At 49.3% G+C, this 144,179-nt stretch overlaps 3 protein-coding genes across 6 annotated transcripts in view; 1 reads left to right on the forward strand and 2 right to left on the reverse strand.

Annotated features, from left to right (window-relative positions):
* Positions 1 to 43,135: 43,135 nt before the first annotated feature.
* LOC134980091 (zinc finger protein OZF-like) lies at positions 43,136 to 71,042 on the reverse strand. 3 transcript variants are annotated; one of them, XM_063946744.1, is made up of 7 exons: positions 70,974 to 71,042; positions 51,606 to 51,761; positions 48,265 to 48,456; positions 48,086 to 48,185; positions 47,875 to 47,972; positions 45,027 to 45,135; positions 43,137 to 44,791 (listed from the first exon to the last, which is right to left on the reverse strand). In XM_063946744.1, exons 2-7 carry the CDS (start codon positions 51,672 to 51,674, stop codon positions 43,629 to 43,631), a joined length of 1,731 nt encoding a protein of 576 aa, XP_063802814.1. In that variant the 5' UTR covers positions 51,675 to 51,761; positions 70,974 to 71,042; the 3' UTR covers positions 43,137 to 43,628. The 3 variants fall into 3 exon arrangements, with proteins under 3 accessions (XP_063802815.1, XP_063802814.1, XP_063802813.1); XM_063946743.1 differs by having other exon boundaries at positions 43,137 to 44,794; XM_063946745.1 differs by lacking the exon at positions 48,265 to 48,456 and having other exon boundaries at positions 43,136 to 44,794.
* Positions 71,043 to 78,806: 7,764 nt separating this feature from the next.
* LOC134980088 (oocyte zinc finger protein XlCOF6-like) lies at positions 78,807 to 105,951 on the reverse strand. Of its 2 annotated transcripts, none has more exons than XM_063946738.1 (6): positions 105,512 to 105,951; positions 87,962 to 88,153; positions 87,783 to 87,882; positions 87,572 to 87,669; positions 84,072 to 84,222; positions 78,807 to 83,122 (listed from the first exon to the last, which is right to left on the reverse strand). In XM_063946738.1, the coding sequence occupies exons 1-6, from the start codon at positions 105,647 to 105,649 to the stop codon at positions 81,282 to 81,284; spliced, it is 2,520 nt and encodes an 839-aa protein (XP_063802808.1). In that variant the 5' UTR covers positions 105,650 to 105,951; the 3' UTR covers positions 78,807 to 81,281. The 2 variants fall into 2 exon arrangements, with proteins under 2 accessions (XP_063802808.1, XP_063802807.1); XM_063946737.1 differs by having other exon boundaries at positions 78,807 to 83,125.
* Positions 105,952 to 141,305: 35,354 nt separating this feature from the next.
* Positions 141,306 to 144,179, forward strand: part of LOC134980094 (protein S100-G-like) — a 7,907-nt gene continuing 5,033 nt past the window's right edge. The window contains exon 1 of the mRNA XM_063946749.1: positions 141,306 to 141,412. The gene's annotated coding sequence lies outside the window, so the exon portion shown is untranslated. The remainder of the gene's footprint in view (positions 141,413 to 144,179) is intronic.

Consider the following 144,179-nt stretch of genomic DNA (forward strand, 5'->3'; position numbering starts at 1 on the left):
CTCCAGATAGTCTCCCTCTCCCTGCGCTTTCTCTGTACTCTTACTCCAAATATTCTCCTCCATGCTCTCGCCGTACTTACTCCAGATATTCTCCCTCTCCCTGCGCTCTCTCTGTACTCTTACTCCAGATGTTTTTACTCCCTGTGCTCTTTCTGTACTCTTACTCCATATACTCTCTTTCTCCCTGCACTCTCTCCATACTCTTACGCCATATGTTCTCCCTCTCCCTACGCTTTCTCCGTACTCTTACTCCAAATATTCTCCTTCTCCCTGCGCAATCTCCGAACTCTTACTCCAAATATTGTCCCTCTCCCTGCACTCTCTCCGTACTCTAACTCCAGATATTTTTACTCCCTGCGCTCTTTCTGTACTCTTACTCCATATACCCTCTTACTCCATATATTCTCCCTCTCCCTGCGCTTTCTCCGTACTCACTCCAAATATTCTCCTCCCTGCGTTCTCTCCGAACTCTTACTCCAAATATTGTCCCTCTCCCTGCGCTTTCTCCGTACTCTTACTCCAGATATTCTCCCTCTCCCTGCGCTCTCTCCGTACTCTTACTCCAAATATTCTCCCTCTCCCTGCACTGTCGCCATAATCTTACTCCACATATTCTTCTTCTCCCTGCGCTCTCTCCGTACTCTTACTCCAGATATTCTCCCTGCGCTCTCTGTACTCTTACTTCAAATATTCACCCTCTACCTGCACTCTCTCTGTACTTTTACTCGATATTCTCCCTGCACTCTCTCTGTATTATTACTGCAAATATTCTCCCTCTCCCTGCGCTCTCTTACTCCAACTATACCCTCTTTCCCTGCGCTCTCTCTGTACTCTTACTCCAGATATCCTCCCTGCGCTCTCTCTGTACTCTTACTCCAGATATTCTTCCTCTCCCTGAACTCTCTCTGTACTCTTACTCCAGATAGTCTTCCTCTCCCTGCACTCTCTCCGTACTCTTAATCCAAATATTCTCCTTGTGCTCTCTCTGTACTTACTCCAGATATTCTTCCTCTCCGGACTCTTTCTCCAGATATTCTTCCTCTCCCTGCGCTCTCTCCGTACTCTTACTGCAGATATTCTTCCTCTCCCTGCGCTCTCTCCGTACTCTTACTGCAGATATTCTTCCTCTCCCTGCGCTCTCAACGTATTCTTATTCAAAATATTCTCCCTCTCCCTGCACTGACTCCGTACTCTTACTCCAGATATTCTTCCTCTCCCTGCGCTCTCTCCATACTCCTACTCGAGATATTCTCCCTCTCCTTGCGCTCTCTCAGTACTCTTACCCCAGATATTCTTCCTCTTGCTGCGCTCTCTCTGTACGCTTACTCCAGATATTCTCCCTCTCTCTGTGCTTTCTCCGTACTCTTACTCCAAATATTCTACTCCCTGTGCTCTCTCCGTAGTCTTACTCCAAATATTGTCCATCTCCCTTCGCTTTCTCCGTACTCTTACTCCAAATATTCCGCCTCTCCCTGCGCTCTCTGTACTTACTCCAAATATTCTCCCTCTACCTGCACTCTCTCTGTACTTTTACTCCAGATATTCTCCCTGCACTCTCTCCGTACTATTACTGCAAATATTCTCCCTCTCCCTGCGCTCTCTTACTCCAACTATACCCTCTTTCCCTGCGCTCTCTCTGTACTCTTACTCCAGATATCCTCCCTGCGCTCTCTCTGTACTCTTACTCCAGATAGTCTTCCTCTCCCTGCACTCTCTCCGTACTCTTACTCCAAATATTCTCCTTGTGCTCTCTCTGTACTTACTCCAGATATTCTTCCTCTCCGGACTCTTTCTCCAGATATTCTTCCTCTCCCTGCGCTCTCCGTACTCTTACTGCAGATATTCTTCCTCTCCCTGCACTCTCAACGTACTCATTCAAAATATTCTCCCTCTCCCTGCACTCACTCCGTACTCTTACTCCAGATATTCTTCCTCTCCCTGCGCTCTCTCCGTGCTCTTACTCCAGATATTCTCCCTCTCTCCATACTCTTACTCCAGATATTCTCTGTGCTCTCTCCGTACTCTTACTCCAGATATTCTCCCTCTCTCCATACTCTTAGTCCAGATATTCTCTGTGCTCTCTCCGTACTGTTAGTCCAGATATTCTCCCTGTGCTCTCTCCGTACTCTTACTCCAAATATTCTCCCTCTCCCTGCGCTCACTTCATACTCTTACTCCAGATATTTTCCTCCCTGCGCTCTTTCTGTACTCTTACTCCAAATATTCTCTTTCTCCCTTCGCGCTCTCCATACTCTTACGCCATATATTCTCCCTCTTCCTACGCTTTCTCCGTACTCTTACTCCAAATATTCTCCCTCTCCCTGCGCTCTCTCTGTACTCTTACTCCAGATGTTTTTACTCTCTGTGCTCTTTCTGTACTCTTACTCCATATACTCTCTCCCTGCGCTCTCTCAGTACTCTTACCCCAGATATTCTTCCTCTCGCTGCACTCTCTCTGTACGCTTACTCCAGATATTTTCCCTCTCTCTGCGCTTTCTGCGTACTCTTACTCCAGATATTCTCCACCATGTACTTTCTCCGTACTCTTACTCCAAATATTGTCCATCGCCCTTCGCTTTACCCGTACTCTTACTCCAAATATTCCCCCTCTCCCTGCACTGTCGCCGTACTCTTACTCCACATATTCTTCCTCTCCCTGCGCTCTCTCCGTACTCTTACTCAGATATTCTCCCTGTGCTCTCTGTACTCTTACTCCAAATATTCTCCCTCTACCTGCACTCTCTCTGTACTCTTACTCCAAATATTCTCCCTCTACCTGCACTCTCTCTGTACTTTTACTCCAGATATTCTCCCTGCACTCTCTCCGTACTATTACTGCAAATATTCTCCCTCTCCCTGCGCTCTCTTCGTACTCTTACTCCAACTATACTCTCTTTCCCTGCGCTCACTCTGTACTCTTACTCCAGATATCCTCCCTTCGCTCTCTCTGTACTCTTACTCCAGATATTCTTCCTCCCTGCGCTTTCTCCGTACTCTTACTCCAGATATTCTTCCTCTCCCTGTACTCTCTCCGTACTCTTACTGCAGATATTCTCCCTGCGCTCTCTGTACTCTTACTCCAAATATTCTCCATCTCCCTGCGCTCTCTCCGTACTCTTACTCCAGATATTCTCCCTGCGCTCTCTGTACTCTTACTCCAAATATTCTCCCTCTCCCTGTGCTCTCTCCATACTCTTAATCAAAATATTCTCCCTGCGCTCTCTGTACTCTTACTCCAGATATTCTCTCTCTCCCTGCACTCTCTCCGTACTCTTACACCAGATATTCTTCCTCTCGCTGCGCTCTCTCCGTACTCTTACCCCAGATATTCTTCTTCTCCCTGCGCTCTCTCTGTACTCTTACTGTAGATATTCTCCCTGCGCTCTCTGTACTCTTACTCCAAATATTCTCCATCTCCCTGCGCTCTCTCCGTACTCTTACGCCAGATATTCTCCCTGCGCTCTCTGTACTCTTACCCCAGATATTCTTCTTCTCCCTGCGCTCTCTCCGTACTCTTACTGTAGATATTCTCCCTGCGCTCTCTGTACTCTTACTCCAAATATTCTCCATCTCCCTGCGCTCTCTCCGTACTCTTACTGTAGATATTCTCCCTGCGCTCTCTGTACTCTTACTCCAAATATTCTCCATCTCCCTGCGCTCTCTCCGTACTCTTACTCCAGATATTCTCCCTGCGCTCTCTGTACTCTTACTCCAAATATTCTCCATCTCCCTGCGCTCTCTCCGTACTCTTACTCCAGATATTCTCCCTGCGCTCTCTGTACTCTTACCCCAGATATTCTTCTTCTCCCTGCGCTCTCTCCGTACTCTTACTGTAGATATTCTCCCTGCGCTCTCTGTACTCTTACTCCAAATATTCTCCATCTCCCTGCGCTCTCTCCGTACTCTTACTGTAGATATTCTCCCTGCGCTCTCTGTACTCTTACTCCAAATATTCTCCATCTCCCTGCGCTCTCTCCGTACTCTTACTCCAGATATTCTCCCTGCGCTCTCTGTACTCTTACCCCAGATATTCTTCTTCTCCCTGCGCTCTCTCCGTACTCTTACTGTAGATATTTCTCCCTGCGTTCTCTGTACTCTTACTCCAAATATTCTCCATCTCCCTGCGCTCTCTCCGTACTCTTACTGTAGATATTCTCCCTGCGCTCTCTGTACTCTTACTCCAAATATTCTCCATCTCCCTGCGCTCTCTCCGTACTCTTACTCCAGATATTCTCCCTGCGCTCTCTGTACTCTTACTCCAAATATTCTCCCTCTCCCTGTGCTCTCTCCATACTTTTAACCCAGATATTCTCCCTGCACTCTCTCCATACTCGTACTCCAGATATTCTTTCTACCTGTGTTCTCCACATATTCTTACTTTAAATATTAAATCTCTTCCTGTACTCTTTTATTCTCTTCTACATATATTCTCCCTCTCCCTGTACTCTCTCCACATATATTATCTCCATCCACTGTCCTCCCTCTTCTCATACTCTTATCTGTATTCACAACCTGTTGCAGAGGTGTTGGGCCTCTCAGGAGACCACCCTCATTGTAGGCAGACATTGATAGCGCAAGGACGGTCCTAGCTGCATTCCCAGACTGGGAACCATCAGAGAAAAAAATAAAAGTAAAAATAAGATTTTACTCACCGGTAAATCTATTTCTCGTAGTCCGTAGTGGATGCTGGGGACTCCGTAAGGACCATGGGGAATAGACGGGCTCCGCAGGAGACTGGGCACTCTAAGAAAGATTTAGTACTACTGGTGTGCACTGGCTCCTCCCTCTATGCCCCTCCTCCAGACCTCAGTTAAGGAAAATGTGCCCGGAAGAGCTGACAGTACAAGGAAAGGATTTTGGAATCCAGGGTAAGACTCATACCAGCCACACCAATCACACCGTATAACTCGTGATAACATACCCAGTTAACAGTATGAACAACAACAAAGCATCAACCACGGATGCCAACATAACATAACCCTTTATTAAGCAATAACTATATACACGTATTGCAGAAAGTCCGCACTTGGGACGGGCGCCCAGCATCCACTACGGACTACGAGAAATAGATTTACCGGTGAGTAAAATCTTATTTTCTCTAACGTCCTAGTGGATGCTGGGGACTCCGTAAGGACTATGGGGATTATACCAAAGCTCCCAAACGGGCGGGAGAGTGCGGATGACTCTGCAGCACCGAATGGGCAAACACAAGGTCCTCCTCAGCCAGGGTATCAAACTTGTAGAATTTTGCAAAGGTGTTTGAACCCGACCAAGTAGCTGCTCGGCAAAGCTGTAATGCCGAGACCCCTCGGGCAGCCGCCCAAGAAGAGCCCACTTTCCTTGTGGAATGGGCTTTTATCGATTTTGGATGCGGAAATCCCGCCGCAGAATAAGCCTGCTGAATCGTGTTACAGATCCAGCGAGCAATAGTTTGCTTTGAAGCAGGAGCACCCAGCTTGTTGGATGCATACAGGATAAACAGCGAGTCAGTTTTCCTGACTCCAGCCGTTCTGGCCACATAAATCTTCAAAGCCCTGACTACATCAAGCAACTTGGAATCCTCCAAGTCACGAGTAGCCGTAGGCACCACAATAGGTTGGTTCAAATGAAAAGATGACACCAACTTCGGCAGAAATTGTGGACGAGTCCATAATTCTGCCCTGTCCACATGGAAAACCAGATAGGGGCTTTTACATGACAAAGCCGCCAATTCTGACACACGCCTAGCCGAAGCTAAGGCCAAAAGAATGACCACCTTCCATGTGAGATACTTCAGCTCCACGGTCTTAACTGGCTCAAACCAGTGGGATTTCAGGAAACCCAACACCACGTTGAGATCCCAAGGTGCCACTGGTGGCACAAAAGGGGGCTGAATATGCAGCACTCCCTTAACAAACGTCTGAACCTCAGGAAGAGAAGCCAGTTCTTTTTGAAAGAAAATGGATAGGGCCGAAATCTGGACCTTAATGGAACCCAATTTCAGGCCCAAAGTCACTCCCGACTGTAGGAAGCGAAGGAAACGGCCCAGCTGGAATTCCTCCGTAGGGGCATTCCTGGCCTCACACCACGCAACATATTTTCGCCATATACAGTGATAATGTCGAGCCGTCGCGTCCTTCCTAGCCTTTATTAGCGTAGGAATGACCTCATCCGGAATGCCCTTTTTCTGCTAGGATCCAGCGTTCAACCGCCATGCCGTCAAACGCAGCCGCGGTAAGTCTTGGAACAGACAGGGCCCCTGTTGCAACAAGTCCCGTCTTAGAGGCAGAGGCCATGGGTCTTCTGTGAGCATTTCTTGCAGTTCCGGGTACCAAGTCCTTCTTGGCCAATCCGGAACAATGAGTATTGTTCTCACTCCTCTTTTTCTTACGATTCTCAGCACCTTGGGTATGAGAGGAAGAGGAGGAAATACATAGACCGAATGGAACACCCACGGTGTCACTAGTGCGTCCACAGCTATCGCCTGAGGGTCCCTTGACCTGGCGCAATACCTTTTTAGCTTTTTGTTGAGGCGGGATGCCATCATGTCCACCTGTGGCAGTTCCCATCGATTTGTAATCTGCGTGAAGACTTCTTGATGAAGTCCCCACTCTCCCGGGTGGAGGTCGTGCCTGCTGAGGAAGTCTGCTTCCCAGTTGTCCACTCCCGGAATGAACACTGCTGACAGTGCTTGCACGCGATTCTCCGCCCAACGAAGAATCCTGGTGGCTTCCGCCATCGCCACCCTGCTTCTTGTGCCGCCCTGGCGGTTTACATGAGCCACTGCGGTGATGTTGTCTGACTGAATCAGCACCGGTTGGTTGCGAAGCAGAGGCTCCGCTTGACTCAGGGCGTTGTATATGGCCCTTAGTTCCAGGATATTTATGTGCAGACAAGACTCCTGACTTGACCACAACCCTTGGAAGTTTCTTACCTGAGTGACTGCCCCCCATCTTCGGAGGCTCGCATCCGTGGTCACCAGGACCCAATCCTGTATGCCGAACCTGCGGCCCTCGAGAAGGTGAGCACTCTGCAGCCACCACAGAAGAGACACCCTGGCCCTGGGGGATAGGGTGATCAGCCGATGCATCTGAAGATGCGATCCGGACCACTTGTCCAACAGATCCCACTGAAAGATCCTCGCATGGAACCTGCCGAAGGGAATGGCTTCGTATGATGCCACCCTCTTTCCCAGGACTCGCGTGCAGTGATGCACCGACACCTGTTTCGGTTTTAAGAGGTCTCTGACTAGAGTCACGAGCTCCTGAGCCTTCTCCGCCGGGAGAAACACCTTCTTCTGGTCTGTGTCCAGAATCATGCCCAGAAAGGGCAGACGCGTCGTAGGAATCAGCTGCGACTTTGGGATATTCAGAATCCAGCCGTGCTGTTGCAACACTTCCTGAGAGTGTGCTACGCTGATCAGCAACTGCTCTCTGGACCTCGCCTTTATGAGGAGATCATCCAAGTATGGGATAATTGTGACTCCTTGCTTTCGAAGGAGCACCATCATTTCCGCCATTACCTTGGTAAATATTCTCGGTGCCGTGGAGAGCCCAAACGGCAACGTCTGGAATTGGTAATGACAGTCCTGTACCACAAATCTGAGGTACTCCTGATGAGGTGGATAAATGGGGACATGTCCAGAGACACCCTAAAATCCCCCTCTTCCAGGCTTGCAATGACCGCTCTGAGCGATTCCATTTTGAACTTGAATCTTTTCAGATAAATGTTCAGGGACTTTAAATTCAATATGGGTCTGACCGAACCGTCCGGTTTCGGTACCACAAACATTGTGGAATAGTATCCCCTTCCGTGTTGAAGGAGGGGAACCTTTACCACCACATGCTGGAGATATAACTTGTGAATTGCCGCTAACACTACCTCCCTTTCCATGGGGGAAGCTGGCAGGGCCGATTTGAGGTAACGGTGAGGGGGCATCACTTCGAATTCCAGCTTGTATCCCTGAGACACAATCTGTATAGCCCAGGGATCCACCTGTGAGCGAACCCACTGGTGGCTGAAATTTCGGAGACGCGCCCCCACCGCTCCTGGCTCCACCTGTGGAGCCCCAGCGTCATGCGGTGGATTTAGCGGAAGCCGGGGAGGACTTCTGTTCCTGGGAACTAGCTGTATGGTGCAGCTTCTTTCCTCTACCCCTGCCTCTGGCAAGAAAGGATGCACCTCTGACTTTCTTGCTTTTTTGTGATCGAAAGGACTGCATTTGGTAATACGGTGCTTTCTTAGGCTGTGAAGGAATATATGGCAAAAAATTTGACTTCCCAGCCGTAGCTGTGGAAACTAGGTCCGAGAGACCGTCCCCAAACAATTCCTCACCCTTGTAAGGTAAAACCTCCATGTGCTTTTTGGAGTCGGCATCACCTGTCCATTGCCGAGTCCACAGGACCCTTCTGGCAGAAATTGACATTGCATTTATTCTAGAGCCCAGTAGGCAAATGTCCCTCTGGGCATCCCTCATATATAGGACAGCGTCTTTTATATGCCCCAGGGTCAGTAAAATAGTATCCTTGTCCAAGGTATCCAGTTCCTCAGACAGATTATCTGTCCATGCTGCTACAGCACTACACATCCAGGCCGACGCAATTGCCGGCTTCAGTAGAGTACCTGAATGTGTATAAACAGACTTCAGGATACTTTCCTGCTTCCTATCGGCAGGATCCTTTAGGGAGGCCGTATCCTGTGACGGCAGGGCCACCTTCTTAGATAAGCGTGTCAGAGCTTTGTCTACCCTAGGGGAGGATTCCCAGCGCATCCTGTCCGTTGGCGGGAAAGGGTACGCCATAAGTAACCTTTTGGAAATCAGCACTTTCCTATCAGGGGAATCCCACGCTTTTTCACATAACTCATTTAACTCATGTGAAGGGGGAAAAGTCACCTCTTGCTTTTTCTCCCCAAACATATAAACCCTCTTATCAGGGACAGGGTTTACCTCTGATATGTGCAATACATCCTTCATTGCTATAATCATGTAGCGGATGGCTTTAGCCATTTTAGGCTGCAATTTTGCATCATCGCCATCGACACTGGAGTCAGAATCCGTGTCGATATCGGTGTCAATAATTTGGGATAGTGGGCGCTTCTGAGACCCTGACGGCCTCTGCGCTGTAGGATCAGGCATGGGCTGAGACCCCGACTGTCCCAAGGTTTCAGCTTTATCCAACCTTTTATGCAAGGAGTTTACATTATCATTTAACACCTTCCACATATCCATCCAATCAGGTGTCGGCGGAGACACGTCATTCATCTGCACCTGCTCTGCCTCCACATAGCCCTCCTCGTCAAACATGTCGACACAAGCGTACCGACACACCACACACACTGGGGATGCTCTATATGAGGACAGGACCCCCACAAGGCCTTTTGGAGAGACATAGAGAGAGTATGCCAGCACACACCCCAGCGATATATAACCCAGGAATTACACAGTAACTTAGTGCTTACCCAGTAGCTGCTGTATATATGATTAATGCGCTAAATTTATGTGCCCCCCCCCCCCCTCTCTTTTTACCCTCTTTCTACCGTGAGTCTGCAGGGGAGAGCCTGGGGAGCTTCCTCTCAGCAGAGCTGTGGAGAGAAAATGGCGCTGGTGAGTGCTGAGGAAAAAGCCCCGCCCCCTCAGCGGCAGGCTTCTGTCCCGCGATTTTGTGTAAAAATAATGGCGGGGGCTCATGCATATTACAGTGCACAGCTGTATATATGCTGCTTTTTGCCAGGAGGTACTCAATTGCTGCCCAAGGCGCCCCCCCTGCGCCCTGCACCCTACAGTGACCGGAGTGTGTGGGTTGGTGTGGGAGCAATGGCGCACAGCTGCAGTGCTGTGCGCTACCTCATATGAAGACAGGAGTCTTCTGCCGCCGATTTTGACGTCTTCTTGCTTCAACCCGCCGGCTTCTGTCTTCTGGCTCTGCGAGGGGGACGGCGGCGCGGCTCCGGGAACGGACGACCAAGGTTAAGTTCCTGTGTTCGATCCCTCTGGAGCTAATGGTGTCCAGTAGCCTAAGAAGCGCAACCTAGCCGCAGTTAGTAGGTTTGCTTCTCTCCCGTCAGTCCCACGTAGCAGAGAGTCTGTTGCCAGCAGAAGCTCTCTGAAAATAAAAAAACTAACTAAAATAATAAGAATTTACTCACCGGTAATTCTATTTCTCGTAGTCCGTAGTGGATGCTGGGACTCCGTAAGGACCATGGGGAATAGCGGCTCCGCAGGAGACTGGGCACAACTAAAAGAAAGCTTTAGACTAACTGGTGTGCACTGGCTCCTCCCACTATGACCCTCCTCCAGACTTCAGTTAGGATACAGTGCCCGGAATAGCTGACACAATAAGGAAGGATTTTGAATCCCGGGTAAGACTCATACCAGCCACACCAATCACACCGTATAACTCGTGATACAATACCCAGTTAACAGTATGATAACAACTGAGCCTCTCAACAGATGGCTCAACAATAACCCTTTAGTTAAACAATAACTATATACAAGTATTACAGACCATCCGCACTTGGGATGGGCGCCCAGCATCCACTACGGACTACGAGAAATAGAATTACCGGTGAGTAAATTCTTATTTTCTCTGACGTCCTAAGTGGATGCTGGGACTCCGTAAGGACCATGGGGATTATACCAAAGCTCCCAAACGGGCGGGAGAGTGCGGATGACTCTGCAGCACCGAATGGGCAAACTCTAGGTCCTCCTCAGCCAGGGTGTCAAACTTGTAGAATTTAGCAAATGTGTTTGACCCCGACCAAGTAGCTGCTCGGCAAAGTTGTAGAGCCGAGACCCCTCGGGCAGCCGCCCAAGAAGAGCCCACCTTCCTCGTGGAATGGGCTTTCACTGATTTAGGATGCGGCAGTCCAGCCGCAGAATGTGCAAGCTGAATCGTACTACAGATCCAGCGAGCAATAGTCTGCTTTGAAGCAGGTGCACCCAACTTGTTGGGCGCATACAGGATAAATAGCGAGTCAGTCTTTCTGACTCCAGCTGTCCTGGAAACATAAATTTTCAGGGCCCTGACTACGTCCAACAACTTGGAAGCCTCCAAGTCTTTTGTAGCCGCAGGCACCACGATAGGTTGGTTCAGATGAAAGGCTGATACCACCTTAGGGAGAAATTGGGGACGAGTCCTCAATTCTGCCCTATCCATATGGAAAATCAGATAAGGGCTTTTACATGACAAAGCCGCCAATTCTGATACACGCCTGGCCGAAGCCAAGGCCAACAACATGACCACTTTCCACGTGAGATACTTCAAATCCACGGTTTTAAGTGGCTCAAACCAATGTGACTTTAGGAAATCCAACACCACGTTGAGATCCCAAGGTGCCACTGGAGGCACAAAAGGGGGCTGAATATGCAGCACTCCCTTAACAAAAGTTTGAACTTCAGGTAGTGAAGCCAGTTCTCTCTGGAAGAAAATCGATAGAGCCGAAATCTGGACCTTAATGGAACCCAATTTTAGGCCCATAGTCACCCCTGACTGTAGGAAGTGCAGGAAACGGCCCAGCTGAAATTCCTCCGTTGGGGCCTTCCTGGCCTCACACCACGCAACATATTTTCGCCATATGCGGTGATAATGGTTTGCGGTTACTTCTTTCCTAGCTTTAATCAGCGTAGGAATGACTTCCTCCGGAATGCCCTTTTCCTTCAGGATCCGGTGTTCAACCGCCATGCCGTCAAACGCAGCCGCGGTAAGTCTTGGAACAGACAGGGCCCCTGCTGCAGCAGGTCCTGTCTGAGCGGCAGAGGCCATGGGTCCTCTGACATCATTTCTTGAAGTTCCGGGTACCAAGCTCTTCTTGGCCAATCCGGAACAATGAGTATAGTTCTTACTCCTCTTCTCCTTATTATCCTCAGTACCTTTGGTATGAGAGGAAGAGGAGGGAACACATAAACCGACCGGTACACCCACGGTGTCACTAGAGCGTCCACAGCTATCGCCTGCGGGTCTCTTGACCTGGCGCAATATCTTTCTAGCTTTTTGTTTAGGCGGGACGCCATCATGTCCACCTGTGGCCTTTCCCAACGGTTTACAATCAGTTGGAAGACTTCTGGATGAAGTCCCCACTCTCCCGGGTGGAGGTCGTGCCTGCTGAGGAAGTCTGCTTCCCAGTTGTCCACTCCCGGAATGAACACTGCTGACAGTGCTAACACGTGATTTTCCGCCCATCGGAGAATCCTTGTGGCTTCTGCCATCGCCGTCCTGCTTCTCGTGCCGCCCTGTCGGTTTACATGGGCGACCGCCGTGATGTTGTCTGACTGGATCAGTACCGGCTGGTTTTGAAGCAGGGGTTTTGCCTGACTTAGGGCATTGTAAATGGCCCTCAGCTCCAGAATATTTATGTGCAGGGAAGTCTCCTGACTTGACCATAGTCCTTGGAAGTTTCTTCCCTGTGTGACTGCCCCCCAGCCTCGAAGGCTGGCATCCGTGGTCACCAGGACCCAGTCCTGTATGCCGAATCTGCGGCCCTCTTGAAGATGAGCACTCTGCAGCCACCACAGCAGAGACACCCTGGTCCTTGGAGACAGGGTTATCAGCCGATGCATCTGAAGATGCGATCCGGACCACTTGTCCAACAGGTCCCACTGAAAGGTTCTTGCATGGAACCTGCCGAATGGAATTGCTTCGTAGGAAGCTAGCATCTTTCCCAGGATCCGCGTGCAGTGATGCACCGACACCTGTTTTGGTTTTAGGAGGCCTCTGACTAGAGATGACAGCTCCTTGGCCTTCTCCTCCGGGAGAAACACTTTTTTCTGTTCTGTGTCCAGAACCATCCCCAGGAACAGTAGACGTGTCGTAGGGACCAGCTGTGACTTTGGAATATTTAGAATCCAGCCGTGCTGTTGTAGCACCTCCCGAGATAGTGCTACCCCGACCAACAACTGCTCCCTGGACCTCGCCTTTATCAGGAGATCGTCCAAGTACGGGATAATCAAAACTCCCTTCTTTCGAAGGAGTATCATCATTTTGGCCATTACCTTGGTAAAGACCCTCGGAGCCGTGGATAGACCGAACGGCAACGTCTGGAATTGGTAATGACAATCCTGTACCACAAATCTGAGGTACTCCTGGTGAGGATGGTAAATGGGGACATGCAGGTAAGCATCCTTGATGTCCAGTGATACCATGTAATCCCCCTCGTCCAGGCTTGCAATAACCGCCCTGAGCGATTCCATCTTGAACTTGAATTTTTTTTTATACGTGTTCAAGGATTTCAAATTTAAAATGGGTCTCACCGAACCGTCCGGTTTCGGTACCACAAACATTGTGGAATAGTAACCCCGTCCTTGTTGAAGTAGGGGGACCTTTACTATCACCTGCTGGGAATACAGCTTGTAAATTGCCTCTAACACTGCCTCCCTGCCTGAGGGAGTTGTTGGCAAGGCAGATTTGAGGAAACGGCGTGGGGGAGACGTCTCGAATTCAAGCTTGTACCCCTGAGATACTACTTGAAAGATCCAGGGATCCACCCGTGACCGAGCCCACTGATCGCTGAAATTTTTGAGACGGGCCCCCACCGTACCTGGCTCCGCCTGTGGAGCCCCAGCGTCATGCTGTGGACTTAGAGGAAGCGGGGGAGGACTTTTGCTCCTGGGAACTGGCTGTATGCTGCAGCTTTTTCCCTCTACCTCTGCCTCTGGGCAGAAAGGACGCGCCTTTAACCCGCTTGCCCTTATTGGGCCGAAAGGACTGTACCTGATAATACGGTGCTTTCTTTGGCTGTGAGGGAACATGGGGTAAAAATGTAGACTTCCCAGCTGTTGCTGTGGAAACGAGGTCCGAGAGACCATCCCCGAACAACTCCTCACCCTTATAAGGCAAAACTTCCATGCGCCTTTTAGAATCTGCATCTCCTGTCCACTGCCGAGTCCATAACCCTCTCCTGGCAGAAATGGACATTGCACTTATTTTAGATGCCAGCCGGCAAATATCCCTCTGTGCATCCCTCATGTATAAGAGTGCGTCTTTAATATGCTCTACGGTTAGCAATATAGTGTCCCTGTCTAGGGTATCAATATTTTCCGACAGGGAATCTGACCATGCAGCTGCAGCACTTCACATCCATGCTGAAGCAATACCTGGCCTCAGTATAACACCTGTGTGTGTATATATAGACTTCAGGATAGCCTCCTGTTTTCTATCAGCAGATTCCTTCAGGGCGGCCGTATCCGGAGGGGTGGTCTTCTGTTTGCCGGCGGTCGGGCTCCCGGCGCTCAGTATACCGGCGCCGGGAGCCCGACAGCCGGCATACCGACAATTATTTTCCCTCGTGGGGGTCCACGACCCCCATAGAGGGAGAATAAAATGGTGTGGCGCGCGTAGCGCGCCACCGTGCCCGTAGCGTGGCGAGCGCAGCGAGCCCGCAAGGGGCTCATTTGCGCTCGCCAAGCTGTCGGTAAGCCGGCGGTCGGGCTCCCGGCGCCGGGATGCTGGTCGCCGGGAGCCCGACCGCCGGCCAGCCGTAGTGAACCCTATCCGGAGACGGTAGTGCCACCTTCTTTGACAAGCGTGTGAGCGCTTTATCCACCCTAGGGGATGTTTCCCAGCGTGACCTATCCTCTGGCGGGAAAGGGTACGCCATTAGTAACCTCTTAGAAATTACCAGTTTCTTATCGGGGGAAGCCCACGCTTCTTCACACACTTCATTTAATTCCTCAGATGGAGGAAAAACAACTGGTAGTTTTTTCTCTCCAAACATAATACCCTTTTTTGTGGTACCGGGGGTAACATCAGAAATATGCAACACATTTTTCATTGCCTCAATCATATAACGTGTGGCCCTATTAGAAGATACATTAGTCTCATCGTCGTCGACACTGGAGTCAGTATCCGTGTCGACATCTGTGTCTGCCATCTGAGGTAGCGGGCGTTTTAGAGCCCCTGATGGCTTTTGAGACGCCTGGGCAGGCACAGGCTGAGAAGCCGGCTGTCCCATATTTGGTATGTCGTCAAACCTTTTATGCAAGGAGTCGACACTGTCGCGTAATTCCTTCCACAGAACCATCCACTCAGGTGTCGACCCCGCAGGGGTGACATCACATTTATCGGCATCTGCTCCGCCTCCACATAAGCCTCCTCATCAAACATGTCGACACAGCCGTACCGACACACCGCATACACACAGGGAATGCTCTGACAGAGGACAGGACCCCACAAAGCCCTTTGGGGAGACAGAGAGAGAGTATGCCAGCACACACCACAGCGCTATATAACACAGGGATCCCACTATAAATGAGTGTTTTTTCCCTTATAGCTGCTTATATTATATATATATACTGCGCCTAAATTTAGTGCCCCCCCTCTCTTTTTTACCCTTATGTAGCTTGACACTGCAGGGGAGAGCCAGGGAGCGTCCTTCCAGCGGAGCTGTGAGGGAAAAATGGCGCCAGTGTGCTGAGGGAGATGGCCCCGCCCCTTTTCCGGCGGACTTCTTCCGCTTTTTCTGGAATTCTGGCAGGGGTATTTTTACACCTATATAGCCTTCCTGACTATATATGGTGTAGATTTGCCAGCCAAGGTGTATTATATTGCCCTCAGGGCGCCCCCCCCCAGCGCCCTGCACCCATCAGTGACCGGAGTGTGAGGTGTGCATGAGGAGCAATGGCGCACAGCTGCAGTGCTGTGCGCTACCTTGTTGAAGACAGAAGTCTTCTGCCGCCGATTTTCCGGAACACTTCTTGCTTCTGGCTCTGTAAGGGGGCCGGCGGCGCGGCTCCGGGACCGAACGATCGAGGTCGGGTCCTGTGTTCGATCCCTCTGGAGCTAATGGTGTCCAGTAGCCTAAGAAGCCCAAACTACCACCAGTTAGGTAGGTTCGCTTCTTCTCCCCTTAGTCCCTCGCTGCATTGAGTCTGTTGCCAGCAGATCTCACTGTAAAATAAAAAACCTAAAATATACTTTCTCTCTAGGAGCTCAGGAGAGCCCCTAGTGTGCATCCAGCTCAGCCGGGCACAAGATTCTAACTGAGGTCTGGAGGAGGGTCATAGTGGGAGGAGCCAGTGCACACCAGGTAGTCTAAAGCTTTCTTTTAGTTGTGCCCAGTCTCCTGCGGAGCCGCTATTCCCCATGGTCCTTACGGAGTCCCAGCATCCACTTAGGACGTCAGAGAAAATAAGAATTTACTTACCGATAATTCTATTTCTCGTAGTCCGTAGTGGATGCTGGGAACTCCGTAAGGACCATGGGGAATAGCGGCTCCGCAGGAGACAGGGCACATCTAAAGAAAGCTTTAGGATCACCTGGTGTGCACTGGCTCCTCCCCCTATGACCCTCCTCCAAGCCTCAGTTAGGATACTGTGCCCGGACGAGCGTACACAATAAGGAAGGATTTTGAATCCCGGGTAAGACTCATACCAGCCACACCAATCACACTGTACAACTTGTGATCTGAACCCAGTTAACAGCATGATAATAGAGAAGCCTCTATAAAAGATGGCTCACTACAACAATAACCCGAATTTTTTGGTAACAATAATTATGTACCAGTATTGCAGACAATCCGCACTTGGGATGGGCGCCCAGCATCCACTACGGACTACGAGAAATAGAATTATCGGTAAGTAAATTCTTATTTTCTCTGACGTCCTAGTGGATGCTGGGAACTCCGTAAGGACCATGGGGATTATACCAAAGCTCCCAAACGGGCGGGAGAGTGCGGATGACTCTGCAGCACCGAATGAGAGAACTCCAGGTCCTCCTCAGCCAGGGTATCAAATTTGTAGAATTTTACAAACGTATTTGCTCCTGACCAAGTAACTGCTCGGCAAAGTTGTAAAGCCGAGACCTCTCGGGCAGCTGCCCAAGATGAGCCCACCTTCCTTGTGGAGTGGGCATTTTAAGATTTTTGGCTGTGGCAGGCCTGCCACAGAATGTGCAAGCTGAATTGTACTACAAATCCCACGAGCAATCGTCTGCTTAGAAGCAGGAGCACCCAGTTTGTTGGGTGCATACAGGATAAACAGCGAGTCAGATTTTCTGACTCCAGCCGTCCTGGAAACATATATTTACAGGGCCCTGACCACGTCAAGCAACTTGGAATCCTCCAAGTCCTTAGTAGCCGCAGGTACCACAATAGGTTGAAAAGTCCTCAATTCTGCCCTGTCAGAATGAAATATTAAATAAGGGCTTTTATATGATAAAGCCGCCAATTCTGACACACGCCTGGCTGAAGCCAGGGCTAACAGCATCGTCACCTTCCATGCGAGATATTTTAAGTCCACAGTGGTGAGTGGTTCAAACCAATGTGACTTTAGGAAACTCAACACAACATTGAGATCCCAAGGTGCCACTGGAGGCACAAAAGGAGGCTGTATATGCAGTACCCCTTTTACAAATGTCTGAACTTCAGGCACTGAAGCCAGTTCCTTTTGGAAGAAAATCGACAGGGCCGAAAATTGAACCTTAATGGACCCTAATTTTAGGCCCATAGACAGTCCTGTTTGCAGGAAATAGAGGAAACGACCCAGTTGAAATTCCTCTGTAGGGGCCTTCTTGGCCTCCCACCACGCAACATATTTTCGCCAAATGCGGTGATAATGTTTTGCGGTTACGTCCTTCCTGGCCTTGACCAGGGTAGGGATGACTTCATCTGGAATGCCTTTTTCCTTCAGGATCCGGCGTTCAACCACCAAGCCGTCAAACGCAGCCGCGGTAAGTCTTGGAACAAACAAGGCCCCTGCTGGAGCAGGTCCTTTCTTAGAGGTAGAGGCCACGGTTCGTCCGTGAGCATCTCTTGAAGTTCCGGATACCAAGTTCTTCTTGGCCAATCCGGAGCCACGAGTATCGTTCTTACTCCCCTTTGCCGTATAATTCTCAGTACTTTTGGTATGAGAGGTAGAGGAGGGAACACATACACTGACTGGAACACCCACGGTGTTACCAGAGCGTCCACAGCTATTGCCTGAGGGTCTCTTGACCTGGCGCAATACCTGTCCAGTTTTTTGTTGAGGCGGGACGCCATCATATCCACCTTTGGTTTTTCCCAACGGTTCACAATCATGTGGAAGACTTCTGGATGAAGTCCCCACTCTCCCGGGTGTAGATCGTGTCTGCTGAGGAAGTCTGCTTCCCAGTTGTCCACTCCCGGAATGAACACTGCTGACAGTGCTATCACATGATCTTCCGCCCAGCGAAGAATCCTTGCAGCTTCTGCCATTGCCCCCCTGCTTCCCGTGCCGCCCTGTCTGTTTACGTGGGCGACTGACGTGATGTTGTCCGATTGGATCCATACCGCCTGACCCTGAAGCAGGGGTTTCGCTTGACTTAGGGCATTGTAAATGGCCCTTAGTTCCAGAATGTTTATATGAAGAGATGTCTCCAGGCTTGACCATAAGCCCTGGAAATTCCTTCCCTGTGTGACTGCTCCCCAGCCTCGCAGGCTGGCATCCGTGGCCACCAGGACCCAGTCCCGAATGCCGAATCTGCGGCCCTCTAGAAGATGAGCACTCTGCAACCACCACAGGAGGGATACCCTTGTCCCCGGTGACAGGGTTATCCGCCGAAGCATCTGAAGATGCGAGCCGGACCATTTGTCCAGTAGGTTCCACTGGAAAGTCTTGCGTGGAATCTGCCGAATGGGATTGCTTCGTAGGAAGCCACCATTTTTACCCAGAACCCTTGTGCATTGATGCACTGAGACTTGGTTCGGTTTTAGGAGGTTCCTGACTAGCTCGGATAACTCCCTGGCTTTCTCCTCCGGGAGAAACACCTTCTTTCTGGACTGTGTCCAGGATCATCCCTAGGAACAGAAGACAAGTCGTCGGAACCAGCTGCGATTTTGGAATATTGAGAATCCAATCGTGCTGCCGCAACACTACCTGAGATAGTGCTACACCGACTTCCAAGTGTTCCCTGGATCTTACCCTTATCAGGGAATCGTCCAAGTAAGGGATAACTAAAATTTCCTTCCTTCGAAGGGATATCATTTCGGCCATTACCTTGGTAAAGACCCGGGGTGCCGTGGACCATCCCTACGGCAGCGTCCGAACTGATAGTGACAGTTCTGTACCATAACCTGAAATACCTTTGGTGAGAAGGGTAAATTTTGACATGAAGGTAAGCATCCTTGATGTCCCGAGACATCATGTAGTCCCCTTCTTCCAGGTTTGCAATCACTGCTCTGAGTGACTCAATTTTGAATTTGAACCTCTGTATGCAAGTGTTCAAAGATTTTAGATTTTAGATTTTAAAATCGGACTCACCGAGCCGTCTGGCTTCGGTACCACAATAGTGTGGAATAATACCCCGTTCCCTGTTGCAGGAGGGGTATCTTGATTATCACCTGCTGGGAATACAGCTTGTGAATGGTTTCCAAAACTGCCTCCCTGTCAGCGGGAGACGTCGGTAAAACAGACCTTTGGAAACGGCGAGGGGGATACGTCTCGAATTCCAATTTGTACCCCTGAAATATTACCTGAAGGATCCAGGGGTCTACTTGCGAGTGAGCCCACTGCGCACTGAAATTCATTGAGAACGGGACCCCACCGTGCCTGAACTTGTAAAGCCCTAGCGTCATACTGAGGGCTTGGCAGAGGCGGAAAAGAGTTTCTGTTCCTTGGAACTGGCTGATCTCTGCAGCCATTTTCCTCTCCCTCTGTCACGAGCAGAAAAGAGGAACCCTTTTGTCCGCTTGCCAACCAGGACTGTGCCTGATAATACGGCGTCTTATTTTGAGAGGCGACCTGGGGTACATCCCCTTTTTTGTTAAGGCAATACTTCCAAATGCCGTTTGGAATCCGCATCACCTGACCACTTTACTGGTATAATTGGACAACGCACTTATACTTGATGCCAGTCGGCAAATATTCCGCTGTGCATCATGCATATATAGAAATGCATCTTTTAATTGCTCTATAGGCAATAATATACTGTCCTTATCTAGGATATCAAATTTCCAGTCAGGGAATCCGACCACGCCAACCCAGCACTGCACATCCAGGCTGAGGCGATTGCTGGTCGCAGTATAACACCAGTAGGTGTGTAAATACATTTTAGGATACCCTCCTGCTTTCTATCAGCAGGATCCCTAAGGGCGGCCATCTCCAGAGAGGGTAGAGCCCTTGTTCTTACAAGCGTGTGAGCGCCTTATCCCCCCTAGGGGGTGTTTCCCAACGCACCCTAACCTCTGGCGGGAAAAGGTATACTGCCAATAACTTTTTAGAAATTATCAATTGTTATCGGGGGGAAACCCACGCATCATCACACACCTCATTTTATTTCTCAGATTCAGGAAAACTACAGGAAGTTTTTCCTCACCAAACATAATACCCCTTTTTTTTGGTGGTATTTATATTATCAGAAGAGTGTAAACTTTTTCCATTGCCTCAATCATGCAATGTGTGGCCCTATTGGAAATCACGGTTGTCTCTTCACCGTCGACACAGGAGTCAGTATCCGTGTCGGCGTCTGTATCTGAGGTAACGGGCGCTTTAGAGCCCCTGTATGAGACGTCTGGACATGCACAAGCTGAGTAGCCGGCTGTCTCATGTCAACCACTGTCTTTTATACAAAGCTGACACTGTCACGCAATTTCAACAGTACATCCACTCAGGTGTCGACCCCCCAGGGGGTGACAACACTATTACAGACACTCTACTCCGTCTCCTCATCATTTTTCTCCTCATACATGTCGACACAAACGTACCGACACACAGCACACACACAGGGAATGCTCTGGTAGAGGACAGGACCCCACTAGCCCTTTGGGGAGACAGAGGGAGAATTTGCCAGCACACACCAGAGCGCTATATATATACAGGGATAACCTTATATAAGTGTTTTTCCCTTTATCGCTGCTGTATTGTTTATACTGCGCCTAATTTGTGCCCCCCTCTCTTTTTTAACCCCTTTCTGTAGTGTAGTGACTGCAGGGGAGAGCCAGGGAGCTTCCCTCCAACTGAGCTGTGAGGGAAAATGGCGCCAGTGTGCTGAGGAGATAGGCTCCGCCCCTTTCTCGGCGTCCTTATCATCCGTTTTCTTGTATGTTTTGGCAGGGGTTAAATGCATCCATATAGCCCAGGAGTTATATGTGATGCATTTATTTTAGCCATAAAAGGTTTTCTATCGATTTATTGCGTCTCAGGGCGCTGCCCCCCCAGCGCCCTGCACCCTCAGTGACCGGAGTGTGAAGTGTGCTGAGAGCAATGGCGCACAGCTGCGGTGCTGTGCGCCTACCTTTATCTGAAGACAGGAAAGTCTTCTGCCGCCGATTTTTCCGGACCTCTTCGCTCTTCTGGCTCTGTAAGGGGGCCGGCGGCGCGGCTCCGGTGACCCATCCAGGCTGAACCTGTGATCGTCCCTCTGGAGCTAATGTCCAGTAGCCTAAGAAGCCCAATCCACTCTGCACGCAGGTGAGTTCGCTTCTTCTCCCCTTAGTCCCTCGATGCAGTGAGCCTGTTGCCAGCAGGTCTCACTGAAAATAATAAACCTAAACTAAAACTTTCACAAAGAGCTCAGGAGAGCCCCTAGTGTGCACCCTTCTCGTCGGGCACAGAAAATCTAACTGAGGCTTGGAGGAGGGTCATAGGGGGAGGAGCCAGTGCACACCAGGTGATCCTAAAGCTTTCTTTAGATGTGCCCTGTCTCCTGCGGAGCCGCTATTCCCCATGGTCCTTACGGAGTTCCCAGCATCCACTAGGACGTCAGAGAAACTTTCTTAATAGCAAGCTCAGGAGAGCTCACTAAAATGCACCCAGCTCCTTCCGGGCACAGATTCTAACTGAGGTCTGGAGGAGGGGCACAGAGGGAGGAGCCAGTGCACACCAGTAGTACTAAATCTTTCTTAGAGTGCCCAGTCTCCTGTGGAGCCCGTCTATTCCCCATGGTCCTTACGGAGTACCCTGCATCCACTAGGATGTTAGAGAAAATAAGATTTTACTCACTGGTAAATCTATTTCTCGTAGTCCGTAGTGGATGCTGGGAACTCCGAAAGGACCATGGGGAATAGCGGCTCCGCAGGAGTCTGGGCACAACTAAAAGAAAGCTTTTAGACTACCTGGTGTGCACTGGCTCCTCCCACTATGATCCTCCTCCAAGCCTCAGTTAGGATACTGTGCCCGGAAGAGCTGACACAATAAGGAAGGATTTTGAATCCCGGGTAAGACTCATACCAGCCACACCAATCACACCGTATAACACGTGATACCATATCCAGTTAACAGTATGAAACATAACTGAGCCTCTCAACAGATGGCTCATAACAATAACCCGTTAGTGAACAATAACTATGTACAATTATTGCAGACAATCCGCACTTGGGACGGGCGCCCAGCATCCACTACGGACTACGATAAATAGATTTACCGGTGAGTAAAATCTTATTTTCTCTAACGTCCTAGTGGATGCTGGGAACTCCGAAAGGACCATGGGGATTAGTGAGAGTGCGGATGACTCTGCAGCACCGAATGAGAGAACTCCAGGTCCTCCTCAGCCAGGGTATCAAATTTGTAGAATTTTGCAAACGTGTTTGCCCCTGACCAAGTAGCAGCTCGGCAAAGTTGTAAAGCCGAGACCCCTCGGGCAGCCGCCCAATATGAGCCCACCTTCCTTGTAGAATGGGCTTTAACTGATTTAGGACGCGGCAGTCCAACCGCAGAATGCGCCAGCTGAATTGTGCTACAAATCCAGCGAGCAATAGTCTGCTTAGAAGCAGGAGCACCCAGTTTGTTGGGTGCATACAGGATAAATAGCGAGTCAGTTTTCCTGACTCCAGCCGTCCTGGAAACATAAATTTTCAAGGCCCTGACTACGTCCAGCAACTTGGAATCCTCCAAGTCGCTAGTAGCCGCAGGCACTACAATAGGTTGGTTCAAGTGAAAAGCTGATACCACCTTAGGGAGAAACTGGGGACGAGTCCTCAATTCTGCCCTATCCATATGGAAAATCAGATAAGGGCTTTTAAATGACAAAGCCGCCAATTCTGATACACGCCTGGCCGAAGCCAAGGCCAATAACATGACCACTTTCCACGTGAGATATTTTAGATTCACGGTCTTAAGTGGCTCAAACCAATGTGATTTTAGGAAATTCAACACCACGTTGAGATCCCAGGGTGCCACTGGAGGCACAAAAGGGGGCTGAATATGCAGCACTCCTTTTACAAATGTCTGAACTTCAGGTAGTGAAGCTAGTTCTTTTTGCAAGAAAATCGACAGAGCCGATATCTGCACCTTAATGGAGCCTAATTTTAGGCCCATAGACACTCCTGCCTGTAGGAAGTGCAGAAATCGACCCAGCTGAAATTCCTCTGTTGGGGCCTTATTGGCCTCACACCAAGCAACATATTTCCGCCATATGCGGTGATAATGTTTTACAGTTACATCTTTCCTGGCTTTAATCAGCGTAGGAATGACATCCTCCGGAATGCCCTTTTCCTTTAGGATCCGGTGGTCAACCGCCATGCCGTCAAACGCAGCCGCGGTAAGTCTTGGAACAGACAGGGCCCCTGCTGCAGCAGGTCCTGTCTGAGCGGCAGAGGCCATGGGTCCTCTGAGATCATCTCTTGAAGTTCCGGGTACCACGCTCTTCTTGGCCAATCCGGAACCACGAGTATTGTCCTTACTCCTCGTTTTCTTATTATTCTCAGTACCTTTGGTATGAGAGGCAGAGGAGGGAACACAAAAACCGACTGGTACACCCACGGTGTCACTAGAGCGTCCACCGCTATCGCCTGAGGGTCCCTTGACCTGGCGCAATGTCTCTCTAGTTTTTTGTTTAGGCGGGACGCCATCATGTCCACCTGTGGCCGTTCCCAACGATTTACAATCAGTGTGAAGACTTCTGGATGAAGTCCCCACTCTCCCGGGTGGAGGTCGTGCCTGCTGAGGAAGTCTGCTTCCCAGTTGTCCACTCCCGGAATGAACACTGCTGACAGTGCTAACACGTGATTTTCCGCCCATCGGAGAATCCTTGTGGCTTCTGCCATTGCCGTCCTGCTTCTTGTGCCGCCCTGTCGGTTTACATGGGCGACCGCCGTGATGTTGTCTGACTGAATCAGTACCGGCTGGTGTAGAAGCAGGGGTTTTGCCTGACTTAGGGCATTGTAAATGGCCCTTAGTTCTAGAATATTTATGTGTAGGGAAGTCTCCTGACTCGACCATAGTCCTTGGAAGTTTCTTCCCTGTGTGACTGCCCCCCAGCCTCGAAGGCTGGCATCCGTGGTCACCAGGACCCAGTCCTGTATGCCGAATCTGCGGCCCTCTAGAAGATGAGCACTCTGCAGCCACCACAGCAGAGACACCCTGGTTCTTGGAGACAGGGTTATTAGCCGATGCATCTGAAGATGCGATCCGGACCATTGGTCCAACAGGTCCCACTGAAAGATTCTGGCATGGAACCTGCCGAAAGGAATTGCTTCGTAAGAAGCCACCATCTTTCCCAGGACTCGCGTGCAGTGATGCACCGACACCTGTTTTGGTTTCAGGAGGTTTCTGACTAGAGATGACAGCTCCTTGGCTTTTTCCTTCGGGAGAAACACTTTTTTCTGGACTGTGTCCAGAATCATTCCCAGGAACAGTAGACGTGTCGTCGGAACCAGCTGTGACTTTGGAATATTCAGAATCCAACCGTGCTGGTGTAGCACCTCCTGAGATAGTGCTACTCCTACCAACAACTGCTCCCTGGATCTCGCCTTTATTAGGAGATCGTCCAAGTATGGGATAATTAAAACTCCCTTTTTTCGAAGGAGTATCATCATTTCCGCCATTACCTTGGTAAACACCCTCGGTGCCGTGGACAGACCAAACGGCAGCGTCTGGAATTGGTAATGGCAATTCTGTACCGCAAATCTGAGGTACTCCTGGTGAGGATGATAAATGGGGACATGCAGGTAAGCATCCTTGATGTCCAGGGATACCATGTAATCCCCCTCGTCTAGACTTGCAATAACCGCCCTGAGCGATTCCATCTTGAACTTGAATTTCTTTATGTATGTGTTCAAGGATTTCAAATTTAAAATGGGTCTCACCGAACCGTCCGGTTTCGGTACCACAAACAGTGTGGAATAGTAACCCCGTCCTTGTTGAAGTAGGGGCACCTTGACTATCACCTGCTGGGAATACAGCTTGTGAATTGCCTCTAGCACAGCCTCCCTGTCCGAGGGAGTTGTTGGCAACGCAGATTTGAGGAAACGGCGGGGGGGAGACGCCTCGAATTCCAGCTTGTACCCCTGAGATACTACTTGAAAGATCCAGGGATCCACCTGTGAGCGACCCCACTGATCGCTGAAATTTTTGAGGCGGCCCCCCACCGTACCTGGCTCCGCCTGTGGAGCCCCACCGTCATGCGGCGGACTTGGAAGAAGCGGGGGAGGACTTTTGCTCCTGGGAACCAGCTGTTTGTTGCAGCCTTTTTCCCCTACCTCTGCCTCTGGACAGAAAGGACCCGCCTTTTCCTCGCCTGTTTTTCTGGGTCCGAAAGGACTGTACCTGATAAAACGGCGCTTTTTTAGGCTGTAAGGGAACATGGGGTAAAAATGCTGACTTCCCAGCTGTTGCTGTGGAAACGAGGTCCGAGAGACCATCCCCGAATAACTCCTCACCCTTATAAGGCAAAACTTCCATGTGCCTTTTGGAATCTGCATCCCCTGTCCACTGCCGAGTCCATAAGCCTCTCCTAGCAGAAATGGACAATGCACTTATTTTAGATGCCAGCCGGCAGATCTCCCTCTGTGCATCTCTCATGTATAAGACTGAGTCTTTTATATGCTCTATGGTTAGCAGAATAGTGTCCCTGTCTAGGGTGTCAATATTTTCTGACAGGGAATCTGACCATGCAGCGGCAGCACTGCACATCCATGCTGACGCAATAGCTGGTCTAAGTATAATGCCTGTGTGTGTATATATAGACTTCAGGATCGCCTCCTGCTTTCTATCCGCAGGCTCCTTCAGGGCGGCCGTATCCGGAGACGGAAGTGCCACCTTTTTAGACAAACGTGTGAGCTTTGAGATTATCAATCTTTTATCAGGGAAAGCCCACGCTTCTTCACACACTTCATTTAATTCTTCAGATGGGGGAAAAAATAAGAATTTACTTACCGATAATTCTATTTCTCGTAGTCCGTAGTGGATGCTGGGGACTCCGTAAGGACCATGGGGAATAGCGGCTCCGCAGGAGACTGGGCACAAAAGTAAAGCTTTAGAACTACCTGGTGTGCACTGGCTCCTCCCCCTATGACCCCCCTCCAAGCCTCAGTTAGGATACTGTGCCCGGACGAGCGTACACAATAAGGAAGGATTTTGAATCCCGGGTAAGACTCATACCAGCCACAGCAATCACACCGTATAACTCGTGATCTAAACCCAGTTAACAGCATGATAACAGAGGAGCCTCTAGAAAAGATGGCTCACTACAGCAATAACCCGATTTTTTGGTAACAATAACTATGTACCAGTATTGCAGACAATCCGCACTTGGGATGGGCGCCCAGCATCCACTACGGACTACGAGAAATAGAATTATCGGTAAGTAAATTCTTATTTTCTCTAACGTCCTAAGTGGATGCTGGGGACTCCGTAAGGACCATGGGGATTATACCAAAGCTCCCAAACGGGCGGGAGAGTGCGGATGACTCTGCAGCACCAAATGAGAGAACTCCAGGTCCTCCTCAGCCAGGGTATCAATTTTGTAGAATTTTACAAACGTATTTGCTCCTGACCAAGTAGCTGCTCGGCAAAGTTGTAAAGCCGAGACCCCTCGGGCAGCCGCCCAAGATGAGCCCACCTTCCTTGTGGAGTGGGCATTTACAGATTTTTGGCTGTGGCAGGCCTGCCACAGAATGTGCAAGCTGAATTGTACTACAAATCCAACGAGCAATAGTCTGCTTAGAAGCAGGAGCACCCAGCTTGTTGGGTGCATACAGGATAAACAGCGAGTCAGATTTTCTGACTCCAGCCGTCCTGGAAACATATATTTTCAGGGCCCTGACAACGTCTAGCAACTTGGAGTCCTCCAAGTCCCTAGTAGCCGCAGGCACCACAATAGGTTGGTTCAGGTGAAACGCTGAAACCACCTTAGGGAGAAACTGAGGACGAGTCCTCAATTCCGCCCTGTCCGAATGGAAAATCAGATAAGGGCTTTTACAGGATAAAGCCGCCAATTCTGACACGCGCCTGGCCCAGGCCAGGGCCAACAGCATGACCACTTTCCATGTGAGATATTTTAACTCCACAGATTTAAGTGGTTCAAACCAATGTGACTTTTGGAACCCAAAAACTACATTGAGATCCCAAAGTGCCACTGGAGGCACAAAAGGAGGCTGTATATGCAGTACCCCTTTTACAAACGTCTGAACTTCAGGGACTGAAGCTAGTTCTTTTTGGAAGAAAATTGACAGGGCCGAAATTTGAACCTTAATGGACCCCAATTTCAGGCCCATAGACACTCCTGTTTGCAGGAAATGTAGGAATCGACCCAGTTGAATTTCCTCCGTCAGGCCTTACTGGCCTCGCACCACGCAACATATTTTCGCCAAATGCGGTGATAATGTTTTGCGGTTACATCCTTCCTGGCTTTGATCAGGATAGGGATGACTTCATCCGGAATGCCTTTTCTCTAACGTCCTAGTGGATGCTGGGGACTCCGTCAGGACCATGGGGAATAGCGGCTCCGCAGGAGACAGGGCACAAAAAGTAAGCTTTTAGGATCACATGGTGTGTACTGGCTCCTCCCCCTATGACCCTCCTCCAAGCCTCAGTTAGGTTTTTGTGCCCGTCCGAGCAGGGTGCAATCTAGGTGGCTCTCATAAAGAGCTGCTTAGAAAAAGTTTTTTAGGTTTCTTATTTTCAGTGAGTCCTGCTGGCAACAGGCTCACTGCTACGAGGGACTTAGGGGAGAGAAGTGAACTCACCTGCGTGCAGGATGGATTTGCTTCTTAGGCTACTGGACACCATTAGCTCCAGAGGGATCGAACACAGGCCCAGCCATGGAGTCCGGTCCCGGAGCCGTGCCGCCGACCCCCCTTGCAGATGCCGAAGTTGAAGAGGTCCAGAGGTCCGGAAACAGGCGGCAGAAGACTTTCAGTCTTCATAAGGTAGCGCACAGCACTGCAGCTGTGCGCCATTGTTGTCGGCACACTTCACACCAGCGGTCACTGAGGGTGCAGGGCGCTGGGGGGGGCGCCCTGGGCAGCAATGTATAATACCTTTTTCTATGGCTAAAATACATCACATATAGCCCTTGAGGCTATATGGATGTATTTAACCCCTGCCATATATCGCAAACTCCGGGAGATGAGCCCGCCGTTTTAGGGGGCGGGGCCTATTCTCCTCAGCACACAGCGCCATTTTCCTGCTCAGCTCCGCTGTGAGGAAGGCTCCCAGGACTCTCCCCTGCACTGCACTACATAAACAGGGTAAAACAGAGAAGGGGGGCATATTTTGGCGATATTTTTATATATTAAGCGCATATAACAGAAACAACACCTTTTAGGGTTGTTTATATACATTTTTATAGCGTTTTGGTGTGTGCTGGCAAACTCTCCCTCTGTCTCCCCAAAGGGCTAGTGGGGTCCTGTCTTCGATAAGAGCATTCCCTGTGTGTCTGCTGTGTGTCGGTACGTGTGTGTCGACATGTATGAGGACGATGTTGGTGTGGAGGCGGAGCAATTGCCGGTAATGGTGATGTCACCCCCTAGGGAGTCGACACCGGAATGGATGGCTTTAATTATGGAATTACGTGATAATGTTAGCACGCTGCAAAAGTCAGTTGACGACATGAGACGGCCGGAAAACCAGTTAGTACCTGTCCAGGCGTCTCAGGCACCGTCAGGGGCTGTAAAACGTCCCTTACCTCAGTCAGTCGACACAGGTACCGACACAGATGAATCTAGTGTCGACGGTGAAGAAAGAAACGTATTTTCCAATTAGGGCCACACGTTATATGATCACGGCAATGAAGGAGGCTTTGCATATCTCTGATACTGCAGGTACCTCAAAGGGGGGTATTATGTGGGGTGTGAAAAAACTACCTGTAGCTTTTCCAGAATCAGAGGAATTGAATGACGTGTGTGATGAAGCGTGGGTTAACCCCGATAGAAAACTGCTAATTTCAAAGAAGTTATTGGCATTATACCCTTTCCCACCAGAGGTTAGGGCGCGCTGGGAAACACCCCCTAGGGTGGATAAGGCGCTCACACGCTTATCAAAACAAGTGGCGTTACCGTCTCCTGATACGGCCGCCCTCAAGGATCCAGCTGATAGGAGGCTGGAAACTACCCTGAAGAGTATATACACACATACTGGTGTTATACTGCGACCAGCAATAGCCTCAGCCTGGATGTGCAGTGCTGGGGTGGTGTGGTCGGATTCCCTGACTGAAAATATTGATACCCTGGATAGGGACAGTATTTTATTGACTATAGAGCAATTAAAGGATGCTTTTCTTTATATGCGAGATGCTCAGAGGGATATTTGCACTCTGGCATCGAGAGTAAGTGCGATGTCCATATCTGCCAGAAGAAGTTTATGGACGCGACAGTGGTCAGGTGATGCGGATTCCAAACGGCATATGGAAGTATTGCCGTATAAAGGAGAGGAATTATTTGGGGTCGGTCTATCGGATCTGGTGGCCACGGCAACAGCCGGAAAATCCACTTTTTTACCTCAGGTCACCTCCCAACAGAAAAAGACACCGTCTTTTCAGCCGCAGTCCTTTCGTTCCTATAAGAACAAGCGGGCAAAAGGACAGTCATATTTGCCCAGAGGCAAAGGAAGGGGTAAGAGGGTGCAGCAAGCAACTACTTCCCACGAACAGAAGCCCTCCCCGGCTTCTACAAAGCCCTCAGCATGACGCTGGGGCTGTGCAAGCGGACTCAGGGGCGGTGGGGGGTCGACTAAAGATTTTCAGCACACAGTGGGCGCGCTCACAGGTGGACCCTTGGATCCTGCAGGTAGTATCTCAGGGTTACAAGTTGGAATTCGAAAAGTCTCCCCCTCGCCGGTTCCTAAAGTCTGCTTTACCAACGTCTCCCTCAGAAAGGGCGACGGTATTGGAAGCCATTCACAAGCTGTATTCTCAGCAGGTGATAGTCAAGGTACCCCTCCTACAACAGGGAAAGGGGTATTATTCCACACTATTTGTGGTACCGAAGCCGGACGGTTCGGTAAGACCTATTCTAAATCTGAAATCCTTGAACCTGTACATACAGAAATTCAAGTTCAAGATGGAGTCACTCAGAGCAGTGATAGCGAATCTGGAAGAAGGGGACTTCATGGTGTCCCTGGACATAAAAGATGCTTATCTGCATGTCCCAATTTACCCTTCACACCAAGGGTATCTCAGGTTCGTGATACAAAACTGTCATTATCAGTTTCAAACGCTGCCGTTTGGTTTGTCCACGGCACCTCGGGTCTTTACCAAGGTAATGGCCGAAATGATGGTTCTTCTACGAAGAAAAGGCGTATTAATTATCCCTTACTTGGACGATCTCCTGATAAGGGCAAGGTCCAGAGAACAGCTGGAAGTCGGAGTAGCACTAACCCAAGTAGTGCTTCAACAACACGGGTGGATTCTGAATCTTCCAAAATCTCAATTGACCCCGACGACACGTCTGCTGTTCCTGGGAATGATTCTGGACACTGTTCAGAAAAAGGTGTTTCTCCCGGAGGAGAAAGCAAGGGAGTTATCCGAACTTGTCAGGAACCTCCTAAAACCAGGAAATGTGTCAGTACATCAATGCACAAGAGTCCTGGGAAAGATGGTGGCTTCTTACGAAGCAATTCCATTCGGCAGATTCCACGCACGAATATTTCAGTGGGATCTGCTGGACAAATGGTCCGGATCGCATCTGCACATGCATCAGCGGATAACACTGTCACCAAGAACAAGGGTGTCTCTTCTGTGGTGGTTGCAGAGTGCCCATCTGTTAGAGGGCCGCAGATTCGGCATACAGGACTGGGTCCTGGTGACTACGGATGCCAGCCTACGAGGCTGGGGAGCAGTCACACAGGGAAGAAACTTCCAGGGCGTGTGGTCAAACCCGGAGACGTCTCTTCACATAAATATACTGGAGCTAAGAGCGATTTACAATGCTCTAAGCCTGGCAAAACCGCTGCTTCAGGGTCAGCCGGTGTTGATCCAGTCGGACAACATCACGGCAGTCGCCCACGTAAACAGACAGGGCGGCACGAGAAGCAGAAGAGCAATGACAGAAGCTGCAAGGATTCTTCGCTGGGCGGAAAATCATGTCATAGCACTGTCAGCAGTGTTCATTCCGGGAGTGGACAACTGGGAAGCAGACTTCCTCAGCAGACACGACCTCCACCCGGGAGAGTGGGGACTTCATCCAGAAGTCTTCCACATGATTGTGAACCGTTGGGAAAAACCAAAGGTGGACATGATGGCGTCCCGCCTCAACAAGAAACTGGACAGATATTGCGCCAGGTCAAGAGACCCTCAGGCAATAGCTGTGGACGCTCTGGTAACACCGTGGGTGTACCAGTCCGTGTATGTGTTTCCTCCTCTGCCTCTCATACCAAAGGTACTGAGAATTATACGGCTACGGGGAGTAAGAACAATACTCGTGGCTCCGGATTGGCCGAGAAGGACTTGGTACCCGGAACTTCAAGAGATGCTCACGGAAGAGCCGTGGCCTCTACCGTTAAGAAGGGATCTGCTTCAGCAGGGACCTTGTATGTTCCAAGACTTACCGCGACTGCGTTTGACGGCATGGCGGTTGAACGCCGGATTCTAAAAGAAAAGGGCATTCCAGAGGAAGTTATTCCTACCTTGATTAAAGCCAGGAAGGAAGTGACCGCACAACATTATCACCGCATTTGGAGAAAATATGTTGCGTGGCGTGAGGCCAAGAAGGCCCTAACGGAGGAATTTCAATTGGGTCGATTCCTACATTTCCTGCAGGCAGGATTGTCTATGGGCCTCAAATTGGGGTCTATTAAGGTTCAAATTTCGGCCTTATCGATTTTCTTCCAGAAAGAATTGGCTTCAGTGCCTGAAGTACAAACCTTTGTCAAAGGTGTACTACATATACAGCCCCCGATTGTGCCTCCAGTGGCACCGTGGGATCTCAACGTAGTTTTGGATTTTCTCAAATCCCATTGGTTTGAGCCGCTCAAATCGGTAGATTTGAAGTATCTTACATGGAAAGTAACCATGCTACTGGCCCTGGCTTCAGCCAGGAGAGTATCAGAGTTGGCAGCTTTATCGTACAAAAGCCCATATCTGATTTTCCATTCGGACAGGGCAGAACTGCGGACGCGTCCTCAGTTTCTGCCTAAGGTGGTTTCGGCTTTTCACTTGAACCAGCCTATTGTGGTGCCTGCGGCTACTAGCGACTTGGAGGACTCCAAGTTGCTGCACGTTGTCAGAGCATTGAAAATATATATTTCAAGGACGGCTGGAGTCAGAAAATCTGACTCGCTGTTTATCCTGTATGCACCCAACAAGATGGGTGCTCCTGCGTCTAAGCAGACGATTGCTCGTTGGATCTGTAGCACAATCCAACTTGCACATTCTGTGGCAGGCCTGCCACAGCCTAAATCTGTAAATGCCCACTCCACAAGGAAGGTGGGCTCATCTTGGGCGGCTGCCCGAGGGGTCTCGGCATTACATCTTTGCCGAGCAGCTACGTGGTCAGGGGAGAACATGTTTGTAAAATTTTACAAATTTGATACTCTGGCTAAGGAGGACCTGGAGTTCTCTCATTCGGTGCTGCAGAGTCATCCGCACTCTCCCGCCCGTTTGGGAGCTTTGGTATAATCCCCATGGTCCTGACGGAGTCCCCAGCATCCACTAGGACGTTAGAGAAAATAAGAATTTACTTACCGATAATTCTATTTCTCATAGTCCGTAGTGGATGCTGGGCGCCCATCCCAAGTGCGGATTGTCTGCAATACTTGTACATAGTTATTGTTACAAAAATCGGGTTATTATTGTTGTGAGCCATCTTTTCAGAGGCTTCTTCGTTGTTATCATACTGTTAACTGGGTTCAAATCACAAGTTGTACGGTGTGATTGGTGTGGCTGGTATGAGTCTTACCCGGGATTCAAGATCCTTCCTTATTGTGTACGCTCGTCCGGGCACAGTACCTAACTGAGGCTTGGAGGAGGGTCATAGGGGGAGGAGCCAGTACACACCATGTGATCCTAAAAGCTTACTTTTTGTGCCCTGTCTCCTGCGGAGCCGCTATTCCCCATGGTCCTGACGGAGTCCCCAGCATCCACTACGGACTATGAGAAATAGAATTATCGGTAAGTAAATTCTTATTTTTTCCTTCAGGATCCGGCGTTCAACCGCCATGCCGTCAAACGCAGCCGCGGTAAGTCTTGGAACTGACAATAACAAATTCCCTTGTCGTATAAACAACCCTTTATGAAGCTAAGAACACTGTACGCTGTTTGCTTAAGAAATACCGTATGGGTACGCTATCTGCGTAACGATCGCTAAGCCGTAGGCGAGACGCTCAAGCGTCACGTTCGCTCACGGCCCAGTGATCACAGGACACGTTATTGGTTATGTCTAGGGGAATGATTCGCTGTAGCGTAGCCTACGCACGAGACCACGAGGAGGTCACCAGCGATGCAGACGCTCACAACACTATACCTTTATGTTAAAACCTTATACCAATGAAATACACTGAATACCTTAATGTGAGTACAGGGTGTAAGTGCAACCTTGTGTAACCTGACTAACTACAAAGCTGTTTGAGCGTCACCGACGCTCAAATGAACACTTAACACTATAGAAAATACACAGATACTGGTTTAGGTTCCAAAGCCTATTAACTATGTATTATAACTAATATACTTGCAAAAAGGAATCACAGTACAAATGATACACTACAGTATAACATAAACCACCTAACCAGATAACTATACAGGAAACACACTACAATACAATACAGTTAAGTTTAAGGAGAAATAAGAGAAGATGAGAAGACAAGAGAGAGAGAGAGATTTGAGAGAGATTGGCTCACAATAACATTAAAAGACAATATGGTTGCAGCGAAGCTTACACATGTGAGGAACAATCGCTGCGCAGTTAATCAATGCTGAGAATCTTTGTTTAGAAAGTACTTGAGCTTACCCATGCTGCCTGTCCCTATATACACAACACCCAGCTACACAATCGTCCCTACAATGCCGCATGGGGCAGAAGCTAGACTCCATCTTATTCCAAAATGTCCAAGCCTCAAAACAATGCATATGTTCTGATTTTACAATTCCAAACAATCTAAATCACCTTTCACAATTTCAAGCAAACACAGTATCTCTATAACCAGAGCATATGAGTTATCACAAGACCAGACCACCAGGTACTCACAAGTATCAGCCTGCCATTGCTACCAGCACATATTCAAAAGTACTGCATGGTGGTATTTATGATTAACAAGATCCCAGCTACCATCACAGATTCCACAGGGCACCAACACTAACACCCAACAATCATCACAGCCAAGTTACAATATCCTATTTAAACCAGAAAGCAATATGTCTATATTTCCTTCTATAGCCATGTGATTCTATACTTAGCCTTTGGGAAGGAATTCTGTCCTGGGGATGTAGCCGCCATGCTGCTTGATGCTAGCTTAGTTCTGAGTGTCAGTCAGCCCTGTGATCTCCAGTGGGTATATCATACCTGCATTCCAGCTGTGGGGGTGTGTCAACCACAGGAAGTGTGTGTCCCTCCCAGCATGTGAGCCAGCTGCATCAGTGGCCTTGGTTATGTAACACAATGGGTGATGACCAACACATTCCTGTCTAGTGAGAAGCTATTGTTTGGCGAATACAAAACAGAATCCTGTCTGGGTTTTGTTCTATATTCATGATGTCCACTTTCAGTTGAGACAATGACATCTCAGCCCTCATTCTCCTGTATACAAATCCAGCCCCATTTGTAAACACAGGTGTTGGCCCTCCTTATTGAGTCTCAAAAGCTCAGTGTAATTAAAGGCTATTGTACTCCGTCTGCGGGAAAGATACTGATTTGGAGTACAATTGATCTTCAATTACTATTCCTGTGTTTACCTTATGCATGTGTAGATATGAGGCCCTCTTAACATGCAAACTATTGTTTGGGGGATCTCTGAGGTCAAAGAGACATTTGAGACCTACTGATGCCTGTCTCCAACTGTTCAGATGCATGACTAAGTAAGAACAAATAATAATAAATAAATGGACATAACTTCTTATGTCCATAACTATTCGCACGAGCAATTAATACGCTCCAAACCAACACCGGAATATTGCTAATTAAATACTCTTCCGATGGGTACCAAACACTGCTGTATGATTCCTGTTAGACCCTTCGTACGATGCAAAGAGGGACTCCTCAGCTCAGGGACATTCTATTTTAACCAAACTTTCAGAATCTATCAAAGGGACCATGATCTATAAACTACATTAATTGTGAACAGTTGTAACGAATGGGTCGCACGCTACGACTACGTAAACTCTACCGTAAATACGCATACCGCGCCTGCGAGTGCACGCTATTGCGGGTATGCGCCTCCACGGGAGAGCGCACGCATGCGCAGCACGGACCAGTGTGCGGTGCAAATATGGCAACGTGCATAGAGACATTTTTCTGACTTCGACAGAACAGACAGGGTCCTTGCTGGAGCAGGTCCCTTCTTAGAGGTAGAGGCCACGGATCCTCCGTGAGCATCTCTTGAAGTTCCGGTTACCCAGTCCTTCTTGGCCAATCCGGAGCCACGAATATAGTGCTTACTCCTCTCCATCTTATCAATCTCAGTACCTTGGGTATGAGAGGCAGAGGAGGGAACACATACACTGACTGGTACACCCACGGTGTTACCAGAGCGTCTACAGCTATTGCCTGAGGGTCCCTTGACCTGGCGCAATACCTGACGAGTTTTTCCCAACGGTTTATAATCATGTGGAAGACTTCTGGGTGAAGTCTCCACTCTCCCGGGTGGAGGTCGTGTCTGCTGAGGAAGTCTGCTTCCCAGTTGTCCACTCCCGGAATGAATACTGCTGACAGTGCTATCACATGATTTTCCGCCCAGCGAAGAATCCTTGCAGCTTCTGCCATTGCCCTCCTGCTTCTTGTGCCACCCTGTCTGTTTACGTGGGTGACTGCCGTGATGTTGTCCGACTGGATCAACACCGGCTGACCTTGAAGCAGAGGTCTTGCTAAGCTTAGAGCATTGTAAATGGCCCTTAGCTTCAGGATATTTATGTGAAGTGATGTCTCCAGGCTTGACCATAAGCCCTGGAAATTCCTTCCCTGTGTGACTGCTCCCCAGCCTCGCAGGCTGGCATCCGTGGTCACCAGGACCCAGTCCTGAATGCCGAATCTGCGGCCCTCTAGAAGATGAGCACTCTGCAACCACCACAGGAGGGACACCCTTGTCCTTGGTGACAGGGTTATCCGCTGATGCATCTGAAGATGCGACCCGGACCATTTGTCCAGCAGGTCCCACTGGAAAGTTCTTGCGTGGAATCTGCTGAATGGGATTGCTTCGTAGGAAGCCACCATTTTACCCAGAACCCTTGTGCATTGATGCACTGAGAGTTGGCTCGGTTTTAGGAGGTTCCTGACAAGCTCGGATAACTCCCTGGCTTTCTCCTCCGGGAGAAACACCTTTTTCTGGACTGTGTCCAGGATCATCCCTAGGAACAGAAGACGAGTCGTCGGAACCAGCTGCGATTTTGGAATATTGAGAATCCAATCGTGCTGCCGCAACACTACCTGAGATAGTGCTACACCGACCTCCAACTGTTCCCTGGATCTTACCCTTATCAGGGAATCGTCCAAGTAAGGGATAACTAAAATTCCCTTCCTTCGAAGGAATATCATCATTTCGGCCATTACCTTGGTAAAGACCCGGGGTGCCGTGGACCATCCATACGGCAGCGTCTGAACTGATAGTGACAGTTCTGTACCATAAACCTGAGGTACCCTTGGTGAGAAGGGTAAATTGGGACATGAAGGTAAGCATCCTTGATGTCCCGAGACATCATGTAGTCCCCTTCTTCCAGGTTCGCAATCACTGCTCTGAGTGACTCAATCTTGAATTTGAACCTCTGTATGTAAGTGTTCAAAGATTTTAGATTTAGAATCGGTCTCACCGAGCCGTCCGGCTTCGGTACCACAACAGTGTGGAATAATACCCCGTTCCCTGTTGTAGGAGGGGTACCTTGATTATCACCTGCTGGGAATACAGCTTGTGAATGGCTTCCAAAACTGTCTCCCTGTCAGAAGGAGACATCGGTAAAGCCGACTTTAGGAAACGGCGAGGGGGAGACGTCTCGAATTCCAATTTGTACCCCTGAGATATCACCTGAAGGATCCAGGGGTCTACTTGCGAGTGAGCCCACTGCGCGCTGAAATTCATTGAGACGGGCCCCCCACCGTGCCTGATTCTGCTTGTAAAGCCCCAGCGTCATACTGAGGGCTTGGCAGAGGCGGGAGAGGGTTTCTGTTCCTGGGAACTGGCTGATTTCTGCAGCCTTTTTCCTCTCCCTCTGTCACGGGGCAGAAATGAGGAACCTTTTGCCCGCTTGTCCACGAAAAGACTGCGCCTGATAATACGGCGTCTTCTCATGTTGAGAGGCGACCTGGGGTACAAACGTGGATTTCCCAGCTGTTGCCTTGGCCACCAGGTCTGAAAGACCGACCCCAAATAACTCCTCCCCTTAATAAGGCAATACTTCCAAATGCCGTTTGGAATCCGCATCACCTGACCACTGTCGTGTCCATAACCCTCTACTGGTAGAAAAGGACAACGCACTTAGACTTGATGCCAGTCGGCAAATATTCCGCTGTGCATCACGCATATATAGAAATGCATCTTTCAAATGCTCTATAGGCAATAATATACTGTCCCTATCTAGGGTATCAATATTTTCAGTCAGGGAATCCGACCACGCCAACCCAGCACTGCACATCCAGGCTGAGGCGATTGCTGGTCGCAGTATAACACCAGTATGTGTGTAAATACATTTTAGGATACCCTCCTGCTTTCTATCAGCAGGATCCTTAAGGGCGGCCATCTCAGGAGAGGGTAGAGCCCTTGTTCTTACAAGCGTGTGAGCGCTTTATCCACCCTAGGGGGTGTTTCCCAACGCACCCTAACCTCTGGCGGGAAAGGATATAATGCCAATAACATTTTAGAAATTATCAGTTGTTATCGGGGGAAACCCACGCATCATCACACACCTCATTTAATTTCTCAGATTCAGGAAAACTACAGGTAGTTTTTCCTCACCGAACATAATACCCCTTTTTGGTGGTACTCGTATTATCAGAAATGTGTAAAACATTTTTCATTGCCTCAATCATGTAAAGTGTGGCCCTACTGGAAGTCACATTTGTCTCTTCAACGTCGACACTGGAGTCAGTATCCGTGTCGGCGTCTATATCTGCCATCTGAGGTAACGGGCGCTTTAGAGCCCCTGACGGCCTATGAGACGTCTGGACAGGCACAAGCTGAGTAGCCGTCCACTCAGGTGTCGACCCCCTAGGGGGTGACATCACTATTACAGGCAATCTGCTCCGTCTCCACATCATTTTTCTCCTCATACATGTCGACACAAACGTACCGACACACAGCACACACACAGGGAATGCCGCCGATTTTCCGGACCTCTTCTGTCTTCTGGCTCTGTAAGGGGGCCGGCGGCGCGGCTCTGGGACCCATCCATGGCTGGGCCTGTGATCGTCCCTCTGGAGCTAATGTCCAGTAGCCTAAGAAGCCCAATCCACTCTGCACGCAGGTGAGTTCGCTTCTTCTCCCCTTAGTCCCTCGATGCAGTGAGCCTGTTGCCAGCAGGTCTCACTGAAAATAAAAAACCTAAAACTAAACTTTTCACTAAGCAGCTCAGGAGAGCCACCTAGTGTGCACCCTTCTCGTTCGGGCACAAAAATCTAACTGAGGCTTGGAGGGGGGTCATAGGGGGAGGAGCCAGTGCACACCAGGTAGTTCTAAAGCTTTACTTTTGTGCCCAGTCTCCTGCGGAGCCGCTATTCCCCATGGTCCTTACGGAGTCCCCAGCATCCACTTAGGACGTTAGAGAAACTACGGGTAGTTTTTTCTCCCCAAACATAATACCCTTTTTAGTGGTACCTGTATTTATATCAGAAATGTGTAACACCTCTTTCATTGCCTCAATCATGCAACGAATGGCCTTAGTGGACATTAGATTAGACTCATCGTCGTCGACACTGGTATCAGTATCCGTGTCGACATCTGCGTCTGCCATCTGAGGTAGCGGGCGTTTTAGAGCCCCTGATGGCCTTTGAGACACCTGGGCAGGCACGAGCTGAGAAGCTGGCTGTCCCGCATTTGGCATGTCGTCAAATTTTTTGTGTAAGGAGTCGACACTTGCACGTAATTCCTTCCATAAAACCATCCACTCAGGTGTCTGCCCCGCAGGGGGTGACATCACTTCTATAGGCATCTGCTCCGCCTCCACATAATTTTCCTCCTCAAACATGTCGACACAGCCGTACCGACACACCGCACACACACCGGGAATGCTCTAACAGAGGACAGGACCCCACAGAAGCCCTTTGGGGAGACAGAGAGAGAGTATGCCAGCACACACCAGAGCGCTATATACTGCAGGGACTAACTGAATTATGTCCCCTATAGCTGCTATAATATTTACTGCGCCTAAATTTAGTGCCCCCCCTCTCTTTTTTACCCTTTTCTGTAGTGTAGACTGCAGGGGAGAGCCAGGGAGCTTCCTTCCAGCGGAACTGTGAGGGAAAAATGGCGCCAGTGTGCTGAGAGAGATAGCTCCGCCCCTTTTTCGCGGACTATTCTCCCGCTTTTTTAAGGATTCTGGCAGGGGTAATTATCACATATATAGCCTCTTGGGCTATATATTGTGATTGTTTTGCCAGCCAAGGTGTTTTTATTGCTGCTCAGGGCATCCGCCCGCCAGAATGCCGTCAGTGGGACGAGCGCTATGAAGCCCTTTGCGGGCTCGCCACGATGCGGGCACGGTGGCTCACTGCGCTCGCCACAGGATCTATTCCCACTCTATGGGTGTCATGGACAACCACGAGTGGTAACAGCCCTGGTCGAGGCTGTCGGCATTCACGGCTTTCGGGATTTCGGCGTCGGGATCCTGAATGCCAGGATATTAACTGCATCTCGTCTGGGCTTACTCCTACAGTGCGATGAGAACAGGCTGATCGGGCTGGAGCTGACATCAGACACCCGCCCTGAAAACGCTCGGGCACGCCTGCGTTTCTCCTGACACTCCCAGAAAACGGACAGTTACCACCCACAAACGCCGGATTCCTGTCAATCAACCTGCGTTCACCTAGCAATCAAAAAGTCGCTAGATTTGTTCACAGTATGGCCTCGCGTGCGCACTACGATCCGTACGCATGCAGAGTTGATTGATAATCGCCGGCCTTGCAAATTCAACAGCGATCAGGTCTAAATTAGGCCCATAGTGTATACACACTGTACGATACCGTACAGTGACGTCATGCCGCAGCCGGCCCATGAATGCAGTTTTGTACGATATGTACAAATTGAGCTGCATGCACAGCCGACGGAGGGGGGCAGTAACGATGCGCGGAGCCACGCATCGTTTATCGTCCGTAGCATACACACTGGGTGATCACACAATGTCGCTCAGAATCTGAAAATGAGCAATATAGTGTGTGATATCGTCTAGTGTGTACGGACCTTTACAGTACGGCCGGTGTAATGGTTAGCATTACTGTCCCACAGCACTGAGGTCAGCGGTTCTATTACCACCATGGCCCTAGCTGTGTGGAGTTTGTATAGTCTCCCCGTACTTGTGTGGGTTTCCTCTGGGTATTCTGGTTTCCTCCCACAATCCAAAAATATACTGGAAGTTTTAATTGGCTCCTGACAAAAATGAACCCTAGTGAGTAAGTGTGTGGGTATACATGGGCAGGCCTGATGGGCCAAGAGGTTCTTATCTGCCGTCACATTCTATGTTCCTGTGTTACTCTACTGCAGATGTGGACTGTGAGCTCGCTGGTGGGAACACAGATATCAGGGACACTCTGTGGACTGGCTTCTGCCTGGGCATTAGTGGCCAAACCCTAGAGTCTGCGGTTATCAATGATTCCCATTCTGACCAATACAGGGGCCGATAATCATCCAAAGTAGTGGTACAAACAGTTGGTAATACTACTCATGTATGTGCCAAGCCCGAGTAAGGGGATATCAGGGCCGTAATCATTACACTTGTATTTATCTCCCTATTAATGTACTTTCTCATAAGAAGTTATCCTAGGAGGTACAAAAGGTGTTACAAACAGATGACCTCACCACCTCTAGACATGCGTACAATGTGAGTCCTGTTGTCCTGCTATAGGGGGACAGCCCTGGAATATGCCCCCCCCCCCCAACCCTCAAGTAGAAATCTCACCCAGCAACATAACCTGTCGTTCTCACCCGCTGGCGCTGTATGAGTGCGCCTGAGCCACATCCAGAGAGAACAGCTCAGACCTATGTACCTGATTCATGTTTGTAAGTACAGCAAAAAAATCAAGCAACTGGGCAATGCCATGGTGCATTGCAGATAGGGATGATGTAACATGTGCAGAGAGATTTAGATTTGGGTGGGTTATATTTGTTCCATACAGGGTAAATACTGGCTGCTTTTGTATGTAGCCCACAAATGTGACAGCTGTATTTTTAAACTGCACTTTAGAGTTCAGTGTTGAACACACCCCACCCAAATGTTACATCTGCCCCATCTGCAGTGCAGCATGGTTTTGCCCATTTGCTTTCTATTTTGCTTTCCTTACAAACAAGAATCAGGCCCCCTTTACCATAGGATGGTGCATAGCTCTGCACACTGCAAGTGCAAACCGACTCACTAAGGGCTCGATTCAGTCCTGATAGCTGCTGTGCGTTTTCACACACCGGCCGATTATCGATAGACTGCGTATGCACCGCAATGCGCACGCATGTCGCCAAACAACAGGCATCTCCGAACAGCGACAAGCTGGTGCCAAAATTTCCAACGCACAGCCATTCGCACGCTGATTGACAGGAAGAGGCTGTTTGCGGTTGGTAACTGACCGTTTTCTGGGAGGGTCAGGGAAAACGCAGGCGTGCCCAAGAGTTTTCAGGGCGGCTGTCTGACGTCAGCTCCGGCCCTGATCAGCCTGTTCTCATAGCACTGTAGGAGTAAGTCCTGGGCTGCGCACACACTACACACACTGGTAAAAACATTTGATGGTGAGTGAGGTGTGAACGGAATTGCAGCTGTCCGCTGACTGAGGGATATTTGTAGCACAGCGTATACATGCGGACGCACACTTGAACAGCGAATTTACACTCCCCCTGGGCGATGACTATCTGATCGCAGGACAGCAAAATTTGCAGCACAGTGATCAGGTCTGAATCACCCCCTAAGTGACAGGTATACGGTATAAATCAGGGGTGGGCAACATGCGGCCCGCGGGCCGGATGCGGCCCGCGAACCGATCCTGCCTGGCCCGCTGTCCCCCACCAGTGCCCAATGACAAGCGGCCCGACTGGCTGAGCCGCTTGTCATTGCACTACAGCAGCTCCAAGACGCGGCGCCGCTGAGGAAATCCCGATCACGTCACAGGGGCTGCTGACCGGGATTTCCTTTCCGACGTCAGGCACTGAGCGGTGCAGGGGGCGGAGCCAAAGCAGGGGCAGCAGCGGATGTAGGCAGCAGCGGGTAGGGCCAGCGGATCATCTGGGCAGCTGGACGCTGACTGTCTCCTGCTCCCTGGCTAACCTCCTCGGCCAGCTCCACCTCCTGCTCCCTGCTGCATCACCATGGAGGAACAGCGGCAGCATCTCCCGCACCCTCCCTCCTCCAGGGAGGAGGAAGCAGACCTTGGCCTCCCGGTCACAGTTCCGGCCTTACACCCGAAATGACTGGTGGCGCGGCTCCATGGGCTGCAGAACACTTGTTAGGTGACCAGCCTGGATCCCCCTGGCCTGTATCTGGGGCCCGCAGATCAGACCCTGCAGCTCAGTGGATTGGTGCAGAGAGAGGTGAGCACCCTGGGAGCCCTGTACCCACCTACCCCCCCCCTTGTGTGAAACACTGTACCTCATATCTCTGTGTGTGACCCCCACTACCCCCCTCACCCCTGATGTGTGTCCCAGTACCCTCCTACCCCTGTGTGTGTGTGTTACACACCTTGTACTCCCCTCCCATGTTTGATACCCAGAACCCCCTACCTCTGTGTATATGGCACCCTGTACCCCTACCTTCCCGACGTTTTTGACAGTGTACACCCCCTGACGCTTTGCGTCACACCCTGTACCCACCTACACCTGTGTGTGTGTTTGTGATGCCTAGTACCTGTGTGTGCACAAGGAGAGGGGGGAGCTGGCAACTGTACCCACGGAGGGAGAGGATATTTTGTGTGCGGCCCTCCAATATTCGCTGGAATGTGTTATGTGGCCCCCCAGTTGAAATAATTGCCCACCCCTGGTATAAATAGTACAAGTAGTACAAAAACAGCCACATGGTATCACAAAATTGCATTTGCACATATTAGAAGCACTGTAACCAATCCCAGTGAGACAGTAACATATTACAGAACTAATTACATATAATCTCACATCTTTTCATCAGAGAGTATTGCCGCGCCATTTTATGTCCAATTTCCCATGTCTTGTGAGATGTTTCTGATGCTGCACAAGATCCGACTTGTGTGGAAACCATTTCCCACACTCAGACCCCTGGAAAGGATCTCTGACCCGTGTGAGTTCCCTGATGTCTGACCAGACTTGATTTCTTTGCAAAACATTTCCCGCACTCAGAACATGGAAACGGTCTCTCCCCTGTGTGCGTTCTGTAGTGGACGACAAGTTTGGCTTTCTGCGCAAAACGCTTTCCACACTCGGAACACGGAAATGATTTCTCCCCAGTGTGCGTTCTTTGGTGGATCAGAAGTTTCGCTTTCTCCATAAAACATTTCCCGCACTCAGAACACGGAAAGGGTCTATTTCCGGTGTGCCTTTTCTTATGCTCAACAAGACCCGATTTGTAAATAAAACATTTCCCGCACTCAGAACACTGAAAGGGTCTCTCCCCTGTGTGACTTCTCTGATGTATGACGAGACGTGACTTCATGGTGAAACTTTTCCCGCACTCACAACATGGAAACAATTTCTCCCCTGTGTGTATTCTCTGATGAATGACGAGACGTGATTTCAGAGTAAAATGTTTCCCGCACTCAGAACACCAAAAGGGTTTCTCACCGGTGTGCTTTCTGAGATGTATGACTAGTTTCCATTTCTGCGTAAAACATTTCCCGCACTCAGAACATGGAAACGGCATCTCCCCTGTGTGCGTTTTCATATGCTCGACAAGACCTGATTTGTATTTAAAACATTTCCCGCAGTCAGAACATGTAAACGGTTTCTCATCTGTGTGTGTTGCCTGATGTCTAATAAGTTTTGATTTCTGTGTGAAACATTTCCCACACAGTGAACATGGAAACGGTCTCTCAGTTGTGTGTGTTCCCAGATGTCTAATAAGTTTTGATTTGTATTTAAAACTTTTCCCACATTCAGAACATGGAAACGGTCTCTCCCCAGTGTGACTTCCGTAATGTACATGAAGAGATGATGTAGCTGTAAGCCATTGCCCGACCTCAGTAGATGGAATGATTGTGTTCTCTGTATACACTGCACTATGTGGAACAGTACCAGAAGAACATGTCTCGTGGTTAGTGGAATGCGATGATTTATCTGCACTGGGAAGTAATGGATGTATATTTAGGGTAACGGGGATTTCTCCTGGAAAATCGTGTTTGATGTCGTTATCTGCTATTTCAAAACCTGCAGATAAAAGTATTTGCCCCTCCAAGATATTCGTGTGTTTGCCTCCATCTGCTGGAAATAAAATAAATGTATGGAAATACAAAGCCTTGCCAGACTGACAGGAGAGAGCAGGATTCCAATAGGAGCTGATGATTCCCCCCTCACTCCCCCCGCCCACCCCACCCGGGCAGATACTTCTCCACATAAGATTGCACTGACAGGGATGGGTGTAGGATAAGGTTCCGTTCTAGGGACTGAATAAATAGAACTTGTGATTCCCTTCTGTAGTAAGTGTATTACTCACCTGCGCTGATATCTGAAGGGATCTCCTCCTCCTTACACTGCCGATCACCCCTAACATACGTCTTTTCCTCCTCTTGAAATTCTACTTTAATATCAGTCAGGACGTCATGCTAATTATCCCAAAAACATAAATATATTATAAAACTGATAATCCGTTACCATTGCACAGTAATAACAGTCAGCCTAGGCCCCTATTGTGTACAGACACAGGGGGAGACACACAGGCACATGTGATAACAGTCACAGGATCGTGCTGGCAGCTTCTCCTTATCACAAGACCTGCACATCTAATAACTCAGCTATATCTCCTGTCACACACACCTCTACGTCTCAGTGTGCTGTCACACACACCTGTATGTCTCAGCGTCACACACGCCTCTATGTCTCAGCGTCACACGCACCTCTATGTCTCAGCGTCACACACGCCTCTATGTCTCAGCATCACACACACCTCTATGTCTCAGCGTCACACACACCTCTATGTCTCAGCGTCACACACACCTCTATGTCTCAGCGTCACACACACCTCTATGTCTCAGCGTCACACACACCTCTATGTCTCAGCGTCACACACACCTCTATATCTCAGCGTCACACACACCTCTATGTCTCAGCGTCACACATACCTCTATGTCTCAGCGTCACACATACCTCTATGTCTCAGCGTCACACACACCTCTATATCTCAGCATCACACACGCCTCTGTCTCAGCGTCACACACACCTCTATGTCTAAGCATCACACACACCTCTATGTCTCAGCGTCACACACCTCTATGTCTCAGCGTCACACACACCTCTATGTCTCAGAGTCACACGCACCTCTGTCTCAGCGTGCCATCACACGCACCTCTATGTCTCAGAGTGCCGTCACACGTACCTCTATATCTCAGCGTGCCGCCACACGCACCTCTATATCTCATCGTAACACTCACTTCTATGTCTCAGCATCACACACACCTCTATGTCTCAGCGTCACACACACCTCTATGTCTCAGCGTCACACACACCTCTATGTCTCAGCGTCACACACACCTCTATGTCTCAGCGTCACACACGCCTCTATGTCTCCGCGTCACACACGCCTCTATGTCTCAGCGTCACACACCTCTGTCTCAGCGTCACACACACCTCTATGTCTCAGCGTCACACATACCTCTATGTCTCAGCGTCACACAAACCTCTATATCTCAGCGTCACACACACCTCTATGTCTCAGCGTCACACATACATCTATGTCTCAGCGTCACACACACCTCTATATCTCAGCATCACACACGCCTCTATGTCTCAGCGTCACACACACCTCTATGTCTAAGCATCACACACACCTCTATGTCTCAGCGTCACACACACCTCTATGTCTCAGCGTCACACACACCTCTATGTCTCAGCGTCACACACACCTCTATGTCTCAGCGTCACACACACCTCTATGTCTCAGCGTGCCATCACACGCACCTCTATGTCTCAGCGTGCCGTCACACGCACCTCTATGTCTCAGTGTGCCGTCACACGTTACCTCTATGTCTCAGCGTGCCGTCACACGCACCTCTATGTCTCATCGTAACACTCACTTCTATGTCTCAGCATCACACACACCTCTATGTCTCAGCGTTGTACACACACCTCTATGTCTCAGCGTCACACACACCTCTATGTCTCAGCATCACACGCGCAGCTCTATGTCTCAGCGTCACACACACCCATATGTCTCAGCATCACACACACCTCTATGTCTCAGCATCACATACACACCTCTATGTCTCAGCATCACACACACACCCCTATGTCTCAGCATCACACACACCTCTATGTCTCAGCATCACACACACCTCTATGTCTCAGCATCACACGCGCAGCTCTATGTCTCAGCGTCACACGCACCCCTATGTCTCAGCATCACACACACACCTCTATGTCTCAGCGTCACACATACACCTCTATGTCTCAGCATCACACACACCTCTATGTCTCAGCTTCACACACACCTCTATGTCTCAGCATCACACACCTCTATGTCTCAGCATCACACACACCTCTATGTCTCAGCATCACACACACCTCTATGTCTCAGCATTGTACACACACCTCTATGTCTCAGCATCACACACACCTCTATGTCTCAGCATCACACACACCTCTATGTCTCAGCGTCACACATACACCTCTATGTCTCAGTGTCACACACACCTCTATGTCTCAGCGTTGTACACACACCCCTATGTCTCAGCATCACACGCGCAGCTCTATGTCTCAGCGTCACACACACCTCTATGTCTCAGCGTTGTACACACACCTCTATGTCTCAGCATCACACGCGCAGCTCTATGTCTCAGCATGCTGGAAGCGACTTGTGTACTTGGGGCTTATTACTTCCAGATATAACTATTCGAACATTGAAAAAATCAGAAAGGTGACTTTGTGGTGTTGCGCGGCTTTACCATGCGTTCCGGCGAAGGGTTCACTCTATGGCATACAGTGATCTGCAATTAATCAGGAACCTGACATTTTGCCACAATCAGAGACTATTACATACAACCTACAGGGCCTGATTCTGAGTCACATGCAATACTGATATTCACGAAGTAGAGCAATGCTATGCATTAGGGAAGGCATTTGTAGCAGCATTTGCCTTGTTGCAGACGGGCGACGCCAAAAAGACCCAGCTGCATGCAACTGAGAATCAGGCCCACAGTATATTAATTCAACATAAGTGTATAACTGCCCATCACATTTTTTAGATCAAAATAACATGTTCAATAATATTGGATTCAATGAATGGAGATTTCTTACAGATCAGGTAATGAGACACTTTGGTATTTGGCGAGACCCTAACTCCCACCTACCCGATCCTTCTGTGGGATCCAGTGATTCTCCTCTGTACATTCCTGTGAATGAAAATGGTGGAGATCTGTCTCTGAGGTATTTCTGCTCCTGGACCCATCTGTAGGAGACACAGTGACTGAGGACATTGTACATATGTGACTATCAGATGATGTGTATCTAGGTCACCCCCAAATCTGTTCTCCCCACTGCAGTAACTGAGTCTCCACTTACCCAGTGATGAGAGGGGCCAGTGATTCTCCATCTTCACATCCTCATACAGATCCCGGTGTCCTTCTGACTTCTCCATCTCCTCCTGACACTGTATAGGAACCTGACACACACAATGACACAGTCACCACCCAGACACATCCCCCGGTATCACTGTATAACGTCCCCTTCCCAGCAGTCACCTTTCCTGTCACCAGCTCAATGATCTGATTGGTCAGTTCCAGGATCTTCTGGTCACTGTCTCTCTCATGTATCAGGGAGTGAGGTGGAGGCACCGGGATGAGGCTCTGGGTCCTGCTCCATCCTCCTGACACATGGGGATGGCTCCTGGGTGTCACACACTCACCAGATCTCTCTATAAGTGCCGTGTAATCCTGTGTATTGGGAAAGACAACAGTTTAAATTAAATGAAACTCAATGAATCTGAAATGTTTTTTAGGGATTATCTCTCCCACCATCTCCAGAGGCTCCACCATACTGAGCCCCCTATCTACAGGCACTGGCCACGGGTGTAGCATCTGCTTTTAACAAATTAGTGATAACAGCGAGACTATAGAGGGGGCTTGTAGTATACAGTGGTGTAAAGGACATGTGGATCCATAAGACCAAAAGCTGAATGATTAAGGGTTAATTGCTAAGACCAGGGAGTCCCTAAATAAATAACCTTATGATTCCATGATAACACTTACATAGAGATATGGGAGACCTGTTGTCACAATTGTTCACTGAAGGAGATGACCCAGGTCAGATGTATAGAAATGAAGGATAAAGTCTCCTCCTTACCAGGAGACACCTGTTCTCACTGGTCATATAGTTTATATCAGTGGTTCCCAACCTGTGTGTCTGGCACCCTGGGGTGCCTTGGGACACTGGCAGTGGTGCCGTGGATTGGTGGTCCAGGACCAATTCAAATTATTTATGATTAATGTAATAGACAAAACCAGCGCTGGCGGCTGCCAATCATAAAATATGTGGACAAACAGAAGCAAATCCCATCCCTCACCGCACAACTGATCCTAATGATGACATATGAACACAATTTACTACATTTAATATTTATTTCTAAATTTCTCAATAAGAAACAATTGGCCTAGGGGTGCCGTGAAATATATTATGATATTCTAGACCGCCATAATTCAAAAAAGTTTGGGAACCACTGCATTATATTATTACTAGTAATAAGAATGATGTCACTGTAACGCTCCCATAAGACCTCACCTCCCCGGTCACGTCCCTGTATTATTACTAGAGATAAGAGTGATGTCACTGTGACGCTCCCATAAGACCTCACCTCCCGGTCATGTCCCTGTATTATTACTAGAGATAAGAGTGATGTCACTGTGACGCTCCCATAAGACCTCACCTCCCCGGTCACGTCCCTGTATTATTACTAGAGATAAGAGTGATGTCACTGTGACGCTCCCATAAGACCTCACCTCCCCGGTCACGTCCCTGTATTATTACTAGAGATAAGACCTCACCTCCCCGGTCATGTCCCTGTATTATTACTAGAGATAAGAGTGATGTCACTGTGACGCTCCCATAAGACCTCACCTCCCCGGTCACGTCCCTGTATTATTACTAGAGATAAGAGTGACGTCACTGTGACGCTCCCATAAGACCTCACCTCCCCGGTCACATCCCTGTATTATTACTAGAGATAAGAGTGATGTCACTGTGACGCTCCCATAAGACCTCACCTCCCCGGTCACATCCCTGTATTATTACTAGAGATAAGAGTGATGTCACTGTGACGCTCCCATAAGACCTCACCTCCCCGGTCACGTCCCTGTATTATTACTAGAGATAAGAGTGATGTCACTGTGACGCTCCCATAAGACCTCACCTCCCCGGTCACGTCCCTGTATTATTACTAGAGATAAGAGTGACGTCACTGTGACGCTCCCATAAGACCTCACCTCCCCGGTCATGTCCCTGTATTATTACTAGAGATAAGAGTGATGTCACTGTGACGCTCCCATAAGACCTCACCTCCCCGGTCACGTCCCTGTATTATTACTAGAGATAAGAGTGATGTCACTGTGACGCTCCCATAAGACCTCACCTCCCCGGTCACGTCCCTGTATTATTACTAGAGATAAGAGTGACGTCACTGTGACGCTCCCATAAGACCTCACCTCCCCGGTCATGTCCCTGTATTATTACTAGAGATAAGAGTGATGTCACTGTGACGCTCCCATAAGACCTCACCTCCCGGTCATGTCCCTGTATTATTACTAGAGATAAGAGTGATGTCACTGTGACGCTCCCATAAGACCTCACCTCCCCGGTCACGTCCCTGTATTATTACTAGAGATAAGAGTGATGTCACTGTGACGCTCCCATAAGACCTCACCTCCCCGGTCACGTCCCTGTATTATTACTAGAGATAAGAGTGACGTCACTGTGACGCTCCCATAAGACCTCACCTCCCCGGTCATGTCCCTGTATTATTACTAGAGATAAGAGTGATGTCACTGTGACGCTCCCATAAGACCTCACCTCCCCGGTCACGTCCCTGTATTATTACTAGAGATAAGAGTGATGTCACTGTGACGCTCCCATAAGACCTCACCTCCCCGGTCTTGTCCCTGTATTATTACTAGAGATAAGAGTGATGTCACTGTGACGCTCCCATAAGATCTCACCTCCCCGGTCACGTCCCTGTATTATTACTAGTGATAAGAGTGATGTCACTGTGACGCTCCCATAAGACCTCACCTCCCCGGTCACGTCCCTGTATTATTACTAGAGATAAGAGTGATGTCACTGTGACGCTCCCATAAGACCTCACCTCCCCGGTCACGTCCCTGTATTATTACTAGAGATAAGAGTGATGTCACTGTGACGCTCCCATAAGACCTCACCTCCCCGGTCACTTCCCTGTATTATTACTAGAGATAAGAGTGATGTCACTGTGACGCTCCCATAAGACCTCACCTCCCCGGTCACTTCCCTGTATTATTACTAGAGATAAGAGTGATGTCACTGTGACGCTCCCATAAGACCTCACCTCCCCGGTCACGTCCCTGTATTATTACTAGAGATAAGAGTGATGTCACTGTGACGCTCCCATAAGACCTCACCTCCCCGGTCACCTCCCTGTATTATTACTAGAGATAAGAGTGATGTCACTGTGACGCTCCCATAAGACCTCACCTCCCCGGTCACATCCCTGTATTATTACTAGAGATAAGAGTGATGTCACTGTGACGCTCCCATAAGACCTCACCTCCCCGGTCACGTCCCTGTATTATTACTAGAGATAAGAGTGACGTCACTGTGACGCTCCCATAAGACCTCACCTCCCCGGTCACGTCCCTGTATTATTACTAGAGATAAGAGTGATGTCACTGTGACGCTCCCATAAGACCTCACCTCCCCGGTCACGTCCCTGTATTATTACTAGAGATAAGAGTGATGTCACTGTGACGCTCCCATAAGACCTCACCTCCCGGTCATGTCCCTGTATTATTACTAGAGATAAGAGTGACGTCACTGTGACGCTCCCATAAGACCTCACCTCCCCGGTCAGCACGTAGATGATCTCCAGGGTGAGATGTAATATCCTGTCACTCTTGTTTTTGTCCATCCTCAGTAAATCAGTGACTTATACAGAACGGGAATCACTTTCACTGGAAGTCTAATAAAAGATTCTGTGACTTCATGACGTAAGTGTCTAGGAGTAAATATAAGAACAATAATCAAAACAGAGTAAATTCCTCTCTAGATAATACTTTACAGACCCCACCCCTTATATAATAATATCACATACACAGTGTGTGCTGGGAGATTATCTCTCATTATATATCACTATACAGACCCCTCCCCATATATAATAAGATTTTACTTACCGATAAATCTATTTCTCGTAGTCCGTAGTGGATGCTGGGGACTCCGTCAGGACCATGGGGATTAGCGGCTCCGCAGGAGACAGGGCACAAAAATAAAGCTTTAGGATCAGGTGGTGTGCACTGGCTCCTCCCCCTATGACCCTCCTCCAAGCCTCAGTTAGGATACTGTGCCCGGACGAGCGTACACAATAAGGAAGGATTTTGAATCCCGGGTAAGACTCATACCAGCCACACCAATCACACCGTACAACTTGTGATCTGAACCCAGTTAACAGTATGACAAACGTAGGAGCCTCTGAACAGACGGCTCACAACAATAACAACCCGATTTTTTTTTTGTAACAATAACTATGTACAAGTATTGCAGACAATCCGCACTTGGGATGGGCGCCCAGCATCCACTACGGACTACGAGAAATAGATTTATCGGTAAGTAAAATCTTATTTTCTCTGACGTCCTAGTGGATGCTGGGGACTCCGTCAGGACCATGGGGATTATACCAAAGCTCCCAAACGGGCGGGAGAGTGCGGATGACTCTGCAGCACCGAATGAGAGAACTCAAGGTCCTCTTTAGCCAGGGTATCAAATTTGTAGAATTTTACAAACGTGTTCTCCCCCGACCACGTAGCTGCTCGGCAGAGTTGTAATGCCGAGACCCCTCGGGCAGCCGCCCAGGATGAGCCCACCTTCCTTGTGGAATGGGCCTTGACAGATTTAGGCTGTGGCAGGCCTGCCACAGAATGTGCAAGTTGAAATGTGCTACAAATCCAACGAGCAATCGTCTGCTTAGAAGCAAGAGCACCCAGTTTTTTGTTGGGTGCATACAGGATAACAGCAAGTCAGTTTTCCTGACTCCAGCCGTCCTGGAAACCTATATTTTCAGGGCCCTGACAACATCTAGCAACTTGGAGTCCTCCAAGTCCCTAGTAGCCGCAGGTACCACAATAAGCTGGTTCAGGTGAAACGCTGACACCACCTTAGGAAGAAACTGGGGACGAGTCCGCAGCTCTGCCCTGTCCGAATGGACAATCAGATATGGCTTTTGTGAGACAAAGCCGCCAATTCTGACACTCGCCTGGCCGAGGCCAGGGCCAACAGCATGGTCACTTTTCATGTGAGATATTTCAAATCCACAGATTTGAGCGGTTTAAAATGTGATTTGAGGAATCCCAGAACTACGTTGAGATCCCACAGTGCCACTGGAGGCACAAAAAGGGGGTTGTATATGCAATACTCCCTTGACAAACTTCTGGACTTCAGGAACTGAAGCCAATTCTTTCTGGAAGAAAATTGACAGGGCCGAAATTTGAACCTTAATGGACCCCAATTTGAGGCCCATAGACACTCCTGTTTGCAGGAAATGCAGGAATCGACCGAGTTGAAATTTCTTCGTGGGGCCTTCCTGGCCTCACACCACGCAACATATTTTCGCCACATGTGGTGATAATGTTGTGCGGTCACCTCCTTCCTGGCTTTGACCAGGGTAGGAATGACCTCTTCCGGAATGCCTTTTTCCCTTAGGATCCGGCGTTCCACCGCCATGCCGTCAAACGCAGCCGCGGTAAGTCTTGGAACAGACCTGGTACTTGCTGAAGCAAGTCCCTTCTTAGCGGCAGAGGCCATGAGTCCTCTGTGAGCATTTCTTGAAGTTCCGGGTGCCACGTCCTTCTTGGCCAATCCGGAGCCACGAGTATAGTTCTTACTCCTCTACGTCTTATAATTCTCAGTACCTTGGGTATGAGAAGCAGAGGAGGGAACACATACACCGACTGGTACACCCACGGTGTTACCAGAACGTCCACAGCTATTGCTTGAGGGTCTCTTGACCTGGCGCAATACCTGTCCAGTTTTTTGTTCAGGCGGGACGCCATCATGTCCACCTTTGGTCTTTCCCAACGGTTCACAATCATGTGGAATACTTCCTGATGAAGTCCCCACTCTCCCGGGTGGAGGTCGTGCCTGCTGAGGAAGTCTGCTTCCCAGTTGTCCACTCCCGGAATGAACACTGCTGACAGTGCTATCACATGATTTTTCGCCCAGCGAAGAATCCTTGCAGTTTCTGCCATTGCCCTCCTGCTTCTTGTGCCGCCCTGTCTGTTTACGTGGGCGACTGCCGTGATGTTGTCCCACTGGATCAATACCGGCTGACCTTGAAGCAGAGGTCTTGCTAAGCTTAGAACATTGTAAATTGCCCTTAGCTCCAGTATATTTATGTGGAGAGAAGTCTCCAGACTTGATCACACTCCCTGGATATTTTTTCCTTGTGTGACTGCTCCCCAGCCTCTCAGGCTGGCATCCGTGGTCACCAGGACCCAGTCCTGAATGCCGAATCTGCGGCCCTTTAGTAGATGAGCACTCTGCAGCCACCGCAGAAGAAACACCCTTGTCCTTGGAGACAGGGTTATCCGCTGATGCATCTGAAGATGCGATCCGGACCATTTTTCCAGCAGATCCCACTGAAAAGTTCTTGCGTGAAATCTGCCGAATGGAATCGCTTCGTAAGAAGCCACCATTTTTCCCAGGACCCTTGTGCAATGATGCACTGACACTTTTCCTGGTTTTAGGAGGTTCCTGACTAGCTCGGATAACTCCCTGGCTTTCTTCTCCGGGAGAAACACCTTTTTCTGGACTGTGTCCAGAATCATCCCTAGGAACAGCAGACGTGTCGTCGGAAACAGCTGCGGTTTTGGAATATTTAGAATCCACCCGTGCTGTCGTAGAACTACTTGAGATAGTGCTACTCCGACCTCCAACTGTTCTCTGGACCTTGCCCTTATCAGGAGATCGTCCATTTTCTTTGAAGAAGAATCATCATTTCGGCCATTACCTTGGTAAGGACCCGGGGTGCCGTGGACAATCCAACCGGCAGCGTCTGAAACTGATAGTGACAGTTCTGTACCACGAACCTGAGGTACCCTTGGTGAGAAGGGCAAATTGGGACATGGAGGTAAGCATCCCTGATGTCCCGGGACACCATATAGTCCCCTTCTTCCTGGTTCGCTATCACTGCTCTGAGTGACTCCATCTTGATTTGAACCTTTGTATGTAAGTGTTCAAATATTTCAGATTTAGAATAGGTCTCACCGAGCCGTCTGGCTTCAGTACCACAATATAGTGTGGAATAATACCCCTTTCCTTGTTGTAGGAGGGGTACTTTGATTATCACCTGCTGGGAATACAGCTTGTGAATTGTTTCCACTACTGCCTCCCTGTCGGAGGGAGACGTTGGTAAAGCAGACTTCAGGAACCTGCGAGGGGGAGACGTCTCGAATTTCCAATCTGTACCCCTGGGATACTACTTGTAGGATCCAGGGGTCCACTTGCGAGTGAGCCTACTGCGTGCTGAAACTCTTGAGACGACCCCCCCACCGCACCTGAGTCCGCTTGTACGGCCCCAGCGTCATGCTGAGGACTTGGCAGAAGCGGTGGAGGGCTTCTGTTCCTGGGAATGGGCTGCCTGCTGCAGTCTTCTTCCCTTTCCTCTATCCCATGGCAGATATGACTGGCCTTTTGCCCGCTTGCCCTTATGGGGACGAAAGGACTGAGGCTGAAAAGACGTTGTCTTTTTCTCCTTTATACGGCAATACATCCATGTGCCGTTTGGAATCTGCATCACCTGACCACTGTCGTGTCCATAAACAACTTCTGGCAGATATGGACATCGCACTTACTCTTGATGCCAGAGTGCAAATATCCCTCTGTGCATCTCGCATATATAGAAATGCATCCTTTAAATGCTCTATAGTCAATAAAATACTGTCCCTGTCAAGGGTATCAATATTTTCAGTCAGGGAATCCGACCAAGTCACCCCAGCGCTGCACATCCAGGCTGAGGCGATCGCTGGTCGCAGTATAACACCAGTATGTGTGTATATACTTTTTAGGATATTTTCCAGCCTCCTATCAGCTGGCTCCTTGAGGGCGGCCCTATCTGGAGACGGTACCGCCACTTGTTTTGATAAGCGTGTGAGCGCCTTATCCACCCTAAGGGGTGTTTCCCAACGCGCCCTAACTTCTGGCGGGAAAGGGTATACCGCCAATAATTTTCTATCGGGGGAAACCCACGCATCATCACACACTTCATTTAATTTATCTGATTCAGGAAAAACTACAGGTAGTTTTTTCACACTCCACATAATACCCTTTTTTGTGGTACTTGTAGTATCAGAAATATGTAACACCTCCTTCATTGCCCTTAACAAGTAACGTGTGGCCCTAAAGGAAAATACGTTTGTTTCTTCACCGTCGACACTGGAGTCAGTGTCCGTGTCTGTGTCGACCGACTGAGGTAAAAGGACGTTTTAACGCCCCTGACGGTGTTTGAGACGCCTGGACAGGTACTAATTGGTTTGCCGGCCGTCTCATGTCGTCAACCGACCTTGCAGCGTGTTGACATTATCACGTAATTCCTTAAATAAGCCATCCATTCCGGTGTCGACTCCCTAGAGAGTGACATCACCATTACAGGCAATTGCTCCGCCTCCTCACCAACATCGTCCTCATACATGTCGACACACACGTACCGACACACAGCACACACACAGGGAATGCTCTGATAGAGGACAGGACCCTACTAGCCCTTTGGAGAGACAGAGGGAGAGTTTGCCAGCACACACCAAAACGCTATAATTATACAGGGACAACCTTTATATAAGTGTTTTTCCCTTATAGCATCTTAATATATATAATCATATCGCCAAATAAGTGCCCCCCCTCTCTGTTTTAACCCTGTTTCTGTAGTGCAGTGCAGGGGAGAGCCTGGGAGCCTTCCCACCAGCATTTCTGTGAGGGAAAATGGCGCTGTGTGCTGAGGAGAATAGGCCCCGCCCCCTTTTCGGCGGGCTTCTTCTCCCGTTTTTCTGAGACCTGGCAGGGGTTAAATACATCCATATAGCCCCAGGAGCTATATGTGATGTATTTTTTAGCCAGAACAAGGTATTCTCATTGCTGCCCAGGGCGCCCCCTGCAGCGCCCTGCACCCTCCGTGACCGCTGGTGTGAAGTGTGTGACAACAATGGCGCACAGCTGCAGTGCTGTGCGCTACCTCATGAAGACTGAAAAGTCTTCTGCCGCCGGTTTCTGGACCTCTTCACTTTTCGGCATCTGCAAGGGGGTCGGCGGCGCGGCTCCGGGACCGGACTCCATGGCTGGGCCTGTGTTCGATCCCTCTGGAGCTAATGGTGTCCAGTAGCCTAAGAAGCCAATCCATCCTGCACGCAGGTGAGTTCACTTCTTCTCCCCTAAGTCCCTCGATGCAGTGAGCCTGTTGCCAGCAGGACTCACTGTAAAATAAAAAACCTAAAAACTTTTTCTAAGCAGCTCTTTAGGAGAGCCACCTAGATTGCACCCTGCTCGGACGGGCACAAAAACCTAACTGAGGCTTGGAGGAGGGTCATAGGGGGAGGAGCCAGTGCACACCACCTGATCCTAAAGCTTTATTTTTGTGCCCTGTCTCCTGCGGAGCCGCTAATCCCCATGGTCCTGACGGAGTCCCCAGCATCCACTAGGACGTCAGAGAAAATAATATTACATACAGAGTGTGTGCTGGGAGCTTATCCCTCATTATATATCACCATACAGACCCCTCCCCTATATAAAAATATCACATACACAGTGTGTGTGCTGGGAGCTTATCCCTCATTATATATCACTATATAGACCCCTCCCCTATATAATAATATCACATACAGAGTGTGTGTGCTGGGAGCTTATCCCTCATTATATATCACTATTCAGGCCCCCTCCCCCTATATAACAATATCACATACACAGTGTGCGCTGGGAGCTTATTCCTCATTATATATCACTATACAGACCCCTCCACCTATATATTAATATCACATATACAGTGTGTGCTGGGGGCTTATCCCTCATTATATATCACTATACAGACCCCTCCCCCTATATAATAATATCACATACACAGTGTGTGCTGGGAACTTATCCCTCGTTATATAGGGGAGGGGTCTGTATAGTGATATATAACGAGGGATAAGTTTCCAGCACACACTGTGTATGTGATATTATATAGGGGAGGGGACTGTATAGTGATATATAATGGGGGATAAGTTCCCAGCACACACTGTGTATGTGATATTATTATATAGGGGAGGGGTCTGTATAGTGATATATAATGAGGGATAATCTCCCAGCACACACTGTGTATGTGATATTATTATATAGGGGGAGGGGTCTGTATTGTGATATATAATGAGGGACAAGCCTCCAGCACACACTGTGTATGTAATATTATTATACAGGGGAGGGGTCTGTATAGTGATATATAATGAGGGATTAGCTCCCAGCACACACTGTGTATGTGATAGTATTATATAGGGGAGGGGTCTGTATAGTGATATATAATACTATCACATACACAGTGTGTGCTGGGAGCTTATCCCTCATTATATATCACTGTACAGACCTCTCCCCTATATAATAATAACACATACGCAGTGTGCGCTGGGAGATTATCCCTCATTATATATCACTATACAGACCCCTTCCCCTATATAATAATATCACATACACAGTGTGTGCTGGGAGCTTATTCCTCATTATATATCACTATACAGACCCCTCCCCTATATAATAATATCACATACACAGCGTGTGCTGGGAGATTACCCCTCATTATATATCACTATACAGACCCCTCCCCTATATAATAATATCACATACACAGTGTGTGCTGGGAACTTATCCCCCATTATATATCACTATACAGACCCCTCCCCCTATATAATAATATCACATACACAGTGTGTGCTGGGAGATTATCCCTCATTATATATCACTATACAGACCCCTCTCCCTATATAATAATATCACATACACAGTGTGTGCTGGGGGCTTATCCCTCATTATATATCACTATACAGACCCCTCCCCTATATAATAATATCACATACACAGTGTGTGCTGGGGGATTACCCCTCATTATATATCACTATACAGACCCCTCCCCCTATATAATAATATCACATACACAGTGTGTGCTGGGGGCTTATCCCTCATTATATATCACTATACAGACCCCTCCCCCTATATAATAATATCACATACACAGTGTGTGCTGGGAGCTTATCCCTCATTATATATCACTATACAGACCCCTCCCCTATATAATAATATCACATACGCAGTGTGCGCTGGGAGATTATCCCTCATTATATATCACTATACAGACCCCTCCCCCTATATAATAATATCACATACACAGTGTGTGCTGGGAGATTATCCCTCATTATATATCACTATACAGACCCCTCCCCCAATATAATAATATCACATACACACAGTGTGTGTGCTGGGAGCTTATCCCTCATTATATATCACTACACAGACCCATCCCCCTATATAATAATATCACATACACAGTGTGTGTTTGGTTAGCTCTCTTATTACTCATTATATATCACTACACATACCCCTGCCCTATATAATAATATCACATACACAGTGTGTGTGCTGGGAGGTTATCCCTCATTATATATCACTATTCAGACCCCTCCCCCCTATATAATAATATCACAAACACAGTGTGCGCTGGAAGCTTATCCCTCATTATATATCACTATTCAGACCCCTCCCCCCTATATAATAATATCACAAACACAGTGTGCGCTGGAAGCTTATCCCTCATTATATATCACTATAAAGACCCCTCCCCCTATATAATAATATCACATACACAGTGTGTGTGCTGGGAGCTTATCCCTCATTATATATCACTACACAGACCCCTCCCCCTATATAATAATATCACATACACAGTGTGTGTGCTGGGAGGTTATCCCTCATTATATATCACTATACAGACCCCTCCCCCCTATATAATAATATCACAAACACAGTGTGCGCTGGAATCTTATCCCTCATTATATATCACCATACAGACCCCTCCCCCTATATAATAATATCACATACACAGTGTGCACTGGGAGCTTATCTATCATTATATATCACTATACAGACCCCTCCCCCCTATATAATAATATCACATACACAGTGTGTGCTGGGAGCTTATCCCTCATTATATATCACTGTACAGACCTCTCCCCTATATAATAATATCACATACACAGTGTGTGCTGGGAGCTTATCCCTCATTATATATCACTATACAGACCCCTCACCTATATAATAATATCACATACGCAGTGTGCGCTGGGAGATTATCCCTCATCACTATAAAGACCCCTCCCCCTATATAATAATATCACATACACAGTGTGTGCTGGGAGATTATTCCTCATTATATATCACTATACAGACCCCTCCCCCAATATAATATCACATACACACAGTGTGTGCTGGGAGCTTATCCCTCATTATAATAAGAATTTACTTACCGATAATTCTATTTCTCGGAGTCCGTAGTGGATGCTGGGGTTCCTGAAAGGACCATGGGGAATAGCGGCTCCGCAGGAGACAGGGCACAAAAGTAAAGCTTTTACAGGTCAGGTGGTGTGTACTGGCTCCTCCCCCTATGACCCTCCCCCAGACTCCAGTTAGGTACTGTGCCCGGACGAGCGTACACAATAAGGGAGGATTTTGAATCCCGGGTAAGACTCATACCAGCCACACCAATCACACCGTACAACTTGTGATCTAAACCCAGTTAACAGTATGATAACAGAGGAGCCTCTGAAAGATGGCTTCCTAAACAATAACCCGAATTAGTTAACAATAACTATGTACAAGTATTGCAGATAATCCGCACTTGGGATGGGCGCCCAGCATCCACTACGGACTCCGAGAAATAGAATTATCGGTAAGTAAATTCTTATTTTCTCTATCGTCCTAAGTGGATGCTGGGGTTCCTGAAAGGACCATGGGGATTATACCAAAGCTCCCAAACGGGCGGGAGAGTGCGGATGACTCTGCAGCACCGAATGAGAGAACTCCAGGTCCTCCTTTGCCAGGGTATCAAATTTGTAAAAATTTACAAACGTGTTCTCCCCTGACCACGTAGCTGCTCGGCAGAGTTGTAATGCCGAGACCCCTCGGGCAGCCGCCCAAGATGAGCCCACCTTCCTTGCGGAATGGGCCTTAACAGATTTAGGCTGTGGCAGGCCTGCCACAGAATGTACAAGTTGAATTTTGTTACAAAACCAACGAGCAATCGACTGCTTAGAAGCAGGTGCACCCAACTTGTTGGGTGCATACAGTATAAACAGCGAGTCAGATTTTCTGACTCCAGCCGTCCTTTAAATGTATATTTTTAAGGCTCTGACAACGTCCAACAACTTGGAGTCCTTCAAGTCGTCTGTAGCCGCAGGCACTACAATAGGCTGGTTCAGGTGAAACGCTGATACCACCTTAGGGAGAAAATGCGGACGCGTCCGCAGCTCTGCCCTATGTCGAATGGAAAATTAAATAAGGGCTTTTATAAGACAAAGCCGCCAGTTCAGATACTCTCCCGGCCGAAGCCAGGCCAGTAACATAGTCACTTTCCATGTGAGATATTTCAAATCCACATTCTTTAGTGGTTCAAACCAATTGGATTTGAGGAAATCTAAAACTACATTTAGATCCCACGGTGCCACCTTAGGCACCACAGGAGGCTGTATATGCAGTACTCCTTTGATAAAAATCTGGACCTCAGGGACTGAGGCCAATTCTTTGTGGAAGAATATTGATAGGGCCGAAATTTGAACCTTAATAGATCCCAATTTGAGACCCATAGACAATCCTGATTGCAGGAAATGTAGGAAAACGACCCAGTTGAAATTCCTCCATCGGAGCACTCCGCTGCTCGCACCACGCAACATATTTTCGCCAAATACGGCGATAATGCTTCGCGGTGACTTCCTTCCTTGCCTTTATCAAGGTAGGAATGACTTCTTCTGGAATGCCTTTTCCTTTTAGGATCTGGCATTCAACGCCATGCCGTCAAACGCAGCCGCGGTAAGTCTTGAAAAAGACAAGGACCCTGCTGAAGCAGGTCCCTTCTCAGAAGTAGAGGCCACGGATCGTCCGTGACCATCTCTTGAAGTTCCGGGTACCAAGTCCTTCTTGGCCAATCCGGAGCCACTAGTCTTACTCCTCTTTGCCGTATAATCCTCAATACCTTTGGTATGAGAGGCAGAGGAGGAAACACATATACCGACTGGTACACCCAAGGTGTTACCAGCGCGTCCACAGCTATTGCCTGCGGATCTCTTGACCTGGCGCAATACCTGTCCAGTGTTTTGTTGAGGCGAGACGCCATCATGTCCACCATTGGTTTTACCCAACGGTTTAATAGCATGTGGAAAACTTCTGGATGAAGTCCCCACTCTCCCGGGTGAAGGTCGTGTCTGCTGAGGAAGTCTGCTTCCCAGTTGTCCACGCCCGGGATGAATACTGCTGACAGTGCTATCACGTGATTCTCCGCCCAGCGAAGGATCCTGGCAGCTTCTGCCATTGCCCTCCTGCTTCTTGTGCCGCCCTGTCTGTTTACATGGGCGACTGCCGTGATGTTGTCCGACTGGATCAACACCGGTCTTCCTTGAAGCAGAGGTTCCGCCTGGCTTAGAGCATTGTAGATTGCTCTTAGTTCCAGAATGCTTATGTGAAGAAACTTTTTCAGGCTCGACCACACTCCCTGGAAATTTCTTCCCTGTGTGACTGCTCCCCAGCCTCTCAGGCTGGCATCCGTGGTCACCAGGATCCAATCCTGCATGCCGAATCTGCGGCCCTCCAATAGATGAGCCTCCTGCAACCACCACAGAAGGGATACCCTTGTCCTCGGCGACAGGGTTATCCGCAGGTGCATCTGAAGATGCGACCCTGACCATTTGTCCAACAGATCCCTTTGCATGGAATCTGCCGAAAGGGATTGCTTCGTAAGAAGCTACCATTTTTTCCCAGGACTCTTGTGCATTGATGTACAGACACCTTTCCTGGTTTTAGGAGGTTCCTGACCAGGTCAGATAACTCCTTGGCTTTTTCTTCGGGAAGAAAAACCTTTTTCTGAACTGTGTCCAGAATCATCCCCAGGAACAGCAGACGAGTTGTCGGCATTAATTGGGATTTTGGAATATTCAGAATCCATCCGTGCTGCTTTAGCACCTCTTGAGATAGTGCTAAACCCATCTCTAGCTGTTCTCTGGACCTTGCCCTTATTAGGAGATCGTCCAAGTATGGGATAATTAATACGCCTTTTCTTCGAAGAAGAAATATTATCTCGGCCATTACCTTTGTAAAGACCCGAGGTGCCGTGGACAAACCAAACGGCAGCGTCTGAAACTGATAGTGACAGTTTTGTACAACGAACCTGAGGTACCCCTGGTGTGAGGGGTAATTGGAACGTGGAGATACGCATCCTTGATGTCCAAGGATACCATAAAGTCCCCTTCTTCCAGGTTCGCTATCACTGCTCTGAGTGACTCCATCTTGAACTTGAACTTCTTTATGTATAGGTTCAAGGACTTCAGATTTAGAATAGGCCTTACCGAGCCATCCGGCTTCGGTACCACAAATAGAGTGGAATAATACCCCTTCCCTTGTTGTAGAAGAGGTACCTTGACTATCACCTGCTGAGAATACAGCTTGTGAATGGCTTCCAAAACCGTCTCCCTTTCTGAGGGGGACGTTGGTAAAGCAGACTTCAGGAAACGGCGAGGTGGCTCTGTCTCTAATTTCAACCTGTACCCCTGAGATATTATCTGCAGGATCCAGGGATTTACCTGCGAGTGAGCCCACTGCGCGCTGTAATTTTTGAGACGACCGCCTACCGCCCCCGAGTCCGCTTGCGAAGCCCCAGCGTCCTGCTGAGGCTTTTGTAGAAGCCGGGGAGGGCTTCTGTTCCTGGGAAGGAGCTGCCTGTTGCTGTCTCTTCCCTCGTCCTCTGCCTCGTGGCAGATATGAATAGCCCTTTGCTCTCTTATTTTTAAAGGAACGAAAGGGCTGCGGTTGAAAGGTCGGTGCCTTTTTCTGTTGGGGAGTGACTTGAGGTAGAAAGGTGGATTTCCCGGCCGTAGCCGTGGCCACCAAATCCGATAGACCGACCTCAAATAACTCCTCTACGCATCGCCTGTCCACTGTCGTGTCCATAAAGCTCTTCTGGCCGAAATGGACATAGCACTTACCCGTGATGCCAGTGTGCAGATATCTCTCTGTGCATCACGCATATAAAGAAATGCATCCTTTATTTGTTCTAACGACAGTAAAATATTGTCCCTGTCCAGGGTATCAATATTTTCGATCAGGGACTCTGACCAAACTACCCCAGCACTGCACATCCAGGCAGTCGCAATAGCTGGTCGTAGTATAACACCTGCATGTGTGTATATACCTTTTTGGATATTTTCCATCCTCCTATCTGATGGATCTTTAAGTGCGTCCGTCTCAGGAGAGGGTAACGCCACTTGTTTTGATAAGCGTGTTAGCGCTTTGTCCACCCTAGGAGGTGTTTCCCAGCGCTCCCTAACCTCTGGCGGGAAAGGGTATAAAGCCAATAACTTCTTTGAAATTAGCAGTTTTTTATCGGGGCACCCCACGCTTCATCACACACGTCATTTAATTCTTCTGATTCGGTAAAAACTACTGGTAGTTTTTTCACACCCCACATAATACCCTGTTTAGTGGTACCTGTAGTATCAGCTAAATGTAACATCTCCTTTATTGCCAAAATCATATAACGTGTGGCCCTACTGGAAAATACGGTTGATTCGTCACCCTCACCACCGGAATCAGTGCCTGTGTCTGGGTCTGTGTCGACCGACTGAGGCAAGGGACGTTTTACAGCCCCTGACGGTGTTTGAGGCGCCTGGACAGACACTAATTGAGTGTCCGGCCGCCTCATGTCGGCAAACGACTGCTTAAGCGAGTTGACGCTATCCCGTAATTCCACAAATAAAGGCATCCATTCTGGTGTCGACCCCCTAGGAGGTGACATCCTCATATTTGGCAATTGCTCCGCCTCCACACCAACAACGTCCTCATACATGTCGACACACACGTACCGACACACAGCAGACACACAGGGAATGCTCTATACGAAGACAGGACCCACTAGCCCTTTGGGGAGACAGAGGGAGAGTCTGCCAGCACACACCAAAAAGCGCTATATATGACAGGGATAGCCTTATGATTAAGTGCTCCCTTATAGCTGCTTTTATATTAATATATTGCCATTTATTCTGCCCCCCCTCTCTGTTATACCCTGTTTCTGTAGTGCAGTGCAGGGGAGAGACCTGGGAGCCTTCCTGACCAGCGGAGCTGTGACAGAAAATGGCGCCGTGTGCTGAGGAGATAGGCCCCGCCCCTTTTTCGGCGGGCTCGTCTCCCGCTATTTAGTACATTTAGGCAGGGGTAAATATCTCCATATAGCCTCTGGGGCTATATGTGAGGTATTTTTAGCCTTTTTAAAGGTTTTCATTTGCCTCCCAGGGCGCCCCCCCCAGCGCCCTGCACCCTCAGTGACTGCCGTGTGAAGTGTGCTGAGAGGAAAATGGCGCACAGCTGCAGTGCTGTGCGCTACCTTAAGAAGACTGCAGGAGTCTTCAGCCGCCGATTCTGGACCTCTTCTTGCTTCAGCATCTGTGAGGGGGCCGGCGGCGTGGCTCCGGTGACCATCCAGGCTGTACCTGTGATCGTCCCTCTGGAGCTTCATGTCCAGTAGCCAAGAAGCCAATCCATCCTGCACGCAGGTGAGTTCACTTCTTCTCCCCTCTGTCCCTCGTTGCAGTGATCCTGTTGCCAGCAGGAATCACTGTAAAATAAAAAACCTAAGCTAAACTCTCTAAGCAGCTCTTTATGAGAGCCACCTAGAATTGCACCCTTCTCGGCCGGGCACAAAAATCTAACTGGAGTCTGGGGGAGGGTCATAGGGGGAGGAGCCAGTACACACCACCTGACCTGTAAAAGCTTTACTTTTGTGCCCTGTCTCCTGCGGAGCCGCTATTCCCCATGGTCCTTTCAGGAACCCCAGCATCCACTTAGGACGATAGAGAAATATCACTACACAGACCCCTCCCCCTATATAATAATATCACATACACAGTGTGTGCTGGGAGATTATCCCTCATTATATATCACTATACAGACCCCTCCCCCTATATAATAATATCACATACACAGTGTGTGCTGGGAGATTATCCCTCATTATATATCACTATACAGACCCCTCTCCCCTATATAATAATATCACATACAGTGTGTGCTGGAGATTATCCCTCATTATATATCACTATACAGACCCCTTCCCCTATATAATAATATCACATACACAGTGTGCGCTGGGAGCTTATTCCTCATTATATATCACTATACAGACCCCTCCCCTATCTCCTATATATTTGCCTTAATCTGTGACTCTGTGCCCATAACGCTGGGCGGAGTCACAGAGCTGGGCGGAGTCAGCAGCATCTGGGGAGGGAGGAGGGAGGAGGGGGGAGGAGAGACACCATGGCCTGTGCCATGGCCACCAGTATCACCACACACAGCTCCAGCCAGCAGCAGGGAGGCTAATACAGGCTATGCGGAGGGGACTTCCTAGCACCGCTGGACGCAACTTCCTGGCCCCCTTACACCCACACCAAGTAATCCCTCCCTTATGCATCCCCCAACACGTTCCCTGCCGCATCCAGCCAGTGGGGGGTTCGCGCAGGACGGCAGCAGGGACGAGCAGGTACAGCGGGACGGAGCACCGCACTCACCAAGCCCCAGCGCCGCACGTACACAGCTACCTCCTACTGCCGCCTCGCTCCGCTCCGGCCACACCACTATGCCGCCCGTCTCACAGCCAGCCCGCAACTCCGGGAACACGCGCGGCGCCAGCCCCATTCCCGTCCCCGGCGCCAGGCACACACTGAGGAGGCCAGATCAGGTGCACCGGCCCGGAGCCTAGACGGGACACTGCTCCAGCCACTGTGCTGCTGAGCGGGATCTCCCTCCCTCCTGCAGCAGCCAAACCACTAGGTCACTGCATAGACAGGGAGTCCCCACTACCCGCATCTGCTGCAGCCATACACCCCAGAGACACATCTCCTTCTTATCACACCAACCCACACTCTTCTCCTTCACACACACTAACACCCCCCCCCCCCCCCACACACACACACACACACACACACACACACACACACTAACACTCCCCCCCCCCCACACACCCTTCCCCATCCCTGCACATCTTACAACCCTCCCCAACACCTCATGCACCCCTAACCCTCACACCACTACAACAAACACAACCCACGCACACCTACAACTCCTCCAAACAAACCTCTCGCCCCACGTGCAACACCCACCGCACCCACAAGCCCATCCCACAACCGAACTAGGCCCATACCTCCCACCCAGCGGACAGCAATCCTATTAGCGAGGAGAAGACACGCAATAAGCCAGATACCGCAGTGGCAGAGGTTAGTACATCCCACCCCCTGAGTCCCCCCTCCCCCCACATCCGCACTATCCCCACCCGCAACGCCACCAGACTCCCATCCATGGCACCACCGCACCCGCCCCTCCCCCACCCGTGGCACGTCCAGACCCCCTATCCAAACCACAGCACCCCGCACCGGCCGCTCCACCACCCGCACCACCTATGGACCCCATCTCCCAACCGCGACACCCCCGCACCTGCCACTCCCCCACCTGCGTCAACTCCACTCTGCCCCCACCCCCTGCACCTCCTGCCCCCCTACCCCACTCGCAGCACCCTGGGTCCCCCCTCCACCACACCTGCCCCTTTCCCACCCGCAGCACCCATGCACCTGCCCCTCCCCCACACACAGCACCCTCACCCCTCTCCCACACCCACCCCTCCTCCACCCACAGACCTCTACCACCCGCATCGCCACCAGACACCACCACCATCCGTCACATCCACACACCTCCCCCTCCCCCACCCGTGGCTCCTCCACACCCCCTACCCAAACCGTGGCACCCTCGCACCCGCCAATGCACCATCCACTGCACCTATGGACACCACGCCCCATCCCCAGAACCCACGCACCTGCCACTCCCCCACCCATGTTAACCCTGCTCCTCTCCCACCCGCTACGCCTCCTGACAACCTACCCCACCCGCAGCACCCCCGAACCCGCCCCTCCCCCACCCCCCGCAGCCCCGCTCCTCCCCCACCCCCGGAGCACCAGCACCACCAGACCCCATCCACGGCATCACCGCACCCGCCCCTCCCCCACCCGTGCCGCCTCCAGACCCCTACCCAAACCGCAGCACCCCGCACCCGACACTCCAACACCCACAGAAACTATGGACCCCATCTGCGGCACCCCTGCACCTGCCACTCCCCCGCCTGCATCAATTCCGTGCCTCCCGACCCGCTATCACACTCGCAGCACCCGCACCTTCCCCACCCGCAGCACCCTCCCACACACACACCACACCCCAGCATCCACCCCACAACCACCGGACCCCCATCCACGGCACCCCTGCCCCCCTACACAAACCACAAAACCTTCGCACCTACCACTCCACTACCCACAGCACCTCTTAACCCCATCCGCTGCACCCCCGCACCTGCCACTCCCCCTGCCGCTTCACCCTCGCTTCTCCCCCACCCACTGCGCCTCGCGACCCCCTACATAACTCGCAGCACCCCCACACCCACCCCTACCCCCTGCACTGCCTCCATAACCCCTCCCCCATCTGCAACAGCCCCGCATCTGCCTCTCCCCCACCTGCGCCACCCCCATCCCTGCATCACACGCAGCACCTCTGGAACCCATCCCCCATCTATGGCCCCCACTTTTTCGGCCCTCCCCCATCCGCAACACGTCCCGACCACCTCCCCCATCCCCAGCACCCCGTCTGCCCCCACCCCTCCACCACCCACCCCTCCCCAACCCACAGCACCTCCTGCCCCCCTCCCCCATTCGCCACCCACCCGCAGCCACCCCTCCACCACCCACATCATCTACAGACCCCTTCCACGGCACCCCACAACCACTCCTCCCCCACCCGCAGCACCTCTGCAACCCCTCCCCAAAATGCACCCCCCTGCACATGCCCCTCCCCCACAGACAGCTCCTCCAGACCCCCTCCTTCATCTGCCGACCCTGCCCTTCCCCCACCAAAAGCATCTACATATCCCCTCCCCCACCCGCAACACCTCTGCAACCCCTCCCCCATTCGCTCCCCCTCTGCACCCGCCCCTCCCCCACCTGCAGCACCTCTTGACCCCATCCCCCATCCGCGCCCCCTCTGCAAGCACCCCTCCCCCACCCACAGCACCCCCGCCCATCCCCCACCTTCGGTGACTAACAACACCCTCCCCCACCCGCGGCAACCTCGCAATCGCCCCTCCGCATCTCCCACGCACCCACCACTTCCCCAACCATAGCACCTACTAGGTGCATTTATCAGGCCTTGCATGAAATGTTCATGCCGTCGCAAGGGGCTACGGCCCCTTAACCATCCCACACCCTTTGTCCCTGCAATATTTAACCACACACAAAATTATCATTGGAGGTAATACTCCATATAATAAAAATATTGCACGCCCCAAGGGCGTGTAACGGTTAAAGGGGTGTAGCCCCTTGCGACGGTGTGAAGAGCGCCCGTAGGGCGCGATGAATCACCTAGTATAATAATATCACATACACAGTGTGTGCTGGGAGCTTATCCCTCATTATATATCACTATACAGACCCCTCCCCTATATAATAATATCACATACACAGTGTGTGCTGGGGGCTTATCCCTCATTATATATCACTATACAGACCCCTCCCCCTATATAATAATATCACATACACAGTGTGTGCTGGGGGCTTACCCCTCATTATATATCACTATACAGACCCCTCCCCCTATATAATAATATCACATATACAGTGTGTGCTGGGAGATTATCCCTCATTATATATCACTATACAGACCCCTCCCCCTATATAATAATATCACATACACAGTGTGTGCTGGGAGATTACCTCATTATATATCACTATACAGACCCCTCCACCTATATAATAATATCACATACACTGTGTGCTGGGAGATTATCCCTCATTATATATCACTATACAGACCCCTCCCCCTATATAATAATATCACATACACAATGTGTGCTGGGAGCTTACCCCTCATTATATATCACTATACAGACCCCTCCCCCTATATAATAATATCACATATACAGTGTGTGCTGGGAGATTATCCCTCATTATATATCACTATACAGACCCCTCCCCCTATATAATAATATCACATACACAGTGTGTGCTGGGAGCTTATCTCTCATTATATATCACTATACAGACCCCTCCCCTATATAATAATATCACATATACAGTGTGTGCTGGGAGATTATCTCTCATTATATATCACTATACAGACCCCTCCCCCTATATAATAATATCACATATACAGTGTGTGCTGGGAGATTATCCCTCATTATATATCACTATACAGACCCCTCCCCCTATATAATAATATCACATACACAGTGTGTGCTGGGAGATTACCTCATTATATATCACTATACAGACCCCTCCACCTATATAATAATATCACATATACTGTGTGCTGGGAGATTATCCCTCATTATATATCACTACACAGACCCCTCCCCTATATAATAATATCACATACACAGTGTGCTGGGAGATTATCCCTCATTATATATCACTATACAGACCCCTCCCCCTATATAATAATATCACATACACAGTGTGTGCTGGGAGATTACCTCATTATATATCACTATACAGACCCCTCCCCTATATAATAATATCACATACACTGTGTGCTGGGAGATTATCCCTCATTATATATCACTATACAGACCCCTCCCCCTATATAATAATATCACATACACTGTGTGCTGGGAGATTATCCCTCATTATATATCACTATACAGACCCCTCCCCCTATATAATAATATCACATACACAGTGTGTGCTGGGAGATTACCTCATTATATATCACTATACACACCCCTCCCCCTATATAATAATGATAATAACGCCACATTACACACAGGGGGCGCTGGGGATCCCCCGTTATACCGCACTGTATAATAACCCGCCCCCACATCTCCCCCTCTGAGGAGAATAATAACATTATCACACACAGAGATTACCTCCGCCCGGCTCACTGACCCGGATGTATTTATAGAGCATAGCGGAGTCACAGCCGCTCTCCAGCTTCCAACATGGCGCCAGGTAAGTGCGTGATCCCACCCCCTACGAAGCATCACGTGGTTTAAGTACGCCAAAAGTTTCCCGGAGACCATAGGAAAATGGCCGCCGCCGCATACTGGGGACAGTCAAATTAAGTGTTTTGCTGCTGGTGACGCAGCTCAAGGGCAGAGGAGCTGCTGCTACTGTACGAGGCGGCCTGTATATGTCACGTGTGAGCAGCTGCTACTGCTGAGGGGATTTATTCCATGCACAGCTGTGTATCCTTAAGATGCCCAGCTATGTGTACAGGTGTGCTAGGCTACGTGTACAGGTGTGCCCGGCTATGTGTACAGGTGGGCCCTGTCAGTGTGCCCGGCTACGTGTACAGGTGTGCTCTATCAGTGTGCCCTGCTACGTGTACAGGTGTGCTCTGTCAGTGTGCGTGGCTGCATGTACAGGCGTCCGTCTCAGTGTGTATGCCTACATGAGGATCTACTTATTCTAATTATGTTTATAAGCCAATACTTTCAGGGGCAGGGTCACAATGCGATGCTGCTGAGCCCGGACTCACAGATATTCTACGATCTGCCATATACTATTGATCCCATTGGGCTATAACAACTAATAAGCATCACAGTTACAGGGCGCAGCAACGGTGTTCTATTACGCAGAGAAACGCAACACGTCCAGTGCTGTCAGTGTGGTGTTGCTCAGGGGGGCGCAGTTCTGGCACCTTTTTATTCATTCTCATCACTAGTTCCAGAAACAGGAAGAAATCAGTGGCATCAAGTCAGCAATGGATGAAAATACCGGTAAATCCTTTTCTTGTAGTCTGTAGAGGATACTGGGGTCCACATTAGTACCATGGGGTATATACGGGTCCACTAGGAGCCATGGGCACGTTAAGAAATTGATAGTGTGAGCTGGCTCCTCCCTCTATGCCCCTCCTACCAGACTCAGTCTAGGAACCTGTGCCCGAGGAGACGGACATACTTTGAGAGAAGGATGTCACAACTGAGGGCTGGTGGTGACTGTGGGAAGCCTCACTTGTAGGGGCTGAGGAATACTAAAACTTGGGAGGCAAGATAGGATTCCTGAACATGCGTGTGAACTTGCAGTACCAGTGCCCGAGGGCGTGACCACGACAAACAGAGTAAGTTCAAGGATTTTATTAAATACACAGCTCACAGGTACATTGGCAGTTGCAGTATGGAGGTCAACAGACAATACGACAACAGTTCCTTAAAGTGCAGTAGGAAGTCTCTAGGGGCCTAATTCTGAGTTGATCGCAGCAGCAAATTTGTTAGCAGTTGGGCAAAACCATGTGCACTGCAGGGGAGGCAGATGTAACACGTGCATAGAGAGTTATATTTGGGTGGGGTGTATTCAAACTGAAATCTAAATTGCAGTGTAAAAATAAAGCAGCCAGTATTTATCCTGCACAGAAACACTATAACCCACTCAAATCTAACTCTCTCTGCAAATGTTATATCTGCCCCCCCCCCCCCCCCCGCACTGCACATGGGCCCTCATTCCGAGTTGATCGGTCGCAAGGCGAATTTAGCAGAGTTACACACGCTAAGCCTACGCCTACTGGGAGTGTATCTTAGCTTCTTAAAATTGCGACCGATGTATTCGCAATATTGCGATTACAAACTACTTTGCAGTTTCTGAGTAACTTCAACCTTACTCTGCCTGTGCGATCAGTTCAGTGCTTGTCGTTCCTGGTTTGACGTCACAAACACACCCAGCGTTCGCCCAGACACTCCTCCGTTTCTCCAGCCACTCCTGCGTTTTTTCCGGAAACGGTAGCGTTTTCATCCACACGCCCATAAAACGCCGTGTTTCCGCCCAGTAACACCCATTTCCTGTCAATCACATTACGATCGCCGGAGCGATGAAAAAGCCGTGAGTAAAAATACTATCTTCATTGTTAAATTACTTGGCGCAGTCGCAGTGCGAATATTGCGCATGCGTACTAAGCGGATTTTCATTGCGATGCGATGAAAAATACCGACCGATCAACTCGGAATGAGGGCCATGGTTTTGCCCAACTGCTAACAAATTTGCTGCTGCGATCAACTCAGAATTACCCCCCAGGTGTGGTATAACAGGAAACAGTCTTAAAGGACCTGGAGGTGGTATGTCCTTTACCAACACCAATGCACTAAGTGGTGACTTGGGAGCAGAAGCTGGTGACTGAGTAAACTGCCGGGTTTTACCAGATGGGACTGGTCCAATGGATGAGCTGTGTTAGTACTGCTAGTGAGCACTAATGTAGAGAGCGAAGGTATATACAGGTAATGCTTGAGAGCGCAGATTACCAGGGAACAGAGACAGGACAGCGGTGATAGCTTGGAATGCTGGAAGCCTGTGTTGACTAATCTGCCAGATGCAGGATGCAATGTTGAGACACTGCGGAGTCAGGCTGCACCATGAGAAGTAGAACTGGTGCGAGTCTCTAGTGGAGTTTGTAGACAGGAACAACCACAATGAGGAGAGACTGGGATGACAACTGAAGCACTGACCATCCTCCAGCACAGGAACAGGATATTTATACCTGCTGGGATGCAGGCATTGGCTAAGAAATTAAGCAGGGTTCTGTGGTGCAGTGGATTGGAGGAAACAACAGCATGTGACCAAAAGCAACATAGCTGCGCCCATGTTACAACTTGGAAGGAAAGTTAGCTTGAGGAGAAACATGTGGAGAACAACAGTAATGGCGGCGGAGGCCGCGGAAGGCAGGAGACGCCACACCATCCATTTGCACAGCCAGACCACAGGGACAGCGGCAGAGACTGCAGTGGGCAGAAGACGTCATACCCAGCTCTCTGCACACTGAGGGCACAGGACCGGCGGCAACGGAGATCGCAGTGGGCAGGAGACGCCACACCTGCTCACCCGCGCAGCAAGGCCACAGGGACAGTGACAGAGACCGCAGTGAGCATGAGACGTCATACCCAGCTCTCTGCATACTGAAGGCATAGGCACGGCTGCAGCGGTCGCGGCGGGATGAGAACGCCATTCTGGGGCCTGACAAGTATACTGGGAAGGACACTGTACCAGCGCTACGGGCCAACAGTGAAGCGATGCAGAATACATACATCAGCAACACAGCTGAGACCCGTCCCTGGAACGCTGAGCCAACCTCAGAAGACACTTGACTGGTAAGAAATGACGACCAGTTACCCGAACCGTGACAAAGGATATAAAAGGAAAGTGGTGAGATTCTGAACCAGCACACACAAACTAGAGGAAAGCCAAGCTAACTAAACATAAAACCAAGAACATCAACCGCTGAACCAACAATACTTAACCAAGTAACAGGGCAGGAATAAACAAAGCACTGGGCACGCGCCCAGTATCCTCTACATTACAGACTACGAGAAAAGGATTTACTGGTACGTAATTAAAATACTATTTTCTCTTACGTCCTAGAGGATACTGTGGTCCACATTAGTACCATTGCGATGTACCAAAGCTCCCAAACCGGGTGGGAGAGCGCTGAGGTCCCTGCAGAACATATTGACCAAACTGAAGGTCCTCAGAGGCCAAAGTATCGAACTTGTAGACCTTAGCAAACGTGTTCGAACCTAACCAAGTAGCTGCTTGGCAGAACTGTAAAGCCAAGACACCCCGGGCAACCGCCCAGGAAGAACCCACCGACCTAGTAGAGTAGGCATGTACAGATTTTGGATACGGCACTGACGTGGAATAAGCATGCTGGATAGTAAGTCTGATCCAGCGTGCAATAGTCTGCTTTGAAGCAGGACACCTAATTTTATTGGGATCATAGAGAACAAACAGTGAGTCACAACATCCAAGAACTTTGAAGTAGCAGAGGTGTCGGTAACCACCAGAACCACAATAGGCTGGTTGATATGAAAAGCAGACACCACCTTTGGAAGAAATTGCTGACGAGTTCTGAGTTCAGCCCTATCTTCATGAAAAATCAAATAGGGGCTTTTATGAGACAACGCCTCCTGCTCCGATACAAGCCTCGCAGAAGCCAAGGCCAACAGTGTGACGGCCTTCCACGTTAGAAACTTGACGTCAACGTACTGTAAAGGCTCAAACCAATCTAATTACTGGAACTGCAAAACCCAATTTTAGATCTCAAGGTGCCGTAGGTGACACAAAGGGCGGTTAGATGTGCAGAACCCCCTTCAAAAATGTCTGAACCTCAGGGAGAGAAGCCAATTGTTTCCGGAAGAAAATGGATAAGGCCGAATCAGGACTTTTATGGAGCCCAAACGTGGGCCCACATCCACACCTGACTGCAGAAAAAAAAGAGAAAACGTCGCAATTGAAATTCCACCGCAGGAAATTTCCTGTTCTAACACCAGGAGACATATTTTTCCAAATACAGTGGTAATGTTTAGATGTTACCCCCTTTCTGGCTTGGATCAGGGTTGGAATAACCCTATCCGGGATCCCTTTCCGGGCTAGAATTTGACGCTCAACCTCCATGCCGTCAAACGTAGCCAAGGTAAGGCCACGGGTTCTCTAGAAACATCTCCAGTAGATCCGCATACCAGGCTCTTCTTGGTTAGTCCAGAGCAATGAGAATTGCTTGAACCTTTTTCCCTTTTTATTCTTTTGAGAATCTTTGAAATCAATGGGAGTTGTGAAAACACATACACCATGGAGTCACCAGAGCGTCCACCGCCACTGCTTGCGGGTCCCTCGACCTGGAACAATACCGCTTGAGCTTCTTGTTGAGATGAGAGGCCATAATGTCGATTTGTGGCATTCCCCACCGACATGTCAAGCACCCGAACACTGCCAGGTGAAGGCCCCACTCGCCTGGGTGGAGGTCGTGTCTGCTGAGGAAGTTGATGGAAATTCTTGGATGGTACAATCCTTTTTTTAGACATATCCTATACACTTGAAAATTGGAGAATTAAACCCAAGATTTCTTTTCGACTTACATTTTAGGGTTCCTTTGGCTTCAACAACTTTCCCCTCAGTTAGATTGGAACACATCTCAGGTCCACTCTTGGGGTTCAGCTTGTTTTGGTTGGTGTCTCAAAAAGAGCATACCTGTCCACTCCTCCCACCACCCATTCTTCTTGATAAAAAGATGGGATATATAACCTCTGGCACTGGATTTCGCATGGACCCCAAAAATGTCCCAATTGTTTTAGACCAACCTCAACCAACAGACATCAAGAGAGTTCAGTGTTTCCTGGGCTTCACAACCAGTACCAAAAATCAGTTCAAGGTTATTCTACTTTGGGGGGTTCCTTTTAACAGTATTTTCTGGGGGGGGGAAAAAGGCCCCACCTGTAAATCTTGGTCATAAGAAGCTACTTTGATTTTCCAAAACCTGAAAGAGGCCTTTGTGTCCGCTCCAATCTTTTAGCAGTCAGATATGACCAAACCTTTTTATTTGGAAGTTGATGCTCCCTCTGTCGTAGTAGGTTCTGTACGCTCTCAAAGTGTAGTATGTTATGCTGGCGCTTGGGATCCTGGCGCCGGAATCCCGACCGCCGGCATGCAGGCAGCAGGGTGAGCACAAAAGAGCCCCTTGCGGGCACGGTGGCCCGCTATGCGTGCCACACTATTTATTCTCCCTCCAGGGGTGTCATGGACACCCCAAGAGGGAGAATAGTTGCTGGAATCCCGACAGCCGGGATACCTAACATCAGTGTGGTGAGTGCCAGGACCCAACAGCCGGCATATCAAATGCCACCCCTCTCAAAGGTCTGACAATAGGAAACTACATCCATGTGGTTTCTTTTCTAAAAATTCCTCCCAACAGAACAAAATTATACAAATGGGAAGAAGGAGCTTCTCGCTATGCTCCTGGCCTTGGAATGGCGATATCTTCTGGTCAGTGAGGATTTACGGATACCAGTTTTATTAACCATTAGAATCTCTTATATTTTGCTACCGCCTAAAGCAGGGGTAACCAACCCTGGTCCCCGAGAGCTACCAACAGTTCATGTTTTCCAGGTCTCCTCACAGAATCACAACTGAAGTAATTTGCTCCAACTGTGGATCTTTTAAAATGTGTCAGTTAGTAATGACTATTCCTGTGCACCTGCTAGGTGAGCTGGAAAACGTGAACTGTTGGTAGCTCTCGAGGACCAGGGTTGGCTACCACTGGCCTAAAGTATCATTTTTAGTTAAGAGTGCTGGTCATTATTTTTCTCCATGATTGAGCTACAAATCTCCTTTCATTCTGGGTTATGGAATCTCAAGGCCGATGCCTTGACTCGAGCTGTTGTCTCTTCTAAAGACAAAAATTGAAGAGGATTCTCATCTAATCATACATCCAAAATGTCTGAAGTGCTTCAATACTAAAGACCATTCCATTCCTCCTTGGAGTACAATATTCTTTCATATCAGAGACCCACAGAAATACAATGTTTAGGGAAGATTTTAAGTTGAAGTGAATTGTGTATTCCACTTTTTCTAATTCAGTGAAAAGGATACGGCCTAGAAGACGACTCAGGTGGACTTTAATAATGTACACACCCTACTTTAATCAAGAAATTCCATCTTCTGTTTCCTCAGACCTCTTGGAAGGTGTACTAAGACCATTTTTAAAAAGGGGTGGCACCTTCATAAACCTCTGAATCGCAACTCCTACTTACCAGGACCAGTTACTCATTGGTACCTTCCTCTCACATTGGTGTTTTCCAAGATGTGGCTCCTCTACACCGGCTCCTTCCACATGGTAGTGCTAGTTCATGGATGCCACATCTTAAATTTTCTACCCCATTGTAGCAGACAAATCGCATTCCAAGACCAGGGATTAGCTGAACAGTGCAAGCAAATACTGGCTAGGCACTTTAGAGGCGGACTATTCAAAAGGCTTCTGTACACTTCCTCTTTGCCTGGACTTCATCTAATCTTTATGGTCAGTGGATCTATGGCTCCTGGCTTTCTTGTTCTCTGGTGTTTCTGCATCCCCTTCTAGTATCCTCTTGGTAGACTCACTAAATCTTTGGGGTCGTATTCACTACCTCGCATTCAAGTCCTTCAGTTGCATTGGTCTTTTCTTAGATTCTTCTTGTGGATGTCCCAGTGTCTTGGTTGCAGCATCTCTACTGCACAGTCTCGCACTGCTCCTGCAGTCCCGCATCACCCACCGCCTGTGTACTGCTGCAGCAAACCTGCAGTTTATTAAGTGCAGTATCTCACACTGCTCCTGCACCTAGGCATTAACTCTCACTATGCTTCAGCAGGCCTACAGCTACTCCAGTACAGAATCTCTCACACTGTTCCAGCAATCCTGCAACATCATATGTGCAGTAATCCTTGCATGTGCTGGTGCAGAAAGGATAAATATTCAGGAAAAACCATAGTATTGCACTATGGACCAAAAATGCACATTCTTGTTTCAGTATAGTGACTTGAGAAAGGGCTGTGCTGAGCCCACAACACTGTCACTATGCTTGGAAAACAATCTGATGTATAACTCATCCAGGGTGCCGTCCTATGTTACCTAAATCCCCAGTGATGCCAGAAGTACTTCCATAACAATTTTGTGGTTACCAGAGACAATAGGGCCCGGCATCAGCCTCCCCCTTGGGTGTAATGCCAACCTAAACTTTACCTTGTTAGAGGAACAGCTTCAAAGAGATTAGCGTCAGAGGGTAGACGGCAGCATATGTGTGACAATATAGGATTACAGGACATGACACTACATGGGAATCTGTTATCAGACCACTACAGGGAGTAGTAAAGTAATAGACCCTATATTCCCAACACTGTACGCAGGGGTCCCCACACTCTCTGCTCTCCATACATTATATACAGGATAAAAACCACAGGAAGCCATCTTGGACGGTAATGGGAGACTTTATTACCTGACTTTCGTACTAACCACATAAATACATGTCATGCCCCTGTATGTCCTGTACTGTCACATCAGCTACTTATTCTCTATACAAAGAATAAAAAGTATAGATAAAAATAAATTCAAACTGAACGTAGAACATATTCTATTAGTCACTGAGAAAACTACACAAGTACACAACATAAGAGGGATATCCATGCATGTAACGAGCGACAGACGTAATAATGCATTACTTGTATCTTAAAAGTGTCACCAGCCCAGAGTACATGCCGCCATTATGGGGAAAGTCTTTAGAATTGACTTAAGAAATTCCTCAGTGATATCACTGGTTGCTCATGAGCGGATTGGCTGCATTCTCATGTCGGCCCTGCCCACAAGATGGCTGCCATGACTGTTACACTGTAGTTGTTAGAGGAACCATTCTACACGCCATACGCCATGGCTGTAGTTACACAGTGCAGTTGCCGCACGCCGCTGTGTGATACACAGATGTATAACCCACAGCTGGGTGCAATGACTTTAGCTTTAAAGACACTGATTAAATTTTTAGGTCCAACTACTTTTTAATCACATACAGCAAACATAGGATCTCCCGTACAAATCCCCTCACTTGAATATTGTGCATCTGATGCATTTACATAGTTTAAGATAAGACTGACTCTTCAGTCCCACAGTCTCTTCCCACCACTTAATGGGGGTCATTCTGACCCGTTTGCTCGCTGTTTGTTGCAGCCGAGCAAACGGGTCTCTACTGCGCATGCGCCGTAGTGCGCCGGTGCATGCCAGAAGGCCGAAGGCCGTAGCAGGGTTGCGATCGCCTCTGCCTGATTGACAGGCAGAGGCGACCGCTGGGCGGGAGGGGGCGGAACGCCGGCATTTAGCCGCCGTTTCATGGGAGCGGTCCGGCCAACGCAGGTGTGGCCGGACCGAACGGGGGGCGGGCCGCAGCGTCTGCTTGACATCACACGCAGCCACTGCAGGACGGGGAGCGATGAGTAGCTCCCGGCCAGCATGCTAAAGCTGTGCTGGTCGGGAGCTACTCTTGAAGTGCAAAGTCAACTGACGGGTGGTCTTCAGTATGCTGAATGTCGGGATCCCGGCGCCGGGATCCCGACACCTGGCATACCGACAGCTATTCTCCCTCGTGGGGGTCCACAACCCCCCTGGAGGGAGAATAAATAGCGCGGCGCGCATAGCGCGCCACCATGCCCGCAGCGTGGCGAGCGCGGCGAGCCTGCAAGGGGCTCCTTTGCGCTCGCCACACTGTCGGTATGCCGGCGGTCGGGCTCCCGGCGCTGGTATGCTGGTCGCCGGCATACCATACTACACCCGGCGCTGACATGCAGAATGACAGCTACGATCAACTCGAAATGACCCCCAATATTTCCAAGAAAATGAAAGGAGCCATCAGATATCAATTAAGAAAAATGTCCTTATACTTGGCAGGAAGTAGAGTCAAACCCAAACCGCTCATCTCTTGTTTTGCCCAGGTGCAAACTGCTCCTAACTCTGAATCAGACTACTGAAAGGTACAAAAAGCATCACATATAAAGGTATAGGCTGAGGCCTGACCTCCCCGCTTCAGTGGATGCGTAAAATTTCAGTCCATTTTAAGTGATGAGGCAACAATGAGATCATTTGAACAAATAGCCAATCACAACTCTGCATTTTCATTGTAGCAACGCGTTTTTTTTTTATTCATTGTAATTTATCCCCAGTGAGCCATACCCCTTTCACACCGCACAAATAACGCGGTATCGACCTGGTTTATTGCCGGGTCGACGCAGGTCGCTGTGCGGTGTGAAAGGGGTCATGGAGAATTCCCAGGTTGCCTGACCCGGTAATTCAACCTGGGAATAAAGAAGGGTTATTCTCGGGTTGAATACTGGGTCAGGTGCAGTGTGAAGGGGTTGCCGGGTCGATGCGATCTGCTCACTGCATAGGGAGAGGCAGCGCGGAGATGAGCTCATCTCCTAGCGCCGCCTCAGGCCTCTATGCTGGCTCTGCCCCCTGCTGCTATGGCAACCTGACCCGGCATATTGCCAGGTCAGGGACGCAGTGTGAAAGGTCCAATGCCAGATCCCACCCGGGAAAGACCCGTTTCCAATTCCCGGGGTGGGACCCGACATTGTGATCTGAAAGGGGTATTACAGATTACAGAACCCATTATATGACCCATCTCAGAGCTTCAATTAGAGAACATGTACTTACATCCTGTAATAGAGTCCCCTGTTCCACATTATTGCCTTTTACCAGGATTATACCATAACTGATTTCCATCAGTCAAAGATGTCAAATGGACAATTTTTATAAACAATATTAAACTGCACTAATAATATTATCTGCAGCCACCACGTTTTGTGTCCAACTGCTTTTGCTCTGAGTGATGTTTCTGTTGCTGAACAAGATCTTACTGGTTTGTAAACCATTTCTTACATTCAGAGCACGGAAATGATTTCTAACCCGTGTGAGTTCCCTGATGTCTCACAAGACTTGATTTGTGTGTAAACCATCTCCCACATTTAGAACAAGAAAATGGTTTCTCGCCTGTGTGAGTTCTCTGATGCACAACAAGATGTGTTTTCATTGTAAAACATTTCCCACACTCGGAACATGAATATGGTTTCTCTCCTGTGTGAGTTCTCTGATGTCGAATAAGTATTGATTGCTGTATGAACAGTTTCCCACACTCAGAACATGGAAACGGTTTCTCACCCGTGTGCTTCCTCTGATGCTCAACTAGAGAGGACTTAGCTGTAAACCATTTCCCACACTCAGAGCACGGAAATGGCCTCTCACCTGTGTGAGTTCTCTCATGTATAAGAAGTTGTCCCTTATATGTAAAACATTTCCCACACTCAGAACATTGGTAGAGTTTCTCACCGGTGTGCATTTTCTGATGCACAATAAGTTGTGCACTGTTTGTAAAACATTTCTCACACTGAGAACACGGAAATGGTTTCTCACCTGTATGCGTTCTCTGATGTATAATAAGTTGTCCCTTGTAGATAAAACATTTTCCACACTCAGAACACGGAAATGGTTTCTCGCCTGTGTGAGTTCTCTGATGTACAATAAGTTGCGCTTTGTTTGTAAAACATTTCCCACACTGAGAACATAGAAATGGTTTCTCACCTGTGTGAGTTCTCTGATGTATAAGAAGTTTTCCCTTGTAAATAAAACATTTACCACACTCAGAACATGGAAATGGTTTCTCGCCTGTGTGAGTTCTCTGATGTACATTAAATTGTCCTTTGCTTGTAAAACATTTCCCACATTCAGAACATGGAAAGAGTTTTTCAGTTATCTTAGTTTTGTTATGTTTAACAAGACTTGTCTGATGTCTCATAAGACTTGATTTGTATGTAAAACATTTCCCACACTCAGGACACGGAAATGGCTTCTCACCTGTGTGAGTTCTCTGATGAACAGTAAGTTTCGATTTTTTTGTGAACCACTTCCCACACTCAGAGCATGGAAATGGTTTCTCACCTGTGTGAGTTCTCTGATGCACAGTAACCTGCGCTTTATATGCAAAACATTCTCCACACACAGGACATGGATATGGTTTCTCACCTGTGTGCGTTCTATGATGTATACGAAGTTGTGATTTGTTGGTAAAACATTTCCCACACTCAGAACATGAAAATGGTTTTTCACCTGTGTGCGTTCTCTGATGTCTAATAAGTTTTGACTTTTTTGTAAACCCTTTCCCACACTCGGAACATGGAAAGAGTTTCTCACCTGTGTGAGACCTCTGATGCTCGAGGAGAGATGACTTAGCTGCAAACTTTTTCCCACACACAGAACATAGAAAGAGATTATCCCCGGAGTGAGATCTCTGATGCTCAAGGAGAGATGATTTAGCTGCGAACTCTTTCCCACATTCGGAACATGGAAAGTGACTCCCACCTGTGTGAGTTCTCTGATGTTCAGCAAGAGATGATTTGTGTTTAAAGCATCTTCCACACTCAGAACATGGAAATGGTTTCTTGCCTATGCAAGTTCTCGGATATTTATGAAAAGATGATTTAGCGGGAAAACATTTCCCACCATCAGAACATGGAAACATTTTGTCGTTGATATGAGCTGTACTATGCGCAGCACTGTCTATGTTATCAGGGGAACATTGCTCATGATTATAGGGATCAGATGATTTATCTGCACTGGGAAGTATTGAATATATATTTAGCATAATAGGGGTTTCTCCAGGATCATCTTGCATAACGTTTTCTTCCATTTTAAAATGCGTAGATAAAAGGAGTTGTCCCTCTAAGATATTTCCGTGTTTGCATCCATCTGCTGGAAATAAATATATGGAAATACACATCCTATTTTATTATACCTAAAATGTTAATACGATGAGACAGTTCAAGAGGTCCAGTTGTGTAAATTCTAAGTTAATTACAATTATACAACAGCATCAGCAAGCACATTACATACAACCAGCCACACTGACTGACAGGCTACATGGTCACATGGGACAGCTCCGGCCAAATGCAGAGTCTGGGGAGTTACAATTCAGACATGTTGCCCGGCCAGCACCACAGGACAGGAAGCCTAACAGGCCAGTGTCATTATCCAACATGGCACTGCCCTCACACACAGACACTGGAGCAGACATGGGCTACACTAGCAGCCTGGCATGGCACAATACACACACCACTGGACAGAGATGAGGAGAGCATCAGGGCAGAGTAGGAGAATGGAGCAGGGCACAGATGGGCAGCAGCCCATAGTGGAAGAAAGCATAAGGGCAGACCTGGGTACAGACAGATAAGCCGATGATTAGAGGGGCGCTGTAGTGCAATGACGGGTGTGGTCACAGTTCTGTGTGTGCGGGAAGGTGGGTGTTGGGATGGAGTGTGTGATGTCACGGGTGAGAATCATCTGGTATATTGCTGTAGTATTATAGTGTAGATATACAGGTAAATGAATATCACATACTCATAGACTATTACACAGGGAAGATAATAGGTAATAACAAGTGTAGTACGCAGAGGGGACTGGAGATAATGACACAGAAGGGGGATCATGGATGATCTGAGTGACATCCCCTGAGATGCAGCAGAGGAGACTGGTCAGATCTATTAGCTACCAGCACACAATGGGATGATGTAGGGAGTGCAGAGGTATCATAGGAGTTTATAACATCTGACAACCCTGGGCAGATAGGTTTTGTTCTCTCTAGTATGTACAGAGGATGAAGAGTAAGAGAATGTTCTTCTGTATTTAGTGTATTACTCACCTGCGCTGATATCTGTAGGGATTTCCTCCTCCTTACACTGACGATCACCCCTCACATACGTCTCTTCCTCCTCTTTACACGGACGATCACCCCTCACATACGTCTCTTCCTCCTCTTGAAATTCTACTTTAATAGCAGTCAGGACGTCAGTCTAATTACCCCAGAAACAATAAATATATCATAAAACTAGTAATTCATTACCAGTGCATAGTTATAACAATCAGGGTAGGTCCCTATCGTGTATAAACACAGTAGTAGGCAAGATACACAAGCAATAACAGTCACAATAGCAGCTTCTATGGCCCACAACAACGGGTTACACAAGGTACATAGAATAGATGAGAGCACTCATAGTGTAACATATGACGGAGCAGTGGTTACTTTCATGCCTGCTTTGAAATAAGATAATACGACTTTCTCGATTCTAGATGCAAGCTAGGATAGAATGGTAAGCTGAAGCTGCAGTCTATTCGGTAGCATACTCTTTCTGTTTGTATATAAGCCTATGAACCAGAATTTTTGACGGAGCTCCTGGCAGATGCGGTACCAGGGGACAGGCAGAATCGTGTGAGAGAAAAGCCAAGTTCGGAACCAGAGAGTAACTAGAAGCAGTACCAAGGGAGCAGGAGAGGAGAATCGTTAGATGGACTGGATCAGAGCACAAGTGAGTACACTGGGAGTTCTAGTAGAACAGACACTGGAGTACAGGCAGTGAGTCTAAAACTCTGGCACTTAAACAGTGCCCAGAGTGTTCCTTTTATCGGAAGGATAGTCAAACTTGGTGCAGCTATCCCTGAAAATTGAACAGAGCGGCACACGTGTTAATATGGGAACGCCTGTTGCTGCCAGGGAGGAGAGCTGGAATAACTCACACAGCAATGAGGGAGAGGAAGCGCCAGCCAGTGCCACTGACACCGGGCGGTGAGGAGGCTGAAGTGGGTGCAGATAGCTAGACTGGCACTATTGACCACAGTACCACAGTCGCCAGGGAGAACCAGCACCACCAGACCCGGTAAGAAGGTGCTGGTTCTGGTGTGCTGTGACAGCTATAGATCACTATCTAAATATCTGTAATAATTGGAGCACAATTCACTTTCCCCTTTCCCTCAGTAAATGCTGCTTGCTGTGTTTCAAACACTCATGTAGCATTCAATAAATGCAATGAAATGTCAGAAGAACTTTAGCAGACTGGAGTAGGAGAATGTGCCAAATCTGAGCACAAACACCTCTCCTCCCTGACGCACGTTTCACTGTATGTTGACAGTTCGGTCTAGGGGTTGAACTTTAGCAGACTGGAGTAGGAGAATGTGCCAAATCTGAGCACAAACACCTCTCCTCCCTGACGCACGTTTCACTGTATGTTGACAGTTCTGTCTAGGGGTTGAACTTTAGCAGACTAGAGTAGGCAGCTATGCCAAATCTGAGCACAAACACCTCTCCTCCCTGACGCACGTTTCACTGTATGTTGACAGTTCTGTCTAGGGGTTGAACTTTAGCAGACTAGAGTAGGAAGATGTGCCAAATCTGAGCACAAACACCTCTCCTCCCTGACGCACGCTTCACTGTATGTAGACAGTTCTGTCAAAGGGTCGAACCTATGTGGGTTCACAAACCTTAAATGAAATTAATTTAATCAATCATCCTTACTTGTCACAAGTCACAATTATTTAGACGAGTAATAGTATTTAATTAATCTCTTCCTCAATCGTCCAGTCATAATGTAGTGTCAGTGAATAGCATACAATAGGTCCCATCCCTTAAATCTAAATCTCATTGTTTCAAAATAGTTTGTCCAATCATCCTGCGACATCTGTCAGTGTCACCCCTCCAAAAGCTCTAAGAATGTGACTGTGACCGGATGTGCCCTCGCTGCCTGCGCCAGATGATTGGTTAAATTAATTTCATTTAAGGTTTGTGAACCCACACAGCAGATTCAACTGTTTGACAGAACTGCCTACATACAGCAAAACACGCTTAAGTAGACAGATTGGATATGGATCACACGGGACATGGCCAATGGGGGATTCCCTCTTACCATCAGTAACCGCCTGTTACTGACTCCACCCACTGTGCAATGGGTGGGTATGTCGCTGCTACCACCAGGCTCCTACCACGTGGCACCTGGAACCACATGCTACTGTGTGTGCATAGAAACGCTGCTGCCACACCTCCTGGTTTGCGCTGACTGACCCCCACTAGTCACTGACCAGGCCCCTGCATTGGTAGCTGGCAGAAGGCAGAGTCTGGAGAAGCTGTGCTCAATCCAGGACAGGTGGAGAATGTTGCATTCCTGGTGGTCGCAAGATGAAGGCAGTTGTCTTGAAGCAAGTAAGTTATTCGCTCAAAATAGGTCTTAAAAAATACCCTCCCCTATTGCCAGGGGGATGCAGCATACAAAAGATGTTTACAGCAGTTCAGTCGTTCTTGATGTCACACAAGGGACACACTGTTTAAATCTCACCTTTTATCTCACTTCAATACACAATACCACAGGGCGTAGTTCCACCCTGTTCTCTTTACCCAATCACCTTAAGTGCATGTGCTGTGCATGGCTTGGGCACATGCACATCTAACATTGTCCTCTATGGATGTAGGGGAGCGGTTACTCTTCTGTGCCTTAGCCCACCCACAGTGTTAGTCACACCCTGGTGCTGTCATGTCTACAGTGAGGAAAAAAGTTTCTTCCAAAAATACTTCCAGAATCTGCTCAGGAACCAATCCTGCCACCACTAGCCTGAACCTGAGCTCCAAGATGGGCAGACAAGATCCCCCGGCAGGGTTTCCTGCCCACCGGGTGGGAGCTCTTTGGAGCTCCATGAAAACATTTCGTTTTTAGTCTTCCCGTGCTACATTCATGGTGGAGGATGGAACAGAAGGCATTCCGTTTGCCTGGGAGGGGGCTGGGGAATCCAGCACCCACACAGAGCTCTGGATTCCTCTAGGGACACAAGTAATTGCACTTTTACTTTAAATACATTTAAAACCTTTTTACATGTTTAAATATACACTGATCCTGTGCCCTGCAACAGGCTTTATACCACACAGCACTGCAGTCCCAGCTCAGCAATGCACATACAGTTTAAAATATATTACTTACCAATGTGCCCAGCGCACAGCACTGGCCTACCATGCTGCAGCTTACCGAGGGTTAACTTCTCCCATGGTCATCTGAGCACTGCAGCTCAGGGTAAATACTGGCTGCTTTATTTTACACTGCAATTTAGATTTCGGTTTGAACACACCCCACCCAAATCTAACTCTCTCTGCACATGTTACATCTGCCCCACCTGCACTGCACATGGTTTTGCCCATAACAGGAAGATTTTACTTTTGCAATCAACCTTGAATTAGGCCCTATGAGCGCTCTATTTTTTAAATTAAGATATATCTAATAATACATTAATATGAAACAGAAGGATATTACAGTGTATGGTGCACGCAGCTTTCTTACAGATGAAGAGTCACTTTGGAAATCTGGCAAGACCCTAACTCCCACCTACCTGATCGTCCTGTGGGATCGTGTGATTCTCCTCTATACAATCCTGTGAATGAAGATGGTGGAGATCTGTCTCTGAGGTATTTCTGCTCCTGGACCCATCTGTAGGAGACACAGTGACTGAGGACATTGTATATATGTGACTATCAGATGATGTGTATCTAGGTCACCCCCAAATCTGCTCTCCCCACTGCAGTAACTGAGTCTCCACTTACCCAGTGATGAGAGGGGCCAGTGATTCTCCATCTTCACATCCTCATACAGATCCCGGTGTCCTTCTGACTTCTCCATCTCCTCCTGACACTGTATAGGAACCTGACACACACAATGACACAGTCACCACCCAGACACATCCCCCGGTGTCTCTGTATAACGTCCCCTTCCCAGCAGTCACCTCTCCTGTCACCAGCTCAATGATCTGATTGGTCAGTTCCAGGATCTTCTGGTCACTGTCTCTCTCATGTATCAGGGAGTGAGGTGGAGGCACCGGGATGAGGCTCTGGGTCCTGCTCCATCCTCCTGACACATGGGGATGGCTCCTGGGTGTCACACACTCACCAGATCTCTCTATCAGTGCCGTGTAGTCCTGTGTATTGGGAAAGACAGCAATAAATAGGTGACTGACGCTCCATGTACTTACTCTCCTGCTGCACCTGACATCTCCATAGAACACAATGTTCTGAGTCCTCTATCTACAGCCGGTGGCCATGGGTGTGTAATCTGCTTTGAATGAATTTGTGGAAACAGTGAGATTAAGTTATAGAGGGAGCCTGTAGTAGACACAGGACTCAGAATGGGCAACATGTGAGAGACAGTGGGGTATATTTACTAAGGTCCCGATTTTGTCCGAGATGCCGTTTTTTCTTCAAAGTGTCATCTCAGGAATTTACTAAGCAGAAATCACGGCAGTGATGAGGCCATTCGTATTTTTTTGCAAGTCCAAGAATAAAAATACGAATGAATACACCATCGGTCAAAACGCGGCTGTTTAGATATGAATCTCGGTCATTTACTAAGAAGTGCAAAGCAAAAAAAAAAAAAACACTGCCGTGAAAAAATACAACTCGTAAAAAAGTGCTAAAAAAAAACAGACCTGCTTTTTTGAGCCGTGATTGGATAGGCATGCACGGATCCATGAGATCCGTGCATGTATATCAGTGGGAAGGGGTGGGAAAGTGTTAATTTTTTGAAAAAAAATTGCGTGGGGTCCCCCCTCCTAAGCATAACCAGCCTCGGGCTCTTTGAGCCGATCCTGGTTGCAGAAATATGGGAAAAAAATGGACAGGGGTTCCCCCATATTTAAGCAACCAGCATCGGGCTCTGCGCCTGGTCCTGGTTCCAAAAATACGGGGGACAAAAAGCGTAGGGGTCCCCCGTATTTTTAAAACCAGCACCGGGCTCCACTAGCTGGACAGATAATGCCACAGCCGGGGGTCACTTTTATACCGTGCCCTGCGGCCGTGGCATCAAATATCCAACTAGTCACCCCTGGCCGGGGTACCCTGGGGGAGTGGGGACCCCTTCAATCAAGGGGTCCCCCCCCCCAGCCACCCAAGGGCCAGGGGTGAAGCCCGAGGCTGTCCCCCCCATCCAATGGGCTGCGGATGGGGGGCTGATAGCCTTTTTGTAAAAGTGATTGATATTGTTTTTAGTAGCAGTACTACAAGGCCCAGCAAGCCTCCCCCGCGTGCTGGTACTTGGAGAACCACAAGTACCAGCATGCGGCGAAAAAACGGGCCCGCTGGTACCTGTAGTACTACTACTAAAAAAATACCCAAAAAAAGACAATACACACACACCTTGAAAGTAAAGTTTTATTACATCCATCCACACAAACATACATACATACTTACCTTATGTTCACACGAGGGTCGGTCCTCTTCTCCAGTAGAATCCATGGGGTACCTGTTGAATAAATTATACTCACCAGATCCAGGGTACCAGGCTCCTCGGATAATCCTTTTGTAATCCACGTACTTGATTAAAAAAATAAAACGGATACCCGAGCCATGCACTGAAAGGGGACCCATGTTTTCACATGGGTCCCCTTTCCCCGAATGCCAGAAACCCACTCTGACTGATGTCTAAGTGGGTTTCTTCAGCCAATCAGGGAGCGCCACGTTGTAGCACCCTCCTGATCGGCTGTGTGCTCCTGTACTGTCTGACAGGCGGCACACGGCAGTGTTACAATGTAGCGCCTATGCGCTCCATTGTAACCAATGGTGGGAACTTTCTGCTCAGCGGTGAGGTCACTTTCGGTCAACCGCTGAGTAGAAAGTTCCCACCATTGGTTACAATGGAGCGCATAGGCGCTACATTGTAACACTGCCGTGTGCCGCCTGTCAGACAGTACAGGAGCACACAGCCGATCAGGAGGGTGCTACAACGTGGCGCTCCCTGATTGGCTGAAGAAACCCACTTAGACATCAGTCAGAGTGGGTTTCTGGCATTCGGGGAAAGGGGACTGTGACAGGACGGTGCCGTACGGGAGCACTCGCTGCTTCCGCGTCCCGTTGACTGCGCACAGAATGGAAGGTCAAGCCGCACGAGGCCTGACCACATAGGGGATTCCCGCTTACCGTCAGTAACCGCCTGTTACTGACTCCACCCACTGCGTTGTGGGCGGGTTCTTGCTGCCACCACCAAACTCCTAACCTGCCGTGGCGTTTGGAACCACGGTTCTGCTCTGTATGTGCCGACGCACTGCTTTACCACACCTGTGTGGTGTCGACGAATCCCCACTAGCCACTTGCTTGGCCTCTACCGGTAGCTGGCGGAAGGCGGAGCTTGGAGACGTCAGGTGCTTCCCTGGACAGCCGGAGGACGGGGCTAGGTTTGGCCTAACCCTGTTGGTCACAAGATGAAGCAGTCTTCTTGAGGCAAAGGTGTTTATTGCTCAAATAACCTTTAAAAAGGCTCCTCCCTATTGCTAGGGGCAACAGCATACAATTAAGATGTTTCAGCAGAAGAAGATGTTACAATACACAATCCTATGGGCCAACTGCCCTTCTTTTATCCCTCTCCACGACCCCTTACCACAGGGGGTAAGCCCGCCCTGTGGTGTACAACCAATCAATGTTTACCCATGAGCTGTGCATGCTCTGGTCTCATGCACACCCAACATTGGTCCCTATGGACAGTGGGGAGTGGTCGGTCTCCTTGGACTCTCCCATCTGGGAGAGCAGGGTACTCCCACGGTGCCGTTCAGTCTGGCTGGGGGGAGGTTTTCCCTCCTAAACTGACTTCCAGAAACCTGCCCGGGACCCCTCTCACTGCCTGCAGCCTGGATTTGGGCTCCAGAGCTGGGCAGCCTGGCTCCCCGGTCCAGGTTTCCTGGCCACTACGGCTGATCTCCATGGAGCTCCAAGAAACCACTCAGCTTGTTTTATAGCTAAGCTGCTTCTCTTTCTCCCTGTGCCCATTGGAACTGTGAGGCTGGATGGGAAAGCATTCCGTTTTTAGGGAAAAAGGTCTGGGAGAATCCATCAGCCTGCACAGCCATGGATTCCCCCCTCCTGGGACACACAATCAAGTAAGTGCAATTTCTCTTTAAATACATTACATTTTAAATCACACTGTACATTTCCCTGTAACTATACACTGAGCCTGTGCCCTGCACAGACTCTACATACTCAGGCACTGCAGTGCCTTCCCTAGCCCTGCAGCCTAGCTGCTAGGGCTCTCCCTCTCAGTGCTGGAGGTATGGGGCTGGCTTCCCCCATCCTCCAGCCTGCCTTCCTGCCTCTGGGGTTCCAGGGAGCTGGCTCTCCCTGTCCCCCCAGTGTGGCACTACTTTTGTGGCCCCGCCGCACGCAGCGGCGCACCCCCCTGTACCGAAGTCCGGCGGCCCGGGACACTTGTCCCGGCCGCCGTGACCCTGGCTTGTTTCAGCGCTGAGGCGCCGGGAGCGTAGCTCCCGGACCCCAGCGCTCACCATCCTGCTGGGCAGCCTACTATCACCCACGCCGCTAGGGAGCCGGCTAGCCCGGTCCCCCATGAGCGGCGCCTGTCTGGTAGCCTCGCTGCAGCATCCGGCGGGGAGCCGGGCTGCAGCGCACCCCCCTCGCCGGCTAGCAGCCCGGGACGTCCGTCCCGGCTGCTGCGGCTGGCCACCCGTGCTGGGCTGAGGCGCCGGGAGCAGAGCTCCCGGCCCCCAGCGGCGGCTCTCACAGAGAGCACTGCAGCGGGAGCCGAGCTCCCAGCCGCAGCGCTCACCCTTCTCCCCGGCGCGCACACTCCAGTGCGCCCGGGGCTACACTGACCGCTGCCGGGAGCGGAGCTCCCGGACTCCGGCGGTCAGCGGCTGCCTCCTCTCCCCCGGCGTGCACACTCTGCTGAGCGCGCCGGGGGCTGTCCTCCCTGCCGTGGTCTCCGGAGGGGTCCGGGACCACGGCACAGTTAAAATACAGCATGTAAAACATTTAATACAACCCGGCGCCTAGCGCCCAATACATTTTCAAATCTGGCGCCAAGCGCCCATTGTCCTGTAGAATGGCGCCGGGCACTAGGGGTCAACCCCTTCAGTGCCGCAGGCGGCCATTCTCCTCGTGGCTGGGGTCCCTCCGGCCACACTCCCCCCCCCCCATTCAAGCGGGTCAACCAGGGACCCATGTCCCAACGATTTGGGTCCTGGTCCCGCAGTCCGTTGGGGTGAAGGGGACGCTACCTGGGGGGTGCAGGCTCTGGCCTAGACAGTTCATCCATAGTGTAGTGGGCCTCTCTTCGTGGGTGCACAATGTTCAAATAGTCCACCTGAATTCCAAGTTCAAGGCTCCACCACAAAAGTCTGTCCAATTCCCCCAAGGTCGGTTGCAGCCACCTAACAGGTAGGTGGTAAGTCACCACGGTGGGGGGCCGGTTACAAACAAGTGCCACCCACGGTGTCCCAACTGTGGCATACCCCACCTCCCACAATAGCAGTTTTCTGCTCAAACAGGCCACAGGGTGCTCCTGCCCATATGGCTCTTTCTGGCTCGGTACTGCTCCCAGTCCGTGCAGTGGCACAATAGTTCGTAACACACAGTCCTGGTCAAGAATGTGCGCCATCAGCACTGGAGCGGGTACCCGAGCCTCCTTCAATGACTGGAATGCCAACTCGCAAGCGGGTGCAAAGTCCACTGACTTGGGAATGCCCTTCCTAGCCATCTCTGTCAAGGGGTTCACTACAGGACTAAAGTCAATGACAACATGTCCGTAGGGCCTTACAGGTTCTAAGGTCAGTACCGGTCTGGGTGATGTGGGTCGGGGACAGCCTCTGGTTGCCTCCACCCCCTCTGGGTTGGGCCTACCCCTGTCTCCTCCCACATGGTGCCCCAGGCACTGCACCTCCGTCATACCTATCTGGCAACTGTCTGCCCTAACTGTCAGACCTGCCCTCCAATCCTCTTCTGTCGACCTATGACTCGGGAAACCTACCCTGTCACCTAGGCCTACTCTTTCCTCCTCGTCCGCTACCTGTGCCACAGTGATGGCGGCCAGACCACCAGCCTCTGGATCCTGTGTGGCATCCACTACAGGGAGGCTGCATGTCTTCCCCAATCTACTGTGCACAGGCAGGGGACCTGCTATGTCCACAGCAACTTGCTGCAAGGGTTCTCCTATGGGCAGAGGCCCAGAGACAACACAAACGCTGGAGTGCCCCGGCTGCCAACGCATGGCACCAGCCTTACATTTGGTCTGGGCGTCATCTGACATTCCAGACCAGGGTAAGCTCTGTGTCAGGCACTTCAGGGTACGGTCTGTCTCCGGGTTGCTGTCCAAAGGGGTTTCGCTGGCAACCGACATCGGTTGCGCAGGAACGTTCCCTGAGGGGACCAGTTGGACACATTCCCTATCTGGTCTATCCCCTCCCACTTTCCTGGCTACCCTGTATCTTAACCCTTCCCGCCAGGTCAAACTTCCTGCCCCAACCCTGTCAAGGCCGCTGCCAGAGTGGCGCCTCATGCCTTTTGGGGATGGGTCAGAGAGTTGAGCCTCCCTAAACTCCTGCCTGTGGCCCTCAATCTCTCCTAAATTGGGACACTCTACAGGGGGATCTAGGTGGGGACTACTAGGGTCAGTCTGGTAGGGGTCAGTCATGGAAAAATCAGTGTGGTTTCTCATACTCACCGCCGGAGTTGGCAAACCACTTGGGTCAGGAGCATCATTGGGCACCCCCACAGGATCACACGAGCTGGAACAGACATCCTCTGCGTTGCTAGGGGACGTAGGCATACCAGAGGCAAAAGGCATGCGGGGTCGATGTACTGATCTAGCCGCTGTAATCTTTTCCTCTGGGCTGGTTGATGCTGTGGTTGGCTGTGCTGGCAGTTGTCTAGCAGCTGTAGTCTTTTCCTCTGGGCTGGGCTGTGCTGGAGTAGCTGATGTCAACGGTGGTTTTGGAACTTGACTCCGGGAAATGGCGCCAACAAACGTAGTGACGATCCCACCACCCAGATCATTTCCTAGGACCACATCAGTTGGGAGACCATCCATGATGGCAACTTCTCGCAACTCTGGTCCAGCTCCCCAGTCCAGGTAGACTCTTGCCATGGGAACCGCTTTTTCTGTTCCTTCTGCCAGGGTGACCGTGGCAGTGCGACCCTGCAATACTGCAGCAGGATCTATAAGGTGGGGGCTCACCACAGTGATTGAGGCCCCAGAGTCTCTTAGGCCTTCTCCCTGCAGGGGTCCCACGTGGACTGGCTGCAGGTGCCTCCACATGTTGTGTAGGGGCTGTTTGGCCATGCAGGTGACTCTCTCCGCAGAGTGCACCTGTCTCTCGCCACACTCCATCGGACTGACTGGAGGGGGAACAGTCTCTGTAGGCTCATCTCCTCTCGTCAAACAAGCGATCCGGGCTCCAGCACTCGGATTTGGGGCACGAGTCTGGGGTGCTTGGGATGCAGGACAGTTCATCCTCAGATGTCCGATTTTCCCACAGCCGTAGCACTTCTTCTCCAGTCGTGGCACCGATGATCTCTGATCAGTTGCAGGGACGCTGCGGTGCGGTTGCTGGCCAAGAGCACCCGGGTTGGAGGATGCTTGTCTTTGGGGTTGATGAGCTGAAGAGGGTGGTCCCCTTGGTGGTACAGTCTGTTGGAGCTGGCTGCTGGCGGGGCGCTTCTGCCCCCGTGGCCGAATTGCCACATATTTGTCGGCTAATTGGGCAGCCATTTTTAAGCTGGGTGGCTCCCGATCTAGCACCCACTCCTTCACTTCTTGGGCGCACCTGCGGTAGAACTGCTCCCTGCAGATCAGGTCGATCAGTGCGTCCCATGTAGTGGCTTCCGAATCCTTCACCCACTTCACCACGTACTGCCGCAGCTGGGTGGCGAACTGCTCATGGGTGCTGCTAGGATTCTTAGGCAAGTCTCTGAATTTCTTCCTGTAAGACTCGGGAGTGATGAAGAATCGCTGGAGGAGGGCCTTCTTGACTTCGTCGTAGTTCCCACAGTCCTCCGTCGCCACTCCTCGATAGGCCTCCAAGGCCTCTCCATGCAGAGTGGGCACAAGGTGTCTCACCCACTCTGACTTGGGTAGATCGTGTAGTTTGCAAGTCCTTTCAAAAACTTGTAAATGTCCATCAATGTCCCCATCACTGTCTGCAAACTTGGCAAACTGTATACGTCCTGATCTGTGTACAACAGCTGACAACGGCTCCCGGGGTACCACGGCCTGTGGTGCCCGCTCATCACGCCACATCTGGATGATGATCAAGCGCTCTTGCTCCGTTGCCCTTTCCCCCAATTCCGCTAGCCGATCTGCTAGGGTATCCGGGCCGCCCCCCCTGGGACGTTGGGATCCTGGCCCTGCTAGGGATTGCTGGGAAACATTGCTGCTGTGAGAGAGGGAGGGGCTTGTGGTTCTCACCGGTTCCTCATGAAGGTCCACTGCTGGGCCGTCCTCTGCGATGCTGACGCCGTCAGTGCTTTCCACCTCCGCCCGATGAGACTCCTCCACGCTCCTGAGCGCCGCCTTCATGACGCTTCTGGACGCGTTGGAATGGATATCCACACCCTTCCCCTGGCATACGATCTCCAGATCCTCCTTGGACATTCCGCTGAATTCCGCCATCTTGTGTGTTCTCCTGCGCTGCAGTTACTCCTCTCCTGAGTAACTCGGCTTCTCCAATCGGGTGATGAAAAGCCGCCTGGGATTATCCCACCACTATGCCACCAATTTCTGTGACAGGACGGTGCCGTACGGGAGCACTCGCTGCTTCCGCGTCCCGTTGACTGCGCACAGAATGGAAGGTCAAGCCGCACGAGGCCTGACCACATAGGGGATTCCCGCTTACCGTCAGTAACCGCCTGTTACTGACTCCACCCACTGCGTTGTGGGCGGGTTCTTGCTGCCACCACCAAACTCCTAACCTGCCGTGGCGTTTGGAACCACGGTTCTGCTCTGTATGTGCCGACGCACTGCTTTACCACACCTGTGTGGTATCGACGAATCCCCACTAGCCACTTGCTAGGCCTCTACCGGTAGCTGGCGGAAGGCGGAGCTTGGAGACGTCAGGTGCTTCCCTGGACAGCCGGAGGACGGGGCTAGGTTTGGCCTAACCCTGTTGGTCACAAGATGAAGCAGTCTTCTTGAGGCAAAGGTGTTTATTGCTCAAATAACCTTTAAAAAGGCTCCTCCCTATTGCTAGGGGCAACAGCATACAATTAAGATGTTTCAGCAGAAGAAGATGTTACAATACACAATCCTATGGGCCAACTGCCCTTCTTTTATCCCTCTCCACGACCCCTTACCACAGGGGGTAAGCCCGCCCTGTGGTGTACAACCAATCAATGTTTACCCATGAGCTGTGCATGCTCTGGTCTCATGCACACCCAACATTGGTCCCTATGGACAGTGGGGAGTGGTCGGTCTCCTTGGACTCTCCCATCTGGGAGAGCAGGGTACTCCCACGGTGCCGTTCAGTCTGGCTGGGGGGAGGTTTTCCCTCCTAAACTGACTTCCAGAAACCTGGCCGGGACCCCTCTCACTGCCTGCAGCCTGGATTTGGGCTCCAGAGCTGGGCAGCCTGGCTCCCTGGTCCAGGTTTCCTGGCCACTACGGCTGATCTCCATGGAGCTCCAAGAAACCACTCAGCTTGTTTTATAGCTAAGCTGCTTCTCTTTCTCCCTGTGCCCATTGGAACTGTGAGGCTGGATGGGAAAGCATTCCGTTTTTAGGGAAAAAGGTCTGGGAGAATCCATCAGCCTGCACAGCCATGGATTCCCCCCTCCTGGGACACACAATCAAGTAAGTGCAATTTCTCTTTAAATACATTACATTTTAAATCACACTGTACATTTCCCTGTAACTATACACTGAGCCTGTGCCCTGCACAGACTCTACATACTCAGGCACTGCAGTGCCTTCCCTAGCCCTGCAGCCTAGCTGCTAGGGCTCTCCCTCTCAGTGCTGGAGGTATGGGGCTGGCTTCCCCCATCCTCCAGCCTGCCTTCCTGCCTCTGGGGTTCCAGGGAGCTGGCTCTCCCTGTCCCCCCAGTGTGGCACTACTTTTGTGGCCCCGCCGCACGCAGCGGCGCACCCCCCTGTACCGAAGTCCGGCGGCCCGGGACACTTGTCCCGGCCGCCGTGACCCTGGCTTGTTTCAGCGCTGAGGCGCCGGGAGCGTAGCTCCCGGACCCCAGCGCTCACCATCCTGCTGGGCAGCCTACTATCACCCACGCCGCTAGGGAGCCGGCTAGCCCGGTCCCCCATGAGCGGCGCCTGTCTGGTAGCCTCGCTGCAGCATCCGGCGGGGAGCCGGGCTGCAGCGCACCCCCCTCGCCGGCTAGCAGCCCGGGACGTCCGTCCCGGCTGCTGCGGCTGGCCACCCGTGCTGGGCTGAGGCGCCGGGAGCAGAGCTCCCGGCCCCCAGCGGCGGCTCTCACAGAGAGCACTGCAGCGGGAGCCGAGCTCCCAGCCGCAGCGCTCACCCTTCTCCCCGGCGCGCACACTCCAGTGCGCCCGGGGCTACACTGACCGCTGCCGGGAGCGGAGCTCCCGGACTCCGGCGGTCAGCGGCTGCCTCCTCTCCCCCGGCGTGCACACTCTGCTGAGCGCGCCGGGGGCTGTCCTCCCTGCCGTGGTCTCCGGAGGGGTCCGGGACCACGGCACAGTTAAAATACAGCATGTAAAACATTTAATACAACCCGGCGCCTAGCGCCCAATACATTTTCAAATCTGGCGCCAAGCGCCCATTGTCCTGTAGAATGGCGCCGGGCACTAGGGGTTAACCCCTTCAGTGCCGCAGGCGGCCATTCTCCTCGTGGCTGGGGTCCCTCCGGCCACAGGGACCCATGTGAAAACATGCGTCCCCTTTCAGTGCGTGGCTCGGGTATCCGTTTTATTTTTTTAATCAAGTACGTGGATTACAAAAGGATTATCCGAGGAGCCTGGTACCCTGGATCTGGTGAGTATAATTTATTCAACAGGTACCCCATGGATTCTACTGGAGAAGAGGACCGACCCTCGTGTGAACATAAGGTAAGTATGTATGTATGTTTGTGTGGATGGATGTAATAAAACTTTACTTTCAAGGTGTGTGTGTATTGTCTTTTTTTGGGTATTTTTTTAGTAGTAGTACTACAGGTACCAGCGGGCCCGTTTTTCCGCCGCATGCTGGTACTTGTGGTTCTCCAAGTACCAGCATGCGGGGGAGGCTTGCTGGGCCTTGTAGTACTGCTACTAAAAACAATATCAATCACTTTTACAAAAAGGCTATCAGCCCCCCATCCGCAGCCCATTGGATGGGGGGGACAGCCTCGGGCTTCACCCCTGGCCCTTGGGTGGCTGGGGGGGACCCCCTTGATTTAAGGGGTCCCCACTCCCCCAGGGTACCCCGGCCAGTGGTGACTAGTTGGATATTTGATGCCACGGCCGCAGGGCACGGTATAAAAGTGACCCCCGGCTGTGGCATTATCTGTCCAGCTAGTGGAGCCCGGTGCTGGTTTTAAAAATACGGGGGACCCCTACGCTTTTTGTCCCCCGTATTTTTGGAACCAGGACCAGGTGCAGAGCCCGATGCTGGTTGCTTAAATATGGGGGAACCCCTGTCCATTTTTTTCCCATATTTCTGCAACCAGGATCGGCTCAAAGAGCCCGAGGCTGGTTTGCCTTAGGAGGGGGGACCCCACGCAATTTTTTTTTTAACATTTAAACTTTATTTATTTTTTAAACAAAGTGCACAATGAAGCCCAGCACGGATCTCTCAGATCCGGCCGAGATTCATTGTATTAAAGTCGGCAGTGTTTTACAAGTCACTCACGTAAAACACTGCCTAAAAAAACGAATGACATCGACATCGGAAAACCCGAAAATGCAGAATACGGCAGCTTAGTAAATTAGTCGTAACAAATTCAAAAAGTTGCAGTTTTACACTTTCGATGTCATTCGTGATTATTCTCCCACCAAATCGGGAGAATTACGAATGTTAGTAAATATACCCCAGTATGAGAGGTAAGTGCTTTATACAATCTGCTACCCAGTACACACAGGAAACTGCTACAGGTAGGACAGGGGAAGTATGTGTATAATAAGCCTTTCTTCTCTATATTATACATTTAGAGAAACACCAGGCAAGTGGAAACCATTAAACTGTAAAACATACTCCTAAATATCCAGAAACCACTGTAAATGCCAAACTCTAGCGAATTTATGCCAACGTCTGTGACTGATGACGTTTATCTGCGGCTCATGTACAGCCGGGCAGGGAGAGGACGGAGGGAGGACAGAACTGGCGTTACCATGTGGCCAGAGAGAAGCGGATCATGTGAAGAACTAACGCCAGAGGAGAAAACATGATGCAGTCACTACACAGCTTTGTGTACAGTGTTATAGTGTGGGCACAGAACTGTGTCATGGGACCAATTGTTATAAATATAAATAAAATGAATGTAACTTCTATTATTGTCAGCTATATTTAGAATAATAGTATGATAATAATATAGATGCGATCATGTACAAGGTAAGGCTTCGGGTAACACCTGACAGGAGGTATCACTATACACTTTATACAGGACACACAATGATGTCACAAGTGGCCAGCGGAGGTAACTAAGGTGGTTGGACGTCTAAAACACTCTGAAGAAAGGTCTGAATATCTCGACTATCAGACAGTTTGCTAAAGGTAAAAACATGGTTGTTGACAGGAGCAAAATGCAACCTGACATCCAAGAAGACAGAAGTTATGCCAGCTGAAAAAAAAAACCCCAGCAACGCCATCATTCTTTGTACAGCACACAAGGTAAAAGCTTTGAATCATGAATCACAGAATAAATTACTTGCTCTGACGACCTGCTCACAAAATCAAAGCCTCAACAGCTATGCTGTTAAAGCTAGGTGAGTCAATTTACGATGGAATAACAATAGCTCCAAAGACTGTCACAACATCTAAGGCAGAGGTGGCCCAAAGGTAGATCGCGATCTACTGGTAGCTCGCAGAGCATCCGCCGGTAGATCGTGACAGACTTAACAGAATATAACTGTAAGGAGCCTGCCTCCGCTGCTTCTCTTCACAGTTCCCGGGGATGCAGTGTGCGGGTACGCGGGTGACATAATGACATCACCCACAATGTGAGGAGCCTGGGCGCTAGTTTGATCCAGTAAGATCCAGCCAGCGGTGGTGACGACAGGAGAAGCAGCAAGCGGGAGGCCATGCAGCGTGAAAAGCGGGAGCCATGAAGCTAGGCAGCGTGACAACTTGTCAGGTAAGTTATGCAAATGGGGTTTTTTTCACAAGGGGAGGGACGATCTGCAAAGGGGGGGATCTTCGCAGAGCGTGGTATCTTCACAAAGGGTTTTTTTTTACACTAGGAGGAATCTGCACAGAGGGGATTATTGTACAGGGGGCTATGATGCAGGGAACTGGAAGGTGGGGTATCTGCAAAGTGGCGGGTTTGCACAGACCAGGGTATTGTACAGAAGGCTACTATGCAGGGGAGTAGAAGGGGGGGATCTGCAAAGGAGGGGATTTGCATAGAGGGGGTTATTTGATGGCATCATTCTTAATGCTATTTTTAAATGTGCGCATTATTATTGGTGTTATTTGCCGCCGGTACATCACCGGTAAGTAAGTGAACAAAAAGTAGATCCCAGGTCCCAAAAGTCCGGCCACCCCTGATCTAAGGGTTGTCCCTCATTATATATCACTATACAGACCCCTCCCCTATATAATAATATCACATACACAGTGTGCGCTGGGAGATTATCCCTCATTATATATCAGTATACAGACCCCTTCCCCTATATAATAATATCACATACACAGTGTGTGCTGGGAGCTTATCCCTCATTATATATCACTATACAGACCAATCCCCTAAATAATATCACATACACAGTGTGTGTGCTGGGGGCTTATCTTTCATTATATATCACTATACAGACCCCTCCCCCTATATAATAATATCACATACACAGTGTGTGCTGGGGGCTTATCCCTCATTATATATCACTATACAGACCCCTCCCCCTATATAATATCACATACACAGTGTGCGCTGGGAGATTATCCCTCATTATATATCACTATACAGACCCCTCCCCCTATATAATAATATCACATACACAGTGTGCGCTGGGAGATTATCCCTCATTATATATCAGTATACAGACCCCTTCCCCTATATAATAATATCACATACACAGTGTGTGCTGGGAGCTTATCCCTCATTATATATCACTATACAGACCAATCCCCTAAATAATATCACATACACAGTGTGTGTGCTGGGGGCTTATCTTTCATTATATATCACTATACAGACCCCTCCCCCTATATAATAATATCACATACACAGTGTGTGCTGGGGGCTTATCCCTCATTATATATCACTATACAGACCCCTCCCCCTATATAATATCACATACACAGTGTGCGCTGGGAGATTATCCCTCATTATGTATCACTATACAGACCCCTCCCCTATATAATAATATCACATACACAGTGTGCGCTAGGAGATTATCCCTCATTATATATCACTATACAGACCCCTCCCCCTATATAATAATATCACATACACAGTGTGTGCTGGGGGCTTATCCCTCATTATATATCACTATACAGACCCCTCCCCTATATAATAATATCACATACACAGTGTGCGCTGGGGGCTTATCCCTCATTATATATCACTATACAGACCCCTCCCCCTATATAATAATATCACATACACAGTGTGTGCTGGGGGCTTATCTTTCATTATATATCACTATACAGACCCCTCCCCCTATATAATAATATCACATACACAGTGTGTGCTGGGGGCTTATCCCTCATTATATATCACTATACAGACCCCTCCCCCTATATAATATCACATACACAGTGTGCGCTGGGAGATTATCCCTCATTATATATCACTATACAGACCCCTCCCCTATATAATAATATCACATACACAGTGTGCGCTAGGAGATTATCCCTCATTATATATCACTATACAGACCCCTCCCCCTATATAATAATATCACATACACAGTGTGTGCTGGGGGCTTATCCCTCATTATATATCACTATACAGACCCCTCCCCTATATAATAATATCACATACACAGTGTGTCCTGGGAGATTATCCCTCATTATATATCACTATACAGACCACTCCCCCTATATAATAATATCACATACACAGTGTGCGCTGGGAGATTATCCCTCATTATATATCACTATACAGACCCCTCCCCTATATAATAATATCACATACACAGTGTGCGCTAGGAGATTATCCCTCATTATATATCACTATACAGACCCCTCCCCCTATATAATAATATCACATACACAGAGTGTCCTGGGAGATTATCCCTCATTATATATCACTATACAGACCACTCCCCCTATATAATAATATCACATACACAGTGTGTGCTGGGAGCTTATCCCTCATTATATATCACTATACAGACCAATCCCCTAAATAATATCACATACACAGTGTGTGCTGGGAGATTATCCCTCATTATATATCACTATACAGCCCCCTCCCCCTATATAATAATATCACATACACAGTGTGTGCTGGGGGCTTATCTCTCATGATATATCACTATACAGACCCCTCCCCCTATATAATAATATCACATACACAGTGTGTGTGCTGGGAGCTTATCCCTCATTATATATCACTATACAGACCCCTCCCCCTATATAATAATATCACATACACAGTGTGTGTGCTGGGAGCTTATCTCTCATGATATATCACTATACAGACCCCTCCCCCTATATAATAATATCACATACACAGTGTGTGTGCTGGGAGCTTATCCCTCATTATATATCACTATACAGACCCCTCCCCCTATATAATAATATCACATACACAGTGTGTGTGCTGGGAGCTTATCCCTCATGATATATCACTATACAGACCCATCCCCCTATATAATAATATCACATACACAGTGTGCGCTGGGAGATTATCCCTCATTATATATCACTATACAGACCCCTCCCCCTATATAATAATATCACATACACAGTGTGTGTCCTGGGAGCTTATCCCTCATTATATATCACTATACAGACCCCCTCCCCTATATAATAATATCACATACAGTGTGCGCTGGGGGCTTATCCCTCATTATATCACTATACATACCCCTCCCCCTATATAATAATATCACATACACAGTGTGCGCTGGGAGCTTATCCCTCATTATATATCAATATACAGACCCCTCCCCCTATATAATAATATCACATACACAGTGTGCGCTGGGAGCTTATCCCTCATTATATATCACTATACAGACCCCTCCCCCTATATAATATCACATACACAGTGTGCGATGGGGGCTTATCATTGATTATATATCACTATAGGGACCCCTCCCCCTATATAATATCACATACACAGTGTGTGCTGGGAGCTTATCCCTCATTATATATCACTATACAGACCCCTCCCCCTATATAATAATATCACATACACAGCGTGTGCTGGGAGCTTATCTCTCATTATATATCACTATACAGACCCCTCCCCCCTATATAATAATATCACATACACAGTGTGTGCTGGGGGCTTATCCCTCATTATATATCACTATACAGACCCCTCCCCTATATAATAATATCACATACACAGTGTGTGCTGGGAGCTTATTCCTTATTATATATCACTATACAGACCCCTCCCCTATATAATAATATCACATACACAGTGTGTGCTTGGGGCTTATCCCTCATTATATATCACTATACAGACCCCCTCCCCCTATATAATAATATCACATACACTGTGTGTGCTGGGAGCTTATTCCTCATTATATATCACTATACAGACCTCTCCCCCTATATAATAATATAACATACACAGTGTGTGCTGGGGGCTTATCCCTCATTATATATCTCTATACAGACCCCCTCCCCCTATATAATAATATCACATACAGTGTGTGTGCTGGGAGCTTATCCCTCATTATATATCACTATACAGACCCCTCCCCCTATATAATAATATCACATACACTGTGTGTGCTGGGAGCTTATCCCTCATTATATATCACTATACAGACCCCTCCCCTATATAATAATATCACATACACTGTGTGTGCTGGGAGCTTATCCCTCATTATATATCACTATAAAGACCCCTCCCCCTATATAATAATATCACATACACAGTGTGTGCTGGGGGCTTATCCCTCATTATATATCACTATACAGATCCCTCCCCCTATATAATAATATCACATACAGTGTGTGCTGGGAGCTTATCCCTCATTATATATCACTATACAGACCCCCTCCCCCTATATAATAATATCACATACACAGTGTGTGCTGGGAGATTATACCTCATTATATATCACTATACAGACCCCTCCCCCTATATAATATCACATACACAGTGTGTGCTAGGGGCTTATCCCTCATTATATATCACTATACAGACCCCCTCCCCCTATATAATAATATCACATACACAGTGTGTGCTGGGAGATTATCCCTCATTATATATCACTATACAGACCCCTCCCCCTATATAATAATATCACATACACAGTGTGCGCTGGGAGATTATCCCTCATTATATATCACTATACAGACCCCTCCCCCTATATAATAATATCACATACACAGTGTGTGCTGGGAGCGTATCCCTCATTATATATCACTATACAGACCCCTCCCCATATATAATAATATCACATACACAGTGTGTGCTGGGAGATTATCCCTCATTATATATCACTATACAGACCCCTCCCCCTATATAATAATATCACATACACAGTGTGTGCTGGGAAATTAACCCTTATTATATATCACTATACAGACTCCTCCCCTATATAATAATATCACATACACAGTGTGTGCTGGGAGCGTATCCCTCATTATATATCACTATACAGACCCCTCCCCATATATAATAATATCACATACACAGTGTGTGCTGGGAGATTATCTCTCATTATATATCACTATACAGACTCCTCCCCCTATATAATATCACATACACAGCGTGTGCTGGGGGCTTATCCCTCATTATATATCACTATACAGACCTCTCCCCTTTATAATAATATCACATACACAGTGTGCGCTGGGATATTATCCCTCATTATATATCACTATACAGACCCCTCCCCTATATAATAATATCACATACACAGTGTGTGCTGGGAGTTTATCCCTCATTATATATCACTATACAGACCTCTCCCCTATATAATAATATCACATACACAGTGTGTGCTGGGAGATTATCCCTCATTATATATCACTATACAGACCCCTCCCCCTATATAATAATATCACATACACAGTGTGTGCTGGGAGATTATCCCTCATTATATATCACTATACAGACCTCTCCTCTATATAATAATGATAATAACGCCACATTACACACAGGGGGCGCTGTGGATCCCCGTTATACCGCACTGTATAATAACCCGCCCTCATATCTCCCCCTCTGAGGAGAATAATAACATTATCACACACAGATATTACCTCCGCCCGGCTCACTGACCCGGATGTACTTATAGAGCACGGCGGCGTTACAGCCGCTCTCCAGCTTCCAACATGGCGCCCGAAGGAGTGCGTGGCTCCGCCCCTCTTGGTAGCGTCACTCGGTGTAAACGGTGACATGTAATCTGTGATACCAGTGCCGTGCTTGCAGTCTACAGAACAATGGCCGCCGCGGGCCCGCACTGTGAGGACGGATTAGCAGTGATACGTTATGATAGTGATCGCGTGTTATATCTGCCCCCAGCAGCAGGTGTCGCTGCGAGTCTCAAATCCTCTGCTCCGTGTTCTCTCAGTCAGTTCTGGGCGGGAGGAGGAGATATGGAGGAGAGTGTCAGTCCCCTGTGTATGGTAGTAACAGGCCCCACTAGGTACACAATGCTCCGCTCCTGGACTTCCCTCTTCATGTATGATTGCCCTCACCTGTGCTGAACTAGTCACATGATAAGAAAGCTGTTTCTTCACAGGTAATGGCAATAATAAATGAAGAGGGAAGTCCTGAAACAGAGCATTGTGTCCCTAGTGGGGCGGCCATGTTGGAGGGTCTGCATTCATAGGCTTGTCATACTGTCCCTATAATCCGGAGCGCCAGTAATTTACACAGGTTCTGTGGCTGGCTACATTCATGCCTGCATTCACCCGGCTTCACTCAGCCATAGAAGATGTATATCATGGGTATCCCGGATTAACCGCTTAACTGGACATTTCCCTTTTTTTTTTTGCTTTTTTTTTTTTTTAAACCGCCCCGAAAATGTATTTTTTATTACAGAATTAGGTGAAGCTGCAGCTGTGTTTCTTTTGTTATGGCGGCGGGAGCGGTGATGCTGGGCTGCCTGCTGACGTAGGGGAAGAAGGGAAGGCTGGGCTGCACACGGTGATTGGGACAGGGAAGGAATGAGGGAGGGTTTCCGCAGGGCTGCCCGGTCACTATAGCTAGCAGTGATCGGGATACACTGGTGGCAGAGCCGCAGCGTTTGCAGGTGGGCTGGCAGGTCCCTCTGAGTGGTGACATCAGATGCGACCATGCCAGGGAAGCGGCTATAGTATGGTAACCCTAGTAATTCAGTACTTTATGATAATTTCATGTTAATAAAATTCAACCATTTGTCCTCTACTTTTCCTTCTTATCATTGGCCCTCATTCCGAGTTGATCGCTCGCGGCCGTTTATCGCAGCGTAGCGATCAGGCTAAAAATCAGCATTTCTGCGCATGCATATGGTACGCAGCGCGCACGCGCGAAGTACTTTCACACAAAACTATGCAGTTTCACACAAGCTCGAGCGACGCTTTTCAGTCGCTCGACTGTTCATAGTGTGATTGACAGGAAGTGGGTGTTTCTGGGCGGCAACTCAGCGTTTTCAGGGAGTGTGCTGAAAAACAGAGGCGTGCCTGGTAAAAACGCAGGAGTGGCTGGAGAAACGGGGGAGTGGCTGGCCGAACGCAGGGCGTGTTTGTGACGTCAAAGCAGGAACTAAACAGTCTGCAGTCATCGCAAGGTAGGAGTAAGTATCGAGCTGCTCAGAAACTGCATGACATTTTTTAGTAGCAGTTCTGCTAATCTTTCGATCGCACTTCTGCTAAGCTAAGATACACTCCCAGAGGGCAGGAAAAAGTTGGGTATACAGCTCCCCAGCATAGTGTTACTGGGATTATGTTACACAAGTGCAGTCACTGTGTGATCCCCTCTGCTTGTTTCATACATCTGATTATAGAGTCAGCTTAACGGGTCTATTCAATTGTAGTTGGAAATTCCGAATTGTTGGAAAAACGGTAAATTCCAACATTTTTAGGCCGAATCTTGATTCATCCTATTCATATGTAGTGCCGTTCCTCCGACTTGTCAGAAAACACGTGGATCGGCGGATTGGCCGCGGATCCACATGTTTCTGTCGAATTTGCGGCCAAATCCGACAGGTTTTTGGTCCGTTTTTCGACAATGTCAATCCGACTTTAAAAAAGTTGGATTGACATTGTCGAAAACGGCCAAAACCTGTCTGAGTCGGCCTTAAATTTAATACTGCACTGTCAGATCCTTTCTGTCTGATAGGATCCGACAGTAACCGAATAGACCACTTAGACTATTTACTCATGTTTGCACGCTCTGTCCTCCGCTGCATCTCACTGCCTGGGTATAACGGCGTTTCTCCTGCTTTATCACTGTACTCCCATGTTCCTGTTATTCACAGAGTCCCACTGTTATTCCCAGGTCGGTGTCTCAGATCATAGCAACCGCCAGAGGACAGCGCAGTGACATCATCATGGCGCACCCTCCAGTCACCTGCACCCACCTCCAGCACCGTTTCTCTGCATAAGCTAGCCACGTGGGAATATAAGGTCCGCGCTTTTCATGTCTTGTTCATGTTTCTTCCTGATGGCAGGGCTCTGCGCAGCCCGGAAACCGTGATGCTGATATTAGTACTGTGTGCGCATAACAGAGGGATAATATACACATACTGTACACTGTATCTGTTATACACACATGCACAGGTGTCTGTAACCAGGCATGTATACTGCGAGAGAAAATAACAAATGTAAGAACACAGTAAGCGTGTGATGAGTACAGGCTGGCAGCGTATCCGCGTATTGGATCTGGTGATCACACACTGTCACAGGGACTCTACCTACTAACCCAGGACATCACCGGCACTTGGCACTAAGGGAGCGTTATAGATGATTGTACTCATGGGCGTGTCTGTAGTGGGAGCAGAGTTTGTGGTGCTGACACCACTGTGATCACAAGGAAAGTAGTGTAGATGCCATTACCCTAGAGATCTGCACATGTGTAATCGACTCGGGGACATTACCAGAGTGTGCTCAGAGTATGTGCCGGCGAGAGAGCGGAGGGGCCGCACAGATAATACGCTAGGGCCCTGTCCTCTCCTAAACCACCCTTCATTAGATCATTGATAATGTGAGTGATTCACATAGTAATAAAATGAGACTGTACAGTAACAGGCAGAGAGGTCAGAGGGCCCTGCTCTCACTAAGCAGGGGAATAGCCATGTGACACACAGGGGTGCGTGCTGCATATTTTATTTTGTTCCAGACTGATTGCAGAGGTTCTTGGTGGTCTGCATTATCCAGTGACACAGCAATGTTATTATTATCCCCGCAGGAGTTGTGACAGATGAATGTTGATAGAGACTTGTTTATGGCCTTGCACATTCCTAGAAGTATTTTATATTGGATTAGGTATAATATAGGGACTGACAGAGAGAAGCAGTAGACCATTTTGAAAAGAAAATAGGTGTAAATGCTGCGTTCAGAATAGTTTGTGCTGTAGGCTGTAAATAATGAAATACCATAATTACAATAGCTCCTTTGTTGGATATATTGGATACCTTCTGGTGCTTGTATTCTGCACTATCACCACTGGGTGGGGCCGGTGTTCCCCACATTAGTCACTACGAGCTGCTGTAAATAGGCTGCAGTAGGGCTTGCTGTCATTTTGTATCATTTCGACCCCATGAACATAATTAAGTCCTCTGCATTTTAGCCAAGTGTTTCCATCTTATGCAGTGTCATGCCCAATGGCGCGTGTATCAGGGCCTGTACCGTAGTCTGCGGATGTTTCCAGTAAGACCCAAACCCCTCTTGTTGCCCCATTACTCCTTGCTGTGGAGGGTCCCAGTTCTGAAAGTTGTGTGACTTCATAAGAATGGCGGCATGGGTCGGACGGTTTTGGGGGGTTTATTTGTGGGTCAGGCTTATTTTGTTGTGATTTTGCCCTTTTCTTACATACTGGTAGGCAGATATAGGATTTATTCTGGGAGTGGTAACAGTAGTTATTTTATGTAAGACAACGTGTGCATCAGGTGTAATGTCCCATTAGACAAAGTAACAGATCTACAGGAAGGCAGCTAAAGACATTGGGGGGGGGGGTGAGTATATGTTGTGAGGTTCTCCTCCGTTCTGCTGGTGTGCCGGCAGTGAGAGGGACATGAGTGCCACCTAGTGGGCAGAACGTTGCTGTCTCTCCTCGTATTGTACATGTTCCTGGCACTGAACCAGATGAGTCACTGTCATACAGCCTTGTGGTCACTGACCCATTAACTGAGCGGTCACATTCCACTGGTGTGGCCCATTTTTCACACATGACTCCAGCAGAAAAGCCAACCCTCTAACGTGCCATGGTTGCCACGCCCGCTCCCCCACCCCCTCCAGGATACCATGGCTCCCAGCTCTCCAAGAGGCCACGGTTTCCAGTCCACAAAGACTCCACGGTTTCCGCCCATCCAATATGCTGCCCCCCACACACACACACCCTAAAGATGCCACAGTTTGCACCCCTTCCCCCAAGAGATGCCATGGCTTCCAACCCCCCACCCCCCAAGAGCCCACAGTTTGCAACCCTAATAGATTGTTCCGCTCTGCTATCACTTATAGCTCCTACTGGTACAGCGTCTTATGAATCTCAAGGCAAAATCCTGCACTGCCTACACATTCCAGGAGAAGGTGTGACAAGAGTCATACGTACTCTGGGGCCCATTTATCAATGACATTTGCAATGCGATCTGGCCACGATATTAGCACCCAGGATCGTATTGTAGAATGCGATCACATGTTGTGAATGTATCACCCGGCACAGCCAGGGACAGGAGTCCCTGCGATGTGCTGAGTGCCAGGCTTCTGCGCATGCGTAGTCCGCCTGATCGCCATGCACAGCGGCTGTTTCCAGCAAAGGATTCCTAGGCTACAATGGGCTACTACTATCTGAAGATGGCGGTAGCTGCAGGGGCCAATATCGGAAATGCTTCTCATTCCAGGAATCTGGCAGCATCACATCCCCCCGTAGAAACCTATGGAGGATGCAGCTGCCGGCGGGAATGGAGACATCCAGTGTATCTGGGATCTCAGACATCTGCTGCCGTCCCTCCTTCATAGATTGTGGTGATACTTAATATTTGCGGTGAATCCCCGACTATGGGTGTTTTGGGGAATTAGCACTGAATGGTTGATAAATGAGCCCCTTTCTCTTTAGGAATTTGGCTAGACCATTGGTCTGCAACCTGCGGCTCTTCTGCTGCTGTGGAACTACCCATCCCAGCATGCCATGCCACAGTTTTGCTTTTAAAGCATTCTAAAACTGAGGCAGGACATGCTGGGATGTGTAGTTCCACAGCAGCTGGAGAGCCGCAGGTTGCAGACCCGTGGGCTAGACAGTGAACCTCTTACAGGCACTGGAGGACAGACGTTGCGCTCCTCTCTGTCTGTGTTTATGCACTTTTCGCCATCGGGGTCCACAGGATATACATTGGGTTGTAAGTGGCGTTAGAGGATTGGCACCAAATGGTTAAAGCTTTTGGACTCCCAGGAAGTTCCGGTCCGGCCTCCTTATAACCCCGCCTCCTGGCCCAGGAAGTCAGGTTTTTGTTTGGTGTGGCAGGACCACTGTAGACTGGGTGGCTGTGTTTTGCAGCCATAAGCTTTTTTTATTATTTTATATAGCCTTTTTTTAGAGCAACCTTTCTGTGTGTCTTAAACACATGGAAAGGTTACTGCTGCTGGTGTCGCAACAAGTGTTACCTTCGTGTAATCACTGCTGTCTCGGCGGATGCCATCTGGATCAATTAGCAGGTCCAGGATGTCGATCCTAGGCTGCGGCCGGAGCCCGGAAAGAAAGGTAAGGAAGCGTCTCTCTCCGCTTGCGGATCCAGACGCATGTAACGCAGTCTGACTGTCTCGGGTTGGAGACTACCGGACAGCCGCTGATGCACTCGTTTACCTCGGGTGCTCATGTTCTAGATTTCAGGGTTTGCAGGTTCCGGGGATAAATTTGGATCCTGCAGATCCCTGGGATGGATGTTAGCAGTGGGAGGTAAAGGCCTTCCCCTAGTCACCCCTCCCCCCAGTTCATGGCCAGTTTCCGTCAAGTTTCCCGGCATCATCAGTATTTACCCGCTTTCAGAGTCTGAGATACAGTGCATACGTCTCAGTCGCTGTGCGGCTGTGTTCACTGAAGCGTCTCTTACGGATAGCCGGTTTTTAGCGGTTTTATCGAATAGGAAGCCGGGTTCCAGTCTCTCTGTATCCCGCTCTCCGGATGCAGGTGATGCAGCACTAAATTCCTTCCTACCTCTGTGGTATGGTGTAGCTGAATTATGTGCCGTATGCAAATGTATGACTATGTATATTGCTGTATTTTTCGCTTGTGCGTCTAGATACGCCAGTCTCCTTGTATCCCGCACTTCGGAGGCAGGTGATACAGCTCTGATGTCTCTACCTACCTATGTGGTAAATGTAGATGAATATATGTGCCTGTTGCAAGTGAATAACAATATATAGATATCGCTGTATTATTCGCATGTGCGTCTGTATACGCTATCTCCCTGCATCCTGCTCCCCGTAGTGAGGTTATACAGTAATAATATCTACCTTAGAGTACGTGTATATTGAATATGTTCATTTGCTAATGTAGTAAAACATTTTCTCGTTGTGATGTCTGCCAGTGCTGCTGTGTGACTTTAAACTAATCTTTTTTGTCAGTCTCTTACTATCTCTCTTTTTTATTCCAATGCCGGTGTACAGTACATGGGGTAGGTTCTAATTGTACGTCACTTTGAGGTTCATCAGTGAAGACTATCGTATCCCTGAGATTTATTACCCTATTGTGTGACTATTGGCCCTCATTCCGAGTTGATCGCTCGCAAGGCGATTTTAGCAGAGTTACACACGCTAAGCCGCCGCCTACTGGGAGTGAATCTTAGCTTCTTAAAATTGCGACCGATGTATTCGCAATATTGCGATTACTAACTACTTAGCAGTTTCAGAGTAGCTTCAGACTTACTCTGCCTGTGCGATCAGTTCAGTGCTTGTCGTTCCTGTTTTGACGTCACAAACACACCCAGCGTTCGCCCAGACACTCCCCCGTTTCCCCGGCCACTCCTGCGTTTTTTCCGGAAACGGTAGCGTTTTTCCCCGCACGCCCATAAAACGGCCTGTTTCCGCCCAGTAACACCCATTTCCTGTCAATCACATTACGATCGCCGGAGCGATGAAAAAGCCGTGAGTAAAAATACTATCTCCATTGTAAAATTACTTGGCGCAGTCGCAGTGCGAATATTGCGCATGCGTACTAAGCGGAATTTCACTGCGATGCGATGAAAAATACCGACCGATCAACTCGGAATGAGGGCCATTGTTACCTTGTCCTCACGGGCAAAGATAATGATCCAGCACTTATAGTAACATCTTGTTTGTCCTGTAAAGCAGGATTGGGTCCTCTGGACTCAGTGCAGGATGGGTTATGTAATAACTGTTTGGGTTCATTCATAGCCTCAGACAGGTTGAGCAATCAACATCCAGTCAGGAATCCCCCTCGGGCTTCATTTGCAAAGGTTCTCCTAAATATGGCGGATCGCTTGTCCGTTCCACCTTAATCTCCTGTTATTGGATATTCACTAAATTCTGCTGCATTTATGCAGCATTCACCAGGGGAGAATGTGATGCCCCTCGCTCAGGCCATGATCGGCCCAGACCTCGGCTGCCTTTCAGATGTTATCGGCAGACAGGCCCAGGGATTTAAATATAGGTAGACATGAGGTATCTCCCTCGCAATCTACACGTTTCAGAATCTGAGGACGCTGCAGACAAAGCTGATCTCTCTCTCTCTCGGGGATATTCAATTGTTTGAAAGGTCAGTTGGGTGTCTGTTTTTTTTCTGTCTAATAGACAGGACACCCAACCGACTTTTCAAACAATTGAATATCCCTCTATGAGTCTGTCTCAATATAGGAGGAGCAACCTTCCTCAGTAGATAGACCTGAGTTAATTGATGCAGTAAAATCTGTATTGTCTATGGAAGAAGGTGAAGAGCCTACACTGAAAGTCTATGGGGTATATGCAATTGCGGTCAAATTGCCGCAAATGTCGAAAAACGGGGCATTTTCGACACAAAAAAATGATTCGACAATGCAATACAGTACTTTTCGACAAAAAAACGTTCGTTTCAAATTCGACTTTTTGCAATTCGACAGTTGTCAAATTCGACATGTCTGCAATGGTAAAAATGCGGCTTTTCGACAAAAGTATATTCAATTGAAGAATGTCGATTCGACAACAGTGCTTTTCGACAGTCATTTAGTCAATTTCAGTCCGCCTCATTTTGCTAGCGGAATCTAATAAAAAATTTAAAAACATGTTTTTTGTGTGTTTTTTTTTTTATTGCTAATAGCATATCTATTCATATTAGAAGGGATTATGTACTTGGTTTGTCTATTATGAGCCACAAGTATTATTTATATATTTTTTTTAAAGAATATTTTTTTTTTTTTTGCTGACTAAAATAATATGGAGAGATCAGAGCATGTTTTTCAGTGGGAAGGGGTGGGAATGGGTTAAAAATCCTGAAAAAAATGCGTGAGGTCCCCCCTCCTAAGCATAACCAGCCTCGGCCTCTTTGAGCCGGTCCTGGTTGTAAAAATACGGGGAAAAATGACAGGGGATCCCCCGTATTTTCACAACTAGCACCGGGCTCTGCGTCCGATCCTGGTGCCAAAAATAAGGGGGACAAAAAATGTAGGGGTCCCCCGTATTTTTAACACCAGCACCGGGCTCCAATAGTCAGAGAGATAATGCCACAGCCGGGGGGACACTTTTCTATCGGTCCCTGCGGCCGTGGCATTAAATCACTAACTAGTCACCCCTGGCCGGGGTACCCTGGAGGAGTGGGGACCCCTTAAATCAAGGGGTCCCCCCCTCCAGCCACCCAAGGGCCAGGGGTGAAGCCCGAGGCTGTCCCCCCCATCCAAGGGCGGCGGATGGGAGGCTGATAGCCAAGTGACAAAAAGAAAGAATATTGTTTTTTTGTAGCAGAACTACAAGTCCCAGCAAGCCTCCCCCGCAAGCTGGTACTTGGAGAACCACAATTACCAGCATGCGGGGGGGGAAACGGGCCCGCTGGTACCTGTAGTTCTACTGCAAAAACAAATACCCAAATAAAAACAGTACACGCACACTGTGAAAGTAAAACTTTATTACATACATGCACGCCGACACACACTTGGCAAAAAAAACAAAACTGCAAAACCCGGACCACGCATTGCATTGCCGCTCCATTATCTTCAATGGTGGGAACTTTGCGGTAACCTCACCGCTGACCGCAAAGTTCCCACCATTGAAGATAATGGAGCGGCAGTGCTATGTGCCGTCTGACAGCTCAGACGCGCACAGCCAATCAGGAGAGTGCCACGACGTGGCGCTCCCTGATTGGCTCAAGGGACCCTCTGTGACAGGAGTCACGGGGCGTCTCAGCAGTCGGGGAAAGGTGTAAACATGGGACCCCTTTCAGTGCGTGGTCCAGGTTTTGCGGGGTTTTTTTTTGCCAAGTACGTGGATTACAAAAAAGAAGAGGACCGATCTACACTGGATTTTGGTGAGTATAATTTTATTTTCAGGTACCCCGTGGATTCTACTTGGAGAAGTGGAACGAGTCGGCGTGTGAACATAGGTAAGTATGTGTGTGTCGGCGTGCATGTATGTAATAAAGTTTTACTTTCACGGTGTGCGTGTACTGTTTTTATTTGGGTATTTTTTTGTAGTAGAACTACCGGTACCAGCGGGCCCGTTTCCCCCCGCATGCTGGTACTTGTGGTTCTCCAAGTACCAGCTTGCAGGGGAGGCTTGCTGGGACTTGTAGTTCTGCTACAAAAAAAAACAATATTCTTATTTTTACACTTGGCTATCAGCCCCCCATCCGGCACCCTTGGATGGGGGGGACAGCCTCGGGCTTCACCCCTGGCCCTTGGGTGGCTGGAGGGGGGACCCCTTGATTTAAGGGGTCCCCACTCCTCCAGGGTACCCCGGCCAGGGATGACTAGTTAGTTATTTAATGCCACGGCCGCAGGGACCGATATAAAAGTGTCCCCCGTCTGTGGCATTATCTCTCTAACTAGTGGAGCCCGGTGCTGGTGTTAAAAATACGGGGGACCCCTACATTTTTTGTCCCCCTTATGTTTGGCACCAGGACCGGACGCAGAGCCCGGGGCTGGTTGTGAAAATACGGGGGATCCCCTGTCATTTCCTCCCCCGTATTTTTACAACCAATTCGGGTCCCGGCGGGAGGGGATGTGACTGTCGAATTGTGTCGAATTTAAAAATGGTCAAATTCCAGCCGGAATTCGACCGCAATTGCATATACCCTATGGCTCCAGTTTTGTAAACGTCCTAAAAACAAACTGAATTTCCTACCTCAGATCAGCTGACGGAAATTATACAAGAGGCATGGTTGATACCTAGTAAAAGGTTTAATTTACCATAAAAATTGGTCTCTTACTATCCCCTTCCACCTGTGGACTTTTTAAAAAGATAAGTTCCTCCCAAAGTAGATGCTCATGTAGCCCGATTAGTACACAAATCTACATTACCTCTGCCTTCAACTTCATTAAATGATGTAACAGACAGAAAAATTGATGGCTATCTTAAGACTGTGTTTTCCCTAACAGGAGCAAGTGCAAGACCCAGCAGTGGCAACAGCATGAGTGGCTAAAGCCGTAATGGCCAGGGCAGAAGCCTGGGAAAATGATCTCTCAGTTAAGGGAACAAAAGAACAAAGATCCCATATAACAAATATAAAACAGGCAGCTGCCTGTATGGAGGAAGCAGCCCTAGATAGTGGGGTGTTAGCTTCTCAAGCTTCAGCTTCCTCAGTAACAGCTCGCAGAGCATTATGGCTACGTTCGTGGAAGGCGGATGCGAATTCCAAGAAAGTAATGGAGTCTCTACCCTTTGTCGGAAATATTCTGTTGGAAATAAATTGAACAGACTCTAAAAGAACAGTTTCCCTCAACACCAACATCTAAACCTAGATTCCCTGCTTTCGGGTTCTTTCAGCCCCAAGAGAAAGCAAAAGGAAAAACTTATGTCAAACAGTCTGAGTCAAATAGATCTGTTAAGAATAAGGCCAAACAGGTTTGGTCAACCAGACGCCCTACTGTAAACCAGAAGATAAGCCCTCTGCCTGATGGCGCGGGCCGCCACATGGGGGATCCCAGGGTGGGAGGCCAACTTCTTCAATTTGCACAAGTGTGGCAACAGCAGTTCTGTTGTACCAGCCCGCTTTGAGTGGCAACAAAGGACAGGGCTCTACAAGAGGCAATACAGAAATAGCTACAGTGAGGAGTGATAGTACCAGTTCCCTCAGCACAACAAGGCCTGGGGTTTTATTCTACCCTGTTCCTTGTACAGAAACCGAATGGGCCCAATCTCAAGGTTCTGAACAAATATATTTGGGTGCCGGGATTCCATAAGAAACATTACGGACCATTATCCTGGCAATAGAGGCGGGGGATTTCAGGGTGTCTCTAGACATTCAAGATGCTTACCTTCATGTACCGATAGCACTCTCCCATCAGTGTTATCTCAGGTTAGCAATCCTCCAGCAACATTTTCAGTTTCAGGCTCTGCCCTTTGGACTGGCAACAGCTCCAAGGTTGTTTACCAAAATTATGGTGGTGATGGCAGCTCACTTACGTCATCCGGGAATAAGGAATTTCCCTTGCTTAGACGACCTGTTAATCCTGGACAATCTCAGGAAGCCATCTACAAGCAATAGCCTGCCAACAGGATCACAACTGGCTTATAAATTGGACAAAGTCCTCCCTAGTTCCATCTGAAAGGATGACACACCTGTATTGGATACCAGTCTTCAGAAAATGTTCTACCTCTGGACAAAATATCCAAGATACAGATGGGAATCTGCGGAGTACTACATAGTCAGAGAATATCCATGCATGCAGCAATTCGGATAATGGGATCAATGGTATCCGCATTCGACATGGTAGAATATGCCCAGTTCCATTCAAGACCCCTTCAACATCTGATTCTCTCCAAATGAAATGGACCGCATCAGACGATAAAAAGTCAGACAATGACACTTCCTCAGGAAGTTCGTCAGTCATTATCCTGGCAGCTACAGACGTCCCACTTAAATAAAGGTCGACTCCTTTGGGTTCCAGACTGGGAGCTTCTGACAATTGATGCCAGCCTCAGAGGCTGGGGAGCCGTAACAATACAGTCTCTCTCTCCAAGACCGTTGGACCAAGGAGGACAGTTGTCTGCCAATCAATGTCCTGGAACTTAGGGCCATCTACATGGCTTTCACCCAGGCAAAAGAAATGCTTCAGGGCAAACCGATCCAGATTCAATTGGACAATGTCACTGCAGTAGCGTACCTCAACCCCCAAGGAGGCACTCGCAGTTGGAGGGCAATGAAGGAAGCAAGCCGCACATTAAAGTGGGCAGAACTTCATCACCCAGCCCTATCCGCAATATTCATACCCAAACTAAATTGGAAAGCAGACTTCCTCAGCTGGCAGGATATTCAGGCAGGCGAATGGGCTCTGCACCAAGAAGTCTTTCAGATTCTGGTAAACAAATGGGGACTCCCAGAAATGAATCTTATGGCTTCACAAAAGAACAACAAGGTACCAATATACAGGTCACAAACAAGGGATCCTAAAGCAATCTTCATGGATGCTTTGTGAGTAAAATGGACATTTCAGGTGGCATATGTATCCCCGCCAATCTGTTGCCTAGGGTGATTCGAAAATTCAAGCAGGAAGGTGGCACCGTGATATTCATAGCTCTGCCGTGGCATAGAAATTGGTACATGGATTTGCAGAGGCTATCCATGGACACTCCGTTCCTACTGTCACGACGACCAGATCTACTAATCTAGGGTCCCTGTCTGTACACATATCTGGATTGGCTATCTTTGACGGCATGGCACTTGAAACATCGATCATAAAGGCTTTTCACAGGCGGTAATAAAAACGATGCTTAAAGCAAGGAAATCATCCTCAGCTCGCATCTATTACCGAATATGGCATGCTTATTTCAATAGTGTTCCATTAGAAAGTAGGACCCAAGGTCTTTCAGAGTTTCAAGAGTCTTCGGATTCCTTCAAGTTGTAAAGGGGCGAGGTCTCCGCCTAACCTCCCTGAAGGTACAAGTGTCAGCATTAACCATATGGTTCCAAAGGAAGATAGCAAATCTACACGATGTCTGCACCTTTTTCCAGGGAATGCTTCACATTCAGCTTCATGTGTACCTCCAACTGCTCCTTGGGACCTGGGATTAGTCCTCAAGGCTCTTAAAGGAGCTCCATTTGAACCTTTATAAAAGGTGGACTTCAAATGGTTGACAGCAAAAGTTCTCGATCTACTGGCAATTGTTTCAGCAAGAAGAGTATAAGATCTAGGGACACTATCGTGTCGCTCTCCATTTCTGATATTCCATCCAGACAGAGCGGTTCTCCAAACCAAGTCTGGATATCTTCCTAAGGTGGTCTCAAAATTCCATCTTAATGAAGAAATAATAGTTCCGGCCTTCCAATTGGCGGATCTTTCTGTGGGAGTTGCATCACTGGACGTAGTTCGTGGCCTTTGGATCTACGTGTATCTACGTGGAGTGTCATCAGAAGAACATACACTCTCTTTGTCCTATATGGATTCCACAAGAGAAGATGGCCTGCCAATAAGCAAACATTGGCTAGATGACTTTGGATGACTATCACAGAAGCATATTCTCGACCCAATCTCCCCATCCCAGATAATGTCTCTGCCCATTCTACCCATTGAGTGTGTCCTTCATAGACAGCCTACCGTGGTGCCTCAACTCTGTAAGGCAGCCACATGGTCTTCCATAAATATGTTTTCAGACATTATGCCTTTGATACTTTGCCTCTCAGGATGCTGTGTTTGGACGTGGGATTCTTCAGTCTAATTAGGAACATTCCCTCCCTTAAATGCTGCTTTGGGACATTCCAATGTATATCCTGTGGATCTACTGTGGACCCCGATGGAGAAAACAAGAGTTATGGTAGATTTACCACGGTTAATGCTGTTTCTCCGAGGTCCACAGTATCCACAGGGAACCCACTCTAACGCACCTGATTTGAGAATCTGTATACTTACTAATTCCTTTCTTTCCTCATGGAAGTGTGTGTATGTTTTTCTCGCCTCACTAGGTCTTCCTCCTTATATAATTCTGCTCCTGCCTTAAGCTTTGTGACAAACTGAAACTGACTTCCTGGGCCAGGAGGCGGGGTTATAAGGAGTTTGGACCGTATCTTCCTAGGAGTCCAACAGCTATAACTGTTTGGTGCCGCTCCTCTAAAGCTACTTACAACCCAATGTATATCCTGTGGATACTGTGGACCTCAGAGAAACAGAGTTAACCATGGTAAGTCTACCATACCTCTTGTTTTACTTATGAGAACAATCTGTCCACCTTACGTGTGCTTTATTCCAGAAAAAAAGGGGCCAAAGAGGTGGCTTCATTTCTTGTATCCTTTTATAAGAATACCAAAGCCATTAAAACCAATTGGTGCTTAGCTAGGTTACACGTTACTCCATAAATCATTTAAACCATTAAATAGACAGAAACAACCTTTCAAAATATCTGTGTTTCAGGAATCTTGATGGAAAAATATGCATTACACTCACACTTCCAATTAATTGTTACATTTTGCTATTTTTCCATACATTTTCACATCTAGATTCCTAAAAAAAAGAGAGGGATATTTTGAAACATTGGGGGTAATTCCAAGTTGATCGCAGCAGGAATTTTGTTAGCAGTTGGGCAAAACCATGTGCACTGCAGGGGAGGCAGATATAACATGTGCAGAAAGAGTTAGATTTGGGTGGGTTATTTTGTTTCTGTGCAGGGTAAATACTGGCTGCTTTATTTTTACACTGCAAATTAGATTACAGATTGAACACACCACACCCAAATCTAACTCTCTCTGCACGTGTTATATCTGCCTCCCCTGCAGTGCACATGGTTTTACCCAACTGCTAACAAAATTCCTGCTGCGATCAACTTGGAATTACCCCCACTGTTACTTTCTATTTAATTGTTTATATGATGTATGGAGTAACCTATAACCTAGCTGAGCTCCAATTGGTTGTTACATTTTTGGTGTTCTTGTGATTTACTATAGAGGACCGGTGAACCCTCTTGTTGGAACGAAGGTCACTACACCTAGGCTTATTGTGCAATTGTTTGGCTCTGTTTATCTGTCACCATTGTATCCTTTTATACTAGAGACCCAACCCTGAGATTGGAAGTGAAAAGTAAAGTGTATGCTCTCATACGGGGAGATGTATCAAACCTTCTAAAGATTGGAGAACTGGAGAAGTTGCCCATAGCAACTTATCAGCTGACAAACATGTTATAGAACGTACTTGATAAATTACAAAATGACAGCTGATTGGTTGCTACGGCCTCTGTCCACCTCTCTGCTCTTTAGAAGGTTAGATACAACTCAACCTTTGGCTTAGACGGTTCCGTCAATAGAGGCTGCAAAGAAAAAGCGTTGTATTTGCTGCAGGACAAAAGGATTATATTAAGTTAATTATATTCATATGCAGAGCTGTGATGCCGATGCCCCATCACGTGTTGTGAGCCCTTCAGGGGTAACACTGACACCCCACTGATACAGAGATCCCGTCCTCATCTGCTCAGCCGATCCTACACTTCTCTTGTGGAACCTGCAGTGCTGCACTATCAGCCTTACCCTGAGCTCTAAGGGGCCTGTTTGTCTCTCTCCTCTGTGTGTGTTTCTCCTGCCTCTCTCTCCTGTCTCTCTGTGTCTCCTGTGTGTGTCTCTCTCTCTTTCCTCATGTGTCTGTCTCTCTTTCTATTCCCATGTGTGTCTTTCCCTATGTCTCTTTTGCCTCCGACACCTGCTTCCACCTGGCCATTCGTGCAGATGGCGTCTCACCAGGACCCTGCTCTACTGTGGCGTAAAATTTATAAGGGGCTCTACTGTGGTGTAACGTGTATAAGGGGTACTACTGTGTGGTGTACTGTGAGTATTGGACGCTACTGTGCGGTGTAATGGGACTGGTGGATGCCTTTGTGCTGTGTAACGGGTCTGACGGATACTACTGTGTGGTGTAACGTGACTAACGGATGCTACTATGCAGTATAATGGGACTAATGAATGCTACTGTGCGGTGTAATGGCACTAACTAATGCTACTGTGCTGCAACTAACGGACGCTACTGTGTGGTATAATGTGACTAATGGATACTACTGTGTGGTGTAACGTGACTAACGGATGCTACTATGCAGTATAATGGGACTAATGAATGCTACTGTGCGGTGTAATGGCACTAACTAATGCTACTGTGCGGTGTAATGTGACTAGCAGACGCTACTGTGTGTTGTAATGGGACAAACGGATGCTACTGTGTGATATAATGGGATTTACGGATGCTACTGTGCTGCAACTAACGGACGCTACTGTGTGGTATAATGTGACTAATGGATACTACTGTGCGGTGTAATGTGAATTGGTACCATTCTGTGGCCCCATAACTTCCCCATAAAGCCACACCACTATATTTTGGGCACATGCCATTCCTATTTTAAATATGGGGGAAGAGGGAGCACCAATTCTCAATCTGGCACAGGGCACCAAAATGTCTAGTTACGCATATGCCTGTCGTAATGTGTAAAAGGAGGATTCTGCCTGCCGTAATGTGTAAAAAGGGGGACTCTGCCTGCCGTAATGTGTAAAAAAAGGGCACTGCCTGCTGTAATGTGTTAAAAAGAGGCCTCTGCCTGCTGTAATGTGTAAAAGGAGGCGCTACCTGGTGTAGTGGCGCTACTGGGCAGCGTAATTGGAATAATGGAGACTACTGTGCACCGTAATATGAATTGGTATTATTTTGTGGCCACGCCCCTATATTTTTGGCACATGCTTACGCTGCACACTGTCCCTATTTTGAATAAGGGGGGGCGCCGATGCCATTTCTTGCACACAGCGCTAAAATGTCTAGTTACGGCACTGAACCCCACTGACACCTATTTGCACGTCTGTCTGAAAGAACAGCAGAGATCTGTGGAAATAGTGCATGGTGGGGTGGTGGCTATGTACATAGAACCACTGCCTCTTCTTGGGTTGATGCTTTGTTTTTACAGTTATCTGATCCCAATGTAAAACCTGTTGTAGAACCGGCTTGGCGAGGTCACAGAATTCAGCAACTCCTTAGAATAGGAAGATCACAGAACTTCATGTACCAGCCTGTGTACACAAAGGTCTTCACCATCTTTCACACAACTATTTCATTATATTATTTAAAATATAAAAATAATAATTACCAAGTCGTCTGACTTTATGGCAGATTTGAGCCATCCATATAAGCCGGCGACAGAGCTTTGTTGCTTTGTACTCAGACACGTCGTATTCCAGCAACATAACAGCAGCCACAAAACTACCCCCACCCACTGGGGCCATTAGTATGACCAGCGCCAACAACTGCCCTCTCTCAGTGATTTGCCAGCCCCCCTCGTCAGCACCTTGCCAGCCCCCCCCCCCCCAGTTGGCGCCTTGCCAGCCCCCCCCCAGTTGGCGCCTTGCCAGCCTCCCCCCCCCCCCAGTTGGCGCCTTGCCAGCCTCCCCCCCCCCCAGTTGGCGCCTTGCCAGCCTCCCCCCCCCCAGTTGGCGCCTTGCCAGCCTCCCCCCCCCCCCAGTTGGCGCCTTGCCAGCCTCCCCCCCCCCCAGTTGGCGCCTTGCCAGCCTCCCCCCCCCAGTTGGCGCCTTGCCAGCCTCCCCCCCCCAGTTGGCGCCTTGCCAGCCTCCCCCCCCCCAGTTGGCGCCTTGCCAGCCTCCCCCCCCAGTTGGCGCCTTGCCAGTCCCCCCCCCGTTGGCGCCTTGCCAGTCGTCCCCCCCGTTGGCGCCTTGCCAGTCGTCGTCCCCGTTGGCGCCTTGCCAGTCGTCCCCCCAGTTGGCGCCTTGCCAGTCGTCCCCCCAGTTGGCGCCTTGCCAGTCGTCCCCCCAGTTGGCGCCTTGCCAGTCGTCCCCCCAGTTGGCGCCTTGCCAGACGTCCCCCCAGTTGGCGCCTTGCCAGTCGTCCCCCCAGACGGCGCTTTACCAGTCGTCCCCCCAGTCGGCGCTCCCCCCCAGTCAGCGCTTTGCCAGGAACCCCCCTCCCCAGTCAGCGCCCAGATTCATCCAGCTACGTCCTCTCGATATCGGACTCGTATGAAGCTCCTCTGACACTTAGATTTTGGTGCATGTAACGTCTGCAGAGAATGAGAGACGCATCCTCTCTTACACCTGTGCTGCCCTAAGAAACCAGGACCTCACCCTGTTTTACTCACTAAATATTTGTAACATCCATATTCTAGACTTTGTGACCCCGCATAACGCGGTGCCCGTCTATGTGGTCTTTAGATGGCAATGAGTGAGTTTTGGGTTAGTATCTCTTTGAACGCAGATTTCATGACTTCTGTGTTTACCAGGGAGTTAGGAATATACAGAGAGCAAACCCAGGTTACTATGCAGCACAGACCACTCCCTGGGTATAAGTAATCCTTGTTTTGTGCACCAGCCATCTCCCTGTAACCCTGTGCCCACAGAATGACCCCACCAATACCGCAGCAGAGAGACAGGTGCTGGGAGACCTCCCAGATGAAGCAGACTGCTGCAGAACCCAACTCCGTGACTGAGCTTCAAGTGGACGTGTGAGCTGATAATCTATTGTCCTCGTACATTTTATATAAAACACAATTCTCCCGCATTGATTTTCCTCTGGACTCTTCCTGCTGAACCTCAGCCAATATCAAAGACACATTATGCAGGATTGTTCTGTAGTTGATGAGCAGGTACTGCAGTAGTTACGTGTCACATTACTACAGTACACATTTGGTTCCGCAGTGCTACAGTAATGTAACGGACGGGTGTAGCACCAGCAGATGCGTAATCAGTGCAGATGGTCCCACGTCCAGGAATCCCCTGGAAGAAGAAGAAGAAGGATAAATGGGAATTGAGCTTTAACTTGAAGGTGTCAGGAGTCCTTCTGAATTATAATGTAAATGTGAGTAAGATGAGACAAACAATAACACTGACGTCTGTATCCGCAATCTACTCTCTTCGCGAGATTTACTAAGCGGCGGCTTTTGTAAGCTTCTGATTTTCGCCGGTTGTGACCTCAAACTTTAAATTGTCCATAAAATTAAATGTAAAACACGCCTGACTTTCTATACATATTATTGACGTTACAAAAGCCGCCGCTTAGTAAATGTAGCCCCAAGTACTGTATGAGGATTTCCCGGCATCTTCAGTGGAAACAAAGATTGCAAAATCTTCACCAAACTTCAGTGCCACCGCTGCCAGCATCTGTCAATTGCAACCGGAGTTCATCCCATGGTGACCGTAGCCCATAAGAATACCGATGCCGGGATCCCGACCGCTGAGAATGCCAGCCGGTGCGTCAGGGCTGTTCCCACTTGTGGGTGTGGGAGTAGAACCTGTAGCCAGTGCAGCGAGCCCTCAAGGGGCTTTCTGGCGCTCATCCCGCTGCCGTCATTCCGGCGACCGCGATCCCGATGACTGTATTCTGACCACCGGCATCCCGGACCCAACCACACATGATGGGTAGGGTAGTCTAGTAGCCTCTCTATGCCTAAGTGTTGCCAAGCTCACAGAGGTAACCAGTTGCCCTGAGGCAGCACATTAGTGCAGGTTGGGTGCCCTTATTTGGCGAAGGGGCTAATGATTAGATCCCCTGTCTTCTCTCCATGATTCCGGACCCCTTGCACTGTCCCCTCCATCGTGTTTAATATAAAATACTAAGCCCAGAATGATATACAGTATATGAGGGGGCATTTATTTCATTACACTCAGCTGCTGCACGCCCAGAGTCTAAGCCCAGGATTCCGTGTAATGGATGATACTAGTGCCCACGTCAGGCCCACGCCCTTAGTGTACGAGGGGTGAGGCTTGTAACTGGGTATTTTTATATCTGGTTACCATTGTCGCTGATAATTTGTATACCATTGTCGTTGTGGTTCCGCCATTGTGGTCACTAATACTCCTTTTGTATGTGATTACGGATTATCATCGCTGAATGCTACTACGGAATGCTATATCATTGCGCTATTGTTCAGCTAATCCTTTGTGTTGACTTATCACATACCATGTGTATTCCACAGGTACAGTCCTCTCATCTACTTTATCTCTGCCAAGTCCTTATTTACTAATCACTGGCATCCCAGTTACCAGCTCACCCAATAAAAGCGCCGGCTGGCTCCTTCCCTTTATACCTGCTGTATATGAATCATCGCCAGTCATTCATAGCGAGTCCGCCCTTGGTAGACCGTGCCAAGAGCTGCGACTCTGAAAATAAACCATGACAGGGGTGGAGGCACTGGGTTTGAGAAGATGTACTATCCCCTAAGTGTGAGGTTCTCCACCGCTCCTGGTATGCTGCGGTCGGGATAGTGAGCCGTCGGGCTGGTGGAGGAGGTCGTGTGACTGTCGGTCAGCTGCCCGGCGGTCACATGAATACCACCCCGTGCAGGGGCTACATAAAAAATCATTGATAATAAACTTGTAATTCCCTCAAAATTCAGCTTTTAATTCACTCAACTTTTTAAATCCAACTTCCGTATGCTTCTGCATAGCTACTAAACCAGGTTAGCGGACCCAAATGATACATTTTATGAATAAGTGACTAGTTTTCTAATTAGATTAACTCTCAGATTATTTCAAACACACTGACATGGTCACTGTAGCAGAGGTGACCTAATATTCAATGATTGCAGGATACATTTAACCAGAGAGTGTATCTAACTAACGGATAAAAATATCAGACCTGTCAAGTGTCACTGTTTGGGTTCCTTAGGTTAAATCTGCACCACACTGGAGCCGGTTTGGGGTGGGGTAGAGGTTTCACCTGGTGAGTTTGGGTTCCGTGAGTTGGATCTGCACCACACTGAGGCCGGGGTGATGAGTGGAGGTTTCACCTGGTGAGTTTGGGTTCCGTGAGTTGGATCTGCACCACACTGAGGCCGGGGTGATGAGTGGAGGTTTCACCTGGTGAGTTTGGGTTCTGTGAGTTGGATCTGCACCACACTGAGGCCGGGGTGGTGAGTGGAGGTTTCACCTGGTGAGTTTGGGTTCCGTGAGTTGGATCTGCACCACACTGAGGCCGGGGTGATGAGTGGAGGTTTCACCTGGTGAGTTTGGGTTCCGTGAGTTGGATCTACACCACACTGAGGCCGGGGTGGTGAGTGGAGGTTTCACCTGATGAGTTTGGGTTCCGTGAGTTGGATCTGCACCACACTGAGGCCGGGGTGGTGAGTGGAGGTTTCACCTGGTGAGTTTGGGTTCTGTGAGTTGGATCTGCACCACACTGAGGCCAGGGGGGGTGAGTGGAGGTTTCACCTGGTGAGTTTGGGTTCCGTGAGTTGGATCTGCACCACACTGAGGCTGGGGTGTTGCACCTGGTGAATTGCGCCAGTCACTGGTTTTTAAGAGCGTGGCTGGTTCATTGGCCAGATCTCCTTCCTCATCCCCTTCACTCCCACTCTCCATCACCTCTTTACTTTTAAATAATCAGAAACAGGAGGAAGCAGACAGGTCATGCCAGTAATATTGACTATATGGAGGGAGGAATATGAGAGTGCATGATGATATATGGAGGCATATGAAACATCAGTGCCTCAATTCTTGCACCATGCACAGTTAGGTGGACACATTTTTGTGTTTTTCACTATTTTTTCCAAGGTTTTTTTTTTGGGGGGGGGGGGGGGGGGGGGGGGCGGGGGCAATTCAATTAAACTTTTTTTTTTTTTTTTTTATATATACTGTAAAAAAAAATTCTGGTGAAAACACATAGGGCGGTATTCAAATGATATATCACGACCAATCTCTTTTCTAATGTGATCCCCATTCTCGCGCATATCGTGCCCATAGTAATCAGGTTTAGCTGAGTAATGGGTAGGGGGCCCTCGCTACCGCGGGGGTGGCAAGCTGGAATGATTATACCACGCCCGTCAGAAGAAACAGAACGGGTGTGGAAGGGGGTGAAAAGACTTGAATACCACCCATAGAGTCCATGGTAAATTTACGGACCTATGTGTTTTCGCGCCCACGTTCCCAAAAGACAGGCATAAAATCATCTCCGATAAATTCTGCACCCAATAGCGCTTTGGGGCTAAATGGATTGCCCTGGGGGATCAATTAGTCCACTGTAATTTACTGCAGCTAATTGAATTCCCCTTTAGAGTGAGTGCTGGAATCACAATGTACATTTTTTCCTCTACACTACTGTATTCCTGTATATACTTTTTCAGAAACGGGCCTCATTTATAGTAAATCAGACCAGAAGGAGCCATATGGAACCTTAGCAGAACCGGATTTAGAGGTAAATGTAGTAGCCTGCACGATACAGGCGTTAGCGAGTTCCCAGCGACACAACTGATGTTTTAAAGGGGCAATCATTTAAAAGGCAAAACCAACATGGATTTGTCCGGAGGCAGCCATCATGGGTGCTGCAGTAGCTAGGCACATGTAGTCCTTATGTGTAGCATGCAGTGCTGAGGCTGCAGGGGATTAGGCCTGTGGGTCATGGTCTGTAATCTCTGCATACTGTTCCTTCACATTTTTCTGCAACACTTATCATTCCTCAGATGAGTCACCGCGAGGGAAATTGCCCCCACATTACAGAAATTGGCATTTTTAGGTTTGACTTTTTAAATCACCTTTCGCTAGTAATCCCTGCCGCCCGCAGCTATGGTAGGAGTGAGCAGGGAGTGGAGCGCCCCACCTGTCTTCTTACAGGAAGTCTATTAACCTGCTCACTCCCTGCATGCTCTGTCCTCTGCATCAGAAGGAAATGCAACGTTTGCAGGATTAGATTGCAAGAGTCTCTGCCAAGCAAATATAGATATATATGTGTTTATCTGTCCTGTGTGATGAGCATATAGTGCAGCAGGAATGCTGTTCCTGATATTCAGCATTCTCCTTTCTGTGACCCTGGACTCGTTATGATATTCCTGCCTGTGACCAGCGTAAAATCAGGGGACCAGACATGGTACCGTTACTAACTGGACAGCAGGGTCACATCGCTCTGCTGGCCTGACCCCATTAGGGAATAAAGTCCAATGCTGCCAGCCTAGGGCAGGAGGACCTCCGTGAGGGCACAAGATGAAATCCTACCCCCCCCCCTGGGCGCTATATAAAACACTATCTATTGTGGTCACAGCACACCCTGTCCCTCCCTCCTGGGTGCAGCATAATACCCTGTCCCTCCCTCCTGGGTGCAGCATAAAACCCCCGTCCCTCCCTCCTGGGTGCAGCATAATACCCTGTCCCTCCCTCCTGGGTGCAGCATAATACCCTGTCCCTCCCTCCTGGGTGCAGCATAAAACCCTGTCCCTCCCTCCTGGGTGCAGCATAAAACCCTGTCCCTCCCTCCTGGGTGCAGCATAATACCCTGTCCCTCCCTCCTGGGTGCAGCATAAAACCCCCGTCCCTCCCTCCTGGGTGCAGCATAAAACCCCCGTCCCTCCCTCCCTGGGTGCAGCATAAAACCCTGTCCCTCCCTCCCTGGGTGCAGCATAATACCCCCGTCCCTCCCTCCTGGGTGCAGCATAAAACCCTGTCCCTCCCTCCTGGGTGCAGCATAAAACCCCCGTCCCTCCCTCCTGGGTTGCAGCATAAAACCCCTGTCCCTCCCTCCTGGGTGCAGCATAAAACCTCTGTCCCTCCCTCCCTGGGTGCAGCCTAAAACCCCCGTCCCTCCCTCCCTGGGTGCAGCAATAAACCCCCGTCCCTCCCTCCTGGGTGCAGCATAAAAACCCCGTCCCTCCCTCCTGGGTGCAGCATAAAACCCCCGTCCCTCCCTCCTGGGTTGCAGCATAAAACCCCTGTCCCTCCCTCCCTGGGTGCAGCATAAAACCCCTGTCCCTCCCTCCCTGGGTGCAGCATAAAACCCCCGTCCCTCCCTCCCTGGGTGCAGCAATAAACCCCCGTCCCTCCCTCCTGGGTGCAGCATAAAACCCCCGTCCCTCCCTCCCTGGGTGCAGCATAATACCCTGTCCTTCCCTCCTGGGTGCAGCATAAAACCCTGTCCCTCCCTCCCTGGGTGTAGCATAATACCCTGTCCCTCCCTCCTGGGTGCAGCATAATACCCTGTCCCTCCCTCCTGGGTGCAGCATAATACCCCGTCCCTCCCTCCTGGGTGCAGCATAAAACCCCCGTCCCTCCCTCCTGGGTGCAGCATAATACCCTGTCCCTCCCTCCTGGGTGCAGCATAAAACCCCCGTCCCTCCCTCCTGGGTGCAGCATAAAAACCCCGTCCCTCCCTCCTGGGTGCAGCATAAACCCCCCGTCCCTCCCTCCTGGGTGCAGCATAAAACCCCCGTCCCTCCCTCCTGGGTGCAGCATAAAACCACCGTCCCTCCCTCCCTGGGTGCAGCATAAAACCACCGTCCCTCCCTCCCTGGGTGCAGCATAAAACCCCCGTCCCTCCCTCCTGGGTGCAGCATAAAACCCCCGTTTCTCCCTGCCAGGGTGCAGCATAAAACCCTGTCCCTCCCTCCTGGGTGCAGCATAATACCCTGTCCCTCCCTCCTGGGTGCAGCATAAAACCCCCGTCCCTCCCTCCCTGGGTGCAGCCTAAAATCCCCGTCCCTCTCTCCTGGGTGCAGCATAATACCCCCGTCCCTCCCTCCTGGGTGCAGCTTAAAACCCCCGTCCCTCCCGTAAGAATGGGATAAAAAGAGGGCATGTGAGCCCTGTGTGAGCGTGTTCATCCTTTTAAACATTACGGATTGTAGAACCTTTAGCGACAGGACTTTTGAAATACTTTTTAAACAATGAACATCTTGGTTTTAATATACAGTATCCGCATCCTGTAATGCAGAACGCTTATCTGTTCTCCGACTGTTCTGGATTGAGCCCAGTGTCTCTAAGCTGAAGCCCTCTGCCAGCTACCCTGCACAGACTGGTCCATGGTGAGGGATTAGTGGGAATCAGCAGGCACCAAATAGCAGATGTTGAGCAGTGTCCACACCCATCCAGAAGTAGGCATTTCCAGGTGCCGGAGAAATGAAGACCTGGTGCCAGTGTAGGAGCCTGGGTGGTGGCAATAAGTTACCCACCCACTGCGTAGTGGGTGGAGTCAGTAACAGTGGTGCAAGTAGAACATTTTTTGTGGTACTGTGTGCATGCAGCAAAAAATGGGTGTGGCCACATGCCACATGGGCGTGGCCAATGAACTGGGGGCGTGATGCACATATGGGGTCCAGATACACATATGACCCCAATAGTGCCAGATACACATATGACCCCAATAGTGCCAGATACACATATGACCCCAATAGTGCCATTTACACGCATTTGCCCCCACAGTGCCAGATACACATATGCCCCCATAGTGCCAGATACGTTCCCACGGTGCCTGATAAACAAATGCCCCCACGGTGCCTGATAAACAAATGCCCCCACGGTGCCTGATAAATGCCCCCACAATGCATGATAAACAAATGCTCCCAAGGTGCCAGATACACATATGCCCCCAGCAGTCCCAGATATGCTCCCACAGTGCCTGATACACAAATGCCCCCACAGTGGATCTCTCCCCCCCCCACCCCCATGCTGCTCACCGCTGATGCTGTGTGAGGGGAGGAGAGCACAGCGCGCGCCTCTCCTGCCCCTCAGTGCTCAGTCCAACTTCGGTCTCCAGCGGCGGCGTATATCTCAGATGAGGTGCCGGTTTCTCAATCCAATCAGAGATTGCGGACCGGCAGCCAATCAGGAGCCGCGGCTGCTTGTTTGCAAGCCTGATTGGCTAACAAACCTGCGCCTCATTTGAGATCCACGCCGCCGGAGGCCAGACTGAGCTCTGAGCGGCAGTAGAGGAGCGCGCTGCGCTCTCATCTCCTTCCCTCACACAGCAGCGGCTACAAGCATGGCAGTCGGCCCGGCGGTACTGCGTACCGGCTGACAATTCCTTACTGGTACACAGTACTCCCCCGTACCGCCATAGGCAGTTACTGACAGCAAGAGGGAATCCCTAATAATCCAAGTCAGTGAATGAAACAAACAGAAGGCAATGAACAATGGGCTTCATTCAGACTGGATCGCGGTAGCGGTCGCAGTATGAAGTCCTTTGCGCAGTGCGCTCGCGCACCCTGGGAGCCCAGTTAGATGTTAAAAGCATCTCAGGGCTGCGATTGCCTCTGCCTGATTGACATCTCCAGAGGTGGTCGTAGGGCGGGAGGGGGCGTGCCAACGTAGTTGTCCAGACCGTTGTGGCGGCGGGATACGGTAACTGCATGACGCCACACGCAGCCGCTGTGACCCGGGACAACTAGGCTGCGCAGGGAGCTACTTGCTGTGTGCAGAAGTATCGCCAGCGTGCAATGCCTTTGCACCCATGCGGTGGGGGGGTGGGGAGGGGCAGAACCAGACATGCGGTGCGGACTAGCTCTGTGCTGGGGGTCCCCCCTGCATGTCTGAGAAACTGATCATAGATGTGCTAGATCCGAATTACCCCCAATGTCCCTACATCTGACCGAGACCGTACATCTCTGCAGGCTTTGTGTCTTTGACACCTGAATACTTTCCTTTGCACTCACTTTATTCCTGATCCCAGATACATGGACACTTCTCTGTCAGTGTCTCTGAATACATGTCCCACATACAGTACGTATTAGTTATGACCAGAGCCCATACTCCAAGTGGACGGAGCACAAAGCCCGGGGCCTGGGAGTTGTTGCCTGTGTTGTGTTTGTGGCTGGGGAGGGGGGAATGGCTGTGCACTGACTCACTGACAGGGCGTTGGCTCATTCTGTAAGTTAAAATGAGCAAAATTTCACACAGCCAAGTTGTCACATGGCAGCTGCTTTGTAGAGGCAGACACGTACTGGGGTCCCACTCACTACACTGTGTGACACGATGAAGACTATCACTAGCAGTGCAGGGACAGGACAGAACGCAGACTATCACTAGTAATGCACATAACACAGACTATCACTAGTAATGCAGATAACACAGACTATCACTAGTAATGTAGATAATACAGACTATCACTAGTAATGTAGATAATACAGACTATCACTAGTAATGTAGATAATACAGACTATCACTAGTAATGTAGATAATACAGACTATCACTAGTAATGTAGATAATACAGACTATCACTAGTAATGTAGATAATACAGACTATCACTAGTAATGTAGATAATACAGACTATCACTAGTAATGTAGATAATACAGACTATCACTAGTAGTGCAGGGACAGGCAGATAGTAGAGACTATCACTAGTAGTGCAGGGACAGGCAGATAGTAGAGACTATCACTAGTAGTGCAGGGACAGGCAGATAGTAGAGACTTTCACTAGTAGTGCAGGGACAGGCAGATAGTAGAGACTATCACTAGTAGTGCAGGGACAGGACAGATAGTAGAGACTATCACTAGTAGTGCAGGGACAGGCAGATAGTAGAGACTATCACTAGTAGTGCAGGGACAGGCAGATAGTAGAGACTATCACTAGCAGTGCAGGGGCAAGACAGATAATGCAGACTATCACTAGTAGTGCAGGGACAGGACAGATAGTAGAGACTATCACTAGTAGTGCAGGGACAGGACAGATAGTAGAGACTATCACTAGCAGTGCAGGGACAGGACAGATAGTACAGACTATCACTAGTAGTGCAGGGACAGGGCAGATAGTAGAGACTATCACTAGTAGTGCAGGGACAGGACAGATAGTAGAGACTATCACTAGTAGTGCAGGGACAGGACAGATAGTAGAGACTATCACTAGTAGTGCAGGGACAGGACAGATAGTAGAGACTATCACTAGTAGTGCAGGGACAGGACAGATAGTAGAGACTATCACTAGTAGTGCAGGGACAGGCAGATAGTAGAAACTATCACTAGTAGTGCAGGGACTGGGCAGATAATGCAAACTATCACTAGTAGTGCAGGGACTGAGCAGATAGTAGAGACTATCACTAGTAGTGCAGGGACAGGCAGATAGTAGAGACCATCACTAGTAGTGCAGGGACAGGCAGATAGTAGAGATTATCACAAGTAGTGCAGGGACAGGGCAAATAGTGCAGACTATCACTTGCAGTGCAGGGACAGGAAAGATAATGCAGACTATCACTAGTAGTGCAGGCACAGGACAGATAGTAGAGACTATCACTAGTAGTGCAGGGACAGGCAGATAGTAGAGACTATCACTAGTAGTGCAGGCACAGGACAGATAGTAGAGACCATCACTAGTAGTGCAGGGACTGGGCAGAGAGTAGAGACTATCACTAGTAGTGCAGGGACAGGGCAAATAGTACAGACTATCACTAGCAGTGCAGGGACAGGACAGATAGTAGAGACTATCACTAGTAGTGCAGGGACAGGCAGATAGTAGAGACTATCACTAGTAGTGCAGGGACAGGACAGATAGTAGAGACTATCACTAGTAGTGCAGGGACAGGACAGATAGTAGAGACTATCACTAGTAGTGCAGGGACAGGACAGATAGTAGAGACTATCACTAGTAGTGCAGGTACAGGACAGATAGTAGAGACTATCACTAGTAGTGCAGGGACAGGACAGATAGTACAGACTATCACTAGTAGTGCATGGACAGGACAGATAGTAGAGACTATCACTAGTAGTGCAGGGACAGGACAGATAGTAGAGACTATCACTAGTAGTGCAGGGACTGGGCAGAGAGTAGAGACTATCACTAGTAGTGCAGGGACAGGACAGATAGTAGAGACTATAACTAGTAGTACAGGGACAGGACAGATAGTAGAGACTATCACTAGTATTGCAGGGACAGGACAGATAGTAGAGACTATCACTAGTAGTGCAGGGACAGGACAGATAGTAGAGACTATCACTAGTAGTGCAGGGACAGGACAGATAGTAGAGACTATCACTAGTAGTGCAGGGACAGGACAGATAGTAGAGACTATCACTAGTAGTGCAGGGTCAGGACAGATAGTAGAGACTATCACTAGTAGTGCAGGGACAGGACAGATAGTAGAGACTATCACTAGTAGTGCAGGGACAGGACAGATAGTAGAGACTATCACTAGTAGTGCAGGGACAGGACAGATAGTAGAGACTATCACTAGTAGTGCAGGGACAGGACAGATAGTAGAGACTATCACTAGTAGTGCAGGGACAGGACAGATAGTAGAGACTATCACTAGTAGTGCAGGGACAGGACAGATAGTAGAGACTATCACTAGTAGTGCAGGGACTGGGCAGATAGTAGAGACTATCACTAGTAGTGCAGGGACTGGGCAGATAGTAGAGACTATCACTAGTAGTGCAGGGACTGGACAGATAGTAGAGACTATCACTAGTAGTGCAGGGTCAGGACAGATAGTAGAGACTATCACTAGTAGTGCAGGGACAGGACAGATAGTAGAGACTATCACTAGTAGTGCAGGGACAGGACAGATAGTAGAGACTATCACTAGCAGTGCAGGGACTGGGCAGATAGTACAGACTATCACTAGCAGTGCAGGGACTGGGCAGATAGTAGACACTATCACTAGCAGTGCAGGGACAGGACAGATAGTAGAGACTATCACTAGTAGTGCAGGGACAGGACAGATAGTAGAGACTATCACTAGTAGTACAGGGACAGGACAGATAGTAGAGACTATCACTAGTAGTGCAGGGACAGGACAGATAGTAGAGACTATCACTAGTAGTGCAGGGACAGGACAGATAGCAGAGACTATCACTAGTAGTGCAGGGACAGGACAGATAGTAGAGACTATCACTAGTAGTGCAGGGACAGGGCAGATAGTAGAGACTATCACTAGTAGTGCAGGGACAGGACAGATAGTAGAGACTATCACTAGTAGTGCAGGGACAGGCAGATAGTAGAGACTATCACTAGTAGTGCAGGGACAGGGCAGATAGTAGAGACTATCACTAGTAGTGCAGGGTCAGGACAGATAATATAGACTATCACTAGTAGTGCAGGGTCAGGACAGATAGTAGAGACTATCACTAGTAGTGCAGGGACAGGGCAGATAGTAGAGACTATCACTAGTAGTGCAAGGACAGGGCAGATAGTAGAGACTATCACTAGTAGTGCAGTGACTGGGCAGAGAGTAGAGACTATCACTAGCAGTGCAGGACAGATAGTTTAGTAGTGCAGTGACTGGGCAGATAGTACAGACTATCACTAGTAGTGCAGGGACAGGGCAGATAGTAGAGACTATCACTAGTAGTGCAGGGACTTGGTAGATAGTAGAGACTATCACTAGTAGTGCAGGGACAGGACAGATAGTATAGACTATCACTAGTAGTGCAGGGACAGGGCAGATAGTAGACACTATCACTAGTAGTGCAGGGACTGGGTAGATAGTAGAGACTATCACTAGTAGTGCAGGGACAGGGCAGATAGTAGAGACTATCACTAGCAGTGCAGGGACTGGGTAGATAGTAGAGACTATCACTAGTAGTGCAGGGTCAGGACAGATAGTAGAGACTATCACTAGTAGTGCAGGGTCAGGACAGATAGTAGAGACTATCACTAGTAGTACAGGGACAGGACAGATAGTAGAGACTATCACTAGTAGTACAGGGACAGGACAGATAGTAGAGACTATCACTAGTAGTACAGGGACAGGACAGATAGTAGAGACTATCACTAGTAGTGCAGGAACAGGACAGATAGCAGAGACTATCACTAGTAGTGCAGGGACAGGACAGATAGTAGAGACTATCACTAGTAGTGCAGGGACAGGACAGATAGTAGAGACTATCACTAGTAGTGCAGGGACAGGCAGATAGTAGAGACTATCACTAGTAGTGCAGGGACAGGGCAGATAGTAGAGACTATCACTAGTAGTGCAGGGTCAGGACAGATAGTAGAGACTATCACTAGTAGTGCAGGGTCAGGACAGATAGTAGAGACTATCACTAGTAGTGCAGGGACAGGGCAGATAGTAGAGACTATCACTAGTAGTGCAGGGACAGGGCAGATAGTAGAGACTATCACTAGTAGTGCAGTGACTGGGCAGATAGTACAGACTATCACTAGTAGTGCAGGGACAGGGCAGATACTGCAGACTATCACTAGCACTGGAATAGGGGAAGAAACACTTTTTCTCTTTGGACAGGAAACAACATCCCAGGTCGTGAATATTTATATCTGGCCATGATGCGTATTACTAAAGGTGGGTACACATCTATAAAATGGGTGGTCTTCAGTATGCCGGCTCTTGGGATCCCGGCGCACAGTATACCGGCGCCGGGATCCCGACAGCCGGCATACCGACACTTATTCTCCCTCGTGGGGGTCCACGACCCCCCTAGAGGGAGAATAAAATAGTGCCCGTAGCGTGGCGAGAGCAGCGAGCCTGCAAGGGGCTCATTTGTGCTCGCCACACTGTCGGTAAGCCGGCGGTCGGGCTCCCGGCGCCGGTATGCTGGTCGCCGGGAGCCCGACCGCCGGCAGATCGTAGTGAACCCCTATAAAATCTATGGCCCGATCACCCAATATCAGATTAATGTCTAACAGTTGTGTAAGTGTGTATGTAGTGCCCAGGGCCGTAACTAGGTGTGTACCAGTGGTGCCTGGCACACAGCGCATGACCACCGGCAACACCCGCCTGACCGCTCCACCGCAATGTGGGGTCACTTCCCCCTGCTGTCACCACTCACCTGCATTGCTCGGCTACCTCTTCTCACATAGGTAGCCAGGCAGTGCCACTGCAGCTAACACCCCTCGTGTGCTGGGAGAGATGAAGTGTCTCCCAGTCAGCCCACCTACAACTCCCTGCGCTGTATAGAGCGCAGCATAGGGCGGGAAGGAGGAGAGGGGAGACCTGCCTTCTGATCACAGGTAAGTATAATACACATTCTCTCTCTCTCTCTCTCTCTCTCTCTAAGACTCTGTCTGCCTAATGTGTCCTAATGTGTAAAAAGGGGGACTCTGCCTGCCTAATGTGTAAAAGGGGACTCTACCTGCTGTAATGTGTGTAAGTGGAGCTACTGTGTGGCGTATTTTGAATAATGGAGACTTCTGTACAGTGTAATATGAATTGGTATTATTTTGTAGCCACCCCCCTTCCCCTCTCAGCTCTGGGCCCCATAGCAGCTACACTCCCTGCACCTATGGTAGCTACACCCTGTATATAACACAGTAACTGTGACAGAGAAGGTGGCCCCTCTCAGCTCTGGGCCCCATAGCAGCTGCACTCCCTGCACCTATGGTAGCTACACCCTATATATAACACATGTAACTGTGACAGGGAAGGTGGCTCCTCTAAGCTCTAGGCCCCATAGCAGCTGCACTCCCTGCACCTATGATAGCTACACCCTGTATATATATAAAACACATGTAACTGTGACAGGGAAGGTGGCCCCTCTCAGCTCTGGGCCCCATAGCAGCTGCACTCCCTGCACCTATGGTAGCTACACCCTGTATAGAACACATGTAACTGTGACAGGGAAGGTGGCTCCTCTCAGCTCTGGGCCCCATAGCAGCTGCACTCCCTGCACCTATGGTAGCTACACCCTGTATAGAACACATGTAACTGTGACAGGGAAGGTGGCCCCTCTCAGCTCTGGTCCCATAGCAGCTGCACTCCCTGCACCTATGGTAGCTACACCCTATATATAACACATGTAACTGTGACAGGGAAGGTGGCTCCTCTCAGCTCTAGACCCCATAGCAGCTGCACTCCCTGCACCTATGATAGCTACACCCTGTATATATATAAAACACATGTAACTGTGACAGGGAAGGTGGCTCCTCTCAGCTCTGGCCCCATAGCAGCTGCACTGCCTGCACCTATGGTAGCTACACCCTGTATATATATAACACATGTAACTGTGACAGGGAAGGTGGGCCCCTCTCAGCTCTGGTCCCATAGCAGCTGCACTCCCTGCACCTATGGTAGCTACACCCTGTATATAACACATGTAACTGTGACAGGGAAGGTGGGCCCCTCTCAGCTCTGGCCCCATAGCAGCTGCACTCCCTGCACCTATGGTAGCTACACCCTGTATATAACACATGTAACTGACAGGGAAGATGGCTCCTCTCAGCTCTGGGCCCCATAGCAGCTGCACTCCCTGCACCCATGGTAGCTACGCCCCTGTATGTAACACATGTAACTGTGACAGGGAAGGTGGCCCCTCTCAGCTCTGGGCCCCATAGCAGCTGCACTGCCTGCACCTATGGTAGCTACTCCCTGTATATAACACATGTAATGTGACAGGAAAGATGGCCCATCTCAGCTCTGGGCCCCATAGCAACTGCATTCCCTGCACCTATGGTAGCTACACCCTGTATATAACACATGTAACTGTGACAGGGAAGGAGGCTCCTCTCAGCTCTGGGCCCCATAGCAGCTGCACTCCCTGCACCTATGGTAGCTACACCCTGTATATAATACATGTAACTGTGACAGGGAAGGTGGCCCCTCTCAGCTCTGGGCCCCGTAGCAGCTGCATTCCCTGCACCTATGGTAGCTACACCCTGTATATAATACATGTAACTGTGACAGGGAAGGTGGCCCCTCTCAGCTCTGGGCCCCATAGCAGCTGCACTGCCTGCACCTATGGTAGCTACACCCTGTATATAACACATGTAACTGTGACAGGGAAGGTGGCTCCTCTCAGCTCTGGGCCCCATAACAGCTGCACTCCCTGCACCTATGGTAGCTACACCCTGTATATAATACATGTAACTGTGACAGGGAAGGTGGCCCCTCTCAGTTCTGGGCCCCGTAGCAGCTGCATTCCCTGCACCTATGGTAGCTACACCCTGTATATAATACATGTAACTGTGACAGGGAAGGTGGCCCCTCTCAGCTCTGGGCCCCATAGCAGCTGCACTGCCTGCACCTATGGTAGCTACACCCTGTATTAACACATGTAACTGTGACAGGGAAGGTGGCCCCTCTCAGCTCTGGGCCCATAGCAGCTGCACTTCCTGCACCTATGGTAGCTACACCCTGTATATACATGTGGGCATTATACACAGGCGCAGCGGTATATACATGTGGACATTATACACAGGTGCAGCGGTATATTTACATGTGGGCATTATACACAGGTGCAGCGGTATATACATGTGGACATTATACACAGGGGCAGCGGTATATACATGTGGACATTATACACAGGGGCAGCGGTATTTACATGTGGACATTATACACAGGGGCAGCAGTATATATACATGTGGGTATTATACACAGGTGCAGCGGTATATACATGTGGGCATTATACACAGGTGCAGCGGTATATATACACATGTGGGCACTATACACAGGTGCAGCAGTATATAAATGTGGGTATTATACACAGGTGCAGAAGTATATAAATGTGGGTATTATACACAGGTGCAGCAATATATACATGTGGGCATTATACACAGGTGCAGCAGTATATACATGTGGGCATTATACACAGGTGCAGCAGTATATAAATGTGGGCATTATACACAGGTGCAGCAGTATATAAATGTGGGCATTATACACAGGTGCAGCAGTATATACATGTGGGCATTATACACAGGTGCAGCAGTATATACATGTGGGCATTATACACAGGTGCAGCAGTATATAAATGTGGGCATTATACACAGGTGCAGCAGTATATAAATGTGGGCATTATACACAGGTGCAGCAGTATATAAATGTGGGCATTATACACAGGTGCAGCAGTATATACATGTGGGCATTATACACAGGTGCAGCAGTATATACATGTGGGCATTATACACAGGTGCAGCAGTATATACTGCTGGGAATTTGCTGAGTTTTGATCAGAGATGTGCAGACGAAGTAGGTGGGGGGAGGGGGGCACTGCCTCACCTGTCATAGACTTTTTACTCCAGAGTTTTGACTATAAAACTGATTCGAATAATACAAAGAAGATATTTACAATATATTCTTGGTATTTTTCATATACTTTATATATAGTGAAAATGACAGGAAAGGCTCTGCCTCACCGCACGTCACTGCAGTAGTGAGAATACATACTCCTCATACTGTGTATGCAGCGTGCATTATTGGTGTACATGGAACGCCACATAGGCATCCACAGAAGCGTCACGGAGGATGTCACCCAGCTGCCTGGGGCAGTACATGAGCTCTCACCGTGTACAGCTACTGTATGTGATCAGGAGGACGTACCTCCACCACACAGACGGACCTTATACTGTTCCTGCCCCAGGCCACAGATGCACCGTGTCTGGAGTAGTGGGCGCACATTCCGGTCACGCCAGCGACAACAGCCCCAGCACAGAGAATGAGAATTAGCGCATAGAACAGTATATTGTGTACTGCGCTATGAACAGACTGATCTGCAGACCACACCCACATAGCACCTGATTCTGAGTCGTACGCAAGACCAAATGCGGATAGCTGCAAGCTGCGCGTATGCACTGCGGGAAGCAATTGCTGGCTGCGCCGTGATGTGCATATGGCTCAGGATCAGGGCCACAGCGGGTAACACTCAGACATCTATATATGTGAAGCCCTTGCTAGGAACGGCCCATCTGCGTTTCTGGCGTTTCCACCTTACTGGCGTGGATAGTTCCCCACACTGCTGTTGCTGTACCCTGTATGGTACAGATGTGTTTCCAAAGAGTGGCCGGGAGAGCAAATGTGGCATCAGTCCCTGCAGGCATCGTGCCAACCGCCCGTACACACAGCCAGAGGCACTGATACTGCTTCCGATGTGCTGCAGGGCCGACGCGGTGTGTCTGTGAATGACGCTGTTCAGACATATCGGGTGTACACACCCGCCAGTAATATACTGTGGAATTGAATGGACGCTATATCACCAGTGTGTACCCAGCATAACAAAATAAACACCTTTCCTGACTGTTCCAGCCACTGGGTGCGGGCTACCACTCTATAGCTGTGTATTCTGCTGCTTTCTCGGCCAGGAAGGGGTTAAGCACTAGACACTGCTGCAGGATATCACAGCTAGAAGGAGAACCGGAGTGACCAGTGAGGAGGAGACTCCCCCCAGGCATGCACAGGGCGGGGCAGGATCACGCCTGTCTATATATTGGGTAATCCCTCTGTTACTGACACACTGACTGTATATCCCTGTCTGCTGCTGCTCAGTACCTACATCATCTGGTAAGTGATGCCTCCTACCTCCGTGCCTGCCTCCTCTCTGTACAGTCTGTGTGCCCAGTTCCTGCACTCTCTCTGTATACAATGTGATCTCTCCACTAGCTGAGCATGCTACCTCTTCTCTGGGGTGCGGCTGTACTATGGGGGTAATTCTGAGTTGATCGCAGCAGCAAGTTTGTTAGCAGTTGGGCAAAACCATGTGCAGTGCAGGTGGGGCAGATGTAACATGTGCATGGAGAGTTAGACTTGGGTGGGTTATTTTGTTTCAGTGCAGGGTAAATACTGGCTGCTTTATTTTTACACTGCAATTTAGATTTCAGTTTGATCACGCCCCACCCAAATCTAACTCTCTCTGCACGTGTTACATCTGCCCCCCTGCAGTGCACATGGTTTTGCCCAACTACTGACAAACTTGGTGCTGCGATCAACTCAGAACTAGGTCCACAGTCTTGTAGTGTAAAAAAATGGAGCGAGATAAAGTACAATTATTTTTCAAACAGCCTGTAACATGGCAGTTAGGAGCTGATTGGCTGGTACTTTATTTCTCTCCACTTTATCGTTCTCCAAAGCTTAGTACATCTCCCCCCCCCCCCCAGCCATGTATCCTATCCCTTCTGCCTCTCCTCCAGTCGGGTATCCTAGATCTCCGTTCTCCTCTAGCCGGGTACCCTAGCCCTATTCTCTCTCTCCCCCAGCCATGTATCCTAGCTCCCCTTTCTCCTCCAGCTGTGTACCCTAGCCGTATTCTCTCTCCCCCAGCTGGGTATCCTATCCTTCCTCTCTCTTCCCCAGCTATGTATCCTAGCCCTCCTCTCTCTCCTCCAGATGGGTATCATAGCCCACCTCTCTCTCCTCCAGATGGGTATCATAGCCCACCTCTCTCTCCTCCAGATGGGTATCCTAGCTCACCTCTCTCTCCCCCAGATGGGTATCCTAGCTCTTCTTTTTATCTTCCAGCCAGGCATCCCAGCCCACCTCTCTCCCCCAGCCAGGCATCCCAGCCCACCTCTCTCCCCCAGCCAGGCATCCCAGCCCACCTCTCTCCCCCAGCCAGGCATCCCAGCCCACCTCTCTCCCCCAGCCGGGTATCCTAGCCCTATTCTCTCTCCCCCAGCCGGGTATCCTAGCCCTATTCTCTCTCCCCCAGCCGGGTATCCTAGCCCTATTCTCTCTCCCCCAGCCGGGTATCCTAGCCCTATTCTCTCTCCCCCAGCCGGGTATCTTAGCCCTATTCTCTCTCCCCCAGCCGGGTATCTTAGCCCTATTCTCTCTCCCCCAGCCGGGTATCTTAGCCCTATTCTCTCTCCCCCAGATGGGTATCCTAGCCCACCTCTCTCTCCCCCAGATGGGTATCCTAGCCCACCTCTCTCTCCCCCAGATGGGTATCCTAGCCCACCTCTCTCTCCCCCAGATGGGTATCCTAGCCCACCTCTCTCTCCCCCAGATGGGTATCCTAGCCCACCTCTCTCTCCCCCAGATGGGTATCCTAGCCCACCTCTCTCTCCCCCAGATGGGTATCCTAGCCCACCTCTCTCTCCCCCAGATGGGTATCCTAGCCCACCTCTCTCTCCCCCCAGCCGGGTATCCTAGCCCACCTCTCTCTCTCCCCCCAGCCGGGTATCCTAGCCCACCTCTCTCTCCTCCAGCCGGGTATCCCAGCCCACCTCTCTCTCCCCCAGATGGGTTTCTTAGCCCTATTCTCTCTCCCCCAGCCGGGTATCCTAGCCCACCTCTCTCCTCCAGCCGGGTATCCTAGCCCACCTCTCTCTCCCCCAGATGGGTTTCTTAGCCCTATTCTCTCTCCCCCAGCCGGGTATCCTAGCCCTATTCTCTCTCCCCCAGCCGGGTATCCTAGCCCACCTCTCTCTCCCCCAGATGGGTATCCTAGCCCACCTCTCTCTCCCCCAGATGGGTATCCTAGCCCACCTCTCTCTCCCCCAGCCGGGTATCCTAGCCCACCTCTCTCTCCCCCAGATGGGTATCCTAGCCCACCTCTCTCTCCCCCAGATGGGTATCCTAGCTCACCACTCTCTCCCCCAGCCGGGTATCCTAGCTCACCTCTCTCTCCCCCAGATGGGTATCCTAGCCCACCTCTCTCTCCCCCAGATGGGTATCCTAGCCCACCTCTCTCTCCCCCAGCCGGGTATCCTAGCTCACCTCTCTCTCCCCCAGATGGGTATCCTAGCCCACCTCTCTCTCTCCCCCAGATGGGTATCCTAGCTCACCACTCTCTCCCCCAGCCGGGTATCCTAGCCCACCTCTCTCTCTCCCCCAGATGGGTATCCTAGCTCACCACTCTCTCCCCCAGCCGGGTATCCTAGCTCACCTCTCTCTCCCCCAGATGGGTATCCTAGCCCACCTCTCTCTCCCCCAGATGGGTATCCTAGCCCACCTCTCTCTCTCCCCCAGATGGGTATCCTAGCTCACCACTCTCTCCCCCAGCCGGGTATCCTAGCCCACCTCTCTCTCCCCCAGATGGGTATCCTAGCTCACCACTCTCTCCCCCAGCCGGGTATCCTAGCTCACCACTCTCTCCCCCAGCCGGGTATCCTAGCCCACCTCTCTCTCCCCCAGCCGGGTATCCTAGCCCACCTCTCTCTCCCCCAGCCGGGTATCCTAGCCCACCTCTCTCTCCCCCAGCCGGGTATCCTAGCCCACCACTCTCTCCCCCAGCCGGGTATCCTAGCCCACCACTCTCTCCCCCAGCCGGGTATCCTAGCCCACCACTCTCTCCCCCAGCCGGGTATCCTAGCCCACCTCTCTCTCCCCC

The sequence above is a fragment of the Pseudophryne corroboree genome, chromosome 12, assembly GCF_028390025.1.
Source record: "Pseudophryne corroboree isolate aPseCor3 chromosome 12, aPseCor3.hap2, whole genome shotgun sequence".
In the NCBI taxonomy this organism is placed as follows: Eukaryota; Metazoa; Chordata; class Amphibia; order Anura; family Myobatrachidae; genus Pseudophryne; species Pseudophryne corroboree.

What these genes read in the sequence shown, in the direction of transcription:
- LOC134980091 (XM_063946743.1), bottom strand. Translation starts at nt 51,674, where the DNA reads ATGGACAAAAACAAGAGTGACAGGATATTACATCTCACCCTGGAGATC. An exon ending in TTGAGCTGGTGACAGGAAAG is followed by an intron (nt 48,186 to 48,264) that starts GTGACTGCTGGG and finishes TGTGTGTGTCAG; the next exon opens with GTTCCTATACAGTGTCAGGA. An exon ending in GGATCCCACAGAAGGATCGG is followed by an intron (nt 45,136 to 47,874) that starts GTAGGTGGGAGT and finishes TGGGATAATTAG; the next exon opens with CATGACGTCCTGACTGATAT.
- LOC134980088 (XM_063946737.1), bottom strand. Translation starts at nt 105,649, where the DNA reads ATGTCACCGTTTACACCGAGTGACGCTACCAAGAGGGGCGGAGCCACG. An exon ending in GGTCAGTGAGCCGGGCGGAG is followed by an intron (nt 88,154 to 105,511) that starts GTAATATCTGTG and finishes CCCAATACACAG; the next exon opens with GACTACACGGCACTGATAGA. An exon ending in TTGAGCTGGTGACAGGAGAG is followed by an intron (nt 87,883 to 87,961) that starts GTGACTGCTGGG and finishes TGTGTGTGTCAG; the next exon opens with GTTCCTATACAGTGTCAGGA.